General features: G+C 31.8%; 15 protein-coding genes, 2 non-coding genes and 2 pseudogenes across 30 annotated transcripts in view; 13 read left to right on the top strand and 6 right to left on the bottom strand.

Moving 5' to 3' along the window:
- LOC114174135 (extra-large guanine nucleotide-binding protein 1-like) overlaps window positions 1–4,871 on the bottom strand; it is a 5,654-nt gene extending 783 nt beyond the window's left edge. The window contains exons 1-8 of the mRNA XM_028058903.2: window positions 3,569–4,871; window positions 3,325–3,462; window positions 3,128–3,232; window positions 2,847–3,032; window positions 2,155–2,332; window positions 1,667–1,908; window positions 898–1,061; window positions 1–246 (exon numbers count right to left, since the gene is read on the bottom strand). The exon at window positions 1–246 is cut by the window's left edge and continues 783 nt beyond it. Of these exons, the coding sequence (XP_027914704.1) occupies window positions 1–246; window positions 898–1,061; window positions 1,667–1,908; window positions 2,155–2,332; window positions 2,847–3,032; window positions 3,128–3,232; window positions 3,325–3,462; window positions 3,569–4,714 (2,405 nt within the window). The 5' untranslated portion in view covers window positions 4,715–4,871. The remainder of the gene's footprint in view (window positions 247–897; window positions 1,062–1,666; window positions 1,909–2,154; window positions 2,333–2,846; window positions 3,033–3,127; window positions 3,233–3,324; window positions 3,463–3,568) is intronic.
- Window positions 4,872–5,069: 198 nt separating this feature from the next.
- LOC114173297 (protein JINGUBANG pseudogene) lies at window positions 5,070–7,498 on the bottom strand (annotated as a pseudogene).
- A 2,570-nt stretch (window positions 7,499–10,068) lies between these two features.
- On the bottom strand, window positions 10,069–13,039 carry LOC114169033 (UDP-N-acetylmuramoyl-L-alanyl-D-glutamate-2, 6-diaminopimelate ligase). Of its 3 annotated transcripts, XM_085669547.1 has the most exons (6): window positions 12,900–13,039; window positions 12,735–12,787; window positions 11,966–12,142; window positions 11,795–11,878; window positions 11,486–11,692; window positions 10,069–10,491 (listed from the first exon to the last, which is right to left on the bottom strand). In XM_085669547.1, exons 1-5 carry the CDS (start codon window positions 12,954–12,956, stop codon window positions 11,524–11,526), a joined length of 540 nt encoding a protein of 179 aa, XP_085525673.1. In that variant the 5' UTR covers window positions 12,957–13,039; the 3' UTR covers window positions 10,069–10,491; window positions 11,486–11,523. The 3 variants fall into 3 exon arrangements, with proteins under 3 accessions (XP_085525673.1, XP_027909851.1, XP_085525674.1); XM_028054050.2 differs by lacking the exon at window positions 10,069–10,491 and having other exon boundaries at window positions 11,344–11,692; XM_085669548.1 differs by lacking the exons at window positions 10,069–10,491; window positions 12,735–12,787; window positions 12,900–13,039 and adding an exon at window positions 12,301–12,586 and having other exon boundaries at window positions 11,344–11,692.
- On the top strand, window positions 10,190–10,785 carry LOC114169042 (uncharacterized). Its single transcript, XM_028054063.2, has one exon. The coding sequence runs from the start codon at window positions 10,190–10,192 to the stop codon at window positions 10,493–10,495; it is 306 nt and encodes a 101-aa protein (XP_027909864.1). The 3' UTR covers window positions 10,496–10,785.
- Window positions 13,040–23,102: 10,063 nt separating the features above from the next.
- On the top strand, window positions 23,103–27,479 carry LOC114172803 (wall-associated receptor kinase-like 14). Its single transcript, XM_028057059.2, has 4 exons — window positions 23,103–23,334; window positions 23,601–24,338; window positions 25,735–25,815; window positions 26,032–27,479. Exons 2-4 carry the CDS (start codon window positions 23,666–23,668, stop codon window positions 27,312–27,314), a joined length of 2,037 nt encoding a protein of 678 aa, XP_027912860.1. The 5' UTR covers window positions 23,103–23,334; window positions 23,601–23,665; the 3' UTR covers window positions 27,315–27,479.
- A 1,171-nt stretch (window positions 27,480–28,650) lies between these two features.
- HCF164 (Thioredoxin superfamily protein) lies at window positions 28,651–30,368 on the bottom strand. The gene is made up of 4 exons (XM_028057062.2): window positions 30,099–30,368; window positions 29,805–30,014; window positions 29,531–29,634; window positions 28,651–29,180 (listed from the first exon to the last, which is right to left on the bottom strand). Exons 1-4 carry the CDS (start codon window positions 30,267–30,269, stop codon window positions 28,898–28,900), a joined length of 768 nt encoding a protein of 255 aa, XP_027912863.1. The 5' UTR covers window positions 30,270–30,368; the 3' UTR covers window positions 28,651–28,897.
- Window positions 30,369–33,786: 3,418 nt separating this feature from the next.
- On the top strand, window positions 33,787–38,507 carry LOC114173873 (Tetratricopeptide repeat (TPR)-like superfamily protein). Its single transcript, XM_028058528.2, has 7 exons — window positions 33,787–34,262; window positions 34,431–34,678; window positions 35,421–35,621; window positions 35,738–35,828; window positions 35,991–36,252; window positions 36,334–38,098; window positions 38,249–38,507. Exons 1-6 carry the CDS (start codon window positions 33,817–33,819, stop codon window positions 36,655–36,657), a joined length of 1,572 nt encoding a protein of 523 aa, XP_027914329.1. The 5' UTR covers window positions 33,787–33,816; the 3' UTR covers window positions 36,658–38,098; window positions 38,249–38,507.
- Window positions 38,508–40,664: 2,157 nt separating this feature from the next.
- LOC114173921 (BTB/POZ domain-containing protein At5g66560-like) lies at window positions 40,665–43,471 on the top strand. 2 transcript variants are annotated; one of them, XM_028058598.2, is made up of 4 exons: window positions 40,665–41,186; window positions 41,281–41,350; window positions 41,468–42,619; window positions 42,707–43,471. In XM_028058598.2, exons 1-4 carry the CDS (start codon window positions 41,146–41,148, stop codon window positions 43,256–43,258), a joined length of 1,815 nt encoding a protein of 604 aa, XP_027914399.1. In that variant the 5' UTR covers window positions 40,665–41,145; the 3' UTR covers window positions 43,259–43,471. The 2 variants fall into 2 exon arrangements, with proteins under 2 accessions (XP_027914399.1, XP_027914398.1); XM_028058597.2 differs by having other exon boundaries at window positions 40,665–41,192.
- A 1,972-nt stretch (window positions 43,472–45,443) lies between these two features.
- LOC114174742 (small nucleolar RNA SNOR75) lies at window positions 45,444–45,527 on the top strand. The gene has a single exon (XR_003602705.1). It is a non-coding gene; the product is annotated as a small nucleolar RNA SNOR75 (small nucleolar RNA).
- A 102-nt stretch (window positions 45,528–45,629) lies between these two features.
- On the top strand, window positions 45,630–45,706 carry LOC114174772 (small nucleolar RNA Z105). The gene has a single exon (XR_003602734.1). It is a non-coding gene; the product is annotated as a small nucleolar RNA Z105 (small nucleolar RNA).
- Window positions 45,707–47,483: 1,777 nt separating this feature from the next.
- Window positions 47,484–48,876, top strand: LOC114173846 (oxygen-evolving enhancer protein 1, chloroplastic-like). The gene is made up of 2 exons (XM_028058494.2): window positions 47,484–47,811; window positions 47,995–48,876. The coding sequence occupies exons 1-2, from the start codon at window positions 47,581–47,583 to the stop codon at window positions 48,751–48,753; spliced, it is 990 nt and encodes a 329-aa protein (XP_027914295.1). The 5' UTR covers window positions 47,484–47,580; the 3' UTR covers window positions 48,754–48,876.
- A 1,037-nt stretch (window positions 48,877–49,913) lies between these two features.
- Window positions 49,914–52,307, top strand: LOC114173165 (pentatricopeptide repeat-containing protein At2g22410, mitochondrial pseudogene; annotated as a pseudogene).
- A 5,584-nt stretch (window positions 52,308–57,891) lies between these two features.
- Window positions 57,892–58,710, top strand: LOC114173133 (uncharacterized). The gene has a single exon (XM_028057370.2). The coding sequence runs from the start codon at window positions 57,979–57,981 to the stop codon at window positions 58,465–58,467; it is 489 nt and encodes a 162-aa protein (XP_027913171.1). The 5' UTR covers window positions 57,892–57,978; the 3' UTR covers window positions 58,468–58,710.
- Window positions 58,711–70,665: 11,955 nt separating this feature from the next.
- LOC114174660 (uncharacterized) lies at window positions 70,666–71,094 on the top strand. The gene has a single exon (XM_028059487.2). It carries the CDS (start codon window positions 70,666–70,668, stop codon window positions 71,092–71,094), a length of 429 nt encoding a protein of 142 aa, XP_027915288.1.
- Window positions 71,095–77,505: 6,411 nt separating this feature from the next.
- LOC114174659 (STS14 protein) lies at window positions 77,506–78,453 on the top strand. The gene has a single exon (XM_028059486.2). The coding sequence runs from the start codon at window positions 77,656–77,658 to the stop codon at window positions 78,187–78,189; it is 534 nt and encodes a 177-aa protein (XP_027915287.1). The 5' UTR covers window positions 77,506–77,655; the 3' UTR covers window positions 78,190–78,453.
- A 672-nt stretch (window positions 78,454–79,125) lies between these two features.
- On the bottom strand, window positions 79,126–84,095 carry LOC114168805 (uncharacterized). Of its 3 annotated transcripts, XM_028053765.2 has the most exons (12): window positions 83,581–84,093; window positions 83,382–83,457; window positions 83,123–83,195; window positions 82,646–82,729; window positions 82,289–82,405; window positions 81,659–82,126; window positions 81,074–81,477; window positions 80,884–80,983; window positions 80,738–80,797; window positions 80,571–80,657; window positions 80,304–80,432; window positions 79,126–79,672 (listed from the first exon to the last, which is right to left on the bottom strand). In XM_028053765.2, the coding sequence occupies exons 2-12, from the start codon at window positions 83,453–83,455 to the stop codon at window positions 79,370–79,372; spliced, it is 1,899 nt and encodes a 632-aa protein (XP_027909566.1). In that variant the 5' UTR covers window positions 83,456–83,457; window positions 83,581–84,093; the 3' UTR covers window positions 79,126–79,369. The 3 variants fall into 3 exon arrangements, with proteins under 3 accessions (XP_027909566.1, XP_085526319.1, XP_085526317.1); XM_085670193.1 differs by lacking the exon at window positions 80,738–80,797 and having other exon boundaries at window positions 80,571–80,696; window positions 80,836–80,983; window positions 83,570–84,095; XM_085670191.1 differs by lacking the exon at window positions 80,738–80,797 and having other exon boundaries at window positions 80,571–80,696; window positions 80,836–80,983; window positions 83,581–84,095.
- A 14,537-nt stretch (window positions 84,096–98,632) lies between these two features.
- Window positions 98,633–111,900, top strand: SUVR5 (histone-lysine N-methyltransferase SUVR5). Of its 8 annotated transcripts, none has more exons than XM_028057363.2 (13): window positions 98,638–98,925; window positions 101,895–101,991; window positions 102,224–102,750; window positions 103,014–103,316; window positions 103,463–103,573; window positions 104,210–104,320; window positions 105,976–108,771; window positions 108,977–109,138; window positions 109,559–109,675; window positions 109,754–109,857; window positions 109,942–110,079; window positions 110,682–110,769; window positions 111,118–111,900. In XM_028057363.2, the coding sequence occupies exons 3-13, from the start codon at window positions 102,304–102,306 to the stop codon at window positions 111,223–111,225; spliced, it is 4,485 nt and encodes a 1,494-aa protein (XP_027913164.1). In that variant the 5' UTR covers window positions 98,638–98,925; window positions 101,895–101,991; window positions 102,224–102,303; the 3' UTR covers window positions 111,226–111,900. The 8 variants fall into 8 exon arrangements, with proteins under 8 accessions (XP_027913170.1, XP_027913164.1, XP_027913168.1 ...); XM_028057367.2 differs by having other exon boundaries at window positions 101,895–101,996; XM_028057365.2 differs by lacking the exon at window positions 98,638–98,925 and adding an exon at window positions 99,003–99,223.
- A 4,774-nt stretch (window positions 111,901–116,674) lies between these two features.
- Window positions 116,675–120,987, top strand: LOC114173602 (BTB/POZ domain-containing protein At3g50780-like). 2 transcript variants are annotated; one of them, XM_085670189.1, is made up of 4 exons: window positions 116,675–116,860; window positions 116,982–117,114; window positions 117,414–118,237; window positions 119,780–120,987. In XM_085670189.1, exons 3-4 carry the CDS (start codon window positions 117,605–117,607, stop codon window positions 120,725–120,727), a joined length of 1,581 nt encoding a protein of 526 aa, XP_085526315.1. In that variant the 5' UTR covers window positions 116,675–116,860; window positions 116,982–117,114; window positions 117,414–117,604; the 3' UTR covers window positions 120,728–120,987. The 2 variants fall into 2 exon arrangements, with proteins under 2 accessions (XP_085526315.1, XP_027913891.1); XM_028058090.2 differs by having other exon boundaries at window positions 116,675–117,114.
- A 5,133-nt stretch (window positions 120,988–126,120) lies between these two features.
- On the bottom strand, window positions 126,121–133,303 carry BLH4 (BEL1-like homeodomain 4). The gene is made up of 5 exons (XM_028056326.2): window positions 132,938–133,303; window positions 131,425–132,753; window positions 129,877–130,262; window positions 129,032–129,092; window positions 126,121–127,192 (listed from the first exon to the last, which is right to left on the bottom strand). The coding sequence occupies exons 2-5, from the start codon at window positions 132,568–132,570 to the stop codon at window positions 126,566–126,568; spliced, it is 2,220 nt and encodes a 739-aa protein (XP_027912127.1). The 5' UTR covers window positions 132,571–132,753; window positions 132,938–133,303; the 3' UTR covers window positions 126,121–126,565.
- Window positions 133,304–142,450: the final 9,147 nt, after the last annotated feature.

Below are 142,450 nucleotides of genomic sequence, written 5' to 3'. Positions count from 1 at the left end.
AACAAATCAAATTTGTTTAATATCAACAAGAAGTCCATTTGCTCAAAGGTTGGATGAGTGACAATGGTTTCAAAAAACTTCCTGCTCAATATCATCTTGTTAGAGGGACAACCATTCCCATCGACAGAAAACTGATCGTAGTCACTCAAGGAAACACAGAAGATAACCATTTCAACATCCTCAAACATCTCTAGCCACTTGCAATTTTCTCCTAGGCCCCTTGCATGCACTCTAATTAGTTGATACCTGTTGACCAGAAAAAAAGTACAAATCAGAAACATCCGATAAAGACACATGGTAAGGAACACATAATAAATATCCTTATGATTCAAATTCACAAATACGAAAATCAGCAACATCATATGATATTTCTGGCATAAATAGATATGCATGACAGAAAAATCATATTCCGCCCATTTGAAACAAATATACAAAATGGCACCACATCTTCCTCATAAGAAACGGAGTTTGCTTTTAACGACTAAACCAGGCTATAAAATCTCTACAGTAGCCATTACAGTAGTATGGGCACTACTGTCCAACGATATACAGATTGATCTAAAATATAAAAAATAGAAACACTAAAATTAAAACGTGAGAGCACTTCATATTCATATCCAGAGATGGCAAAACCCTCTACCATGTTTCTTAAACATCAATACCAGTGAAAAAAATATTTCATCACAGCCATAGGCTCCTTACTACAATTCTACCACACTTATCCTGAATTTTGTTTATTTTGGTATTTTTCACTAATGCTATTATTTACCTGTTTATTTTGGTATTTTCACTGATGCCACTATTTTCCAAGAGAAAACAATTATAAGATCAATTGGATTTAATCAGAGCTAAAACACAATTTTGGTACATAACTGGCCCAGAAATATTTTCACCTACCTAACAAAACAATCATGGCGATCAGTAGTGTCAACGGTTTCCTCGGAATCCGATTGGGGAAATGAAAACTCCGCACAGGCCACCCCATTAGATGAAGTAACTCCCTCTGCATAAAGGATATCTAAATCTGAGGGTTCATAGTCCGTCCTTAAAATTTTAACAGCCTGAAACAGAACAACTTGTCATAGTCAGAGACAATATATAGTGTCCATGAACAGCACAACTAATCAAGATACTAACCCAACCATTTTTTCTAGGAGAGGAAATATAGAAATGGAAACCTATAAGGACACAAGATGGAGAAACAATAAAATAATATTGACCTAGCATTCTAATAAAGCTTAACAGGCGAGGAGCAGTTTTAACTTGTTCTCACAAACTGCTGACTTTGCTAGACCGAAATTTATTTGTTACTCTGCAAGTTTAAAGCTTCTGTCTGATATCCGTTGTACAATAGTCGCTACCTCTACCTGAGAAATTATCCTTCTTTACAACCACGCTTCACCCACCCGTCAAACACCTACTAATTCATTTAAACTTATCAAACCCCGTGTACAACAATTTTATTCACCCCTCCATTGTTTTCTCAGTATTTGCAGAAGAAATTGACTATAGATAAAATCCCTTATAAAAATGAAAAGTGGCCATTCCCTAAAGAACTCAACTACCTATTTTTAACAACAGTTAGTGGGTTACACATAAAAGGGTTTTACACAATTAATTTGATAACAGCACAAATGCTAAATAATAGATTAAAGAATTATCTTACCCGCTCTAAGAAATAACTTGCAACACTAGGCAGCATTTCCAATTCGCTTCTTCTTTCATATGTGGCCTTAATGGCAGCATCATTCCATAATTCCTCAATCAGTGGAGCATACTCACGAGTAGCAGCTGGAAAGATAGCATCAAGTTTGCCAGATACCATAGTTTTCAGTAACCAGTCAGAGAACGCTTTCAATCTTGGGCCAATGGAATATACAGTCTTGTCATCATGTTTTGGACTACTTCCTGAAGAAAACAATAATTGTAACTCGACCTTTAAGTATAAATAAGCAGAAGGACATATAAACATAATTATGAACTATAACTCCACTCAAACAAACACAAGTATGCTGCAAGCCATTTAGAACAAACTCATGGCAACTAAATGGGGCACAATAGGTGCTTTACAAGAAAGATAGCCAGGATAACAAGTCAAACCTCAATAAAAAGCACATATTTCTGAGGATAAGGGAGAGAGAAAATGCATCCTACCTGTGCTGTCAAGTACAGATGACTGTCTTTTTTTCGAATCACCCAAACTTTCATCTTCAAAACGCTCCCGTCCCTCCAGCAGTATACCAAGGTAGGCATAAACATTGCTCTGAATGGTCAACTTTATGTTTTCATGCTCATCTTCCGAGAATGGGACACTTTTGTATAAAATCTTTGCCTGCAACAGATATTTGCAATTCTGTGAATAAGTTGACTAGTTCCAGCATCTCTATTGGTGACTTTGTTTTTACATTGAGGAGGGGCTTGTCAAAATCCTATATAAACAATTCCTTAAGTTCCCATGAATAATCGCCTACCACATCCAACTATGAAGTCGGTTGTCAATTATTCCAAAAGGTAGGCCTTTCTGAACAAGGAAATGCTAGATGACATAAAGGAGAGTATCATAGTTGTGCATCCAATTAAAATATATAGCAACCTTTGCAGAATTGACAATATTACTGCGCACAATATATTGTGATTAACTAGGTCAATACTAATGGTTAGAGCTTAGGAAACACATAGAAGTTTCTTTTCTTCATTTTGCTAAGTGAATGAAGGTTATACTAATGTTTATTCCTGTAGCAGATGCCTACAGACCATATTTTATCCAATTTAATGTAACTATCAATTCAAAGCAAGTATTAAAACATGACTTAATTCACAGACTCAATTATCAAGTAAAATGTCACCTGCTTAAAAATAGTGCTCGTTCCAGATCCACTACAACCGACCAAGAGAAGCTTCTGAACCACCCCATGCTCCAGGTAGTCAGGAATTGTTCTGCTAGCTAGGCTGAAGGGTTGTTCTCCCAAAGAATTTGAAGATTTAGAAGGAACTGGCAAAGACAGGAAAGCACATACAAGCTTCGTTCCAGCCTAACAAGCAGAAATAAAGAAGTGCATAGTAAATAACGTTTGGCAAGAAGAACTATAGGTACTTTCTTTCCCACCTCAAAAAAGTAAGAGGTTACCTTGCCCCATATATAACCTCTAGTATTCCTCTGCCCCTCTTCTTGGTAGGAACCATCCTCATTGACCCAAAAATGTGGGTTGCCAGCACACTGAACTCCTGCCAACTGCACAACCAAAACAGACTCCTTTCAACGCTTTTGATTAACAATAAACAAGGTATGATTATTAAGAGAGCCTTTAGGTATAAATCTTCGACCTGCAACATTCGAAGCTCAACTTTTGTTATTTCCCGACCATTGATGAAAACCTGAGTGTTTCCATTACTAGCATCCGGTTGGATGGGGCCTCCAACATTAAGATGTGGACTTATAATTCTGGAAGGCTTCTGTCCCTCCTGTGAAATCATGAAGCAATCAGCATCCTAAATTACACTCAAAAACTATAACTCTGTATAAATCGCAAATGCACGAGAAAAATCAAATAGATAATAATAATAATACCTTCCCCCAAAGACCAGATACTTTATCATACCAATAATTTCCCGGCTTCAGCTTCTTCGGAGGGTTCGGGCAGTTCTGCAACGTAACCAGTTCCTCATAAGAAAGCGGCTGGCCATTGACGCAAACATACTCAGGTGGAAGTTGATTGGCTTCACAAAATCTCTCCGCTTTCATTATCTGCCGAACTTCCAATTCGTTAAGCAATCGCTTGAGCATCCGAGAGCACTTCCCCAGACTCCCTCGTTTGGTCTCATCAATCGGGAATCCAATGCAAGTCACACATTTCCTCCCCTCGGGCATAGACCCCATAGCTCTGAGCACGCAATTGCCACAATATTTGGCATCACAAACAAGACAAACTTCTTTCTCAGTAAACCTATTCCCCTTGAAGCACCTATAACAAGACCCTTTCTTCCCCTTCGTGAGAGGTGCCCTTTTAACAGGTTTACTCACAGTTTCCTCCACATCAAACTCCTCATCCAAGGCATCGTCATCAGAATCCACATCAAACTTAACAACCGGGGGGCGCTTGGAATCAATATCCTCAGCCTTCAGAGAAGAAACCCGAGTTGACGGATACTCCAAACTCAACACTGACTCGGTGGAGGCCCAATCTTGCTGATTCAACTCGTTGAAATCCAAACTCTCTTTTCCATCCAAAGCCCTCAGCACGCCAGAACTTCTCCCAGACTTGTCCCAAAACTCAGCGGTACTAGAGCTTCTAGTTTCTTCCAGCACTCTCGAACTTTCGCCCAAATCCGACAAGTCACCGGAGCCGTCATTCCCGGTGGAGAACTCAAACGCGCCGGAGCTGCTCAGCTCGCCGGAAAGCTCCCCGACGTTGCTCTGCGAAGCTCGATGCTCGAATGCGATCACGGAGGTGGGAGAGACCGTCGTTTCGGACGCTAACTTGGAACCCCTAGGTTCGGAGCCAAGGGTTCTGAGAGGGGGCTGCGTCGGCGGCAAAAGCGGCTGCACAACTGGCAATGAGAGAGCGTCGGAGAGAGGAACCTGGGAAACGACGGCAGCGACCGGAATGCTGTCGACACTGATCGGCACCGCCCGAGGAAGGTCGTAGGTTAGCGGCGGGCCGTCGTACTCAACGGCGAATGAGTAGTCGGCAGCTTCGGGCGCCGCCGGCGACATAACGGTGACGCGGAGAAACCCTAATCTAAACAGAATCGGAATATAAGAAAAGCATGAAAGCAAAGAGGAAGAATTGGTAAATGATGATTGAGAGAAGGGTTAAACGAACGGGAATAGTAAGAATAATGCAGTGTGCAGTGTTGGGTGATTAGATTAGAATGTGTGTGAGTGTGAAGAAAGCAAAAAAGGTTATTTTAGGTGAGGAAGGCAGAGAAAAAGAATAATAATGATATTATTATTAGAATATAATAATAGAATAGGGGAGAGTGGGTGGGTAAGTGTGATTGGAGAGCGAGAGAAGAAGGAAAAGGAAAGGAAAACAAAAACGGGACGTGAATTCGGGGAATCTTTCTTCTTTTTCGCGATTGGGAGGGGCACGTGGGGTCTCAGCTGGTGAACACTTTGTCCTTTTATGCTCCTACTCTATCCATTCCCTGCATTTTCTTTTCTTTTATCTCTAACTCGAATGATAGATAAATTTCCAAATTTCGGGTGCAATTATTGGTAACAGAAACGATATTATTCATTAACTCAACAGCACGTCAGTTTGTTTTAACAAAATCGCAAGCCAAGTGAAACTCCCGTATTTATTAATGTGTTAGAATTTTAAACAATGTAATTATTACTGTTAACAAAAAAACAAATATTTATATACGCATAAATTGTATTTTAATTTATATTTATTAATCTATGAAATGACTGGATATTACTTTTTTTGGTTCTTGTAATATCTGTGTTTGATTTTCCTCTTCAAAAATACGAAATCGTTGCCACAGTATAAACATAAATGTTGGAAGAGAACATATCAGAAAAACCAAAGCTGTTCGTTCATTACATGCTAACTAATTAACCAACCTATTATTACACACAGATGTTTATGTTGTTGGAACTAGAATTTGGACCCCACTTTCTTCAATGATGAAACAATGGGGAAGTGATCAACACTATGCCTCGGTGGTTGAGGGTTGTGTAGGGCAGTTGCATTCTCGGAGACCTTCCACATCTTAACGGACTTATCCAAACTACCACTGTACAAAATCCACCGTCGCTCGTTGCACATGCCTTCCAGATCCCTCTCCGCCGCCAGACACTTAACTGGGCCAGAGTGGCCCGATAGAACATTAAGGCACGTGTGCTCATTACTCAGTGACCTCTTCCACACGCATATGGACATGTCAGCAGACCCAGTGAAGACCAAACTCCCTGCAGCAGCCAAACACAAAATCGCCAACTCGTGTCCCCTTAATGTGCCCCTGTGCTCCAAATTTGTCTCTCTCACCCAAAAATTCACCAACCCATCGGAAGAACCAGCGTATAAAAGACTCCCCTCGCCGCTCATCGTTAACGCCGTCACCGCACACTCTTGCTTCAACAACGTGTGCGTGAAAAAATGTTTTGTCCCTTTCCCATGAACCTCCCGCCGCCAAATCTTAACCGAGCCGTCAGCTGAGCCCGTGAAAACCAAATCGTCGAACCCCACAACAAGCGCATTGAGAGCATCGTCATGGGCTATCACAGACTCCAGACACTTGAAATTCGACGTTCGCCACACTTTGAAAGTTCTATCCCACGACGCAGAGTATATATAACAATGATCCTCCGTCACGCCCAGGCATGAAATGGCGTCGTAGTGTTTGATCCACAACACGTTACGATGTCGTTTCACTTCCACGTAATTACTCGGTTTCACCGAACATTTTATGTAGTTTCTTAACGTCGGCAACGTTGCCACACGCTTGTGTTGGTGGTCGTTTTTCCCTGAAACTTTCCACACTCTTATCCTTCCATCTTGGTGTCCCGTGAGGATCTTTTCCCCCGCGATCACGATCGCTTTCACCAACCCGCTGTGGCACTTGAACCCCGTGAACTCCTTCTGGTTCTTCCACACGCGAATGTTTTTACTCTCCGAACCCGTGTATAACAAGTCCTTCGTTGCAGCGAGGGAGTAGATGTGGCCCTCTTCTCGGACCAGGGACCCTATCAGAGCCTCGTTGTTGTTGGAGGTCGACGGTCCTTCGTTCATGTGAGAGGACCATGGCGATTTCGATAAGGGAGAAAGGGAAGGGTCGTAAGCAGTGTGATCTGTTGCCATTTGAGGATCCAAAAGAGGTGCCTCCAACGTCACAGGGCTATTTTTTCTTGGATGGTTGTCAGAGTTATAACCATCGAATTCGTCTTTCTTCAACTTTCCATACTTTTTTCCATGGGAGCTTCCTTCCTCTGAGAATCCTGTCATTGTTGTTTATTCCTTCCTTGTTCCCATGCAACGGAATGTAGCAGAAGCAGAAAGGTTCAAAGCCAAGTTAAGCTTTTATTTGCTTTAGAGAGAAATTTTTGCAGTTAGTGTTTGTTATTGGTGTCATGTGAATTAATGAGTAAATGTTAATGTTAAGGATCACTTGAGGTACCAAACCGCCCAACGTCGTTGAATAAACGTTGGGAGGTTTGGTTTTGAGGTTGACAAAGGACTTTGTTTGGGACGGAGTGGTTGTTTGGTAACGTTGTGCATCTGATGTTGTTGTCTAATTATGTTCTGCCACGTTTTCTGCGTTTATGACTGTGACTACGTGGGATAACTTCCATGTCAAACTCATGTTAGGAAGAAGATTGTAAGATTAGGTAACCCGGAGAATCATGTTATGATTAACTTACATTGCTATAATATGAGGAATTGCACATTTTAGATATGTTGAACGAATGAACGATATGATTTTACCTGTTAAACAGAGTTTGATTTAGTCAATAAACTAAATTTGTAGTTTTCACCCACTTCCACGGAAAAATAATTGGTGGTTATTTTTTCCCACAAAAAAAATTACCCTGTGTATCCTCAAGTTTTGCCAAAACAAGAAATTGTGCAAACACTCAACACTTGTATACCAGATCAATTTTAGATAAGTCAGCACTTGATTAATAGAGGATGTACTGAAATGTTGGGAAGTATTTTTAATTTATTATCACTAATAATGATGCTCATGAAAGATAACAGGATACAACATTTTTAAAAACAAATACAAATATTTTTTTAAGCAACAAGAAGTAAATAAAATTTATTTCTTTTTGGCATGCGATGGGAAGAAAATGAAAGAAAGAGGTATTTTTTTAATCTTATTTTAGTTTAAAACTTTGGACAGTATAATTAATAAGAGAAATGAAAATATTAATGAGTCGTGTTTTTCTTCAAAATTTTATCTGGTTTTCATATTTTCTCCTAAAATAACCCAAATTACATAGAAGTTGATAGAGGTTGTTATTTCATGTGTTTTTCCAATCTACATTATAGTTTTAATTAAAAGTTTTAAAATGAAAACAATATATTTTGTTAAAACACATCCGAGGTAGTATTATGTTGTGAGGATGAATTTAAGAGAAAATAAATCGATGGATTTGAGGAGATTTGAATATAAAAGTTTTTTAATTTATTTTAAATTATTTGGATAAAAAAGTGAGTGAATTTCAAAGTGAAAATTGAAAAAGTTTATTAACAATTTAAGTGATAGAGATAAAATAATTTTTAATAGATTAAGATGGAAATTACTATTTTAAAATTAATATATTATTATTATTATTATCATTTAAAATTATTATATTATATATATATATATATATATATATATAATTAAATCTATGGGAATTGATTCCCCCATGTTCAAAATTAATTCTCCATCCTAAATCCATATATTTATATAGAGTTGAATATGATTTTATCTTTGAGTGAAAATTTAAATTAGTCTATCTTGAAAATTTTGAACTAATTTAGTCTTTGTAAATATATGGATTTAATCTTTTTAATTCAATTTTATTAAATTTATTTAATGTTTCAAATACATCTTATTATAGTATTTTAGTCTGTTTACATAGTTTAACTCATGTTCGCGTTCGTTTCAATATTACCTAAGAAATGCATTTAAAACGTTAAATAAATTAAAAAAAATGTTTAAAAGACTAAATTTACGTATTTCTAAATATAAAAGATTAAATTCATTCAAAATTCTCAAAAAGAATTAATTCTAATTTTTATTAAAAAATTTGAATGATCAAAAACATATTTAACTCATTTATATGTATACAAACCATGATCATGGAAATGGGTTCACCCATAACCATAACTGATTCATTCGATTACTCCGTCAACAACTCATAACATGGAATTGGTTTCACCCCCATTAAGAACGGATTCTCTTTCCCTTTGTTAAGTTAAGAAAACGGTTTCATTTTACTTATAATCTTCCCACCACTCCAAAGCTCAACCATGTACCTATAACTAACGTGATTTTAATGAGGGTAATATAGTAAAACCTCATATCTCACGCTCAACTCACTTTACCTCAAGCCAGACTCAAAAATATGTACATCTCGCAAATTCACTGAATCATCGACATCAAACACCAATAATAACCTCAGTCCTTGTTAATAGAAAATCTACTCAAAAAAACACAGCCTCAATAATCGAAACTAGTTGAAAATAACATTTCTTTCTTTCAATTATAAATAAATGTGAAAAAATTATTTATTTGTGATAGTCTACAGTCCAATATTTTATCCAATCATCGTGCCCCTGTTTCTTTTAATCTTTTTATCCAATGATATATCGATTTTGTTATGCAAAGATTAGCCTAATAGTTATCATTAAATCTTAAACTTTTTGTTTAAGTTGAGATGTGAGAAGTAATGATAGAGCCATTAGTTTACTTGAAAAAGGAAAACTACTAACACAGCCCACTGTTTTTCCACCAACTCGTTTCCATCGAAAGAGATTACTGTCTGTCAACCATATCTTCAATAATTATATCTACTTACTACACTCTACTTCCTAAATGTTGTCTCTGTTTTCTTAATTTTTTTAGAGGGGAGGTTCTGATTTCACTCATTTGAGTGCTAAAATTTGAATTATGAAGGAATATATAAGAAAAATTCCAAGTTTCCAACACACCATCTTAAAAATACAGACAATGAATTTACCTACAAATTGGTAATGCAATATATTCACAAGGGTGAAAACTATAATAAGATTTACTCCAGAACTTTTATCACATCATATAATAAACTGGGCATTTTAATTATATAATTAAATATATAAAGTTAAAATAGAAGTTATTTTTAAAGTAAAATAATCATAAAAAAAGTTGCATAACATGACAAACACTCTTAAAAGCTACGTGACGTGACTTTTGTATCTATTTTTTGACATGAGAGAATACAGGCAGCAGAATATCTTTGGTGGTTTGATGAAAATGCGGTGAATGTATGAAAAAGCTTTTATTAATCAACACGCAGTTTTTGTCTCTTGGACGATACTTACGTCTGCATCCCTTGTTTGAGAAAAACAACAGGCTTCGGTTTGAAGAGAAGACTGAAAGAGAAACCCTTCTTATCTGTGATTTGTCCTTATATATTTCAACTTCTTCCACCACTTCAACATTATTCAAGTCCTGGGTTTAGCAGCATTCTAATCAAACAAAAACCTAAACCAAAATGGATTTCGAGATTTCCAGAGCCGGAGCAGAGGCTGACAAGTGTAGCCACAGACACGAGCTAGAGAAGGACTCTGACCCAGTTCATAGTGTCTCAAGCCAGCTCCAGTTGAAGTCCTCCTTGTCTTCCAAAGCATCATCGCAGACCCTTAACAAACAAGAAGTTCTTCATCGCATTCGACACCGCAAGTCCCTAAACAGAATCAAAGGCGCTTTTGATGGTCTTTTCTGCAGCTCCAAAGGCAACACACCTTCAGCTCAAGAACAGATTTGGCTTCAACAATGTGATATATTCTCTGCTCCCTGAAATGTATCCAACCCATCACAACACAACTAAGATATTCCCATATATTGAAAGTGGAAGTCCTAAACTACGGTATATTATCATCATTAGTCAAATTACTAGATTTGAAATGATTGTGCCACTGTAAATTAACGAGAAGATTTAATTTGGAGGTCGAGCCACGATCGAGATCAAATGTTTTATGTGCCTTTTTTTATCCTTGTTGTCCTTGAGACAGAAACTTCAACCATCTTATGTTGTGTTTGAGTTCCATTTTCAATTACTTTATTTAACTTTTGAAATCTATAAACATATACTCTTGACTGCAATCTGATAGAATAAGGCAAAAAGTACGAATTGAAGAGGGTGAAAAGCATAAAAGGAACTGAAGACGAGAAAATGTAGTCTGTTTTTAGATTTTAGTTTTGAAACATCTATCACCAAAACAAATTTTTGATAAGAAATTAATTAAGAATACAATTGTGTAAGATAACAATTTTAAAACCAGAGGTCATAAGGAAATCAGACAGGCCTTCGGTGTTATTCCTGCATCTGAATTAAAAGAACATAGGACACATACTATTGGTTTTCAGCGCTATTTATGCCTATAAATAAGCAAATTATTTTTGTTTGATTCACGATTTAAAAATTATTCCCCATCTTTACAAAAATTAATTATTCATACCAATAAAAAAATTGTTAAGCAGCAAATTATAGATAAAAAAAAAGAGTTTCAATTCTTATTAAAAAAAATAATTAATATAAGAATACCTTCCTACCATACCCTTTTATTTTCATCAGCACAACCAGAAAGGACACACCCTCCATTTTCTTATTTTTGTACAATAAAATAATCTTTTACTCAACTTCGATTTCATTTTACCTTCCCTATTTTTCGTTTGTATTTCACTTCTAATCCAAACAAATTAGAATATCTATAGATTACAACACAGTAGAGTGGGCCAACAACAGCACTAATCATGATAACTTAAAAGTAAATATTGCAACAATAACCTCACTGGCCAAAAATGTAGACAAATCAATGAACATTGTCATTTCCTGCCAAGCACCCCTGAACGAGAAAGAAGACGGAGTGCTCGCTTGGGATTGTTCAAAACTGAAGACGATCTTGGAACTGACATTTTCCTTTCTTTCAAGAACTCCAAGGCACTGTTTGAGCATTGAGGAGGACCTATTTTGCTCAAAATAACAGGTTTCAAACTGCAAAACACGGTAGGAACACACAATAAATACAGGACAAAATGCGACATGAATGCATCGTCACAGAAATGAATGCAATAAAAATATAATGAAATCTCTAACCCTGACTTCCTTGATTTTCTCTTCTTTGAAGTGGTAGACTTTGTTTCATCTTTCTCCTCCTTAGTGTCAGAGAATGAAACATGACTGCAAGCGAATTATAGCATCTTAGATATTTGTTCCAATAAAAATGCACATTTTGCACAAGAGAAAAAGAAGGACAGATCTACATACTTCTCACGTGCTGCAAGCATTTGGACAATGTCCTCGGGGAGAAATCCATCGGCTGCTTTCGGTTTTTGCTGAGGTTCAGAGTCTATTACATTTTGAGATATTTTACCAGCTTTAGATGGTCGAGGAGTTATGTTTTGGGCCCATTTCCTCCTACGCTCTTTTGCTTCCCGTACAACCCTACCAATCAAAGACGTAGAGTCATTTAATCAATGGTTCTGCAGGAGACCAAAAATATATCCTACAAGTGACTAACATAGCTTAAGAGAGTATGCAAGTATATCTTAACCTATAAATGTTAAACATTACCAATACAATTGATAATATGATATCCTTACATGAATTTGCAGACTATCATTTCACTGATATAGAGCTAAATAGCCCTTTTATATATACCCTGAACAGGCCCAAGTTTGCTCAGCTCTCTTGAGTATTTTTTTCAAAACTATTAAGAACCTTAGTGTTAATCAATGAATAACACAGAACAGAAAAATGAGAAGCTCTCAAACTCGTGTCTTGCAATAAAAGAGAGCTAGTGAATATACTCCGCAACTTTCGTAGTCAAACACCCTCCTTCCGCAACCACCCCCTCAATGGTATTCAAACCAAGCTTGGAATCCATCCCAGAATCCATCTATATTGGACCATGTTTCAATAACAAATTAGGGAAGTTTACCGGTTTTTTATTAAAACAAAAAAACTTATTTTTTCAGTTTTACTCTAGACAACTTAGATTAATAAACAGAACCTCGTGACACAGTTAAAGCAATACCTGGATTTATTTTCTCTTTGAACCCTTTGAATCTCTTCGTCTTGTTGTAAACCCTGCGATGGTCATGCTTGTGTTAAGTATTGATCTTGTCACCAGTCAGGTCATAAAATTGATTCAATTAATTGACAAAAAAAAAAAGAAGAAGAAGAAAAAGAAATCGTATACCTGTTCGGTTGTGAATTCCTCAGGGGCGTCGGAATCGTTGTCTTCTCTGTCCGACATTGATGCTCTTCTTAGAATCTCTCTTTCTCCTTTGAAATCGAATCAGAAACTCTTTCTAGGGTTTAAGCAATGCATATTTTATGTTTTGTACCACACCCGGGACAGTGAGTGAAATATTTTATTGGGCTATTGGGCTAGTAGAAGTGAGAACAAAAGCCCATTGAAATTTTTTACGATGGCCCAATCAAGAACCTAACTACTACTAATGAATAATGATCACCAAAATAAAATTAATTATAATGTTTAATAAATTGATATTATAATTATACATGTTAACTCATAAATTATTCTAAGAATAATTTAAAAAAACATACTCTTCATTCCAAATATTTATTTTCTTCTATTATAATGATTGTAGAAGGTAAAAAAATAACTTACATTTTTCACACCCCAATTATAGTGCATATTCTAATAGCGTGTTTCTTAATATTTGTTAATTCTATTTTTCTTATTGTGAATTAATATCAAAGGACATTTTAAAATGATCAGAAATTTTTTTCATTTTTCACAAAGAAACATCACTATAAAAATAAAAACACCATTATAAGTTATAGATTCAAAATGTAGAGTTTTGTTTTAGTAGCTAACAATTCTACCAAAAAGGATCACCATCATTAAAAGATCCTGTCCTAATAAAATGTTGATAAGCTTGAACGAATTATAGAGTGGCTTCAAAGTCAATAGGCAAATAATGCTTCATAACATCAAAAATGACACAAACAAATGATAAAAGATTTTTCTTTTATCATTCAGAATTTATGGTATAAGAAAATTGGTTAGTCTCGACCAAAAAGTCATTGAAAAATGGAAATAAAGTAAATGTGAAAAGGAGTGTAATTAATTGTAATTGACCGGGAACATTTAATAATTATATACATAACAATCACCAGGACACGATAATAGAAGGGTAACATGCTGAATTGTTGATAATTTAAATGTTTTCTTTTTTATTAATCATCGTCTTACTATAATTATTCTTTTATCAGTTGTATACTCCGAAACCCTTCACATTCTTTCATCTCGTCAATATGTTATGATTGTTTTGCTGTATATAAATTCATCAATATCACAATGTAAATATTGATGAATAAAACTGAAAGTTTATCATCTGATTTTTAAAAGAATAAATTAAAATATTAAAATTTACCAAATTGTAAGTTCCACTTATCTGGATATATTTTGGCACTTATCTTTGTTTATTATCTAATTTTATTAAATTTAAAACCATTTAATTGGTTTTCCATGCTTCAGCCAAATCATAGTTTCTAACTTAATGGCATCTGAGAGTATATTTGACCAAATTATCTGCCCTTCTGCTGCGTACCCAATTGAATAAATGACTTTTTTGTGTCCACTTTAAAAATGAAAAAATAAATAAATAAAGTCTCTCTTCTAGAATTTTATTTTTTTTAAAAGCTTCTGTTTTTGACTTGGTGGCACCACCATTTGAATCTGGGTTAAAAATCAATAAATTTAACCTAACTCTTGAAAACACAAGTTTTACTTTGGTTGTTTATGAAGGATTACACTATTACACTGTTTTTTTTTCATTAAAAATATACTAGAATGTCATAGTTTTCTTTTATAATTCTAATTAATGCGTGTGAAAAAAAAAATGTGAAGAGTAAAACTAACTTTTTCTACTAATTTTAAGTAGTTGTATTTTTTTATGGTTATCCATGCTTAAGTGTACGACTTTTTCTACTAATGTGACAATGCATATCAAGAAAAGTTGTAATAAATGAAAGATTTGTTATTTAGGGGTCTCTCTTCCTAACTTATCTCTTATTCTTACGAATTATGTAGTGTACATCAGTTTATAATTTGTCATCATTGTAAGTGAAGGGTATCATTCTACGTGAATGTTATAAGTCTATTCAAAATTATGGTAGCAAAATGTTATTCAAAATTATGATAGCAAAATATAAGGTAAACAAGTTAAACGAGAACATTTTTTAGTTGTGAAGAAAAATGAAAATAATTTTGAGAAAAAAAATGTTTAAATGCAATTGAAAAAACACTCTAATATCATGAATTAAAAGCTTTGATAGTTGAGAAATGATAATCGTAAAATACAATATCAATGACACATAAGTTCAACATGTACATAAGATATTACCTTAAATATAAAATCTTAAGGCAATGGAATATGAACACATTTTAGTCAGTCATGAAAATGAACCTTCAATTCTGATATAATTGATGGATCTTGCGAGAAAAGATAAGGGAAATCCAACACACAACACCAATGACACATTTCTCGCCTATACATAAGAGATTGACATCACCTTCAATCAACATCTTAAGACAATAAATTTATAGGTCTTCATCCTCATATGACACTCAATTTAATATTTTTACAAAATGTTACACTTGGAATCACAATAAATTTAAAGAAATTAATAATAATGTTATTGCAAATTTGCATTCATATAATTTGGTCCAATCTTACGATATAGGAAATAGGAAATGCTACAGAGAATTTAAGATACTTTCTTACTAATAATCTTAGTAAGAAAACTCTACATTTTTTTAATGAGAAAATTCATATCAATGACCAACTATATTAACAATATGAACCTTTTTTTTTCATTTTTCCTTTGCAAATTTCAGCATATTTGAAAATGAATATGTTGATTTTTTACTTTAAACTTGACTCGTCCGATCAAATCTTTATCAAATAATTATACTAATGAACATACATATTTGAAGATATTGTGCGAGTTATTCTTGAATAAAAATTCAAGAAAAAGAGTGAGATAAAAATGGTAAAAAGTCTGAAGTCAACAAAAACTTTTATAATAATAGTTGGATTATGAGAATGCAACTTTGGTTGGAACCAACATCATGATATAGATCACCGTTTCTTAAAAGGATTTTTTTTTTCAAAATGTTACAATTATGACATCAAGAGAAAAAAAAATATTTGCATCGAAAGGATAAAAAAAATAACTCTCGGTATCAACCTTACAAGGTCATGTTGCAAGTATTTAGGAGAATGAAGATATTTTGCAAAAGAGCTCTCTTTAACAAGATAAGAGTATGTTGATAATTGGATATGACTTTAAGTCACTGGCGGATCTTGAGCTATATCTTTGGAGGAGTTAAAATAATACATTCAAAATTTATATTATTAATACAATAAAAACTTGAGTATAATTGTAACTATAAAAGAATTCACACACATGCATAAAATATATAAGTATATAAATGATTGTCCTTAGTTTCTTAAGATCCTTAATCAATAGTTAAGTTTCTTAAGATCTTTCATCAATAATTAAAACAAAACTAAAAGTAATTGAATCAGAGCTAAAATCGTCTACAATAAATTCATCTTTCATTTTATTTTACAATATATATATATATATATATATATATATATATATATATATATATATATATATATATATATATATATATATATATAAATAAGCTTAAGACTGAAAAATAATTTATCATAAACTAATAAAAATTAAAATACGTAATTCCTAAAAACAAAATATATGATAATCAAGTTACAATTAAAAATCGGCTATGAAAAAACATATAATACATTACTTTTTTCTTCTATATTATAAACAATGAATTAACCAAAGACCTATATTTCTTCAAGTGAGACAATACACTTACCTTTTTTTTCTTCGATAATGGAAGAGAATAAAGAAGAGAGATGAGAACAAAAATAATGAGTTTGTGTCTAATTGTTTGTTTGTTTTTTTCATAAACAAACGAAAGAAAGACAGGTAAAGAGAGAGATGAGAGCAAAAATAACAAGTTTGTGTCTAATTTTTTTTTTTTTCATAAACAAAAGAAAAACACACACAAATGAGTGTGAGAAATCACTACAATATATAAAAAGTTAAAAAATATTTGGAAAAAAAATAAAAAAATAATTTTTATTTTTTAATTCTTTATTATATTTAATTTATGTTTTATTATTTATTAATATCAAATATTATACTTTATAAAATAAATAAAAATATATTCAATTAAATTTTCATAAATTTTCAACATTTTCAATATATATAATACATAATTTAAAACATTTTAAAATAAAATATATAGTTTAAAATTTTTTAAATAAAATATATAACTAAAAAAATTTCAAAAAAAATAGGGGTTAGGATACCCGCCTGTCCCTCTTATAATCCGCCACTGCTTTAAGCGGTTAAAAATTGTTTCTAATATGAATCAATTATTATCAACAATGACTAATTTGAAAACGATCACAGAGATTTATGTATTGAAAAATCATATTATTATTGTAATTTAGAAAATGATATCGTGTTTTCTTTAAAGAGATAAATATAGTAAAATCTCATTTCCTTGAGTGAAATTATATGATTGTATATTTAGTTTTGTTACTTTATTTTATTTTTCTGTCATTTTAATTGTGAATCTTTATGTTTTTAGATTGGTACTCTTTAAAAAAAAATTGAATTAACATGTTTTCACAATACCACGATTTTAACTATCAAGGTCTCAATATACTCATTCATTAAATCATATCTCTAATTCAATAAATTTGATTTTGTTTAAACAAATCATATCTCTAATTCAATAACATCCTCCATTAGTAAAATAACACATTGGTAACAAAACTTGTGAAGTCTTAATATGTGTTAATATACACTTAAACCATTAATCAAACTATTAAACAATTAATCAAAGGTTAAAACTGATATGGATTTACCATTAAGGTTGTAAACATTCACCAATACCCACATAATTAACATTGTGGCTTTTAGTTAAAGTATTTCTTCAAGATATTTCACTACATGTTTTGATCATGATAATTTCTTGATGTCATTGCTCGATATATAGAATCATTTATTTTTTTGCCATATTCTGAAACTTGGATCTGAAAAGAGAAATATTATGCTCACTAAATTTTTTTTTTCTTGATGCATTATACGGATTTCTGAAACTAAACTAAAATACGATAATAGAATGAGTAACGAATCGAAACTTTACTTCTCTTGTGCAGTTATATGCATGATTGGATTTGCCTTCAAATGATTGGATTTTTCAAAACAAGTTAAAAGCATAATTACTTTAACTTAATCTTTTTATTCCATAAATCCATACTAAACGCTGTTATAAAAAATACAAGCTTCAAACATGAAGATGCATTTTGAATTTAATTTTTTTCTAAACTAAGATAGTTTGAAAAACTGAATTCACGAAACAAATATAAACACGTTATCCCTTTTTTCTTGGCAGTGTTTGTTTTGTTGACTCTTGATTGCTTTGTCTGTCGTTATGTTTAGATGAGAATAGATTGTTCTAAATTGATTTGACTTGGAAAAATGCAACCTTCATGGCTATGGCTATGGTCTTCAACTACCACTTGACGTAGTATTATAGTATAACACCAATGTTTTTTTTATAATTTTTCCCGGTTTATTACTTAAAAGATTTAAAAAAAAACGAAAGTAAAAGAGAGATAGAAAAATGTGAATGCATGGTTTTAGATTTGTGTGGCCGCAACTGGTACTGTTCTACAACTGGCACTTACAGACACTGAAACAATATGTTATTATCAACGTCCATTTATGTGCTTGCAAGTGGTAATGAAATGGCAATTCATTCAGTTAATTTGATAAGGACATTTCTATAAAATTAAAGATAAATAATTATACGAGATTGGATAATCTCATTCTTTGATCTTAACTGGCACAGTGACAACTGCGAAAATGTATGAACAAGTAAAACGAAGTGAATTCCTCAGAAAGTATAAATGGTATATAATTGTTTAAATGAATTATAATCTATCGTTTAATCATTTTTTTAATATCTAATTATTTGAATCGTTATTAATAAATATTCTATTTTAATTCTTATTGTTTAATTGCTTAAATTATACTTGAGTTTAGTTTAAAAATTTTATTTAGAAGTAATAATTAAAATAATAATTTAGTTCAATTTTTTATTCAAAAAATTTAGTTTAATTTCATTTAATTTTTTACACTCTATACACACGTTTAATAACATTAGTGAACTATTTTGGTCGTGGATAAATAAGTAAATAACAATATTGTTTAAATATATAACACGAACGCTTTGCTAAATTTGTTGTTCCTGTGAAACAAAATTCAACCAGGATTTTCAGACCTAAATATAAGAATAATAATTATGTCTCAATTTTATAGATTTTTTAATTATATTGTATTAAAATTATATATAATCAAACAGGGTTTTGACGAGAAGTATTATAAGGGAAAAAATTGTTATAGAATAACTTGTTTCTTAAAAAAGATTAAGAATCTTTATAGGTTGTTTGGGTCTAGGAAATCGGATGGGTGCTAGGTTATTTAACCGATAAGTATGAATCCAATTCTTTGGATAAATAATATGCTCTCAACATATTTGACTTATCTAAAGTTAATTTAAGCATCGAAGATTATAAATTGATAATGGATAAACAAATTTATAATATACACGCAAAAACAAGAATAGATCTTATTTTATAGTTATTACGATTGAGTTAAATTTAATTGTATTTTTTAATATGATATTGTTCTAGAAAAAATATTTGAGATTATTATACAGAATATTCAAAGTGTTTTGTTTTTTTTTTCTCTTCTTATGTGTCTCTATTTATTCTACCTTCTCTTGGTCTTCTCAGTTTATTTGTTCCTTTAACATTTTATTAATGTCTCTTTAACTCGCTTATTTAACGTTATATGACATTTTAAGTGGATATACTCTTTCTTATTATAAAGTATTTGTGTGTATGCATTTTTTATATATCAATGATAGTATGTTAGTAGATGATAATAGTGTAATGTTATTAAGTTAATATATAAAATAAATTTATATTTATTAAAAATAAAGTGAAATGAATAGAGAAATTAATTGTTGATGAATAAAAAAAAGATAAACAGTTTTATAGAAAATAGATAAAAATAATCGTTAATTTTAAAAAGTTTAATAAATAATTATATTGTAAATGGTAGAATTGACATTATGAGATGTGGACACAAAAAAAAGGGAATCTTCTTTATATATTGTTATAGATAATTATATTGTAAAGGGTATAATTGACATTATGAAATATGGACACAACAGAGGAAATCATTTTTATATATTGTTATAGATAAAGTATTTGATATGACATTTGACTGACTGATTGAGCTATCACCACAAATATCGTAATACCTTTTAACTTAAATTTGATATATTGTATCATTTATGATAAAGTCTTTTCTAATTTTTATACTATATATTATGATATAAGTGTAGTAAGGAAACATTAAATATCCCACCACAATGAAATATTATGAGTGTAGTAGGGACACATTAAATATCCCACCACAATGAAAAATAAAACTAATTTATCATTTATAATTATAGAAAAATATCTCACTCAACCGATTAATTTATTGAGATTGAATTGGATTTAAACTACTTAAATATAATATTCTATTTAACATATACTATGTGTGGTCAAGATTGGAAAATATGTTATTTTTATATTTAGATGAGTTATTATATGAAAGTGAAACCTTTAATAGATTCGCTTGCATAATAGCTATAAGTATTTTCGTTACTATTATTTATCAACGAACAAAATATAAAAATTTGTTGATATATTTTTTAAGAATTATATGAATCAAATAAGATAATTAGTTAGAGGAATGTTAAAATTAATTTTTTAATAATTTTATTATATAAACTTATGTTTCTATTTAGACTTATTGAATTAATTTTCTTTTCAAATTATTACTTTCATTTAAACTTTTATCTTTTGCTGTTTTTCTAAACAAATATTTTTATTTAATATTATTTTATTATACAAATTTATTTATATTATAATTTAAGATAAATATGAATGGGTATATGAGTATACATTTTAAAATATTTCATGAACACCTGTCGTATGATTATTTTGATGTATTCATTTTGTACATATTTTGTTTTGTTATATATGTTTTTAGTTTTTAAATTTGGATGTGAAATTGAAATTTGTTTATGTACTAAACATCAACACATTTTTGTCCATAAACTTAAAAAAATAATTAATATAGTTATTTTAAACCAACATTGTCTACTTTCCTACGTGGGTGACATTTGAATTGAAATATGTTAAATGATGTAAATAACTCATATTGTCAAATGTGATTTAAAATGTTTAACAAATCTCATGAAAAAAGAAAATTATATCTAATCATTTATTAAATTTAAGGATCAAAACATATTAAAATTTGAGACAGACAAATTTTAATCTTAATTTCAAAATTTGACGCTCAAAACATATTTAATTTTATTTCTTCTATAATATTAAACAAACTAATCGATCACCAAATAAGTGATCATTTTTACAATATGAGTGTGTTTTAATTTGTAGATTTACTCTTATATCAAAAGTAAAGACAAGTGAGACAAAAATATTTAGTTACACTTTTTTCTTTATGACGTGAAGATCTACGAATCATATTCAATTATTCATTACATATAATCAATTATATAAAGATAGATAATAATTAAATAATTACAAATATATTTTATTACATTATAATAAAGTAAATAATCAAAACAAAAATATTAAAATAACTACTAGAATAAAATAACATAGATATTTTCATTGTATGTATTTTATATTATAACAAATAAATAACTAAAACAATAAATAAAATAAATTAAAATGTTTTTATTTTGAAGTTATAATTAAAAGTAAAAAAATTTAAAGTTATATATATTTTTTTGTATGAAAATGAATAAATTTATTTATAATTCCTTAAGATTTGTTCGAGTCACCATTTAACTGGATTTATATTCATTTAAAATAAAAGATGACACTCGTCATCTTTTTCAAGTCTTACAAACATGTAATTTAATTACAAATAAACAAGTTATTATATATATATGTTGGAAACCTGGTAGCAGATTAGTGGTCATGAGAGGGTGATCATCAAAATGAAAAGGAGGGCACCATTGATTTCACACTAAACAATGTGATTAATTTATAGACAATGCATCAAGCACAAACATAATTTCCCTCATTTCAATATTTGTAATAGTATAAAAGCTTCTATTGTTTTGTTACAAGTGGACCTATTTCAATGTTCCCCCTAAACTGATATCAGAATGTAAATTATTTTTCTCCTACAAACAAAATTCTTCATGTTTATTTCCATTAATTCAGCTATACATTGCTTAAAAGTAGGGTTAATGATACTTTGAATATATTTTCAACTTTTAATATTTTAAACTGTCTTTTAAAAATAAAATTGTGATGAAGTTTAAATTTTTAAAATAATTTAATTCAACAAATTTTAAGTCAAAACATTTAAGTGTTATTTAAATAAATGTAAAAAAAATTCAGAAATGGATCCTTATTTTGTTAACTCTTAATTTACAAATCAATATTAAATACATTTTTTAAGAACAATCTGTAACAGAACTTCCAATTTAGAAAAAAAAAATGTCGGAACATATCAAATAGTTTTCTAAAAGTTTTACATAAACTAAAATAAAAAAAGTGTTATTATATTAATAACTAAAAGGGCCCTTTAAAGTACAATACTTAATATTGAGTTGATTAATATAATCTCGTGGAGTATAAATTCATTTTATAGTTAGCACTTAATAAATAATACAAATTTGAATAACTTTTGGGACTTTATAGAAATTTGTGTGATTTTTACGGTAGATATTGAATCTATCAATATGAATACATAAACTTCTAAAACTTAATCGATGCACAAATTAATTTATGATAATTTTTTCTGTTTTCTATATATATTTTTGAGTATTGTTAAATTATGTCTTGTACAATCAAATACGATATTTTTTTAAGTAATTTAAAAATATAGAGAAGTAAAAAAATAAAAACCATTTAAAAGAAGTTACGTCTAATTACAATATAAAATTGTCCAAATTTAATTATTAAAAAATAATATTTTATCGAAAAAACAATACTGTGTATAGTACTGGAATTAGATAACGTGTGTCGTATAAGTCAAACTTCATACCTTTTGTCTTGTTTTGACCAACTAAAACTTCACATGCAGTGAGCGTAATTTGGTGATGGAAGAGGGGTATTTTGTGCATAAGAAAATTCATTGAGGGGTATATTCGGCATTCCACGTCCAGAAAAAGATGTCGACTGTCACATGTATTTTATTTCCAAGACATTGATCCACAAACAAAGTGTGAATGTGGCTAACTTTATTATCATTAGAGTATTCTTCAATTCACAACCTACGCTCTCGCTGCAACTTCGTTTCATTGGTTTTCCGTTGGAGAAGAACGTTAAGCAGACAAAACACATATCTTGGAAGAGCGTTGTGCTGTGTTGTGTCGTGTGTGGTGTGTTGAATTACTTCTTCAACTGCCGCAGACATTAATTTCAACCTTTGCAGAACCTCTGAAGGTATTCATATTTTTTTATGTCTCAGGACAATTAATTCTTTTCTTTTTTCAGTTTTTATTTTAATATTTTTCCTCAAAGGTGATTGGTTCTCTTGTATGAGCACGCATTTATGGAGATAGATGGCTACCCAACGGCACCGATCACAACCTTTAATTTTCATTTAATCCATCATCTGGGAGATTATCCCGTTACCATGTTTCTTCTAATTTCTTAAAACACCAATTTCGGGAGAATTCAAGTTGAATTTTTGTTTTTATAATTTTCAGCCAGGGAAGGGTGATGATAGTGATTACCAATTTGAAGTTAGTTCAGTTTCAATGAGCATCTAAAAATGTTTCTTCACCACCATACGAATCTCGTTATAGTCCTCACGATCTTGATAGCGTGCACAACAAGAGCGCACAACCTCACCTGCAATAGGCAATGCGGGAAGCAGAGTGTTCAGTTCCCTTTCGGATTCTCCGAAGGTTGTATAATCAAACTTAACTGTTCCGACAACCAAGTCCAACTTCACGATTTTCTGGTCCAAAACATTACCAACAGCAACATATTCGTCAATCTCCCTGCAAAATGCAACCGCAGCATGGAATCCATTGAGCCACTTTTCGATAACAATTTTTCTCCCACGGTTAACAACAGCTTTCTGGTGCAACATTGCAGCGAGGCGTTAGGTGGGTGCGTTATTCCGGCTTCGAATTTTGTGGAAACCTGCGATAAGAACAGTGGTAATATCAGTTGTTTTTTGAAACAAGATGCGGCGGATGTTCTGACGTACAAAGATTTGAAAGAAACTAAGTGTGATTACTTGTTCTCTGCGATTTCTTTTGGGCAGAGCAAGGAGATTACGCTGCAGTTTCAGGTGGTCGAGTTGGCGTGGTGGCTTCAAGGACAGTGTGAATGTTCTGAAAACGCTACCTGCTCAAAGGTCCAAAGAGGGTTTCGGTGCCAGTGTTTCCATGGTTTCACCGGCGACGGCTTCAGAAACGGCACTGGTTGCCGGAAAAGTGAGTTCACATTATATATATAATCATATATTTATCTATGTACTGATTTTTATTATTTTATTATTATATAGTTTGGTTCATGCTTGTGGAAAAATTGTGGGGTTTGACTGAGAATTTAACACCTGGTTGCGGCTTTATGTGCTGGACAACCATGTGGCAAGACCCCAATTTTGACCCGTCTGAAACAAATACCCATCTTCTTTAACTTGTTAGGTGCCTAGTGTATATTTATCACACTACAGTTATTGAGAGACTGCACTTTTTTTTTTTTCACATGCTATTTGCAGAAAACGTGCACATTTTCTTCTTAATTTGCTGAGTTAATATCATACAAAAGCACTGTTTTCCTTTCTAGCTTGAGAATGACCCAAACATGAGGGATGGGATGGAAAAAACTTGGTTAACATGTTATAACAAGATAATCTCCCTCCCTCCCTCTGTCTCTCTCTTATATTTTATAATTAATTATTTTAGATTTTTTTCAATCTAATATTTTATCGTGTTCTATAAACTAATATACAAAAAAAAAAACTTATATCTTACTTAAATATAAACAATGTTGACAGATATACACGTTGACTTTTCCTTTCTGATAAACAACTCGCATTTTTTGTTACTGGTTTTGCATAGATATGGAAGTACAGATATTGATAGCTTTGTTTATAAACCTGTTTAATTTTTACCCATTCTAATTTTCGTGGTACTTCTCTAAGGAATCCGATCTCATGGAAGATAGGGAGTAAGGCAATTGCATAGGTTATTGGCGTTATATTCTGATATTTCTTTTACTTGAGTTGGGTTCGGAGGGAATAGCGAACGCGTAATTTGTTTTTGAATGGTAACTTAACCGAACAGAATCCTTAAGAAATCAAAAGTCAACATGTTTTGGCTGCACATGCGTGGTTGAATGGATTTGAATTTTCAATGCATTAGACGTGGTCAAACGGGAGATATTGCTCAACGTGAGCAATTAGTATTAGGAACTTGCCAAATTTAAGGTATTGATTACTACTTGTAACATTAGGCATATGGCATCACCGACAATTTATTTATCACCCATATGTTGACCACGCAAATTGAATGTGATACGAATTACCCTTTCCACTATATACCTTATAGACATTTTCTCAATATAGATATCTCATTGACATAAGAGAAGAGTTAAACAAATCTTCAATCATTAATCAAAGCTGAAGCAATTTCTGACCAATAATAATCATGTATTCGAAAGCTATGAAGAAATGAAGTTCTTATTCAATTCAATAAAACGAGGAAGATTTTAGTGGATACTAAACATCCAGAACATACCTTTTTACCATCTAATGGTGATATATTAGTTCTTTTAGCATATATTTTCATTGATTTTAATATGTTCCTGCGGTTGCCTTGTCATCAGCTTCGGCTTCAAGTTGCAGTGCTTCAACAGTAGCTTCCGGAGGGTGTGGAAAAGCAACCAAAATCGGTGTTGCTGTTGGAGGTATTATAGAATAGAACCTTGACATCTTACTGTCCTACTCGTTTCACTGTATATAGTCATATGTTGCAGATTTGTTTCACACGAGAATCTTTGTTAACCTGTCAACTATTATTGAATGCATATTTTTTCACGTTCTTGATATAATTATTGAATACAGAAGAGAAGTTCTGAAATTTCATATTTGGATTAATTCTCCATGATTGTCCAACTTGACAGCGAGCATAGCTGGAGCTTTGGTGGTGGCTGGTCTGTTTCTTCTATGCTACTGTGCTAGGCGCCGTTCTCTTTGGTTGGGAAAACATACCAGAGTAAAGCGGCAATTACGTGAAGCTGCAGGAAACTCAAGTATACCTTTCTATCCCTACAAAGAAGTAGAAAAAGCCACAAATTCTTTCTCTGAGAAACACAGGCTGGGAACTGGGGCATTTGGTACAGTTTACGCCGGAAAACTGCACAATGATGAATGGGTTGCTATCAAGAAGTTAAGGCAAAGAGACACCAACAGTGCTGACCAAGTCATGAATGAGATCAAGCTCCTTTCTTCAGTGAGTCACCCAAATTTAGTTCGCCTCTTAGGTTGCTGCATAGAGAAGGGAGAGCAGATCCTTGTTTATGAATATATGCAAAACGGAACACTTTCTCAGCACTTGCAAAGAGAGAGGAGTGAAGGATTGCCGTGGACTGTAAGACTTACCATAGCTACTGAAACTGCTAATGCTATAGCATATCTCCATTCCGCAATTCATCCCCCAATTTACCACAGAGACATAAAATCTAGTAATATACTCTTGGATTATCACTTCAAATCTAAGATAGCTGATTTTGGGCTTTCTAGGCTCGGCATGACAGAAACATCTCATATCTCCACCGCTCCACAGGGGACTCCGGGTTATGTGGATCCCCAATACCACCAGAACTTCCATCTTTCTGATAAAAGTGATGTGTACAGTTTCGGAGTGGTCTTGGTAGAGATAATAACCGCCATGAAAGCGGTTGATTTTTCTCGACCTCGGAGTGAGGTTAACTTAGCTGCACTTGCCGTAGATAAGATTAGGAGGGGTGCTGTAGATGAGATCATAGACCCCTTCCTTGAACCACACAGAGATGCTTGGACACTGTATTCTATTCATAAGGTAGCTGAGCTTGCATTTAGATGCCTTGCTTTTCACAGTGACATGAGACCTACTATGATGGAAGTGGCAGAGGAGCTAGAACACATTAAACGCAGTGGATGGGCAACTATGGAGGATACTGCCATGGCTTCATCGGATGGATCCACTTGTTCATCACCTCGCAATGGAAGTGAGAAGTCACTGAGTGTTATCAAAAAGGCTGGCCAAGGGAGTGCGAGATTGATAGTTCCCCACAAGATTGAGAGGTTTTTTCATTCTGTTGAGGTTAAGGACAGTTCTCCTGTATCAGTGCAGGATCCTATTCATTGGTCAAGTGGACACAGCTCACCTTCTTCAAACAGCTTGTTGGTAAATGTCATCCCTTGACATGTACTTACTTTGGGGTGGATACCCTCCATAAATGTGAATACGACAGCCATATAACACTTCCTTTTCTCTGTCGCAGTTGTTGCTATACCTATTTTTGTGTATGATTAACTTCAAAATATTATATTCATAAATCTATCAGTAATCGATATGCAGAATTCACTACTGAGGCAGGATCAACACTATGAATAGTTACTATATATAATTATCGTTGAAACAAACCACCTTTGGCTACAATTGTCACTCTGGGTGTGTCTGAGTAGTCCAAGTTATGCCAAGGTATAAGCAGCTAGAATCATGTATGGTTTCAATATATGAAAAAAATAATTATTTGAATTTAATTTGGAAATAAAATATAAACATCATTTCTTTTCAAAAAAGACAAAAGTTTTAAGTTATTCGGAACCAACTTTTGAACAAAAACCAGTTTTAAACTAAAAGTAGCTGGAATACGAGAACAAGGGGCCTCTTACTTTTAATATGAAGAAGCCACAAGGATCTTGGGGCAGCGTTTGCAGACATATAGGGGAATTTGGAGTTAACGAAGAGGCGAAGGGGTTAACTTTTAAAATATTAATTTCATTTCATGCTATCTGATCTTATATATAGTATGCAAGAAGGAGAGCAAGCATTGTACTAAAAGCTAGAAATCAACATAACAGAAGAAACTGAAAAATAACGGAGAAAAATAATTAGTTTCTCTACCCTCTGCCATGGATAAAAATCTTTTAAAATCAATTAAGTTGTTAACAAATAAACCACCTTAATTTAAAAATGTTTTCATTACCTGACATTTTAGACGTGATTTAGTTTGGATTAAGATTTGATTTGGGTTAATTAGATTTTTTGCACTGCTGTATAGGCAGCACTTGACGCCACAAGAACACATGATCGACGTCTATCTTAACCCTGCTTCAGTGAATTTGTTGTCAGAATTCTGGATCTTTTGTCTGTGACAGGCATGCTTTATAGTGCTGCTTGTTTTGTTGTTTTTCATTTTGAAAAAGAACAAAAAAAAAAAAAATTTCTATTAAGCCGGTGATGTTTTCAAACACCAAATACAAAAGTTTCAGTTATGTTCGAAAAGTTCATACTAAAACAGTTGAATCTTAAGGTATTGGCCACTGGAACTCGAAAGTGTCCAAGGAAGAGGCAGATACTGTAGAAAACAGCATTGTGTATCAGCAAACGTCATTTAAATCTTAGTCGTGGTTATTGAGTGTTAAACCGTGATCGAAGCAGAAAAGTCATTGTTTCCAATAACCATCACTTTCTGATAGACTGAGAATTCCATGCATTTAGAATTTGAAGGGGGGTGGGGGTGTACAGATATAAATTGTTACAAAACAGACAATGAATAGAGTAACAGGCTTGTAAGCATTCAAGTGCATTTTAATTATAACAAGACTAAGAATATAGACACATTTGAGCTAACATTTGTGTGAATGATACCTAGATTTTTAGATCCTATTCTATGACAGATTTGCACAATGTTCATAATAAGACTGTGATGTGGATAAGAAAAAAATAAAAGTAAACAAGAGTAACAAGTTGTTTGCTCACTGACAGATGAAACTGGTCATCTAACCATGACTTCTTGGATCAACAACTTGATGCACCTTCCTTGTTTCAGCACTTGAATATTGACCAACAACACGAGCGTGAGGAACGGAAGCTTGTCCACGAGCAAGGGCATCCACATTTTCAAGCAGGTACTGTCTTGGAAGCCTACCCACAACATTACCCTCCTCATTCCCTTGCTTATCAAGGAATGCAAAATGTGGAATACCCTCCACGCCAAACTCATCAAGCTCTTGCTCCCACTTTGTGTTATCAACATTCAACATTACAAAATTAACTTGATCCCTGTATTAAAAATTAAACTGTGTCAAGATTACGAATTAACACTACCAAAATTAAGGGTCTCTGTTTACTTTAGTTTTCAGTTCTTATCTTCACTTTTCAGTCTGGATGTTTATTTCTCAAAAATTATACAGTAAAGATAAAGAGAAAAAAAAACATATCTTTACCTAGTGCAAATATTTGGAAACAGAAATCAAAGTAAAGATAACATAGAGTTTTGTGATTCAAAGTAAACAAAAAAAAAAAAAAAAACTGAAAGCTCCAAGTTTCCTCATGTAAAATGGCCTTAATGTTCTGCTTAATACGAGTGATCATAAATAGGGAAGCATGTGTTTTACTTAAAAGGTGATTACTTGTATTGCTGCTCAACTTTGTATACGTCAGGAGCTAATTCCCGACATACCTCACACCAATCTGCATAAAACTCGACCACAGTGGGTTTCCCATTGGAGAGAGCCTGGACAATCAACATGACAGCACAAGTATTATAAAAAAAAATGGTGCCAGATACCATGTAACAACACGGCTCGAAACCTGAAAATCTTGGGAACACTAACAGATATATTGACATAATAAACACGAGCTAATTAATTAAAAGTAGAGAAGCAGTGAAGCGCATAACCAAACCTCTTCGTAAGGCACTGCAAAGGCAGATAGATCCTTGAGAGAAACACCGAAATCCAACCTGGCAAACAGGAAAAGTCCCAAAGCCGCTAAAGTAGAAACAAGTGCGATTTTGTTGTTGACATCTTTGTTTGGCAATTGAGGAAGTGAACTTGTTGTCGTTGTCGTCTGAGTATTGACCGTAGTAGGCTCAACCACCAGTTTTTCTTGTTCCTGAACAGAGGTTAGAGGAAGTTAAGGTACGAAATAAAGAACCTCGTCGGTTGTTCTGTTTTTTGCAGAGTCACGGAAACATACCGTTGGAGGGACATCCTTTTGATCGAGGTTAGGATTTGTTTGGCAAGCTAAAGTCTGAAATTTGCGGGTGTTGATGCGACGGTGTTGAGGATTTGCAGTGAAGCGGGTAATTGGAAAACATGGTCGGAATCTGTGCAGTGCGATGGGGTTTGGGGATATGAGACGCGCCATTCACTTAAGAAAAATCTCGTAGCTGCAAAATTTCAGATTGCAACCCCCACCGTTCACAATTAACAACGAAGATTTTTTTTCTCTCCCTGTCACGGAAAAAAAAACAGATAAATTCAACTTCTATTTCTAAAAAATAGAAGGTTATAAGAAATAAAAAAAATATTTTTTATTTAAAATGGGATATGATTTCTTAATTTTAATTTTTGAATACTAATTACTCTTGTATTCTGTTTAAAATCTATTCATTGTATTAAATTTTTTTAAGACAACGTAAAAGAATAAAAAATTGTAAATGACATTACAAAAAATATCAAACAAACTTAATATATTAATTCGTTCCATTTTTTTAATTGTTTTCAGTTTCGTTTTACTCTGTTTAAACATGTTGGTTGGGTTAGTTTACAGTTAAATGTGCGAATACAATATTTTTCTTCAGTTAAATTGATCCTAATATATTAGCTCTACAAGGAAAATGGATAACATGACATTGACATGATGTTCATTGATGAGATAAACGTCAATTAATACTATTAAAATCAAGTAATTTAGTATTTTATTTCGTAAATTTACTTTATAGGAAGAGAAATCATATGACAGAGATAAAAGTCTTGACCACAAACTCAAACAACTTCAGAAAAGACAGTTGTTCATGAGCAAAAAAATCACCGGAGTGTCTTTTAAAAAACAAATTTAGCTAGGTTGTGTCATAATAGAAACTTTATAGTTTTAGTGAAAAAATGGAACAAATTGTGAATCATACAAAATAAGAATTATATATTCGAAATAAGAAGCGTTATAACAACAGTAAAACATATTCGAAATCTAATGGTGAATCATTGAACGAATAAAAAATAAGAATCATATAAAAAATAATTTTTGTTATAACAAGAGTTTTAATGAAGGAAAAAAATGAAGGGTTAAAAGAATCCAAAAATCATATATCTATATTTATAACATATACAAAATAAACGTAATGTTGACATGTGTCATGTGAAAAGAAATTAAATAAAGATGAAAAACATATGAATTCTTCAAATGTGAAAAATGGACTTCTCACAGTTTTTTTTTCTTTTCACATGTAACTAAGAATCACACGGATTCAGATCTTTCTCTTCCAAATTATCACTACTTTCTCTTCTGTTATTTTGTTTTTTTCCTAGAGTTTAGTTCAATCTATAGGTGAAAAAACGGACTAGGCCAAACGGTCAATCCGTCAACCTGTATTAAAAAAGTGGATTGGGTTAAAGATTTTTATCTTTCAGTTCGTTTTGATCCGTCTTGTCTAATTTGATAGGCCAAATTACGAGTTAACTCGTCTTAACCCGTTAGCCCGTTTTAAGAAAATAAAAGTAATTAAAAAGATTAATTTTTTATATTTTTTAAATGTGTAAATATATAATATTATTGTAATTTAAATCATTAACACCTACAAATTAAGTTTCAATTATTAGTTATAATTGAATAATTTAATATGTAATTTTAATAATTATTTTAATTTATCTAATTAAAAACATTAACTAATCAATTAAAATTTTGAAAAATATTTTATTTGATTAAATATGCCTTTAATAAAAATTTATATGTATATATAAACAAATTTTAAAAATAAAACAAATTAAAAAAGTTTTTAAAAAATTTAAAAAAAAAAGAAAAAAAAATGGACGGACGAGCCCGACCCGACCCGTTAGCCCGTTCTATACGGAACAGGTTGTAATTTTTGGTCCATTTCTATTTGAAGGGCCAGTCCGTCTTAACCTATTTTTGACGGACCACAGACGGGTCAGGCCAAAATGGATCGGACTGACCCGTTTTGTCACCCGTAACTCATTCCTTTAATAATATATATTTTCTCTTAAAGTATTTAAAATATTCAAGAATGCTATATTGATTAATTATACCTTTTATTAAATTATAATTATATATTATTGTATTTGTTCGTATTAATTAAATCATTTATATTTAATATTTATGAAATCATAACTATATATTATTGTATTTATGAAAATATGAACTTATTGTATTTATATCTATATATTATAATTTATTACTTACATTGTTTTTTTTAACTAAATTTAAATTTTTAATTTTAGTTAACTTAATTATAATATATTATTTAAAATAATTATATATAATACATTTTATTAAATAAATAAATAAATAAATAATTAAATATATATATATATATATATATATATATATATAATTTAAATATATTTTTATTATAAAAACAATCAAAATATTATTAGTTTTATAAAATAAAATACCTATATTAAATTATAATTATATTTTTATAAACTCAAATTAATATAATAAATATATTATAATTTTAAAATCTTGTACATTATTGTATGAATACAAATACTAATTAAATAAAAATAAACATTATATAAAACAATTTATAAATTTATTATTTAAAAATAATTGGTCAAATGACCGATATGAGAGAAGGAAAAACTACCTGTTGTGAGTCTTCAAACCAGCAGTAATGGATTTAGACATACTGATACTGATACTGATATACTACAGAGCATGGAGGCCTGGGAAGTATTTGGATGACTTTTTTTTTTCAAGTGAGAATATGAAATAGAAATTATACTTTAATATGATTGTTTTGTATGGTTCCTAATAAAGGTATGTAATAAACTTATAATGCTGAATCCTTTTGGGATGTATTTGAGTTTTTCAAAAAAAATAGAAAAACTAATTTCGCAACTGCAATTTTTCTTTTTCAAACTACACACAAACTTAAATGCACATTCTTGTTTAAATAAAATCTACTACTAGTGATACAGGAGAGAGAGGTGCACAATGCAGCTTTATATTCACTTCCTTTTTTGTTAAAGATTAAATATGATTTAAATTTATTACAAACTTTATGAAAACTTACTACTAATCTTAGCGTGCATTCTCCATAAACTTATTCTCAACCCTTACAGCATAAGATTTATTTTTCTTCTTTGAGTATTCCAAGAATATATTCATTATTAAAAATCCAAGGCCACATGCCATTGTGACCTTACCTATCATGAGGAACTCCATAAGGCTAAATGGTGAAGAATAAAAGTATGTTATACAAAAAAATGGTCCATACAGAACAACTGAACCAGGCTACTGATGGCAGATGCACTTCTTCATTTTCTTCCAATTTTTTCGTATTCCGAACAAGGGAATGTCCTGCCCTATGGATTCTTTGGCCGTCAACGCCGGAAAAAAAAAAAAAAAAGCTTTTCAACAAAGATTTCGCAACACACGGCAGTCAAACTCCGTCAGAAAAAAAAAAAAACAGCATTCTGCACTACCGGACGGTGAAACCAGTGTTGAGGACGGTGACTACGACTACGACGAGATTGCACAAACCATAACCACTACCTCAGTGATCCCTTACCTGTGGCCAAAGTTCCCAAATTTAACTGATTTATTTAATTACCAAAGTACCCCTTCAGCCACAACACTCTCAATTCCACCACGTGTCAAGCTTGTCAAATCAGTCAAATTGGGTACTGAAACGTCAAGCGACCAAATTGGGTACTAACGGTGCGGTGCGGGTATGAGGCCCATTTTGTACTCGGGTCTGTTTTTCATTTTCACCATTTTTGCGCCAGAAAGGAAAACCTCAAATCAAAACCCAAACCCTTGCGAATTGAGGTCACTTCAGTTTCCATTTTCTGTTTCTTTCCTGTCTCTGAAGCGAAATTCGAGCATGGCGGAAGAAGCTCCTGCATCTGAAACCTCGGTTACAATGCCCCAGGTGGTGGAAGCTGTCGTAGGGGACCAAACCCTAAACTCTTCTGAGAATGACAAGAGCGGAATCTCTGTGGATGCTTCTACGGCCCATGGTGTTGAAGAGTCTGTGTCTAAGACTGATGCTTCCGTTAGCGATCCTCAGAAATCTCTGGAGTTGGCGAATGAGCTGATGGAAAAAGGGAACCAGGCAATAAAAGAGAACGATTTTGGAGAAGCAGCTGATAGCTTTAGCCGTGCCCTCGAAATCAGGTTTCGTTTACTTTACAGAGAACACATTATATGTGTGCGTTGAGTTTAGTCTTCCTGCTAAAATGTTTGAAGGAATGATCATTTTTGACTGTATAGTTAGTTTGATGTTTCATACCTTCAATTTTTTTATATATATAATGTTCTGAAAGAAGATTTGAAATGAAACAGAGTGTCTCATTATGGTGAACTTGCTCCTGAGTGTGTGCACACATACTACAAATATGGGTGTGCTCTTTTGTACAAGGCTCAGGAGGAAGCTGATCCTTTGGCTGATGTGCCCAAGAAGGAGGGTGGATCTCAACATGGCTCCACAAAAGAAGGACCTACGGTGAACGCCGAATCTTCCACTGCTTCTTTCTCGAGCAATGCTGTGCAGGATGTGACTTCAACTGACCAGGGTGAAGCAGTGGATGATGGTCAGTTCTAGGACTTCTGCTTAATTGTTTTGATTTTCAGACCATGGCTCTTCATGTAATGATTTGGGCATGCATGTAAAATGTGATGCAAATTTGAAATTGTTTCAAAAAAGTTTTTAGGTTTTGTTTTACCTAGTTTGCCTTAGAAAGCATGCCTTCCTTATAATGTTCTGTTGTGGATGACATTATCCCGTCCTTCTTAACAATCTTTGCATATCTTTATAGTTAATATATGCGATGTGCCGTGCCTCTTATTTAGAGTTGCTTGAACATTCTTTATATCAACACGTGTAATTAGTTTGATTTATGAGCTGTTTAATGACATTAAAAACATTGTTTAAACATGTTTATTTATACTAATCAGATGTTTATGCATGGCACTGATGTTGACATTATAAGTCAATTCTCTCCTGTCAGGAATTAAGCCGGTATTATAAGTCAATTCTCTCCTGCCAGGAATTAAGCCGGTGAGAAAAGAAAGAGCCCGTGGTTGATGAAGATTATATTAAGCAGAGGATATTTATGAAAAAAAAATATGTACTAAAATTGTTAGAAGTAGACATTGGGTGTCTGAAACCATAGTTGTCAAATTTGGAGAAGCTAGCATACAATCACTCTTGTACATGCAGTGCATTATGTTGTTCCTAATCAATATGAATTTTATAATTGTATAACCACAAAAATTGTAGTCTGCAGATAAATCAGTTTCTTAATGTTAGTTCTATTTTTCAACATGAAACAGGGTCCACCAAGAATGACGAGGAAGAAGGTGACGAGGGTAGTGATGCAGAAGACTTGGCAGAAGCTGATGAAGATGAGACTGACCTGGATCTGGCATGGAAAATGCTTGATATTGCTAGAGCGATTGTTGAAAAGCAATCTGTCAATACAATAGAGCAGGTGGACATATTGTCAACATTGGCAGATGTTGCATTGGAAAGAGGTATTTCCATATCCATATACTCATTTTAAATTTAACTAATTCTTCCCCATAAAAACAAAAAAGTGGAATATGATTGTATAGCTGGATGGTTTATTTCTTGGCTTTTTTATATGCAGAGGATTTTGAAACTTCCCTGTCGGATTACCAGAAGGCACTATCCATCTTAGAGCAACTGGTTGAACCAGATGATAGAAAAATTGCTGACTTGTATCCTTGGTTTAATTCTTATCTAAATGTGTGGTTTTTCTGGTGTCTGTAAACTTTTCTGGTTACAATAAATTACTGAATTGAATTATTAACAGTGTCTGCAATTTAAGCAAAGTAGATAGCCGAATATGTCCCCTGCTGCTACTTAACTCCTGAACATAGAAACTTTCGCATATGCTTGTGTTTGGAGGTTGGTTCTAAGGCTCAAGAAGCAATTGCCTACTGTCAGAAGGCTACATCTGTTTGTAAGGCACGATTGCATCGTCTTACAAATGAAGTAAAGAGTTGTTCAGATTTGACATCTGGTTCAGATTTAACCCGGGATGTACCGACAGGCCCTAATTCTGACTCTAATAACTCAATTATGGATAAGCAATCAGAGATTGAAACTCTGAAAGGTCTATCAACTGAGCTGGAAAGAAAGGTAGACTTGGTAAATTTTGTTAAGATAACTATCTACCCTATGCTTTTATTTTGATATAAATGGGAATTTATGGAATTGCAGCTTGAAGATTTGCAACAGTTAGTCTCAAATCCAAAGTCAATTTTAGCTGAGATCCTAGGAATAGCCGCAGCCAAGGCAGGCAATGGGAAGGAATCATCTCTGGGAACGGTGAGTTCCTCACAGTTGGCTACTGTAAAAACCAATGGTTTTGACTCTCCATCCATTTCAACTGCCCACACCAATGGATCGGGTGGAGTCACACACCTTGGTGTGGTAGGAAGAGGTGTTAAGCGAGCATCAAATGCCAGCTCGGCAGAAGGAAGCACACCAAAGAAACCAGCGTTAGAATCAACTGAAGACAAGGGTGATGGGAACGCTTGCTGATGTAATTCTTCGTGGTTTGTATGGTGTGTTTAATTTGAACTTTGAATGCAACCATACAGTTTGGTGACACTAGTGAATTATTGATTAGAGGACATTTTTGGGGGATTGAATGTTTTCTGAGAAAGTGTTCTGTTATATAATCTCCGTACTGGCTTTATGTGCACACAAATTTCTGAATACTTGAAATGACACTCGTACAAAAACCATGAACTTTTTTTCCAATTAAAACCACTCAAGGTATTTACCCTGGATTTGGTTGAATGAGTAATAGGTATGATTTTGGTGGCATGGTAATTACTGAAACATGCTACAATTTTTGTTTAATCAAGACAGAAGGTATAATGAAACATCCATATCATAATATCCCAGCAAAAAAACAGGATAAATAAACAACAATGCTTGCAAGGGTCTTTCCACCGTTGTGATATAATGAGTGTTTCTGTAGATCCAAGTTAATACTCTTTCTTGGATTCTTAGTTTGGCAAAATTCATTGATAAACTCTCATGCTTGTAAACTATAATTTAGGAGTTAAAATCTGCAAGCTTAAAAGGCTATGTGATTGATTTATATGTTCTCTGCCGAATTGTTTTGATTATATTTCTGATACCTTATTATTGACTTCGATTTTCTTTCCGTATAAAGTATTATCATTTTGATTTCTCTAAATAAGTTTGAAGTTTAATCGAGGTACCATCTCAGGCTTCTGTGCTATTTGTTTCACCTAGGGTAAAAAAAACATATTTAAAGGATGCGGCGACGTGAAAGGAGTATTTTAGCGTCGTAACCTAAAAAATAGCTCTATGCACCCTTACTCGAAGCTGTAAGATCAATTACTAGTTACTATGAACAAATGAAAGAGGCCTAGGAAAAGAAGTGAATGCGATGTATTTTGTCTAGCGGTTATTCCTAAGAACGTGGCATAATGGTAGTCGTTGAATGCAATATCTGGTCCATAGAGGTTTTGAAAAGCAAATTAGGAATAGGAAGAGTGGCTTCTAAACAGAATCTGTGAAATGGAATAATCGAATAACTATGCCAGGCGTTATCTTCAGTATCGAGGTGTGTGACACAAGAGAAACTAAACCAAGACAGCGTTGATGTTAACGAGATGATAGCATTAACAATGTGATCGGAATATATTCTTTATAAAATGGGTTTGTTGTGTCATAACACCATACTCTGAAGCAAGGCATCGTTGGAATTGCTCAAAGAGTAAAAGAGTTTCAACTTTGAAAGCCAAAACCATGTGCTATAGGGTGGAGTGTAGAAGCTGCGGGAGGTACACGTGGGGAGGGTGTGGCAACCACTTGGCCACCCTCTACGCCAGCATTGATGAGGGAATGCACTGCACCTGCCGCTCATGGCCCGGCGTTGCCATACCGCCGAGAACCACCGACACGGCTACTCAGCAACCAACTCAGCCCAATAACTCTTCCCAAGGTAAACCTTTTCCACTGTTACGTTACCTTAATCTTTAGAATTAAATATGTTTTTAAGTATCTGAACTTATATGCAAAATTGAAATTTATGTTTTAAATTTTGATACATTTTTGTTATGGAATTTATCTTTCTTCTAAATGTTGGTTTCAGCGGCAGGCAACGGAAATTCTCAAAGTTGATGGAGCTGCGTTGGATTCTGATCCGTACAAGATCATTTGGAGTTATATGACGACATGCAGAGGGATAGATAGAGGTCGGTATTGTTGGGGTAGTATGGTGTGTTAAAAGTGTTTAAGGAGGTTAATATTAATAATGTAATGTAGCGTTGGTCATGTGAAACTGACCAACATGAACCTGCATTCTTCTGTGTTAATGGATCCATTAATAAAGAATAAATTCCTCTGTTCTAGTGCCGTGTGTTCTAAACTGCAAATGCTTCAAAGTTTGTCAGTTTATGTTTTGGTTTTAGGTATATTGTTTTTTATTCTGTCATGGTTGTGTGTCCCTCTTTAACCCATACTCTGTAAACGTGGGTCTGAGAGGGAGGAATTTGGTAAAAGGAGGGAGGGGGAAACATTTAGAATATTTGGATATAATGATAATTGAAAGGTTTAATTGTAATTTTAGTTTCTATATTTTGGCTTTTGGGTATATTTTGCACCAATTTAAAAGAGGAAAATATTTGCTAGGAAAGGTAAAATCCTGGATGAAGTCTTTAAGAAGTTTTCTAGGTCAAGTTGGGTGTGACTATTTGTGAAGACTTTATGCTCGAGTCAGTGAATTGTAAAAGATGAATGGAAATGAACAGAAATTCGAATGTAATCAGATTCTGGACTTTCAATACATGTTCTTGAATTTGCTCCTCTTTTAAGACGCATTTAACCTGGGTTCTAACGACGTGGTTATGTTATCTTTATCTTCGAATGGATGGTATCACTCTGAGGTTTTTACGATTTTCTAATGCTCGAGAGATATACTTTTTAATTGCCATGTTTTATTATCCACTAATTTGACCTTGATAATTATAAATCTCTAAAATGTCGGTTAAGATCGCATGAAAATTTTCTATATATTGTCCTGCGTGCCACCAACAGTATATCGAGTGTAAATACAAAATCTTTATAATCTCTATACAAAGCAGAGATCAATCCATTGAATGATTAAAGCTTAGAGAATAAATAAACAAAAATAAAAATAATAATGAAGAACTGATTAAGATAACTAGCAGCAAGAGTTGCTGATATAAGACTGACGACTGTTGTAATGGTTAATTTGTATCCAAAAACATAGCAGTGCAAATAGGTTAGATTATTGACAATTTGACTTCATCTCTTGTGCAAATCATCTGATAGTAATTCACCAAACAGTAATTGATAAAGAAACTTCCATTGGATCAGTGGGGTTTATTGAAAGACTTCCTTCCCACCCTTTTTCTAAATTTGTCCACATTGTCATGTGCGTGTATCAATTTGAGCTCTTCGATCATGTACCTTACGGTGGTTGTTGGTGGCCGTAAATTATACGAAAGTATGGGATAAAAGATATGCCACCATAAATGAAGACATGGCTCTCAGCATTTGTCTTTCTTTTTACTCAATTTTGTTTAGTTTGGAAGCTATAAGCTTATCCTGTAAAATGTTCCTCAACTTTAGGAAAATAAATTTCATTAACAATAATAATTTATACCAACTTTCTGTTATATATATACCATCTGTTATAACTTACATATTCATCACCTTACACTTAATTAACCAGATACTTGTGCCACTCTTCACTACAGGCTTCCTTCCTCCTTTATCTGGTTTTTACTAAATTTACTGTGATTACTCTTAATCAAGGGCAGACAAGAGGAATGCTTACATCTTTTCTGGTAGAGTAAATATAGAAGACGGCTTCATGAATTTATTAACATCCTCCAAAGAAAGGGTTTTAATGGTAATTGCTTCTGTTTTTATAGTCTTTGTAGAAGTATTTATTAGTTTTGAATTTTGTCATGCTTTAACCGATATTTTTAGTTGATCATCAATTAAATTTAATTTAACATAAATACTAATTAATATAATCTAGTAATAAAGAGTATTTTACTTATCCTAATTTGAAATAGTTTTTATTGTTTTAAACATTAACTAATTATATGTAATAATAAAGACTAAAAAGGAACCATTAAAGAATGTTGAAGCCTAAACCAACTAAAGAAATTTGCAATTAACATTGCGTTCGTTAATAGCCCATGGCAGATGATAAAATATAAGGTTGGTAAGACGCGAGCAAAAAATTGGAGGTCCCTCTAGGCCTTTTAGAGAGTTATTTGACAGGTTCCGTGTAAAATAATGATAAGATGATCTATTAACTAAGCAAAGCAACTCTGTACTGTATGTGAGAAAACCAGAATTCTCATTCCTAAACTAAATTATTCCATCATTTGCGCAAAAAGTAATAACCTGGTTGGCAAGCAACGGTATATGAGTAATGAGTGAATGTTGGCTTTCCAAAAAGAAAACTAATCAATGGCACCTCCTTTTTGTGGAGTCTATTTGCCATCTTAATGCATGAGTGAGAGAAACAGTAGGTGATAGTGAAGTTCTGCTGAAAGTCAGAGAAGAAGAAAGAAAAGGAAGTTCTGATAAAGGAAGGAAAGGGATCCTATGGATCCCCTTTTTAGGAATTTGGTCTAGGTCTATTTGTCCGTTTTGAGTTTGTAGATTCCATACTGTTTCACCCAGTCCTTTCTTCTTCTTTTCTCTTCCTTATATTAAGCTTTTTTCATGTGTTATTTTCCACATAAAACCTCCAAAAGAAAGCACAAAAAGACAATCTTTTTCTTCCTTCTCATCTTCTATATTTCGCAATTGGCTGTGCCAGTCAAGTCTACTTACTTTCTACAATTCATCTATAATTCCGGGTGATAATAAAATCCCTGACCCACAACCCCTACTCACATTATTTATGTCCAATCTCTGATATATGCTTAGTTTTCAGCATCTTCAGAATTCAGCTTTACTGCAATCTGTTTCTATTATTTTGAATCCTAGTATTTTTGTGAGGAAATGGCAACAGGGGAGCAACTGAATTCTAGAGAGCAAGCATGGTTAGAGTAATAACTTCTCTCACTACTAGCTACCTTTGAACCACGCTTTTCTTGATCCAAAAGTGACCATATTTGCAACAATTCCTTATTGCAGGGTTTGCACAACGGAATTGCCAAGTGACCTTGTGGTTGAAGTAGAGAAGATGAACTTCCATCTTCAAAGGGTGAGCTTCCTATAGCACGCTAAAGCCAATATTCTTATCTTATGCATGCACACCCAACAATACTCTGTACTTGGTTTCTCTAAAATTTGTCCTGTGTCGTGACATGTTTCATTTTAGTCCCCTATGATGTCAAAAAGTCGAAAGCTTCACCAGCTAATAAGCGACGAAGAAGCAAATCATTCCTCTGCTACCACACCAGCAGCAGAAGAGGGGGAGAAACATTGTCATTTGGTGCTCGCAGATTTCCCCGGCGGCTCCGAGACCTTTGAATTAGCCGCCAAATTCTGTTTCGGCGCCAAAATTAACTTGTCTTCTTCCAATGTGGTTCCTCTCCGCTGTGCTGGGGAGTTTCTCGAGATGACGGAAGAACACTCCGAAGAAAACCTGATCGCCAAGACGGAGACCTTCCTCTCTCAGTCCGTGCTAAACAGCCTCAAGGACTCCATCATAGCTTTGAAATCCAGCCAGCGCTTAATGCCTCTAGCGGAGACTTTAGGAATCCCGCGGAGGTGCGTCGATTCCATCATCTCCGAAGCACGCTTTAGGTGGCCAGTGAGCGATTCCGCTTACACACTGCGGGGAAGAAGAAAAGCCGTGATCGATGGTGAAGATGACTCTTGGTTTGAGGAGCTCACGCTTCTAGGTTTACCTATGTTCAAGCAATTAATTATCGCCATGAAAGAATCTGAGCTGAAGCCGGAGATAATCGAAATCTGCCTAATGCATTACGCTAAGAAACACATTCCAGGTTTGTCGAGGTCCAATCGGAAGGCCTTGACATCATCTTCTTCAGAAGCAGAACAGAAAGAGTTACTTGAGATTGTGATCTCGAACCTCTCATCCAAGCACTCCACGCAGGTGAGGTTTCTCTTCGGACTGTTGCGAGCCGCTACCATGCTGAGCGCTTCCAAAGCATGCAGAGACGTGTTGGAGAAGAAGATAGGATCGCAGCTCGATGAAGTCACTCTCGATGACCTTCTCATACCTAGCTATTCATACCTAAACGAAACTTTGTACGATATCGATTGCGTAGCGAGGATTTTACGTTACTTTTTAGAAGAAGAACGAAACGTGGCTGCAATCGACGGCTGCGAACCGACGTCGCCGGCGCTGATGCTTGTTGGAAAACTCATTGACTGTTATCTTTCAGAGATCGCTTCCGATGCGAATCTCAAGCCTAAGAAATTCTACGATCTCGCTATCTCAGTTCCTGATCAAGCGAGACTGTTCCACGATGGTCTCTATCGTGCCGTAGATGTCTATCTCAAGGTACCTAAAAACTATTCCGATATTACGTGCTTCTATAAAAAGCATAATTGGTTAATGAAAATCCTAATTTCGGATCGCTAATTGCAGGCGCATCCATGGGTTTCGAAATCGGATAGGGAGAAGATTTGTGAAGTGTTGGACTGTCAGAAACTTACACTGGAGGCGTGCACGCACGCCGCGCAGAATGAAAGGCTCCCGCTGCGAGCGGTGGTTCGCGTGCTCTTCTTCGAGCAACTTCAACTGCGGCACACCATCGCCGGAACGCTGATGGCAGCGCAGGAGCCGGCAAGACCTTCGGTGGCGTCGGCGGATGCAGAGTGGGGTGGAGCAGGGGAAGGATGCACGCACGATCGCGGCGATATTAACACGTGGCAGGTAACGGTGAGGGAGAATCAGGTGCTTCGCTTGGACATGGATAGCATGAGGTCGCGGGTGCATCAGCTAGAACGAGAGTGTTCTTCGATGAAACGGGTGATTGAGAAGATGGACAGGAATGGCCCACAAGGTGGCGGGGTGTGGCTCGCTTTGGGGAAGAAGTTCGGTTGCAAGTTCAAAACGCAGGTTTGTGATTCGCATGAGCCAACAACGGTGGTTGACAAGCGCGACGGTAGGCCCCACCGGCGTCCTCATCGTGAATAATAAGTAGAGTAGCACCCTAGTATAATACCTTCCTGGATGACACGTGAGAATATGATTGGACTTTGGAATGCGTGATAATGGGAATGGTTCTATGCCGTTTGCACATTGTGTTCATATTGGTGATATGATATGATTGTTGACTCTCGATTATGAGTAAAATAAAATCTAGCAGAAAATATTATGAGTAATCACACTGCAAATAATTTTGATGACTGGGTAAATGCCTTTTTAGGTGATGGGAATGCATGCAGTGATATTTGATAAGGAATTAAGGAACCGTAATCTTTTACTGAAATATTTTCATGTCCAAAGAATGAAAGGCGAAGCAAATGTATTTGCTTTTAAAAAATCATTGTCTCAATCTCTGGAAAATCAGAGTATTGCAAAAGATATCTTTGCTCCCTTCACTACTGATATAAAAAGGAAACCTAAAGTTTTCAGTTTCACGTCCTGCACACATCACTGTCGCTGTTTTTTCTGTAGCATTTTGGTTTTTTTACGGTGCTTTTACCTGTTGAGCTTCAGCCGCGAAGTTGCAGATTTGATGACACCAGAAGTGGAGAACGTTGCTACAAAGGTTGTAACCGCAAGCCTCCAATCTTTTATAAGTAGAGTATTATATTCTTCCAAGAAAAACACACTTGAAGCTATCTTTCTTCTTATCGTTCTCTCATTTTCTTCTCTCTTTTGTCCTCTAATTTTTCCTTTACTAAAATCCTGGATTGGATTATTTAATTTTTAAAAAATTTGAGAAATTCATGTTATATTTTGGGAGACTTGTGCAACAACACAATCATAAATCTCGATAGATATTGAATCTACACCTCTCAACAACCCAAATCTGAAGAATCAAAACTTTATTTTCAGAATTTAGACGATATTTGTAAAATTGATATCGGATGTGTCAAAAATTAAAGTTTTATCTGACACTAGAAAGAATGTATGTTTAAGTTGTTACTATTCTTACATCTTCAAAACCCGACCCTAGTATTCTTGAAAACAAGTTGAAGATTGGATTCACACGAACAAGATATGCCGACACACTTTATTAAGTGTTTTGTCTAATATTTGGTTTGATTTTTACATTTACTATAAAGTAGCGAAAGATATTTGAGATCCATTGAATCTCAAATATATTGTCAAAGATGTCGTTAGACAAAAATTCGTAATAGAAAACTATTATCGTTGAAAGATGATTCAAGATAAGGATATTAAGATCAAAATCAATAAGCATCACAAGTTGTTGGAAGATATGAAAGCAAAGAACAGGATGTTGCTTAAAGAACTTACCAACAAGAAGAAATGTGTTATTGCAAGGGCTAAAGCTTTGTTTACAAAAGCAAATGTGGTAGAACATAATCCTACTCCGAAAAAGGTATGAGAACAAACCTGATCCAATAAAAAAAATTAAAATTTTCATCCCAAAAGATTTAACCCCACTTATAAAGAAAGGAAATTTATTCGTATGTGGGAAGTTAGACCATCATGATGCAGATGTAGAATAAGAAACGACAATCCTCCAAAAACAAATATAGCCGAGGACATCGAAGTTGTGGTTGTTTTACAAGTAAACTTGATGATCAGTATGAATAAATGAGTGATAGACTCTAATGCTACCATGCTACCAGACTTGTCTGTAAATAAAAATGTTTTTACTTCTTACACAAAATGTAGGGGATGGAGAGGAGATAAGAACACGTTTATCTTTTGATTTCGGAACAATTGTCTTAGGAAAAGGAAAAGTGGGAGTTTATCTTTTGTGCCCTTTACCAAAGTTAATTTAATCTCTAAAAGTAGGAGTTAAAAGTCAAAGGATTATTTTGGGAATTTTTGAAAAAATTGGGGTGCCGAAGAGATAATTGGGGGTGGAGGAAGAGGGCCAGGGTCCATTCTTACCGAAGGCCCAATAAACCCAGTTAAAGATCCATTAAACTCTAACGCAAACGCAAAACCCTAATACCTCAAAACGGAACCTGCTGGCCTATAAAGTCGAAGCATATTCTGCATCTTCAAGGAACCGTGACTACCGTTTCTTTCTACCAAGACCGGCCTCTGCATTTGTGCATCTATTCGTGAGATATATTTATGTTTGTGTTGCTTTTTGTGTTCTTTTAGTGTATTTGATTTTAAAATTCTCGTTTGGGGGTTAAATATGGGTTGAGGAACAGGATGCGATTTGTGGTTTTCTCTGTGATGATGAAAATGATGACGAGTCCGATATTCCATTCTTTAAAATTCTGATGACAATCGAGGCATTTGTCTGAGAGGTTTCCACTGTTCGTTCCATCCTTCATTTTGGGGGCATGGGGTTTTTAATTTTGTGCATGCTTTTGTTTTTTAACTTTTAAATTAAATTGGGGTTTTTTGTATAATGGCATGGTGATGATGTTTACGAATGTTTTCATATGATAATTCATATGATGAATACAATCCTCCTACTCATTCTGAATGCCTATAATGTTTTCGTTCATATTGTATTTTCTTTTAATTTTTTTCTCTTGAATTTTACACGGAGAAGATAGAGAAAGACCAACAAGTGGCTATGATGAGAACGAAATTTTGTTTCTGTTGAGTTTATCTATGATTGCATTTCAAGCACTTTTGAGCTACTGTCTTTCTCTGTTACATTTTTATCCCCTGAACATATGTTAAAACTACAATAAATTAGATTCCCTTTTTTGTTTAAATTCAAATTCTATGTATTTAGATTATAATCAAAACGTCAAATAAACGTTTTTATTTTTATGCGATTTGGAAGTTAGATAATATATTAATGATGATCAAAATATACACTTAAACTAACACATTGCCCGAGTTATAGTTAAATTAGCTGTAGGATGGCATTTTTGTATTTCATGGAATTTTGAAATTAGCACCACCTATCATAAGTTGAATTTTGATCTTTTATCTTTAGAAAATATTCGAATTAATGTTTGGAGTGTTCTTCGAATGTATAAAGGGTGCTAAGTAGAAATCAGAGTAATGAGGATCAATTAATCATTACTCCGACTAAGATACTAATTTAAGCAGGTGGTTTGCTTTTTGTATCCATTATTGTTGTAATCATATCTGTGATTACCATGGTGAAGGTACTGCCTCTATACTAATAAATTAAATCATAAGGCCAGAAGTTGAATCAAAGCGTAATTTGGAGGGTAAAGTTTTTCAGAAGAAAGAATGTTTTAGAAGATGGTGATGCATGTGTTATGGATATTGAAGATCAAAGCTTTCAAAACGAGACAAAGACTACGAACTATTTTCCGGGACGATGATATGGAGGCATGACTAGTTTTTGTGGTGGTGGGGATCCTTTAAACTTTATATGGAAGGATTTTTCTATTGAAGCACAATTTTGAGGAATGAATGGAAGAAATACACGTTGTATTATATTCTGATTTTTGTGATGTAAAAGTACTTTTAGTTAAATGGTGTTTCAAACTTGTTACTCCTTGCATGCTCTTTTGTATGTACCTAATTATTTTCCAATGTCTTTGAAGTAAATTCCAACACCCGAAAGATACTAAAATTGATCATGACGAAGATTTTTCTTTTTCTCTGTTTTTTTATATTAATGTAATAGTAGTTTATTTATTTCCTAAGTTTAATCGCTTTAAAAAGTACTTTATTTTATATTTTTTATCACTCCTGTTTGTCCTTCGTCTATATTTTGTAAGTTTTGCATTTTACAAATCATTCACGCACATAAATATAAGCCTAGTTTCTCCTGTGTCTGAGGGTGATTGAGTACACCCGTATGTATCACGTGGTTATCGGAAGTAGTTTATTGGATTGTACTTTGTTTCGCTCTACGACTTATCGACATGTCCTTAACATTATTTGTGGAACGGAACAAAATTAATGAAGAATAAAAAAATTGTAAAATAATAATGTCTTCTTCAAAATCGAGATATTTTTTTCAATCTTATTATCAGGTAAGTTATCAGTTAAGTAAAATAACCTACTTTTCTAAAAATTAATTAGCAAAGAAATTTTTTCTATTTAAATAATACAAATAAGTATTTCAATGAAGATATAAATTTGTAAAAAAAGAAGAAAGTGAAAATTGGAGATGTTGTTAATGAGTTGATCTTTGACAGAAACTATATTTGATCCTAATTGAGAAATTTCCAACGTGGCAACAAGAAAACATTGACATTAGCTTGAGTGATCCAATAAGAATTGGCCTTATCCTATCGGAAATCTTACTCGCACCACAGCCACCAAATACTCCATTTTCTGCCATTCATCACTCACAATAACCACTTGCAAATCTTTGAATCTCAACACAAACACTTTGGTGGCCACACCTTGCACCAGCATCAATGGCAGCCTCACTACAAGCTGCAGCAACCTTCATGCAACCCACCAAGGTGGGCTTAACCTCCCGCAACCTCAAATCTTCTCAATGCATCTCTAAGGCTTTCGGCTTGGAACCCGCTGGACCTAAATTCACCTGCTCTCTTCAATCCGATCTCAAAGACTTGGCTCAAAAATGCGCCGACGCCACCAAGCTTGCAGGATTCGCCCTTGCCACCTCAGCTCTCCTTGTTTCTGTATGTTTTACTTGCTTCCCCTTTATCATCTTCAATTTCTGTATGTTTTGCACTCATTCACACCATGGATACCAAGTTAGAATTTTATGAATTGTTTTGTATGAGAAATGGAGTTTGTAGGATTGATTGTTCAAGTAATAAAGTAGTTATGAATTAATAACAGAAGTGATTGTGAAATTTCAGGGAGCAAATGCAGAGGGTGTTCCGAAGAGGCTAACCTTCGACGAAATCCAGAGCAAGACATATCTGGAAGTGAAGGGGACTGGAACTGCTAACCAGTGCCCAACCATCGATGGTGGAGTGGACTCATTCGCCTTCAAGCCAGGCAAATACAACGCCAAGAAGCTGTGTCTGGAACCCACTTCCTTCACGGTGAAGGCAGAGGGTGTGGCCAAGAACGCCCCTCTCGAGTTCCAGAACACCAAGCTCATGACCCGTCTCACCTACACCCTCGACGAGATCGAGGGTCCCTTCGAGGTCTCACCCGACGGAACGGTGAAATTCGAGGAGAAAGACGGGATTGACTACGCTGCTGTGACTGTTCAGCTTCCCGGAGGAGAGCGTGTGCCGTTCCTCTTCACCATCAAACAGTTGGTGGCCACTGGGAAACCAGAAAGCTTCAGCGGGGACTTCCTTGTTCCCTCTTACCGTGGTTCCTCTTTTTTGGACCCCAAGGGAAGGGGTGCCTCAACCGGTTATGACAATGCTGTTGCTTTGCCTGCTGGTGGCAGAGGAGATGAGGAAGAGCTTGCAAAGGAGAACAACAAAAGTGCTTCATCTTCCAAAGGGAAAATCACCTTGAGTGTGACCAAGACCAAGCCTGAGACTGGAGAGGTTATTGGGGTGTTCGAGAGTGTTCAGCCTTCTGATACTGATTTGGGGGCTAAAGCTCCTAAGGATGTCAAGATCCAAGGTATCTGGTATGCTCAGCTTGAGTCATAGACATGTTTTTTTATGCTGTAATTCTATTTTCTTGTAACTTGTTGCGAAGCACTCAGAGCGTTACCATGTAAGTATATTATAACGACTTCGATTATAATAATGTCCAAAATTAAATTCTCTCTATTTGCCTTTTGGAGAATTCATACTCACTTGTCGCAATTAGATGTTGGAAATCCACTTTCTAAGTTTCATAGCAACCAACCAGTGTTTCTGATTGCCCATGAGTGCTTGTTGTTGGAACCTATCTTAGATTGTAGGAAACAATCGCGTATTCTACAAAGCTGTCGTAAAATAAGCGATTGTTTCTTAAACATAAACGGAATGGCATGTTGGAGAGTTTGTCATGAAAGCTGAGGTTGGATCAGTTTGTTGAACCTGGATATTTGAATATGGTGTTATTACTTTACTATTTGGGATGATTGGTGGATTCAACACGAGAAAACTAATATACTTTCATCCTCTGATCTGGTTACAAAAGAATGGAGAAAACAAAAGCTCAAACTTGATCTTAGTCTCAACCTTACGCACATTATATACAATATCCTGTGTTATTCAACTGTAATTATTACCTACGATTGAACTATTTAATCTTGTAAGTATTTTGGCGATAAAGGAATTGAAGTTGTTTTATAAACATGAATCAGTTCATGGGAGAGAGAGAGAGAGAGAGGAACAGAGCCAAGGATGTGATTTTATTGAGTTTTAACATTTTTTTTGGGTTCAAATTTAATCTATCTTTTTTACAGGATCAACATTATTAATTATACAAATTAAGACAGAATTTGGTTAAGATAATACTTGATGTGGAAATTAAAACAAATATAAACCTAAAATATTTAATGGATTAATCAATTAACATTACTTATTTAAAACCAAGTGTTTTATTCCCATATTAAATCTTTCCGTAGTTCTTACTTTAAAATTTGGTAAAATATAACTGTAAAATAAGTAGGATTCGGTTGATCCTCATGAGAATTATTCATGATGAGTAAGTTAATTACTCTCTTATAATGTACAAATACGAGTACAGTTAACAATCAATTTTTAAGTGAAGCGATGGCAAAACCTATCTTGTATATCATTAATAATCAATTTTAGGATTCACTTCGTCCACACATACTTATGTATTTGAAAAAAGTATAACAAATATTGCAATAATCAATTTATTCAAATATATGTGTTTGATTAATCATTAATTTTCATTTTATTATTTAGTTTTAAACGGTATTATGTTTCGAAAACAACAATACTTAAGCATGAAAGGAAACTGTGTGGTGTTAAACCCATATACGACTATGTAATACTTTTTTTAATTAACGACAGAAAAATGAATAGATAGGATATATACAAGATCCTTGGATACCGCAGTATTACTGGGTTTGGTACTTCTATTTGATGTTCTCCACTCTGAAACTGAAACACGCGACCGTTGGTTCCCGCCTTTTCTGCGTTGGCTCTCTACGAACACAAATCAGCACAACCATATGGCACAGGTTGAAGTCACCCACTCATCAAACCCTTCACCATCTCCTGGATCAGAGTTCCTCCTTGAGACAACTCAAGCCTGTACATGCCCAGATCATTCTCCATGGACTTGCGGACCAAGTTGTCACCCTAGGCAAGCTACTCTCTCTTTGTGTTCAAGAGGGAGATCTCCGTTATGCACACCTCCTGTTCGATCAAATTCCCCAACCCAACAAATTCATGTACAATCATTTAATAAGGGGCTATTCGAATATCGATGACCCAATAAATTCTTTGTTGCTCTACCGCCAAATGGTGAGGGCGGGCCTTATGCCAAACCAATTCACCTTCCCCTTTGTTTTCAAAGCTTGTGCTTCCAAACCCTTCTATTGGGAAGCTGTTATTGTTCATGCTCAGGCCATTAAACTCGGAATGAGATGTCATGCCTGTGTACAAAATTCAATTTTGACTGTCTATGTTGCTTGCCGTCTAATACGAAGTGCACGGCAAGTGTTTGATGATATTTCTGACAGGACTCTGGTATCCTGGAATTCTATGATTGCTGGGTATTCTAAAATTGGCCACTGTCGTGGTGCTGTTATGTTGTTAGAAGAAATGCAACATCAGGGGGTACAGCCTGACGTGTTCACCTTTGTTAGCTTGCTTTCTGTTTCCTCAAAGAATGGTAATTTGGACTTGGGAAGATTTGTGCATCTTTTTATCGTTACTGCTGAAGTTCAAATTGATTCGATTGTGACGAATGCCCTGATAGATATGTATGCCAAGTGCGGGCATTTGCAATGTGCTAAACGTGTTTTTGATCGAATGCTTGATAAAAACGTCGTTTCTTGGACATGTATGGTGAATGCTTATGCCAATCATGGTCTTATTGATAACGCTGTGCAAATTTTTAATCAGATGCCAGTGAAGAACGTGGTTTCTTGGAATTCAATAATCTGGTGCCATGTTCAAGAAGGGCTTTACACGGAAGCTATGGAACTTTTCTACAGGATGTGCATTTCAGGTGTGATTCCTGACGATGGTACTCTTGTTAACATTCTTTCATGCTGCAGTCACATGGGCGATCTGGCATTGGGAAAACAAGCCCACGATTACATTTGTGGTAATGATATCACAGTGAGTGTGACGCTCTGTAACTCCCTAATAGACATGTATGCAAAATGTGGCGCTCTTCACACTGCTATGGACATATTCTTTGGGATGCCTGAGAAGAATGTGGTGTCATGGAACGTCATTATTGGGGCACTTGCTTTGCATGGTTTTGGAGAAGAGGCAATTGAGATGTTCAGGAGGATGCAAGCCAGTGGGCTGTGTCCCGATGAGATTACCTTCACAGGGTTACTTTCTGCTTGTAGTCACAGTGGTTTTGTGGACATGGGACGATATTATTTTGACATGATGAGTTCTACGTTCGGGATTTCTCCAAATGTTGCACATTATGCATGCATGGTTGATCTTTTAGGGCGTGGGGGATTCATAGGAGAAGCAGTGACCCTGATACAAAACATGCCTGTTAAACCAGACGTCGTCGTTTGGGGTGCATTGCTTAGTGGTTGCAGGACCTATGGGAATCTGGAGATTGCAAAGCAAATCATGAAGCAGTTGCTAGAGTTGGGACGACATGACTCTGGCCTTTATGTGCTTCTCTCAAACATGTATTCGGAGTCTCAAAGATGGGATGACATGAGAAAAATCAGGAAAATAATGGATGACGCTGGGATACAAAAGTGTAAAGCGATTAGCTGCATTGAAATCGATGGCTGTTGCCATCAATTCATGGTGGATGACAAAAGACATGATAGTTCAACCAGTATATACTCCACGCTGGATCAATTAATGGATCATCTAAAGTCTGTACATCATTGTAAATCTTTTGATGTGGAGGATATATACTACTCTAGCAATCTTCAATAATTCAGCATCAAGTTTGATGGATGGAATGGTAACTTCTTAAAATGAAATCATCTTTCCCTCCCAACTCTAATGGCATCTTCTATTGAAAGAAACAATATATATATATATATATATATATATATATATATATATATATATATATATATATATATATATATATATAAACCATCATGGTTAATTTAGTATCTTTCGGTTTTAAAATTTGGTAAGATCAATTTTAAATTGTAAAATATAAATCTGTACTTAAATAACTTAAATTAAATATTTATATGGAATGCGTGTTTTCCATTGGAAAGTAGTGTGATGTTTGATTTTTCATCTTCAACATAAGCAGGAGCTTAGATTCTTTGTCCGACATTTTAGAAATGTTGATTCACATGGTAGCGAAAGCCTAAATGCATTGCCTATAGTAACTAGTGTTTTGCACAAAGTCTAATTCTTCGAATAATTGTCAATAGAGAAAATATATTGTGATTTTTTTTTACTCACCTGCGTATTTCCATTGGGATTTGCTATAGTCTGTTGAGAAATGAATCTGGATAAATTCATATACTGATAAAGTAAAAAGAACCCAACAAAAGATCCTCCAGTCCAATAATAAGTGCATATAATATTGCAGTATATTTATGCAGCATGACCAAATTAATTGGATTTGGAAGCAAACAAGTGTTGGCGAAGCTTATAATCAATTTGAAGTGTCGGCGGCGACAAATTAAGCATTATAATATATGGAGTGTTTTGTATTTAGACTCAAAAGCATAGCATAAACAACAATGCTAATCTTTGTTGTGTCAGTGTATTAGATTTTGAAGTCCCATGGCATTATGACAATTTTGATGTGCCTTTTTCGTATGTTTTGATCGAATCTGATATATGATTATAAAATTGAGCATCGTTGGCGTGCCCAAATTTTGACCTCTCAAAATATAGGAGACTTTTTAGAATGGTCAATTGGAGAGAGTACAAGATGAGTACAAACAACTGCCCAACACATTGATATGAAATCTGCATTATATTCCTGCATTCAATGCATCCTTCGCACATCACCAATCGCATACAAATAAGCATTTCTATTTATCCCCTTCTAAGAACACCGTCACATAATAAACCAAAGCAAAACACACAACCAAATTATTAAATGGTGAAATAAAAAATATTTCGTTATGTTACTAAACATTTTAAATGGAATTAAATATGTTTGATATTCCAAACTTTGATATATTTAATGTAATTGATTATAAAATTTATATCCGTTCATTTTTTAAAATTTATGACCAAACTACATCAAAATTTTATATATGGATAAATTTAAATTTTATGTCAAAATTTAGAGACTAAAAATATATTTAATAAGTTTAAAATGTGTTAAAATGTATTTTGTTGTTAGACAAAATAGATATCTTTCGAATAAATGCTTCTATATAAAGATTAAATTCAAGTCTACTTTATGTTTCTTAAAAAATACTCTTGTTTAATATTTTAATTCTTTAAACAAAATTCTATAAGCCACACATTTAAAATTTAAAATTTTACAAAATTGGGTCTCTTTTTTGTGAATTATAAGTAACTGGAAAATATATGAATTCCTTAGTTGCTGAATTTACATAAATATAAAAGTTATATATATATATATATATATATATATATATATATATATATATATATATATATATATATATTTAACCCGTTTCTTAAAGTATGGCAAACCACCAGTATTAATTAAATGAACGCCTTAAATAATTGAGTAAACACTTAATGGAAAATGTGTTAAATTAAGTATTAATTAAACTTAAAAAAAAAATATGATATAAGACTTTAGTTACTTGTAAATTCAATGAATGGAATCTTTTCTTAAAACTTTTTTCTTCTTTTACACTGGCAAGATTTAAGGATGTCTTTGAAATCAATAGTATGTAAAAAGCATATCATGTGCATATCTCCAACCTCGTTTTAAAATACTAAGTTACATTCAAAAGGAATTAATGAGGAGATATCAAAATGGACCAAAACATGTCAATTTTTAGAATGTATCCACTTGCACCAATTTAACTTGTTTTCTTTCAAAAATATTTATCCAATTTCAAAATCATCCACAAGTATCATAATATTGAAAAAAGAAAAAAAGATACAAGAATTTAATTAAATGCTAAATAATTAAGGTAGGTAGCATTTGTCCTTTATAAATTTTGTGTGGCTATTGATTCTTCCTCTCACTACCCCACCACTATTAATTCATGCCGGAAATGTACCACAATACTTCCAATTCAACCTTCAAACCATATGAATGGTGAAAGTAACGCTGGAAATTATTTATACCATACCTTAACGGTAAACTTTACATAAATAATTTAACTTTTAATACTTAGTCTTTAATTATAGTTAATTATGATAATAGTATGACTGGTTGTGTAAGGTTAGATAATTGGTTATTTATAAAAAAATGATATTGAAGATGACTTACTATATTTTGAACGAAAAAGGAGTGAATTATTACTGAACCAAGACATAAAAATAAACCCATGAAACTAAATTAATATTATTCTAGGTCTAAACATATGAAGAAAGTACAATTTTTTAATGTGCAACTATCAAAATTAACATGAAATCTAATATTTAGTACCATCTATTTCTACTTGTTAAATTAACTTTGAAATATTTCTGCTGTAAAGATAATGTCTAACTTATAAAACTTAAAATAAGTCATAAAAATAAAATAAAAAGTGTCTTGGAAGCAACTTTTCTTTCAGAGTTCAAAGAGTGTTATCTTATCAGAATCTTGTCAGAGATTCTTGTATGAGAGTAGAAGTTACAATGAACTCTTAAATAGTATGCGTTAGAATAAAACATAAAAAAAATATATTAGACCTTCATCATAACATAACCTTTATTATGAAGATGGTTTAATAAATTAAAAGTGACTATGAATTAAAACTTAAATACAAATATACTAATTCATATTATCATTTTATATAATGCCTTTAATATATATATATATATATATATATATATATATATATATTCTGAAAAATGTAATGTAAATTTAAAAAATCGCCCGCGTTAGATTTAACAGCTAGATTGTTTTCACAAAGTCAAATGATTAGTTATTCCAATACCTTCTCGTAAAAGAATGAATAATATATTTAAGGTATAATTTCTGATTTGGTTATCCAATTTTTTGATTTATTTTAATTTAGTTTTCATATTTTTGTTAATTCAATTTAGTATTCCAATTATTTAAAAGGGTTTAATTTTATCATTTTTGTTGAGTTGGAATTAATATTGTTTTCGTACAAAGGATACGTATTAAGCCGAAATTATTTTATTTTTCATAAGTGTTCTGTACGGATACAATATTAACTCCAACTTAACGGAAATGACCAAATTGAACATTTTTAAATAATTGGAATACTAAATTGAATCAACAAGAAATATGGAAACCAGATTGAACTAAACTTAGAGTACCAAATAAATAATTATACCTATATTTAAGGTTAAATATGTTTTTTGTCTCTTAAGTTTCAATGAAATTTGGAATTAGTTTTTCTTTGAAACTCTGGCTCAATTTAGTCCATCAACTTTATAAATTATAGATTTAGTCTTTTTAACTAAACTTTTATGAAGATTATTTGACATTTCAAATATGTTTAAATATAACATTTGAGTTGTTTACAACATTTAAAAAAAATATTTTCGCTTAAATGTTAGCTAAGATGTATTTGAAATGTCAAATAAAATTAGTAAAATATAGTTAAAAGAACTAAATTCACGTATTTTTAAAATTAAAAGACTAAATTGAGTTAAAGTTTCAAAGAAAGACTAATTCCAATTTGGAAAAAAGTTATTTAACCCATATTTTAATTTTTAATAATAACATTGAAATCACTTTTAAAAACCGATCTAATGATGTACATGCATCTTAAAATATTAAAAATAAATCGATAGAACTAATAGAGCAATGAATTTGTTATGGGGTCAGAGTTTTGAAAAAGGTGTAAAAGGAATATGATTTTGGAAAAGAAAATAGAAAGTATTGCGAAGTGGACCAGGTTTCACGATAGAGACCATGATTGAGTGGGGAAGGGAATGAGTGAAGAAGCTTCATGGTATGGTTTGAGGCTGGGTCACGTAATGACCATCATTATTAACATAACAACCAAATATTATAAAGGAAGAGAAAGACAAGTCCTTTTGAACAACATCATGGACCTCCAAAAAAAAAAAATCACTTCACTTCAGATCCCCACCCAGACCAACAACATAAGAGGAGGCACTATTGTACTTTCCCTTTACTTCCTTCACAAGAATTTCTTGATTAGATTAAGCATAACATTCAACAAATAGTGAAGTAAACGAATAAAGTTAGGTCTTATTCTTAACTCCTGTACCATGTTGCTATGTTGGTGTCACTGTTTCAAAATAAAGGATAATAATAATAACCCATTTTATTATTTCTACATATAAAAAATATTGGGTCCTCATAAAGGAGCAAAATTGTATCAGGAATGGGTTATGGTGCCTGGTGAGGCTGCAGGGGGTTCAACCCAGATCACCTTACGCCAGATTCTGTCGGAGTGTTTCTGCTTCTGCAATCTCACTTTATTATTTATCAATTCTATTTTTTTATGTTACACTTTATCAATTATTGTTATTATTGTTTTATTTGTCTGGTTTACGATTCCCTCTGTCTTTTTCTCCACGTGGCTTCCTAGCTGCCTTGCAGCGAGGCACCATACACTTCTCCACCTGCCACGTCTTCTTCTAACGCCAATCTCCACACACTTTGCCACTCCAATTATATTTCAACCTGCATAATGTTACACACGTAAACATTTCATACTCTGCAACATCTTCATCATCCACCATCAAATTATATAACCTTATTCGTCAAATCAACAACATTAACATCACAACAAGTATAGTGCTGTGCTACCTGGTAAACTGTTTCATATGGGAGCATTAATATTCACCAAACTGTTGTCTAATTTTTTCAGCGTGAAATCGCGAAAAGCGGGGATCTATTCCTTCCTTTTACCACCAACTGTTTGTTTTATGTTTTTTTTTTTTTATTTTTTAACAAGGAAGAAAAACAGAACACTAAAGTCGGTCTGCCGAATCTCTCAACATCGTCATTATGAAAAAAAGTGCTCATAATGCACATAGCGACTAGCGAGAGAGCCAGAGATTTATTTTCACGTGTTGGAACAATAGCAAACGACAAAAGAAAGAAAAGAAAGAAACACGAGGCATAGTTTATTTCGTGTTATGCTTCTGTGGAATGCAATGACGTGCTACGCATCATGCATATCCGAGTTGAGTTCCCTTCTATGAGGTTAAGATTAAGTAATGATGGGATTCTTTACTAAAGAAAAAGCACTAGATACTGTTTCTGTGTGGAGGAAGATTTATTGATTATTGAAGGTTTGGTGTGATTTTAAGTTAACAGGAGGTGAAAAAAAACACCGCCCCCACGAGATTTCACGTGATGTGCTTGGTCCTCACACTTGATTCAAACTGAGCCAAAACAAAGAAGGGAGTGGCATGAGTGGTAAATACGTAGAGGATCTGGAGAATAGGGTCAGTTTGGCACACTAATGCGAGCAAGTACTACAACCTGTCAACACCAACTTACAGCCTGGAAAGCCATTTGCACTGTTCCAAAATTGCATAATTAAATTAATTCTAAATCCCACGTGGCAAAGTACTCCATTTCACTCCCTATATATATTCTCCCTTCTTTTTCCCCTTTCTCCAAACAAACAATTACCACGATTCCTGATTCCTGATTCTCCGCCCTCACCGAGTCGCACCCACCGGGCTCACTCACTCATGGGAAACTGCAACTCCTCCGATTCAACCCAGGTTGCCACGGCCAAGCTTATTCTGCAAGACGGAAAGTTGCAGGAGTTCTCCTATCCGGTGAAGGTATCGTTCTTGTTGCAGAAGTACCCAGCCTGCTTCATATGTAACTCCGACGAAATGGACTTCGACGATGTCGTTTCGGCCATCGACGAGGACCAGGTCCTGCAACCCGGTCAGCTCTATTTCGCGCTTCCCCTCAGTCGCCTGAATCACCGCTTGCAGCCTCAAGAGATGGCCGCATTGGCCGTCAAGGCCAGCTCAGCGCTCATGAAAACCGCCGATAAATGCGGCTCTCGCCGCAAACAGATTTTGTTCTCTAACGAATATGACTCTAACCCTAAGCGCGTCTCTCCCGCACTCGCTGCCGGGGCCGGAACTGTACATAGAAGAGGAAGGGCCGCCGCACCCGCCGGGAAGGGGAGGTTTGCGGCGTTGTTGAGTTCCATTCCGGAGTAGGGGTAGTTTCGGAAGAGAATATATGCGCGGGTGATTTTGTTCTTTTGTACATAAAAAGCTTTATTAAAAGAAAAAAAAAATAATATAAAATTTTGGACATTGTAGGGTTGTTTTAGGAACAATGGAAAGGAATAGATTCTGGGAGAGTTGGACCAAGTCATGATGGATATTCATTGATATACCCTTCTATTCTGCCTCCTTATATTATTAACACGAGTTCCATTTTAGGTTTTGACCGCAAAATAGTATATTGCAGCATGAAAATACGTATTTATAGGCCTTTTCATTCATACGACATCAAATTATTTTGGTTACAGAAAATATTTATCTATTCACACGGTCAACGATTAAGCTCTACAGGAAAATTTGACTAATTAGTTTCAGTCATACTTTTTTTTCCAAGTCTTTTTTTTTTTTTTATTTCAGAAATTCGTATTTTTTACTTAAACCAATAAGTTGTTGGTTAAGAATGGAATTATTGTTAATTAATTTGTTTTGATTTAATGAAAGTAAGCCCTCTGGTTATACATTAAATAGAAGTTGAGAGGGGTAAGATTATGCAATTACGATAAAAATTGGATGTGTTGCGACAAAAGTAGAAGGTGGTATGGTAGTGGACAGCATAAGAAACAGAAAGAAAAGGAATGGGGTGAGATTGCGAGAAGGATGGTGAAATGTGAGAAACGACGGAATAAATAAGCGAAGGTGGTTATGATTGAATGGGTTGACGAACGTAACCTTATCCTTATCCAATCCTGGGGCATTTGTTAAAGGTTAAAATCCAAAGAGATGAGACAAAGAAATATAATTTTGCGTGTAATGTGGTGTTTCCTGGTTTTGGAGTTTTCGTATGGATCCAATTCGTATCTTTGATACTGCTATACACAATGAACAGAAACGAAATGGGTGAATTGAAGAAGAAAATGTGGTTGTAAAAGTGAATAGTGGTGGAGAAGCACGTAAGGAAATGCATGCTGGACCCAACAAAAGGAGTCAGAGTGAGCAGGTTGGGGGGCTTAGGTGAGTACTGTTTTTGTTTGTTGGGTTGTGGAATTGTTTACAGCTGTAACAAGCCTGGTCGTACGGTAACAATAACACCAAAAAATCGTATCGATTTGGCTTCGACTCATCATCATCATCACTCATGAGTGATGGCATATGAATGTGTGCAGTGTACGAATGGGTCCTGAAACCAGTCTAGCCTAAGGCAACGGTGACTCAATCGAAATCAATTTCAAGAATAGACGTTTCATAATGTTATGCGTAGATTGTTTTGTGCATGGGTTGTGTAGAAATGTGCAGTGTGTAGAAATGTGCAGTTCCGAAAGAAGGTGGAGGGATCGTGGGAATAAATGGTAGCATGGCGAGAATGGGAAATGTGACTCGTACTGCTGCTACTACTACACTCGCCCAACCTGAATATGGTTGGTTTGAACTTTGGACCATGCTATTTGGTTTTCGCCCATTCCATACTTGTTCTATTTTGGTTATCTCTGTGTGGACCTCGTTCCAAAGTTTGGCTCAAAAATTAATTACATATTAGGTTGTCTCTAATTAATTTCACAAGTTTAGGGCATGGACAATGCTCTCCCTTCTACAACTGTCATCTCATCACCCATGATTTATGACTCCCCTACCCTACCCAAACGCCAAATCAAATTTAATTTCCAACAATATATGTCCGCATACCATAAATATTTTCAACACCACAAAATAATATCATATTCTACTTTTATATTAAAGGCTTAATTAAATACTATTTTACTTCCTATTTTTTAGTTTATTCAATTTAATTTAATTTTTATTTTTTCGTTCAAATCTTAATTTTCGTTCATTTTTATCAATTTAATTTAATCTTTTTAGGTGAGACCGTTTAAATAACAACATAGTACACATAGTAACTCATTTCGTTTGAGGTGGCCTATTTTATCTTATGTGTCTTTGAAAAACAAAATTCATCATCATGGAAGAGGAAGAGCTTGGTGGGAGACGGTGGTGACATCAACAATATCATTAGACGACATTGTTAGCATCGACTCTGATAGGATTGGGAATGGACTATGTTATGGATGTTGAAGATGATGAAAGAAATTCTAGCATTTTAATTTTTTTAAGGAAGATGAATTTTGATTTCTTAAGACAGGTAAGATAAATCAAGCCACATCAGATGAATTGGTCATCTATTTACTATGTTGTTAACTATTTAAATGATTATATAAAAAAATAATTAAAAGTACAAAAGACTTGATTTAAAAAAATTAAGACTAAATTTAACAAACTCAATAAAAATATAAACTCAATTAGTATTTAAATTTAAATTAAATTAAGGATTCAAATTTTTAAATAACATACATCTCCTCTCTTTATGAAAAAATAATTAATCAGTTAAATCATTTTAAAAATTGTCCGGTAACACGATGCAGTCCTCTTTTATACCTGCAAAATAAAGCTTATACACTAATTCAAAGGATTTATAAATGTGATTACCTAATAAAGAAAAATAGATAAACGTCAATAGGGTGATAAATGTCTCACACGCCCAACGCGTGTGTCGGTGTGGTATATTTTTTAAAAATTGAGACAGCATTGAGCGAAAAGTGGAATGCGATCTACGTAACATAATAACAAGGTAAAATAGAACACACGTTTGATTTAAGGTTACGTCTTAGATGGTGGTGCACCACACACCATTGTTGTGGGTCTCTAGCTTTTATATTATTGCACAGATGATAACGACAACCAAATAGGAAACGGGACTCACATGCTCAGTGAAATCTAATTAAATTTCACCTAGTAGAGGAAAGTATACGAGAAAAGTGATATATAGAGTAAATGTTTGCTATTTCTGATTATTATTATATATTGGATGCATTGGCTGTAAAGTTCAGTAGAACAGGTAAGATGAAGTAATTATTTATATTAATTAATGTCCAAAATGTCTACCTGTTTATTGATTCAATTCTCGAGACAAGGTTAAAGAGAAGAAAGGAACTTTTATTCTCTCGTTATTATGAGATTTTCTAAAAGTGAATTTTTATCAAAGTTTCTTGTGGGAATTGTGGGTCAGCAAAGTTTTTAACTCTTTTGGATTAATCAAGTGTGGAGGCAGCTGCTATAATGACAAGACAACTGTGTTTGCAAAATCAATGACGGTGTGACCTTTTGCGAAGTTTAATTATATTTGGCAATGGATGTTATATGTAGGTAGAATGTTTGAATTTGTTCTCCTTCAAATTAATAAATTGTAGCTTCAATACTCTCTTTTTCTTTCAATAATGTGAATACTGACTCACATATGCTTGGGTGGGTTCCATCTTTATTTTAATTTGTACCGTAATCAACCTCAAATAATTGCAAGACTTTTTGTGTTTAAGTTAACTCTAAAGCATGACTGGACTTTAGTTCTCTAGTAATATCCGAATAATATGAAATTTGAAACATGTGTAATTTTCAGTAGAAAGATAACACTTTCTAGTAAAGATAGTGTGGTGTTGAGTCCAATTTTATCGAGGCTCAAATCAATAAAAGGCAGACTTGGTAGACATTTATGGAAGGTTATACAAGATATATAAGGGGTTGAATAGTAAATAGGACAATAATATTACTATTCTCATTTTTTGATCTCATTATTTATTTTCTGAAGTGACTTATTATGTATCATTTATTATTTTAAAGGAGAAGATAATAATACATTAATCAATAACTCACACTAAGTTACGTTAGAAAGTAAATGATGAAAGTCAAAAAATGGGAGTGATGACATCATTGTTGTAGCAAATAATAGATCTTTAAATAAGATGTTAAAAAAAAAATAAAGGAAAGAAGAGGAATTCAAAGAAAGTGAAGAAAAACAAAGATAAAGAGACGACTGATCTAAAAATCATCTTTCTGGAAACATTCGATATGCTAACAACCATTTTTGATGTTTAAACCTTTATTAGTTGTTTATTTAGGCTTTAGGTTTGAGTCAACGAGGGAAAGTTGAAGGCAACACCTATGGTTGGACTTTCACTATTCCAGCAAAGAAAGGTGGTGTGGGTTAAAGAAGTTTTCATTGCAAAGGAAAGCCAGATAAATCATTAAGCGAACATAGTTAAATTTGTAGGGTTGCAGTTGGAAACTTGATGAAGCAAGTAGCTGTTTTCTGTGTGCTCATATTCGCCCATAATAAACCACACACCACATATTGTCACCTACGAAACACTTTATAGTTATTTAAGGTGTGATATATATAGAAATCTAAAGTGCGACAAATTTACAACGGATTTCTGAAAAATAGAAATTATATTGGATTCTATTATTTTATCACCAAACCTGTGATTATTTGCATGCGATGGAGAAAGAGTGGAAGAAGAAAATAAATAAAAAAATCCATAAATATTTGGTGATCTTCCAAGTTGATTCCAGAAACTCGAAGTTTGAAATTAAGATGCAAGAAAAGATTGTCAAACTCCATTTTGATTCAATTGAGCTATCATAGGTTTCGCTTTATTCTAATGTTGCCACTTGCCAAACAAAAACATTAAAAGTGTAAGTTGAGAGAGTCAAACATGTCATTTCATCATGTTGGTCAATGGTACGATTGTCAATTAACTTTACGTGTATATTGATGCACAACAGAATAAATTTTAAAATTATTCATTTTTTTTACACTATCTACTGAATAATTAAAATGACGTGGAATTATTATAATATTTTTAATATTAATTATGATTATATTGGTGATAATCGAGAACATATGAATCATCAACATAACTTAAGTGTCATTTGAGTGGTCTTGTTTTATACAACTATTGAAGACTTCATCAATATAATGGTCTCAAACCGTTTAAGCAAGACAATTTCATATAACATGTTATGTCTTTCTCTTTGTCAAAATCTCCTTCCACATTCAACAAAAATTAAAAAAAAAAAAAAAAACCACTGTTTATACAGTGTATTTAATTCCATAAAGTGAACAGCTACTAAGTTTATGACACCAATACATTGCCCCTTTTAATATGTTCTCCATTCAAATTAGATATCAGCACGTATCCTCTAATCTCCACAAATCATGATTAAAGAAAGAGAGCGGAGACAACACCAAATACACAAAAACGTAAATGTTGACGCAAGCATAAATAAAATTAAAATGCCAAAATTCTACTAAGTCTGATGGTAGAATATAATGATCACACTATATTAAACCTAAAACTATTGTACCCTTCACCACATAATCCCTCCTTCAATTCACCGGTTATAATCGAGGAAGGTATTACATCTCAATTTTAATCTGATTTCTCATCAGGGGTCCTACTTTATCAATTTACCCAAATCATTTTTTCCCCACGCATATGCATATTTAATATTGCTCACGAGTATCTTTAAGCATTATTTAAGAAACAGAAATACATGTTATAAAGATATAAAAAAAATATTGAATAATAAGTTATTATAATGATTAATTTATAAATAAAAATTATTCGTAACTAAAAGAATTTTAGAAAATTATAATTAAATTATTAAAAATTTTGTTACCAAGAAAATTGATTTTTAAATTGATCTTTAAAATTATTTATTGTTTAAGAGTTTTTTTTTAAGTGTACTGATAAAAGAATATTTATGTAAAACTAAACTTTTCTGTTCTTTAGCAGGGAGAACCCTTTATAACATCTCAATTCTCTAGTTTTAATTCTATTAAAACACACAAAAATATATATATTTATGATATATAATCCAAAGTAAAAGAACATAAGAAAAAACAAGCGTTTACAACAATTAATAGACTTTTTTGGTTTTAAAACTCAAACAGTCATTCGTTGTCGTATTAAAACACATCCTAATAAATTATTTATTCCAAATAAAAACTAAAAGCTGAGTTAACTAGTTAATTCTAGAAATATCATTTTTACACTATGGTATAAATATCATTTTAGCGATATTGATTTCCCAACTTTTGTGGTTTTAAATCCTTGCCCCTTCTATATATATTAATTTCTTTTAAATTTATATCATGAATAAAATAATAATTATCTAATTTTATTTATTAAAATATTTTTTTAATATATCATATCTATCACATCATACACAATTTTTTATCTCAAATTTATTTAAGTCATACTATTTTTTTCCTTAATCCAAACAATACTATAATTCTTTCTCTACTATTTCTTCAAATGTCTCCTCAATTCAAACACACCTAATTGTTATGAACAAATAATACTCTTTATCATTAGAACTTAAAACTTTTCTAATTTAATATTTATATCACACAAAAATATTTCAATAATCTCATTTTAAAATTTGCATCATCAATTGTTTTGTGAGGTAGTTCTGATGCGCTGATTCTCAATAAAATCCATCTCCTAACTATAAAAAGCTTTTCCAAGAAACGAAAAGTCAAAATTAAAAACTGAAAAAAGACAAAGTCAATAATACGAGCAATAAGTTAGAGAGACAATAAGATTTGAAAATGAATAACCAGTAAAGTAAAATTTTGTTTTATATATTACAATTTGAATCTCTACATTTTTTTTCAAATAATCCTAATGAATTAGGAAAAAAAAATTAACCTTATTTTCATTTTAATAGTTTTTCAAAAAAAATTCCTGTTTATATAAATAAACATTTTTTTAGTTAATCCACAATTTTTTTCTTTTCCAGATAGACATCTTTTTTTATTTATAATATAATAAAAATTTAGAAGCAAAAGAATTACCAGCAGCTATTTGAAAACTACAATTGTTGTTAGTACCCTATAAAAACTATTGAAATCGACGCAAAAAGTTCACCAAAAACCTATTTATATTGCAATAAAGGAGTATAAATACAATATGTTTTTATTTTAATTTATATAACTATGATATAATTTAAATTAAATAAGCCGTTGCTACAATTTTGCTAATTTATTAGTAATTTTATTTGTAAGAATATGATAAAGATTTTAATTTTCAAATAGTAAACGTTCTTACATTGTTAACTAATTATAATATTTTAAATGAAATATTTAATTATTCTTTATACAAAGTCAATAAAATTTTTATATATTATGATCCTTATAATTTATCTTTCAAAAAAAAACTGTTTACAACTGAATCACGTTATAGAAATCTATTTTGTTAATAAATTAATTAATTTAAAAGAAATAAATTCAATATTTCTAAATAAAATTAAGGTTTAAATATTATTGATATTTCCACCTATTCAAGATGTACATGTTATAACCCTCACTCGTAGGGATGTACATGTTTTTCGGTGAGTAATTTTTGAATCTATTCCAATTTTAATGGAAATCTTTTCATTGATAAGATATGGGTAATATTGAATTTTTTGAATTGGATATCGAAATGTAAATGGTCATTTTTTTTTTCATCTATCGCCCTAGCATTCGTTTTAAGTTATTAAAAAAATTTAAAATTTTATATTAACTTTTTCTATTGTATTTTGTAACTTATTTTTAAGAAAAACATTTACTATTTTACTCTTTTTTATTATGATTTGAACTTTACTTAATTATGGCAATTTACTCAATATCAACCGATATAAAATAACACATTGAGGTAAGATACAACTTGAAATAAATTAATAAAATAATTGATAGTTTATAAGTTAAAAGTAAATCATAGAAATAAATTAAAAACTATTATATATATATATATATATATATATATATATATATATATATATATATATATATATATATATATATATATATATATATATATATATATAACCTTTATTGTGTATACCAAAAAGGATTGGTGATGGATATCTGTTCCTTCAAGCCCATAAATTAGGGAGGCTTGAGTGTTAAGAAATAATTTTCCAAGTTGGCCACTTGAGTGTTGATAGTAAAAGGGAATGAAAAGAAAGGTGTACACATTACTGTATGTAGATATAAGTGTTTGAATTTGCACATGACATGCATCATCAACACCATCACTTTTTCATTAGTGGAGTTGCCTAATGGCTATACCTATCACTCACTCACCACATCTTATGGATCACAAATTCTGGCTGCATTTCATCATTAGCTCCTTTATTTACAAAAATCTGCATTCTTATTTCCCACAAACAATGATTCTATGACACACAATTAAATAAAATAAAAAATACATGCATCTATTATTTGTGATAAAATATACACACAGAAAAATGAGTTAAAGTTTTGTTACTCTGATTTAAGAACATTCCTTACTGATTTTATTTTGGGTTAAATATATTTTTATTTCTGAAAATTAGAATTAGTCTCGCATCAAAATTTTGGTCAAATTTAGTGTCCTAACTTCAGAATTGTGTGAATTTAGTCGTTTCAAACAAAGTTTGTTAAATTTATTTAACATTTCAAACGCATTTCATGATAGCATTTGAGATGTTTAGACCATTCGATACAATTTTTGCTTCAATATTAACTAAGAAACGATCATGAAACGCATTTGAAACGTCAAATAAACTTAACAAAGTTGGGTTATAAGGACTAAATTCACGCAATTTTGAAGTTGAGGGACTAAATTGGGCCAAAGTTTTGAAGAGAAACTAATTCTATTTTTTATTGAAAGTTGAGGGACAAAAAACATATTTAACCCTTTTATTTTCTATAATTCAATCATCAAATCTTAAATTGTCTAACATATTATAATATTGGTGAAAGTATAAATTCTTTAAAGATATTGTTCAATGGATTAAACTTTGTTCAAATCAAGTAACTTTAAAGATAAATAAAATTCATTTCAAAAAAATCTTAGTAATATACATATGAAAAAAGTTGGTTCTTGTTTATCAAAATTCACTAAACAAATATCTTAATTTTTCTTGGCTGAATTGGTAAAATAAAGTGATATTTTATTAATCGTATATATTATTTAAATAATTTGTATATTTTTACTTTTAATTTGATCGAAGAGGTAGATGAATACTTTTGAATGTTTAAATTAATATTAAGAGAAAGTCGATGTTTTTAAAATGAATGCGTTGAATTAATGTGATTAGCGTAATTAGAGTAGAACTTGTATTGAATAATAAATTCATTAATAATTCAAGTTTTACTCACTTCTAGATATCACTTAAATGAAAATTTTAATTATGAGAAGTCAATAAAAATTCTTGAATGAATATTGGTCAGGTATATGAAAGCAATTATTGTGACTTCTTATATTGTATCAGTGAGACCAAATTTAAATATTGAGTTAAATATTAATATCAGATGAACTTGTTTAATATGTCTCTTTTTAAAGTCATTGAGTCATAAGTCAATTTGGAATTTCTTAATTGGAAACCTTGATTAAAGATAGAAATGTTATCTATAATTAATCTATGATTATAGACTTGATTGTATAATTATAGACGATGACAAAATTAATTTGATATTCAAATTTTATAATTAATTTTAAATACTCTAAGAATATATATATATATATATATATATATATATATATATATATATTTATTTATTTATTTATAAAAAATATTATTTCATACTTAAAGTTAATTAGGTGTTAGTAGTTATATATGTTTTATGAGTAGGCTACGTTTATTTTATTAAAGTTTTACCACCTTTAAAGGCTAGTTTGTTCTTTAAAATTGTGTATTTTAATTTGTAAATTTAAGTGAGAGAAAAATATTAAATATTTAAAAGTAAGAAGAGTGAATAGGGATGTCAAAAAAAAAATATGTATTCGCGGGTATTCACGGATAAAATCCGCAACAAATTGGAGATAAATATTATAATCAGATATATGTGGGTAAAGGGTTCACAATTTGTATTCATGGATGCTTATACCCGCTATACTCTAATAAATTAAAACATAATAAAAAAATAAACGTGATTAAAACATTAACACATTGATTTTAAATAAGTTATTTTTTATCAATTGGTTTTAAAAAATCTTAATTTTTTGTAAGTTGTCATTCAACATTATATAAATGGATCATTTGCTATTTGCAATTTGTATGAAATTTATGAATGTCATACATTGTATTTTTATTTGAATTTATGGTTAAATGTGTTGTTAAATGTTAAAATTTTCTTTTGTAAATATATGCGGTATCCGTGAATATCTATGGATATTTAAAAAATATGTGGATACCCGTGAATATCCATGAATATTTACAAAATATGTGATACCCGTATAATGGATACTCGCACACACACACACACATATATATATATATATATATAATATAAATGAGTACGAAGTAAATATTTATCCAACAGATAGGATATATGAGAACTATTACCCATACCGTTCTCTTAGACATCTAAGATTAAAGTTTGTTTTTCAAATTTTAATTTGTAATATGAAATATTTTGACAGCTAATAACAAATTAAAACACAAACGTTTTATATTTAAATTAAAAATAAAATATTTATTATAACTGGACATAAAATTATCAAAATTATTTTCTTATAATAACCAAAATTTGTGGTTAAAATGAAAAAAAGAAATAGGTTATATTTAGGTGGAATGATAAAGTAATTTAATAATAAGATGGAAGGAAAGAAAATAAAAAGTTGAGAATTCAATTTTTTCGTTAATAAAAAATAAAAAATTAATATTTGTCGATTTTTTTTTTTATACTTATATATGTTTTTTAAAGATATGTTTCATCTACCATAAGTTATCTGAATTAAAACTAAAAATAGAAAATGCGATCGTTTTGGCATCAACTCTGATCCATTTTAAAACAGCTAAATTTCTAGACTCAGTAATTCTTAAATCCTCAATGATTATAATTTCCTTGGTTGATCTAGACTCTATGAAAAAAGTTAGTTCATTAATTTAATTTAAAAAACCTTATAATTAATTAATTTGTTACATTTGTTATTATTTGATTTCAAGAAGAAGAAAAGAACTAACTTTTACGTTAATAAACAAATTTTATTAATATATTTTTTCTTCATTTTCATAGATTTTTCTTAGGTTAAAGACTAATTAAGAAAATAAACTATATTTTAAATAAAACAACAAATAATCATTAAAAATATCAATTATTTGAAAAATATTATTGATCCTCTATTATTAAAAATGAAAAAAGTATCTACAATTTTGTTTACATTGAAGTAGTTTAACGGTGCTATATTAAAAATGCACTGTAATATAGGTAAAAAGTAATTAAAATATGTTTATATTTAAATTCATAATTTTTTATTTATAATTATCATAAGTAAGACTATGAAAATGAGACAATTGATTTTATGGGATTGATTCACCACGATAGAGTAAAAAATAATCAATTCAATTTAATTTGTAGTGAGCTAAATATTTTATAACCTAACTCAACCTTAATCCCTTACAATTTAGATGATCAAGTGGAATATTTTATTGTCCTAGTACCACAAATTTATTTTATTAAACATTAATCATAATTAAAAAATAACATTAAAAACAAATAATTAAATTAATTAATTAATTAAACATTCAAATTATTTATTATAAAATAATATTACAATTATAAAATAATCATAATTATTCAACTAATAAATATTTATAATAAAAAATTATAAAAAGTTATACTATAAATCAACTTGAAAACAGATAATTAAATCATATAATTAAACAAATAAATTAATTAAATATTTAAATTATTTATTATAAAATAATATTAGAATTATCTTAAAATTGTGGAAATGTCAACTAATAAATATTTATAATAAAAAATATAAAAAATTATATTATAAATCAACTTGACCCTAATTTAATTTCAACCTATTTAACCTATATATTACATAAAATAAATTTGATTTAATCAATTTGAGAAAAAACTATACTCTCTTCGACTGGTACTCAGGGAAGTTAAGTCATAAATTTACGTTCAATTAAATGTCATATAAAAAATGAAGAAGAATATAAGATAAATATATATAAATAAATAAATAAATCATGTCATGTGAATCTTCACATTTATTAGTAATTGATACACTGTCTCAAATTTAAAAATGAAATCATTAAATGTAAACATTTAATATATTTTTGTCCCAATGGTTTTGGTTTTGGTTTTGAGTGGGGTGGTTTCAATTGTTATTTTCAGCGCACGCGCACACCTTGCGTCAAAGTCAAATGCTAAAGCTTATGTTAGTATTATGTGACAATTGTATCAACGTCACCCTAATCCTTCATAAGAAGAAATCAAGATCAAAATATACCAAAAGCAAGAAATAAAGAAAAACAGGATAAGAAAGGAAGGAACAAATCTCGAAACAGCAGCATCTACTCAGCGCAATGGGCGCGTGCACATCTTCTCCCTCCGCCAAAACGACAATCACAACCGCATGGATGAAGAATGGCGGTGACGGTGCACATGCGTCGGAATCATTCCGAAGACCTTCGTCGATCATGGTGATGGACCTATCGGGTCGAATAAAGGAGTTCAAGCAACCGGTCCCGGCGAAAACCGTGCTCAACGATAACCCTCATTGCTACCTCTGCAACTCCGAGTCGGTGCACATCGGCACATGCATGCCACGCGTCTCCGACGAGGAGGAGCTTCTTCCTGGCCGAATCTACTTCCTCGTCCCCCTCTCACATTCTGATTCCCCCTTGTCCCTCACTCTCCTCTGCGATCTTGCAGTTAAAGCCGGTTCCGCACTTTCAAACCCCAAAAATAACCACACTGGCACAAACAGAGCTTCCGTTACGCGGCGCCGTTAGACTCCGTGTAAGTTAAAAATTGTTTTGGTTTTTTAGGTTTGATTTGTGATTCAATCGATTTACTTGAGTGGGACCTTGTAAGAGAATAAGAATGCGTGATTGAATTTGTACGAGTAAGGGCCCAAATGAGAGTGATTGGTTGTGAAAGAAGAGATTGTGAATTGGTGTGGTTGCCCCCACAGGAATGATGAAATGCAGCATCTGCAAAATTCCCTTCCTTTCTTACAATTCTCCATTTATGTTTATTTGTAATTGCACCCATTCGGTTCAAAACATGTGCTGTCTAGTATTCTAACATGTTCTACCTGAATCAGGGTTCCTGGTTTTGGAATTGGGTGAATTTTTTGTTTCTTTCTTCCAAATCATTTGCGATTAGTTTCAGAAAATTGCTTTCTATATAATTGATTCACAGAGTTCATGATGCTTTCCCAATATTTACGGATGCAAAAACAGGGTAAAAATTGGAGACTGTTTTATTAGCCTTTACCTATTTTTGTTAGCTGAAGAAGCTTATTTAATCATATTAGTATTGTTGTTTAGTGAGGTTACTTTATCATAAGTACAGGGAAAGAAACGTATTTAAATTAAACGCTGTGATAAAAAAATCGTTTAAAATAGACTAATTCAAGTGACGAACTCAAACGACGTAGTGGGAAAATGGCATCAGGTTTTAATTTTAGTGGTTTAATTTCCTCTGATTTGTTTTAGTAATTGTATGACATATTTGACTTTTATTCAAATTTAAAGTTCTTTGTTAAAAAATATCGTAAATATCGTTGACTTTGATAATTCTTTTATAAATTTTTATTTTACTCTTCTATTTGAAGCTAATTAAAAATTATATGAAAGATAAAATTATAAATGAAAAATAATTAATATTATTTTATACTTTAAAAGTAATAATAATTAAATACAAACACAAATCTTTAAGAAATAATGTAATAAGTAAGTAGGTACCTAAATTTAAAGGAAGCGCCAAGTGAGCGTACGAATTAACATGTGATCGCTTGAATTTAAAAAGTAATACTAAATTCAGGGTAACATGTAGTTGCATTAAATATTTGGTACCTGAGTTTTATTATCTATACTAATATTGTATTCTTTTAAAATATTTATGGCCTTTAAAATAATTGATAATATTCACTTTAAAAAAATATTTAAATACAAAAATTTAGAAAAATAAATATTTGCTCTTTTATTTTTCTGGTATTTTGTTTCTAAAACTTAATTTAGGAATAATAATGAGTAATTACATTTGTTTTATGAGTAAGGTATATTTATTTTATCCTAGTGTTAATGGTTTGAAAGATTGTTTTCAAATTATGTATTTTTAATCTGAAAATTTAAGCGGGAGAAAAATGTGTATTTTAATTTGTAATATGAAATATTTTCACAGGTAATAAAAAACTAAAACACAAACAATACATTTGACACTAAAAAATAAAATATGATATAACAGGACATTAACGAATCAATTTTTTTTATGCATAACTAAACTTTATGTTTTAAAATGAAATGTATAATTTATACTAATGCATAATTTTTAAAAATATGTTTCATTTATCATAAAATAATTAAATTAAAAATTTTAAAAAGAAAATGCAATTGTTTTGGCATCAATTCTCACCCGTTTTAAATCAGCAAAATTTTAGACTCAGTAAATATAGAATCCTCAACCAATATAATTTGCTAGGTTGATCTAGACTATATGAAAAACTAAATTGATTAGTTTAATTTAAAAACTTTATAATTTACCAAGCAAATTGACTTTTTTTTTAGTTTAATCTGGATGATGATTATACACATTAATTAGCATTTTTGCCAACAATTTTTCCTTGACAATCCATCACATTTATCTGAATTATTGTCAATTAAGTAATGGATATATATGCTTGATGTTTGTTTAGTATATTTATTTTTAGAGTTTTATGGGAAAAGTAGTGAAGGTACATGTTTTCAGTGAATTGGAGAGAGCTTTAGTCAAACAAAGAAACCCTTTGTTGAGATAAATTCTTATATATTCATACATTCTTATTGTATATGAAACCAACCAGACACCCTAATTATATAAAGGCCTTACTAAATGTGACTTGATCTTAAGAACATAGCAGAAGAAGTGTAATAGCAGAAGCAGAAGTGAGGCATGGTTGCTCAATGAAGTCTGTGTCAAAACCAATTAGTGGTGGATTGCTCACAACCAACATCCAGAATCTAGTTCTGTTTGAGGAAACTTTTTCCAAAGCCTGCTTTTGCATTAGATTCATCCATTTCTCGTAACAAAACAAAATCTACCACTTCCATATGCTGCCCACCATGCCTCCACCACCTTCACTTAACAACTAAACCCTAAACTTTTTTAGTTTACCAACGTATCATATATTCTTCTCCCTCACCTTTACTCTATTTTTTAACTCTCTTCAAATATACCTTCACATAATTTACTATAAAAACAATAAATTAAAAATCACATTCATGCAAGCTAATCACAAAAAAATATATCATAAAGGGAAAATCGGTGATACTATTATTATCACACCGAAGAATGTCAAGATAAATTACAAGATTTTACCACATTTGTGACATGTTATATCGTAATCCAATATACTATTATTAGGATCATCAAATCATTCTGTTTATTTTTCTAACTAGTATTATGGACAAAACTGCAAACCCTTTAATGACACATAACTATCCAAGCCCCTTATACACCCAAGAAACTTATGAGTTGTAGTGTTAACTCTCAAATCAACTCATCACTTTTATAGTAGTTTCTTACTTTTTCTTTCTTCACTTTAGTAAATGTGGGACTTTGGTGAATATACCCACCTTAGAACAACATATTCCCCATTTCACCAGAAGTCTCACATATTAAAAGATCATCTTCATGATTTACTACATTTGCACTATCAGTACTCTTAGATTTCCCCATCATTTCCTTCATGTGCTGCAAGTCTTTGAATGCTCGACATTTAACTTGTATGTGACCAAACTCTCCATAATAATGACATTGAACATTAGTATTATCTTTCGATTGAGATTTACTCTGTTGGTAACCATATTTCTTTCTTGGTTCACCTCTAGTTACTAATATTTGAAACTTTTACCGACACCCATCATTTGTTGACTCTCCTTCAATTATCTCACCACATCATCTACTCCTAATGCACTCTTTCCAACTAAAATAGACTGCACTAGTGACTTATAAGACTTGGACAATAACACCAACAAAAGTAATGATGGCTCCTCATCTTTATTACTCTCATCATCTCCTGCATTCATAAGTTTAGATACTAATTCTTTGAACCTATTAATGATCAATAAAATTTGAGTTAAGATCAATTAAAAATAGGGTTAAATATGTTTTTGGTCCCTGAAGTTTCAGTAAATTTTGGAATTAGTCCCTCATCAAAACTTTATATCAATTTAGTCCTTCATCTTTCAAAATGCGTGAATTTAGTCCTTTTAACCAAATTTTGTTAAGTTTATCTAACGTTTCAAGCACATTTCATGATAGTATTTAAGTTAACATTGAAGCAAAAATGTGTCAAACAGTGTAAATAATTTAAATACTATCATGAAATGCGCTTGAAACGTCAAATAAACTTAACAAAATTTGGTTAAAAGGACTAAATCACGTATTTTAAAAGATGAAGTACTAAATTGGTCAAAAGTTTTGATGAGGGACTAATTCCAAATTTTGCTAAAACTTGAGGGACCAAAAACATATTTAACCCTTAAAAATATAAAATTAATTTTTAAAATAATTGTTAAATAAAATAAAAAAATAAAATATGTATACAAAAGAAGTTTTTAAAATAATTTTTAAAGACAAAAGAAGTTTTTAGAATAATGGTTAAAGGTAAACTATTTATAAAATAATTAATTTTTAAAATAATAATTAAGAGTAAAATTGGAATGACGATGGACACAAAAAAGATTATCTATTTATATATTGCTATAGATTATTATTATTATTATTACTATTATTATTATTATTGTTATAATAATAATAATAATTATTATTATTATTATTATTATAAAACACGTGTTTTAATTTTTTTAATTTTTATAAATTAAGATTAATAAAAAATATGTAATTAATTATTAAAATAATTGTTAAATGAAAAATTTAAAAATAAAATATGTATATATAAGAAAATTTTAAAATAACGATTAAAGACAAAAAATATTTTTAAAGTAACTATTAAAAATAATTTTTTTATAAAATAATTTTTTTAAAATAATAATTCTGAGTAAAATTAAAATAACGAAAGTGAATATCTTCTTTATATATCATTATATATAATAATAATAATAATAATTATTATTATTATTATTATTATTATTATTATTATTATTTTCTGAATTCGAGAAAAAAAAACTAACTTTTACATTAGTTAACAAAGTTTATTAATATCTTTTTTCTTTATTCCGCAGATTTCTCTCGGATTAGGGATTAATTAAACAAATAAACTATATTTTAAATTATTAATATCATTTAATTATATTTAAATAACGTTTTATAAAAAAAAATCATTAAATAGAACTTAATATAAAATAAATAATCATTAAAAACTCTCAGTTATTTGAAAATTATAGTTAAGAGTGTATTATTAAAAAAAAAAAAATAGTTATTTTGAGACTCACTTTTTTTTTTTTTCTGAAGTGAGTTTCTATTTTTTTTTAATTTAATATGTTGCTTACGTTAATGGCGTTCTCGACACAATAAATTTAATTAAGTTTATGATAAATCTTTCTAATGTAGTTTTTATTTATTTGTTTTTTCTAAAGTTCATGCTAGACATGTTAGAATAACCATACTATTTTGATACTATTTTTGTCTTTTTATTTTTATAAGCTAGTAAAAGGAATTGAAGAAGAATAAGAATGTAGCCAGTTAATAAATGTATTTAAAATATAAAAACTAGAATAATTAATTGATAGCAAAATCATATATTAAAATAAAAAAATTAAAAAAATAAATAAATATGGAAACATAATTAAAGTGGACAATAATTAATTAATTAATTACATTTTTTTTTTCGTTGCGTTCTTTTTCATCAATCAACACACTATATATACCATGCATTATTCTTATTACAGCTGATAAAAAAATAAAGTGAAGACATTTGAAAAGTTTAACTAACGTCTTTATAATTATAACTACTAAGCATAAAACTAACTTATAGCATAAATATGATATACATCACTAATATAATGAGTAAAACGTGTTTTAAATAGAAAAAAGAAAAGAAAAGGAAAACACAATTAAGGTACATTGTTTAGTTATTTACGTTGTTATTATTGTAATCATTTCCTTCTTCTCGTCAACACATAAAAGATACCGTTACTTTATGTTTGTTACAGTTAAGGAAAACTAATAGCGAATAAAAAAATAATGAAAAGAAAGAAAGTTTTGAATATTTTTAAAGTTAACCATTGTTTCCTTTTTCCTTCTTAATTAAAAAACATGTGGTTACATATATTTTCTTCTATCCTTGAGTTGAGACATCGCATTATTTTTCTTTTTTTTCAACAACCATTGTTCCTTTTTAAATATGGTTAAACACATGCAATATAAGTTTTATTTTATCATGAACGCATATATTAAAATTTAACTGAATAATCAATTATCATCATCGTGCCAATTTTATTATATAATTATAATTACATGAGTAAGTCATAATTAAATCATGAAATTACTGAGTTTTTTATTAGAGACAGTTGCATCTTAATTAGTAATTTTAATTTTTAGACAATTGAAAAACACGATTCATTAATAATTATTTTCAATTATTTATATAATTTTTTACAATTTATCAATATGTTAAATTGTAACTGAGCAAGAATATACCATACAAAAATTCAAACAATAAAATAATGTTTGGATGGTTTTATTTTTTATTTTTTATTTGCATCCTCTCGCAAGAATCCTGTTTAATAAATTTGGTGTGTGTGAGAACCAAATTAAAATAAAGATATAGATGAGTCTGTGAGTGACATGACCAGAATTTTGTTTTGTGAAATGTAACATTGTAAAATTCAGAAATGGGCTTTAACTTGACTTGAACGGGTTCATCCGGCCCAATTTCACTCATGTTACATTGAAGGGCTTTGCTATCGCCACACTTTTTTTCTAGTGACACTCCCTTGCTTTTGGTATTTTATTTTGACAAAAACAAAAATGAACTTTTTATAGAACTGCATTAATATTTGAGTATTATATAAATTAAGGTGTCCATTACTAACATAAAAGGGATGTTTTATACAAATGAGTTCTAAAACTAATCAAACCAATGGTAATATAAATGATTGCCTAATTAAAATAAAATTAATTGTGATGTAATTTATTTTTTACGTGCTAATATGATATTGCAATCTGCAATACACATGCAGTAGCAGTAACAGCAATGAACATGAAGATATAGAAAGGAGAAGATGGTAAATTCAAAGATTGGTCATCTTAGGTTGTAGTTGCTCATAAGGAATTTCTAAGTCCGTGACTCCAACTCTGTCATACATAGCATAATCCAACCATTGAAGTACAACACGTAAGCTCAAATGGATATCTTCCATCATCTTTCATTTTCCCTCGCTTCTCTACTCACCTTCGTTATCCTCGCCCACGCCGCCACCGCTCCGCCCAATCCACCGCCGCCGCCTCTCACAGCCGCGGCGAGTGGGTACTTGGAGGCGCACAACGAGGCTCGAGCCGCGGTGGGCGTGGAGCCTCTCAGGTGGAGCGAGAAGCTGGGGAACGCGTCCAGTCTGATGGTCCGGTACCAGCGGAACAAAATGGGGTGCGAATTCGCCAACCTGACCACCAGCAAGTACGGCGGAAACCAGCTGTGGGCGGGCGTGACGGCGGTGGCGCCACGCGTGGCGGTGGAGGAGTGGGTGAAGGAGAAAGAGTTCTACGTTCGCGCTAACAACTCGTGCGTGGGGAAGCACGAGTGCGGGGTTTACACGCAGGTGGTGTGGAGGAATTCGACGGAGGTGGGTTGCGCTGAAGCTGCGTGTGTGAAGGAGCAGTCAAGCTTGACCATTTGTTTCTATGACCCACCGGGTAACGTCATTGGAGAGAGCCCATACTGATTCATCCATCATCATCCATTTCCATTCCCATTCCCATGCATCAAATCAAATCAATTATGAAGTAAAGACATTTTCTGTTTATGACGTAGTTTTCCTAAGTTTTTCTCACTTTTTTTTCTTCTTCTTGTGCTGTAATGGTTTTCAAGTTTGTGTTTGTTATTTTTCTGCTACTGTTGATGATTTTAAGTAGAAACTATCAGATGATGTTGGACCACCGTTTATGTGATTTGCATCAATCTTTATGTGATCTACATGATACTCAAATCCCCATGCCACGTGACATCCTTCTTTTCAATGCAAATATGACTTTTGGCTAGCATTAATTGTTGGGTTGAAAAGTCAATAATAATATAAAAGGTCATTCGCCAACCACGAAAATATATAAAAGGGTATGAGTTAATTATAAAATGGAATTAAACAGTGGTGGTAATTGCCAAATAACTTTGTAAAGCTTTGATTATGAAGCAATAATATATGGACATTTTTATTTTTTATCTATTGTTTATATCATCTCACACAGACTCTGAAGAGAAAATTGAATACTTTCAAGATCATTCGGACATTACATTAATTACTCTCTGTTTCAGTTGGGTTTTTGATCAAAATTTGGGCATTGCTATTCAACCTTTATGGATGACTGAAATTTGGTTTTTGTATCTAAAATATACTTTTTCTGTTTTTGATGCTTCGTTGAGCATGTTAGTCATTTAGTTATTCTGTTCAGAGTTCGGATTTCCACGTTCAATTCCATTTGTTTTCCAAGCTGAGCTTAGACTTTTGTGATGAACACTAACCTCGTCGACAAAAGAAGCCACTCATCATTTAGATTTACGCCTGATACGTGATTTGATTAAATTTCTAATTGTGATGGGCTAAGAGCACCCACTTTCATTTTCATGCGTTCTACCATTTGTTTTGTCTTTAAGCTCAAATCAATTGTTTATAATAAGCAACATGTTAGACAATCACCAAACATATACATGTGCTGTGGGATTAGCGAGTGCATGCACAGTAGCAACACACATTATTTACACCGCCTCACTTGTAGTAGGTACTACTGTGCTTTCACATTGTAGTATTATATTTCGCTGTACCCTTTCTACTTTGTACAAAAGAATTACACAGATCAAACAAAGCACACCACTTGCCGCACTAAGAAGCAAAGCTGCCAAGTAATCATTCATTTTACCATATCCTTGGATATAAGGTATCGAAAAGTGAAGTTGTGTGGATTCCATTCTATGCACTTCCGAGATTTTGCAAGCTGACATTTCTTAACACTCTTTCTGAGGGATTCGGGTAGAGATTCTAGGACCATATCCATCACACCATTGGGGCACAAACCCGAGTCCTTGCTGAATGATTCAAGAAGCTTTGGTAACAGTATTTTTTGGTCCTTGCGTACTCCTAAGTTGGCTCGAATGTACTCGCTCTTTGCAACTTCTAGCTCTTGAAACACACTCTTTGGTGTGTATATACGTACCTGTCAAACATCATCAGAGTTAGGCCAATGGAAATTAAAAAATGTCTGCTCTACTCCTAATCTATTTGTCCATATATTTATTTCTTAATCCCCTGCCTCCAATTTGTTTGGTTAGCATAATAACTTGGTGTCGTAGTTTTACAGCTAACATGGAATGGTCCACTTTATCTTCTTATTGAGAGCAAAGCATGATTGAAATAGAATCTTCTGTCCTTTTTTCGTTCTTCGATTCAGACCCCTCAATGCAGAACAAAAAAAGTCAACTAAAGAGGGAAGTTGTTGCCAATTAAGAAAACGAGTTTGGTTGACAGATTTCAATGGGTGGATAGCAAGAGGTCGAATAAGGTGTGAATCCTCTGAGAATAGTCCACTTGTATCACCACATTCCATGTTAATTGTTAAACACAGTTAGAAGTAATTTTCTTCCTGACGTAGTAACACTTCCAAGTTCTAACCATTGCATATGGCATTGTTAAAGCATGTAAACAACTTTTACAACTGATTTAATTTCTATGTTATCCAGCTGATTTAGCTTGAATACTAGCTAATGTATAAGGAATTTCCCAAATAAATGTCAAGAAAGCAAAAAATGAGTAACGAAATTGCATAAAAATGAGAATTGAGGGAATACCGCAGGATCAGAATGGTTTCCTGAACAGAGTGCAAAGTGTGAAAGAGGATCAGGATGCTCCAATGCATATGCCTGTCGTCTATCTCCAATTTTGAATTTTGTCTTCGGAGAAAATAACAAGCGCAGCCACTACAAGAGGAATCAAGTTTGAAGAAGCAACCATGTAAATCACCAGTGTCTAGAATATCTGAGTTTCACTTCAGTTGTATTTTTCTCTCATTTGTTATTTGTTTTCTACATGGAAGTAACTGGGAACATAGGATTCACCTGGCCTGGACGAGACATCCGGCACTTAAGTATGGTACTCTGTATTGTGTCAGCACTAATCGTATGACCCCCAACATTATATGCAGCCTGCAAACCAAACAAGCATATAGCCTTAAGAGTTCCATCCTGTAATAAATAACTTTGAAGTTACTACTCTCAATGTTTACCTTCAAAAGAAGAAAGGCTCTTTTCACATTGTTTTGTGGAATCCCATAAGCCAAAAATGCCTATTAGAAACGAAATAACAAATTATAACACCACTAACCAAATGGGAAAACATCACGCAAAACCATATTGTTGACAGTATAATTACATGCATCACTAAAGCATTGTGTATGTTGATCCAAAAAGCTAGCTTCTCCTCGTGTTTCAGCCTACCAGCGTCTACTTGTTCTAGTCGAGAAATAAGTGATCTAAAACAACATAAAAAGGACAAGCTCATTAAAAACTTCTACTATATAACGTGAGATATTCATTATCTCAATGAAATATAACAGCCTCACCTGAAATTCTGAAGCAGTTTCTCAGTATCACCAGACTTCTGATTCTCTCTATAAAGCCATGACACTTCAACCATGGTGCTGTACGGACCGCTAAACTCCTTGAGTCCTTCTACGTGGAAAGGATTATCCAACCGTACATCAAAGGAAGAGTTATTCTTGAACCTTGGACTCCACATGTCATCTTGATCTCCAATGGAAAAGACACTTGTCGAGGACAAGGATGAACTTGGAGACGAGAGGCCTGGATGAGTCATAGGAGGGTCTGCAAGCTTGCAGTATATAGCGGATATACATTTTACCATATCCTCAGAAAGTTTATTAGGTGTCACTGTAACATGATCAGATATTCGGGTGCCAAGATGTTCTGCAAGACTTAATATGTTTGTTGAAGAGCTTTGAGCATACTGCATATAATCATGCACTCAAAGTTAAAATCCAATGACAGTCAGTGATTTCATGACTACAACTCAATACATAAACTAATTTTAACTTAACAGATGCGTTTATTTTATTTTATCTTCCTATGTTTTTCATCTTGTAAATGTTCATTGAGAACTTTATTCAAACAAGACTTATTAGACTTACCTCCAACATGGACAATGGCTGGGAATGACAGGCACGCAGAGATCTAGCTAAAGAATCTGCTGGAGGAGATTCTCTCGTAAACGCTGGACAATGGGATAACGAGGAATGGCAACGATAAACACCAGAATCTAAATGGTTTTCTTCTATCAGATTTTCATTGTATTCTTTCCCTAAAGTCTCAGGCTCTGGCTCATGTCTGTTTTGCTCTTTTCTCTGAGTCTCAGGCTCACGGTCTTTAGATGGTGTTGTAGAACATTCTCTATTGGCTAAGATCTCTGGCACAGAAACATTGATGAATCGTGCACTAAGTGTTGTCAGAGGGAATTTTACACTTTCATCTTTTGAAGTCGGAGATACCGAAGATAATTGTTGATCAAAAGCTTTACGGTACAAGGACAGAAGATGTTGCTCCAAATACACAACTTCCAACTCCAACACTGCAATTTCCCTAATTAATTCTGTGGCTGGCTGGAATACAAAGAAAAAAAAAATTAAGACTAGAGAAATGCATAACAATGTGTATAATCATGTATACGCTGCACTATAATCTCATGATACAGGACACACATACGATAATGTGTTTGTATATGCATAATTTATAGACCCGAATTTAATTGAACTTGGTGCTACCTTGGGTATCATCATCTCATTTGAATTAACCAGAGATGAAGATCTGTATCCAAGTGCCTTTTCTAACGTGCCTCTGACCTGAAATTGGTCTTGTAGTCTTCTCTCCAGTTGAAGAATCTGTCACAGGGTAATTTAACAATAAATAAATATGAACGAAATAGACATGATTAAAAGAATATGGTCCAAGTCCCTCACGCGGGATGCACAAACTCAATAATGGATGTAATGTACCAAAAAGGGAAGAAAAAAAAAACAAAACAAAAAAGAAATGGACAAAGGGGCCACGGTGCAATAAATATGATTGCATCAAAATCTGCATCAAAAGAATTATGAGGAGCAACATTTCTGATACTGTACCTCTTGCTTCAGAGTACCGTGAACTTCATTTGTAGGGGTTCGGTTTTTTCCAGCTTTATCACATTCCGTGAGATAATCCATGTCCTGGAATCAAATCAAACCCATACTTATGCTTGAAAGATTATAAATAATGTCGCCCATGGGGACTATAAAGAATGAAATCAGAATAGACCATCAATGTCGCAACAGTATGGATGTAATTAATGAGATTGAAATAAAAATGATAATGTTTGCCAAAACCAATCCTCTGTTCGCTCATCTTAGATTAGACTTTTGGAAAGACGGTTAGTTATTATTAAATTTTGGGCCACCATTGACATCATTCATGATTAAAGATTTGTCCTAAAAGTCAAAGGAAGAATGATGAAATTTCTTTTCAGCATCATACACGCCTGTTGTGAATGTATCTATCTACGTGTTGTGCCCTCAATTTCTGAGAGTATTGAAAGAAAATAGAAAGAAGAGATTTCAATATACCAGCTTCTTGCGATCTGAGACCTGAATGCGATTATCTGGATTATCCTCCTCCATTTTCTTCTTGTCAGGAAGACTGCCATGTAAAACACAGCAAATATTAGTGCTTGGTTCCATATCCAGGTTCATGTTTAAAGCAAAATCACGTTAAAGACAATGTAAAAGCAACTATAAGCCGTTCAACAGTACATAACGTGTTCTTAAGCACATTACAAAGGAACAAGAAAAGCTAAAGGCTAAAGCATAAGAAACAGATATGAACCTCTTTGAACGTTTGTGCCTTGGAGTAAATCTCAATCCCAGCATTTTATTTTCTCCACCCCCTTCGTGCCCCATACCTGAAAGCCACCGAAAACAGAGTTCTTCACACAGTAAAGCAGAAACAACTGACAATTGACACAAGCAACAACTTCAACTGTGTTAAAACAAAGCCACAAAGATGTCACAAACCATCCTACAACCTTGGAACTTCACAAGTCAGAACTCAGATGAAGCACACTTGAGAAATGAGCCAAAAGCACCAGTCAAAACTGAAGAGTCCAAATTCAGTTCCCAGAGAATACTAAATAGATTCCTATATTTCACATTTCCATTTGCATTTAAGCTCAGTGGAGCTTCCTTCATGAAAGTTCCCCCAGAGTGGTCACTGGCTGTTATAACCAAACACGTCTTTTCTATTAAGACTCTCCTGAGTTCTCAGTGCTAGTGCTAAGCCACTACTGGTCTTTGAAAAGGATGTCCTTTTTCATTTGCATGAAAAGGAGTTATTGGAGTAGGCTTTACCTCAAGAACAAAGTCTTTATGGAATAACTTTGAGGAATGGTGAACGAGGGGGAAATGTCAAAGCCTCAGAAAGTGAACAAATCTCACTCTAAAGTCTCACTAAAGATCCAAGGTGTGACCAACGAGGAGAAGAAAATAAGTAGTGGCTGCACTGACAACAAGCAAGGTCGTAAGTGGAAAGTATATGTATGAATGAATAACAGCGTATTTATTTTCAACATTCTCTTCTCTTGTTGGGAAAACAAGTGGGAGTTGGTGACCGTCCGTCCACCCTTTGTCTCATTTTGCACCTCTCAATTAATTATACCTTAGACATTAAGCCACTTGATTTGATAGAATACAATGAAGACAAAAAAAAATTGGGACTACTGTTAGATATTGGTATAATTTTGGTTGAAAACATAAATTGCGATCTAAGTAAATGGGTATTGTTTATTTATTAGGTGTATTGGAGCAATCTGTGTACAGTATTATAAACCCTTAGCTAAAGCTTTCATACTTAGAGTGGTATTATTATACTATAACATTTAAGTTCCATGTGTATCACGAATCAAACACTTTGTTTAGTAAGTGTTTCTCCTGCTTAAATGCTTAATCATTGTAATTTTATCAACGTACTTTTCTAGTTTAGACTACTCAAGTTTTACCAATTATAAACAATGATGAGAAAATAGGTGAGCGTAGCAAAATAGATACTGGATTTGCAAGAAAGAAAAAGCATGGATTTACCTCAAAAGGGATGAAAGGTAAGGGATAAAGAACATTGGATGCTTGAAAGGAATAGAGGGTGTGTTGTGGGGTTTCCCTTTGTCTTATGACTTTTTGAAGGGTAACCAGGGAGATACCCATATTGTCCTTCAGCATCAAAGAGACTAACGTTTGTCAAAGAATCTACAAATATAATATTATATGCACTAATATACTAATGGGGCTTGACCTTTTTGGTTCCAAAACCAATACAAAAAAGAAAAGGATTGGGGTGTGGTTCTTGCTTATTGTAATCATACACACCTATTGCCAGAAAAGTTTCTTTTTTTTTTGTTGCACACTTCTTTAGACATATGGAAGAAAGAAAAGAAAGGAAAAAAGGAGGTTAGGAGACTCAAAAGAAACTGAAAGCTGAGAAAAGATAGAAAAACAAAGGAACGTTGTTCACACGCTATTATATTATTTTCAAAATGAAAATATATTTTATAGGTTGAAAATTGCGCTATGCAGAGGGATTCACCGAGGGATATTCAGTGCACAGAATTATATCTTAACCCAACTGTGTGTAGGTGAAAAGCAGAGCCGAGAAAAGCTACAGAAAAAGACCAGTAAACTTCTTTGATAGGCAAGTGAACAAAAGTTTTGCTTAAACAAAGTTATATATTTTCCTGATAAAGGAGATTATGTATCAACATAAGCATTACTCATTGAGAAAATGAATATTATCATTTGAGCTTTAATCTAACATTTTATATAGAAAGAAAAAAGTGACAAATTTGACAAAAGTCTTGTGGAGTTATTCTCCTTATAGACCGATGAACAACACAAAGTGCGGGGGTTCTTCTTTGGACGCATCATATATTTTAAGTTTCACTGCAGAGTGGAAATTTCACTTCATATGTCCCAACAAATAAACAAATGAAACTTCTATTTTATCTTATTATCGATTTTGCTTATGTCAGAGGGACGATTTTCAATGGCAGGAAACACCGATATTACAAGAGAAATGTGCAGGGTAGTATATGGTTTTACATCAAATGATGATGGGTAAATTTTCAAATTAATCTGACAGACATGCTTCCTTGATCCATGTAATCATCGAAAACCATATACAACAGCCTCTTTAAATGAGGAATAGGATTACAAAAGTACAAACTACATGGCCTCCCTGTAGCATGGATATATATATATATATATATATATATATATATATATAAGTTCACGTAGTTCTATAGAACTGAGATTCTCCTTGCAAAACCATTTATAAACACAAGATAAGGTTAGGTGAACATGCTGAAATGGTAAAACTGTTGTTTTACGGAAACATTTTCTAATGATTTAGCTGTGTTTTATGTGTAGACAGTCAAATGGTTATTTTAACATTAGAAGAGCGGTTATTTTAGCTGAACTGATCAAACAAGACAACTTAGAAGTTTTTTATATGCGAGTAACTTCAAAAGTCGATGTAGTTTATGGTACTTGTTATTTGTGATCTTTTGTCTTTGTTGCCAGCTATATTATAATAGTTAGTGTTTGTTTGTTTTTATATGAGAACCAAAATAATTTTTGAACACAAATAATTCAAAACAAATTAGAGTTAGTTCATATGAACTTGTGACAGCAGAAACACCTATTGTACGTATCATGGCTGTGACACTGATAAGTGGAACCATCATTTTCATTACGTTGGTGATTATTTTGTATCAAGTCTTTAGTTTTTGGCAAGTGATAACACTCCATTGCTACGGGAGAAAGAAAATTGTGAGAGAAAAAGAAGAATGAAAGTGACTTCTCAAACAAAGTGTACATATGTTGCACAATTGAGACCACGAAGTGAGCAAAACAAAACACAGGTGTTGTTTCCAAAATGTGAATCATTTTTTGCTAATGCAGCATGTTGCCTCGATTGGGAAAACATAGCCTACATCCATTAGTTGTGTCCATTAGTTAAAACACGTGAGAAAGAAAAGGATGAAAGGGACAGTGAACTAGAACATGGTTTTGGGTATGGGGAGGTGTTGTAGAATCCCGTTTGTGGGACATAACAAGTGAACTTTCCAAATAGGTTTGGACAAACTAGAGAATGCCAATCATATATATGTATCCATCAAAGGCCATATTCTCCTTCCCTCCCTAACTTGCTAGAAAACAAAAATAACAATAAATGTTTTGTAATAATACTTTTTTTCCAGATAACACTTTCTTTTATAGGATCTGCATAAGACATCTAGTTCAAACATTCTAGCATTAATTGATCAACATCTTTAGTTCAATTGTAGTTTTTCCTGTCATATGTCAGCTCGTTTCTATAATCAACTTATAAAAAAACAATTAGATTAAGAAATAGACTTTAAGTCTAACTCGACTCAGCACAACTGATTTATAAAATAAGATTTACACTAATTTATATAATATAAACTCGTCTTATCTACAGTCACGTGTAATTATAATAGTGATCAAACCAATCTTTGACCAATTCTATGAGTAAAAATGACAATTAAAAATACACAATATTCGGTATCTGACTTCATGGGTGTGGATGAAGAAAGTGCTCAAAAACATGGAGTTGGTATGTGCAAATGAAATTTTGGGCATGAAATCACATGTGAAGGAAGAGCAATTTGGCAGAAAGGGATTTTTGCATATGGGGATTTTGACAAAAGGGACTGACATCATTGTGGTTCTACAGGCTTTATCTTTAGTCTAATCTTGGTGATGGAATAAGATAGCTTGTAACATGTATCATTCAGGAAGCGCCTCATTGTCTTCATGTTCTTTTTCCTTTTCCTCTTTACTTTTCTGAATTTCCATAACACTTCTCTCCAAAATTTCCGGCCATAACTGTTGTTCTTACATTGACACATGATGGTGAATTTATTAATCTGTGCACTCATCATTCTTCACATTAACATTATTAGGCTCGTGTAACACTAAAACATAGAGATACGACATGTTTCAGGTCTGTACCTCCAATCATATGCAAAAACAATTGCTTTTAAGTGATGAAAAAGGAGAAGCAAAAGTCATTCGATCATCTTCTCCAGTATTAATTTCAGTTACACCGGCTTCTATGTCAACGGATAGTATGCGTATAGTTCTTATTGGCTATCCGTTTGTCTACAAAAATTGTTTTATTATTCATTACTCTTAAAGAGAATATTTGTGAGTTTTTTATTTATGCGTCGGAAATATTTTTATATTTTATATTTTAAAATTTTAAAATGAAACTAGGAGACTGACCCGTGCGCACGGGTTGTATTTTTTTTATTTTGTATATTAAGTAGTAAAATATTATATAATAAAATATCATAAAAATTATGTTATATTGTTGTAAATGTTGTTATTAAAGTAATGAAGTAGTAAATAGTAAATCTAAATGATGTAATAATAATTTCAGTTTTAAGTATAATAAATAAAATTGATATTAAATATAGTGTAATTAATTAATTTTACGAAATAATTATAAAATTGATATTGTACATATTTGTCCCGTCCTCGTCTTCATACCCGTCAAAATACTACGTAATATAAAAAATTTATCTCTTTTACTCTATTATTATTATTATTATTATTATTATTATTATTTCATTTGAATAACTATTTTGTTTCGCTAAAATAATTTTCGTTATTTCCGAAGCATTGGTTATGTTCATATTTAAAAAGTTTTTTTAGATATCTAAAGTATTTTTCATTTTATCATATCCTTGATTATATAGTTGTTTTCCTTCGTGTGATTTCATTCAATGGTCTCTCAAAACACACATTTGATAATTTTTTAATATTTTTATTTTCATAATGTAAAATATTATTTTGATATATTTTATATAATTATCTTTTATATTTTAACTCATTATCATACTTTGATTTTGTCACTATAATTGTATAAATAAATTTTATTTACTATAATATAAAATTTTAATGTAATTGTCATGAATTTTCTTTTACCACCCCCAACATATATTCAAGTTCAAAAGATACAATATTTATCTTAAAAATTTATTATTATTAGTTTGATATTTATTCTTTACGTTATTCGGGTCAAGTGATTTATTATATCTTTTATTAGTATATAAAAAAGAGAATCATTAGAATTTTAAAAATAAAATTGAAGTAAAGATACATTTAACATATATTTTAATCTGAATATTTGTTTTCGTTTTATAGTTTTTTACAAATTAAATTTTATTAGCTACAATTCTCTAATGTTTGCAAATTTAACATAAGTTCTGGTTCTCGTGAAATTTTATTTTGTTTTCTAATTTAAAATATATACAATTATAACATAATTTCTTTATAAATATTTGATATTGGAGAAACAATCCTCCTCTTAGTATTGAATATTTGATAATATTATGTTTTCTTTGTCATAATTTTTTATTATTTTATAATAATTAATTAATATTAAAACAGTAAGAAAGTTGATATGGGGATGAGTACAAGTAAATACCCGTTATCGAGGATGGGGATGAGACAAAAGTTTGATACCCGTTGGGTTGGGTATGGGGATGATGATGAATTTGTTCCATGGGGATCAATATGGGATAGTGAAATTTGTCTCTCGCCTATGATCTGTGCGTATATATTTTTTATTGTAATTTTTTAAAAATAATAATATAATTGTTATTATATTTATTTAACCATTAGAAATACTAACAATAATATTATATAAATTATAAATTATAAAAATTTTAAAAGATTAAAATTCTATTTAACAAAAGTATTCAGTATAACAACGTTTTCTATAATTAAAAAAAAACACACTTATAATAATAACACAATAATGAATAGTAATAATAATAATAAAAATAATAATGATACTAATAATAATAATAATATTTATGCTATAAATGTTAATATTAATGCTAACACTAAGACTAATGTCAACTATAATAATCTACAATTATATATAAAGATATACATTAACAACAAAACAAATAAAAATGACAAGTAATTGAAATACGATCTCGTAGTAAATTAATTTAAAATGTGTGTGTAATTATAATAATAATAATAATAATAATAATAATAATAATATCATTATAATAATATATCGTAGTGATAAAATAATAATAATACAATAACTACATATGTAAAGAGATATACATTTGTTGTGTCATCTTTTGTTTATACAATTTTATCCTCTTAATTATTATTTGTAAAATTAAAATAATTATTCATAATAAAAATTATTTGTCCATTTTCTCATTTTAATAATTTTAGTAACTATATTTTTAATACAAATAATTACATAGATATAAAAATAAAATGAACAACAAAACAAAGAAAGAGTGCAAGCAATTGAGATATGATCCCGTAGTAAATAAATGTAAAATGTTTGTTTAACTATAATAATAAAAATAATAGTAATAATAATAATAACAATAATAATAATAATACTAAAATAATATCTTGTAGTGATAAAAATAATAATAATAATACTAATAATAATAATAATAATACAATTACATATATAAAGAGATAAACAACTTTGATCTCTTTTTTTGTTTTCTCAATTTTATCCTCTTAATTGTTATATTTTAAACTTAAATAATTATTTAAAATAAAAAAAATTATTTTTCAGTTTTATTATTTCACTAATTTTAGTAACTATTTTTTTGAATTGAAATAATTATTCAAATGTAAAGATGAATAAACAACAAAACAAATAAAAGGGTAAAGTAATTGAAACATGATTCATAGATAGTAAGTAAAAGTAAAATGTGTATGTAACCATAATAATAAAAACAATAATAATAATAATAACTATAACACCCCCGGATCCTTTTGGGCTTACTAGGCATCCCACCTACCACCCTCAAACAACCCATCACCTTTAGCACCAACTAGCAGGTGGGTTGTTCCTCCAATATCAATGAACCCTATTATTGAAATTGCTCAGGATACCCTTTTTTAGCTTCTAGAATCTATTTCCCTTTTTTAGCTTCTAGAATCTATTTCTTAGTTCAACTCTTACCTTACTAACTGAAATCAAAGAATTAGTAGATATGCTACGCCCAAAATGGGAATGGGCTAGGGTTATGAACTTAGAATCGAAAATCTGATGATCGAGTCGATTCCATGATTCTAAGTTCATTCTATACCGGACCCAACCGAAATGGGGTTATATACATTCTCATTATGAGAATGGTTCATTCGAGTGTATCTAAATAGATACTATGTTTACATATAGATCTCTGCGTCCATTCTATTTAGGATTAGGAATAGGCGTAATCGGACCTGTTTTTCACATATCCTCATTATTTAGGACCCTATTCAATTCATCTCTTTGACACCAGACCTGAACTTTAACACCTCTGGCTCACCAGCAGATGCTACCAGTTATTTTTGATGTCCTTTGATGTCCTTTGATGAGCTTTAACTCTTCAAACAATTACATATATAAGAGATAAACATCTTTGATGTCCTTTTTATTTTATTAATTTTATCCTCTTAAGTATTAAATTTTAAATTTAAATAATTATTTATAATAAAAAATTATTTTTTCAGTTTTATTATTTTACTAATTTTAGTATCTATTTTTTTTAATTGAAATAATTGTTCAAATGAAAAGATAAATGAACAACAAAACAAATAAAAATGACAAGTAAACGAAACATGATTCCTACATAGTAAGTAAAAGTAAGATGTGTATCTAACAATAATAATAATAATAATAACTATTATAATAATTTTAGTTTTTATTAATAATAATAATAATAGTAATATAATAATAGAAATAATTATAATTAATAATAATGATAATAATATTTATAGTTGATAGTAATAATGATTATCAATTATAGTTAATAATAATAACCCGTGACGGATCTTGACCAATAATTTTGGAGGAACCAAAATAATTTATAGTAAAAAATTTTGAACTCATCAATCATTTATTCGGAATAAAAATCTTCAGTTATTCCTTTTTGAATGTAAATAACCCTATTGTGTTCAAGAAATTCATCTTTCATCTCATTCCAAATTTTGTTTTGATAATCTTCGTTGTAGAAAATGAAACATTAAGAGTTAAATAAAATGAATTAGACAATCAATCAAGTAAAATATCTTTAATTTGTTTGTTTTTGTCAAAGATTGACATAATTCAATAATGGTGGATAAATCCTTCAAATTTGAATGGGTATGAACATCAACAATGACATGGAGTGAAATTTTAAACTAATCATATATTTATCAATATACCTAAGACAAAAAAATAATTTATCATAACCTAATAAAAATTGAGACGTAATTACTAACAAGAATATATAATAATAATAATAATATTATATATTACAAATAAGAGTAATAACTTTACCACTAATAATGTTAATAATACTAATAGTAATAATATATAATAGTAACATATAATAATAATAACAATTATTATTATTATAATAATATTAATATTTGTTATAATTTACTACTATCACTATAAATAATATTTATAATAATAATATTATTAATAATTAGAAATACTAATACTTATAAAAATATTATAAATAATAATATTATTTATAATTAATATTATAGCTGAAATCTTAAATAAATGAAAAAATAAAAACAAATTGACTTATGTAGGACTTGAACCCAGGTCCTTTTGTATCAGAGTTTTAAAATGACGAAAAAACTAAATTTTTTGACACTTGTCAATAAAAGAAAATGGGTAATGTAGTAATTTTGGTGGTATCTTATTTTCTTAATATATAATATAACTAAATTTTTTGACACTTGTCAATAAAAGAAAATGGGTAATGTAGTAATTTTGGTGGTATCTTCTTTTCTTAATATATAATATAATTAGAATAAATTATTTAAAATATAAACTTAGATAAAAAATTATTTTTTAAGTATAATTTAAATGAGACTATTCAATAAAATATTAATACAAATAAACATATTATTTAAAAAATAAATTCAAATAAATTGCTTCAAATATAAAATTTTAAAAATTAATATTTCATAAAATAACTTCAATTTTATATTTCTAAGTAAAAAATATATGAAATCAAATTTTAAGCTATTATATCATGATTAATATTTCTTTTATTAATAATTCTCTTTTGATGATTTAAAACTCAAATAAAATCAAGTAATAAATTTTAGCAGAGATAGAGAGAGTATCGAATCAGACACTTTGATGTCCATGCTCACTCCATTTGCAAGCAGGTAATTAAATATTGTATTCATTAACTATCCATGAATGATATTTGTTCACAAATTTTATCCCGAACAACCATTTTGGAATATATTTCTAGATTCATAATTATCTTCCAAATGACTATTCCAAAATACATTTTGAAATACTTTATGAAATGGTGATTCTAGAAGATATTTTTGTAATGATGACTTTGAAAAGTATTTTTGGATTGTTGGTTTTCTTTCGGATTCAGACTGTGTTTTTATGTGGACGATTACTGTGTAGAGGTGATAAGAAGCGATGAACCTGAAGAATATTTGTGTTCTTTTCATTAGATTTGAAAGCGAAACACAAGGATGATTTGAGGGATATGTGGTTTCATCCCATCCCTTTGACATACAGAGATTAGAGAGTGATTGAGCTGATTTTACAATATTGCCCTTGTTATTGATGATGTTGCGGAGTCGAGTCTTGCGTAGTGGATTCACATCTGTTTTTTTTTTGGAATCAAATCTATTTTTGTGGGTAACCAACCACATATGTTTCCGCATTGCTTCAATGGAACCTATTAACTTTTTGTTGGATCAGATTTCAACTCTTTCAAGCCTTCCTTTTAACCCGGTTGTATTTTTTATGGAATCTATTCCATTCCATTCACTTTTTTTAGTGCCATTCCAACTCTGTCAAGCCATGCATTCCAACTTTGTTTTCAATTAATAAATATTTATAATATTTTTGTTATGATAATAATATATGTAAAACTAATTTCAACTTATTTAAATATTATTTTATTATACTTTTTTAATAGCAAGGACAATTAGGTCATTCTACATTTTTATCTATTAAATTTATTTTTTTTAGCCATATCAATTAAATCTTTTACAAACTTTCACCAAAATTACTCTCAAATCCACTCCACTATCATCCCCAAATCCATAAAAAAGAACAACATAAATATCACCTTCTAATCAACTCAAATCAATCATCTCTCTCCCTCAAATCATCATCTATGTAAGAACACACCCTTAGTATCCACCCCCACATTCTCTTTTCTTCCCATGCTTCTTCTTCTCATCTTACCTCCCATATGCGATGGATTCTACCTCACGCTTATGGTGGATCGTGCCTTCGCTAGGGGACACAATGACAATGGATTGATAATGAAGTGTGCACCGTGGTTGGGGGGTTCTCCTTGCACCTCCAACCCCTTTTTTTGCACTCCCAAATATTTCTTAAAACACCATTTTACCCTTTGACTTTCGACGGTAACAAATTAATTAACCTTTTCTCTCATCTTCCCTATATTTAATATCTGATACCTACCACACCCCACACCTTCTATTTTTCATCTCGCTTACTTTCATGTTTCTATGTATTTTGAATGTCGATATCCGATATACTTGACCACTGCTTTCGAGATCCATGGTAAGAAATAAACTAATATAAAAAAAATCACTAAATGTAAACATCTGGTAGAAATGTTAACCAAATTAAGACTAGCAGCAATGACCAAATTGAATAACTTTTTAAAAAGTCATAACGAAATTGAATCAAATTAAAAGTCACAATCAAGTGGAGATAACAAAATTGGAAAACCAACTCGATACTTTTCAACCAAAATAAGAATCAAAAGAATAATTTAACTAAAAAAAATTTTGGTCAAAAGCTAACGTAATGAGACAAACTTATTATATAAAATGTTTGTTGTCAATTAACTACTAACTCATGGCTTCACTAAAAGAAATGGGAGATACTATCAGTCAAACAATTTTAAATGGAAGGATGAAATTTCACTTTAAAAAGAAATTGTGGTTTATAAAAATAAAAAGCGAAGATATTTTAGTTTTTATGTGCAACCTTTTAAACTTAAAATTCATGTTTCTTCCTTTTTTTTTTGTTTTTATCGGCGAATAAGAGAAAAACAAATAGAATTTATAAGGATATGAAGATAATATGAGAAAAAATAAAATAAATGTTCAAAAAATGAGAAAATAGTTTAATGAAGAAAAAATGTCAAGTATATTTTTAGTGTACGAATTTTGATGTAAGATTGAAATTTGTTTTTATATGAAACTTTGACAAATTTTTGTCCATAAACTTTAAAAAAGGAATAGATATAATTATTTTAGTCTAATTACATTATTTTATTTACGTGTCAAACATTTCACATATATTAAAGCGTGAATGTGTGAAATAATATAAATAATTCAAATATTAACCTCGTGATTGACACGTCACAAAATAGTAACGTAATAGGATTAAGATTACTATATCCATTATTTTTAAAATTTGAGGACCAAAATTTATCAAAGTTTCATATAGGAAAGTTGAAGAACTAAAACATACTTAACCAAAAAATAAACAATATAAAAATATAAGTTGTCTTATTTGCTAATTTTAGGATTTATATGATTTAGTTTGCAAGAAGATTTTAGTTCTAAAGAGTATTTATTTCTATGAACGATTTATTGTAATTGTCAACTTAATGGTTGATTATTTGATTAAAAGTTTAATTAAATCTTACGTCCTTTCTAAATTGTATTATAAAATTGTATTTTTTAATTAAATTTCTATTATCTTTTGTTAAAAAATTTATATTTTTTAATTGAGTTTCTGTTGTTTAATTTTTTTCATTAATTAAGTGATATAATTATTATTTCATTTTCTTATCATGATAAGGAGGTAAGGTTCTTGTGATTAATATAAAATTACACTAATAAAAGCCATTAATTGTTTTATAATAATTGCAATGTTATTTTATTAATTATAAGTCACACTTATTAACACTTGGAGGGATGAGAGTAAGATAAATAACGTATTACTCAATTAATAAAAAAAATTAAAAGATTAAAAATATAAAATTTTGAATATTAATATACATAAAAAATTTATTAAGAATTCAATTAAAAATATTTAAATTTGTAAAAAATTTAAAATTTAATTAATTAATTAATTAATATTAAGGAAACAACTAGATAATGTGGGAAGAGAATGAGTTAGAGAGGCAAGACATTAAATTAGGTTTTGGATTATTTATGACGGGCCTTTAACAATATCATTTATCCTGTGTAAAGCCGCAACATTTTTTTTTTCTCTCATTATTCAACTTTTTTTCTCACCTTTTTATTTATTTTTCTGTCTTGGCTTCTGCATTCTCTCCTTTATCCGTGTTTCTCTCAATTCCATTATTGACAACAGATCTTAAGCCTTCAGTTAGCACAGACAAAAACATTAAAACTGAAGAATTTGAGTTTCAGTGAGTTATTTTTATGACTTTCTGCTTATGATTGCATGCAATTTATATGCACGAGAAGAAAATTCAAATCAAAACCTAAGTTTGATCCTTTGAATTATATGATCAGGGTTTTGTTTAAGGACTTACTCATCTTGGTCAAGAGATATATTTCAGCAGACGGAACATTGAGGTAACAATCAATGAAATCTCTCCCTGTTTTTCATCTTCTGTTATTTATATAATAATGTTTTCTCATTCACTTAATAAATAAAATTTCATATAAATTGCATAACATATGTCCTTTTTATTTGCTGGTGTATAGAAAAAAAAGTCACTCACTGCATCGAAAAAAAAATACAAACATAGACGAACTTATTTATGAATATTTATCAAATTTAAATATTTACTAATATATTAACGTGCCTTTCAATCTAGTTTAGTTATTCGTTTTAGTTTCTTTAAAATGTGGATTTTATATTTATAAAAAGATTTGAAAATATAAATGATAACTTTTTAGATTAATAATTAATGTACACAATAAAAATAAAATAATGATATATATATATATATATATATATGTAATTTTTTAATTTTAAGAATATGTTTTCTAGTTTAATAGATATGCATCGCATGAATTTTGTACAGATAATTATTAATACCTCAGAACAACTGTATTATAAAAATTGTCAAATTGTGGAATGGTCATCGAATAATATTAAAGAACTTTTTTTTATAATAATGAAAATCATGAGCAGGGTTAAGACCACGACTCCTATACTTTTATATTATATATATATATATATATAATATAAATTAATATTATATGTATATTTATATATTACTTATAATTAATTTAAAATATTATTTTAATTTATTTTATATTAGATTATTTTATCATATGACAGTGAATAATATATATATATATATATATATATATATATATATATATATTTATTTATTTATTACCGTCATAGTCTGTTTTTTAGTAATGAAGTAAAAAAATTATTAATTAAGAAAGAACAATTTATGTATGAAACATCTAATTTGTCACTTTTAAATTTTTTTGTCAAAATTCTGTCACTGTATTTATCTTATATTATGACATTAAATTATTTTAATTACTAATTAATTATATATAAAGTTATAATTTTATTGTAAATAACTTTTATTTAATTTATAAGTAATTTTTTAATTAAAGAAATAGTCCATTTTAAAAGAATGATTAAATCGAAAAAAATTATTAAATTTAAATATAATTTAAAAAATAATATTGTTAATTATTTTAATTTAAAAATATTATTTAAAAAAAATTATAAACAAATGTGACACCAATAAAAGAATTTTTCTTTATATATATTATTTATTTTTGCGTTTAAAATCTTATTTGAACAAAAAATTATTTACCATTACTCTTTAGATTTATTTCAATATTTTATTTTCTCTCAAATAAAAATGAATTTTAATAATAATTTTTAAAAATAGTTATTACCCTTTACAATATATGCAAGATTTTTATACGCTTTTTTTAATTCATTATTTCAAGTGTTAAAAAGTTAATTTAATTCGTCTTGATTTATAAAATATGCAGTAAATTTCAAAACATTTAAATTTATTGTGTATAGTTAATAAATTTTAACTCACTATATTATAAGCAGAAATAAAAGTGAAATATGATCAGAACAAATTAGTTGTTAATATATATATATATATATATATATATATATATATATATATATATATATAAATTCAAACAATGTTAAAATCACATTTTAGTATGTATTTTAATCCGTTACTTTAAAATGATTATGAAAAACAATAACTTAAAATGAAGAATTAATTATCTATAATTTTCTAGTAATATTGTATTATCATTATTTACGTTAAGTGTATTTTACTTTTTATATATATATATATATATATATATATTTATATCATATTAATATATTAATTAATGTATACAAAATGATGTGGAAGTGGACCACTGATCCATCGTGAGTCGATGCCCTCAACTAATCAAAATAAATGTAACCGCAGACATACAATATACGACATCGTTTGGTTTGACATGGCCATAGTTATAGACAAAGTCAAAGTACATTCTATTTTTTATTTTTTATTTTTGCAAATTGCATTGTTTTGGCGTGACCTTTCTCTGTAACTGAAAACTCAGGCAATTACTATTCGCATCTCGATGCCCACCATGCTCAACCTTACCCTTCCGCATTCAAATCTTCTTTTTTATTTTTCAAATATTATTATTATTACTGTTATTATTTTTTAAACAGTTTTTAGGGTAAAGGATATATATGTAAATTAAAAAATACATTAATAAGTTGCTGAATCCGTACATAAATAAATGATAAAATCTAAAAACAGAAGTTTCTTTAGATCGTATACACACTCGCGTGAGCGTTGGATGCAGAAACATCGCTCGTAAAACCCAGCCCCTATTCCTATTCCAATTCCAATTCCCGTAGGACCCCATTTTTTGTAACCCCACTCGCAAATGTCTTTTTTCTCCAATTTTTGAATTTCTTCCCAATTGTGCCATTTGATTTGAACCCCAAAAGAAAAAAAAGAAATATTTTCCGTATTTAAAAAAAGAAAATAAAAAATGGTTTTGGTTGTGATTTAATTTGGGCACGGGAGCTGACCTGACCCTGACCCCATCTCTTCTCAAACCTAGAGCCGCACTTGGTATACAGAAATATATAATTATGAAATATGCATAGCAATAGCATCTATCTATCTATGAATCACTAAGCAGTAGCCCCAGTGAGTGTGGGAGACATCGATTAGGGAAAAAGAGGCACAACATTTTTCACATAAAAAAACGAAAGCCATTTTCACCCACCCATCCAACCACCATCACCTCTCTAATAGACCCAGCAAAATACTGACCCTGACCTTCGTGCGTAAACTTCCCCCACTCTTATTTTTAAGGTACATTACCACTACCCCTTTTCATACCTTCATTTTTATTTTCTCAATTTTGTCTTAGCCAATGTTATTTCTATTCTTTTTAATGTCACATATTTTGCAGTCAATTTGGTTATGGTGTCTGACCTAGCTCATCATCCCTTATATGCATATATTTTGTGTCTACCTTATATATTATATAGCAAAAAAAATTATAAAATTTCTCTATAGGTAACAGAAAAAGACGTACTAGTAATGGCAGGAGGCAAGATCTTACCCCTTTTCGTTCAACGTTTTAAGCAGCACCTCTAATTAGTCGAGGGTATAATTGATTGATGCCCGGTTTTTCTTTTACGATTCTGCACATCTTATTCGTTCTTCAGGCATGCAGTTACATTACATGCTCATCATCTTAATAGAGTATAGACTATGGATTTTTATTAGGGTTTATCATTATGTTACTAGCGTGCCCACAATAATAATGCGGGGATTTACGCCAATTTCACTATTGGGTCTTCGTCATTAAGGGTTTTGTGGGTGAATGTGATTTGATAGAGATCTTTACCTTAATCGGGTTTTGTGCCTGTTAAACCTGAGAAGTTTAAAAGCTTTGTTCGCACAATTTTTTTTTTGCTGGTGCGATTTACACCTTTGATCATTTCATTCCTACCCTAACCGGTGGAATAAAATTTTAAAAGTAAAATAAAATTTTGGGTGGGGGTTTAAGGGTTGATCTTGGAGAGATGAATTGACGTTGTCAGATATAAATGATGCTAGGCATAGCTCTCTGTTTTGATTATCGTAAATGGCATCACAAAATCCCTCTCTTTGCTTGGATTTGTTTTGGGAATCTTACTTTCCTCCAATTAATTTTGGGCTTGAAGATTAATTATTTCGTTCAGCCTGAAATTCCATTAAGGAAGAATTAATTTCTCTAATGCTAATAAAGTACGAATCTACCTGAATTCAACATATTAACTTGGAAACATGCAGTATTTTTGCAGTTCGAGTATTAATTCAAATTTCCTTAAGAAAAAAATTCGCTAAGGAGTTTGTTGTCTTTTCTAAATTCATTCATAAATAATACTAATTTTTAAATTATGCTCAACTTATTAAATCCTCTTATTTATTAGAGGAATTTTGTTATCGGGGGGCTTAATCAAGAAATTGTGGATTCTCTTCTGGTTTACATTGAACAGATTGAAGCAGGGGTTGGATATGCCGAATCAGAAAGTTGGGTTGCCAACCCCTACAACCCCGAGAGTCGGGGAGGATAGTGGACCATATTATGTTATTCACAGAGTTTATGCTGTTATTCTTATTATGATCCATTGCATTTAAGTTTTTTGGGTGATGATAAAACTTATTTTTGAATCATCCTGCATAAGGTTCTGTGTAACTGATTTGAACTTGTTCACCTTTTGTTTTATGAACTCCTTAATGCAATTACCCTATGCAGTCATAGAAAGAATCCATAATCTTCAATGTACGTACTAATTGATGAACTAATAAATTTTAAATGTACGTACTACTAGTTACATGAAACTCGGTCAAGAAATTTAAATAATCTTCAATGATATTTAATTGAATATTTGAATTAAGTGCTGACCAAATTGAGATGCATTTATTAAGCTCAATTTATAAGTTTTGAGCTTCATATTTTTAACATCAATGAAATTCTTAGAAAGTAATTATTAACAATTAAAAATGTTATGACTAGAGATGTTTTTCTTTTCTAGAGTTTAAGCATGTTTTAGTTAAAAATGTTATTTATGGTCGGGTATTTATTTAGTCATGGTTCACTATGCATGCTGTTGTCTCAGTCCTGTGTCTGAGAATAGTTGACAGTTATATTAGATGCACTATTTACTTTATCTATTGACTGATTTGTCTTGAGGTCATGCTCTGTTGTTACTGGTTATTCAGGAATACAATGAAGTGCCTTAATTTTCTTTGTAAGTTCAAATAATCATGATACTCTTCGCTAGAACATGAGCACTGGAGATTCAATTCCTTAATGCACTATTAGGACTACAAAAATTTGATTCTTCTTCAAACCTACGAATCATTTGAGATGGCCCCTGATTTTAGTACGAGGTAACAAGGTTGTCTGAACTCTGATAAAAAAACAAGGCTTATTTATTTATTTATTCCTGAATAGACATCAGCAACAGAAAGTAACATGTAGAAACATTCAGCAATGGGTTAAACTAATAATTGAAGATTAATATGGTTTTAAACTTGCATTATTGGCAAGGTCATTATGTCCCTGATTCTAGTATGGACTACAATGGAGTAGCAAGGCTATCATGGAGGTAAATGGCATTTTAATTAACCTCTAGAAATATGTCAACAGGTGAAACTAATAATTACGGATTTAATATAAATCTTGTTGAATTTAAAGGGAATGGGCGCTACTACCAAAATTCTAATTCCTAAGAAAACTAAATGCGTTCTTGCCAAGGTAATCATGGTTCTTGTCTCCCTGATTCTTCTGTGTTGTTGCAAGGTTATTTGAACTTCGATAGGAAATAAGGCATTTTGATTTATGCTCTCCTTAATAGACCTCAGAAACATATAGACCTCAGAAGCATATATTAACATCCAGATTCCAAACATATACCTGTCAATAGGTTAAATTAATAATTGAGTCTAAGAAATAAGCATTAACATTCTGGTCTGTAGTCAACATTTTCCTTGAAATGTTTATACTAACACGGATTCAATAATTTATTAATATAAAAATTTAAGAGGGAAACTTGATATGGTAATCATGTTTATATCTCATTATTTGTATTTAGAAATCATTGAAACTCGTAAAATGGATCTTCATAAACTCTTACTGTTTGTTAATTACTTTCTGTTTCTTGGAATTTTTGTCTAATCCATGAGTTTTAGTTTTGTTTCCATCTTGTCAAAGGACATATATGGTGTTTTTATAAATTCTACAACATATTGTCTGAACACATAAATTTTCTGTGATATCCTTCAAGGTGTGAGGGCGCTCCTTGGTGCAACTAGATTACTGTATTCTCAGAAGTAGAGTCTAGTTGTTGAAAGTAGTACCATTTTCTGTGCGTGCAGTGCTGGGTAAGGTTGTGTACTTCTATCAGTCTTAGATAACATAGTGGTGGGAGCTTTGTGAATTGAGCTACCATGTGCTTTTTTTTTTTTTCTTTTTTTTTTTTTTTAAATTTGGCCTGCTTCTGCCATGAAGTTTCTATATAATTTATTCCTCTTATTTTGAACTTTTTTTGTAAATTACCATATGGTTAAAACTTCATTGTCTGACTTTTTCACTGAATCTTCTTTGCTTTAACAGAGTGGTAAGATACAGATACAGAATCATCAGGCATAGCATGCGCAATATCTTATACAAAACTCTTCTCTAGAAATAGTCTCATGGAAGTGCTTTGTTCTGGTGTTCAATATGCTGGGGAATCTGATTGCACTCAGCAGAGTTCAGGAACTGCTTTTGTATATCAGGAAGAACCTAATTGTGCCGAAAATGGTGAACAAGACAAATTGGTAGCTGCTAGACTGAATGAATCATCACATAAAATGCAAGGGCCTCAAATAGAAAGGCAAGGTGGTTTGTCAACTAATTCAGATTGCCAATGCATTGGAGCTTCATGTTGTGACTGTCAAGTGGATGATCAAAATGAATACTGTGGTTTCCATGATTTTGAAGAAGACATTATAAATGAACCTTGTTTAACATCTGACAACTCTATCTCTGTTGTTGATACAATTGAAAGTGAATCACCAAATAACAGTCGGGAAGGAGACTTGTCATGTTCTGAACCCAAGTGGCTTGAGGGGGATGGATCAGTGGCATTGTGGGTCAAGGTAAGCTTAATTCTTTTTCTGATGAATGATACAATTATTTCTATGTTTAAGAAACTATTAATTCACTACTCTAACTGATCTTGAATGCTGGATCATGAGACATTATTCATGAATATCTTAGGTCACATTGTGTTTTTGTCTGAAACCTTCTCAGGCGTGTTTCATAATTCTTTTAGAAAATTGTAGGATTTACACTGTTAAAAGATGGAAAATGAGAAATGCAAGCATTGCTGATTACTTTGTGACTTCTCCATCTTTTTTAGTGGAGGGGGAAGTGGCAGGCTGGTATCCGGTGTGCAAGGGCTGACTGGCCGTTATCAACGTTGAAAGCAAAACCAACACATGAAAGAAAGAAATATTTTGTTATATTCTTTCCACACACAAGGATTTATTCTTGGGCAGACATGCTACTCGTTAGATCAATTAATGAGTTTCCCCATCCCATTGCATATAAGACTCATCAGGTGGGACTGAAAATGGTTAAAGACTTAACTGTTGCACGGCGGTTTATTATGCGAAAGCTAGTTGTTGGCATGCTGAACATGGTCGACCAGTTTCCTTTTAATGTATGTGATAATGGTGACACGGTTTCCTCTTTTCCGCTTCTTTTCTTGCACTCTGTTTCTCTCTCTCTCTCTCTCTCTCATATGTATATATATCTATATATTTGTATGTATATATTTTAACTGGAGGTTTGTTTCAATGCATACAGGCTTTGACAGAAACTGCTCGTGATATGAAGGTCTGGAAGGAGTTTGCCATGGAGGCTTCTCGTTGTAATGATTATTCTGATTTTGGAAGAATGCTTCTAAAGCTGCATAGTGTAAATTCCAATTCTTGATGATAGTTTTGGAGTAGGCTTGAACTTTGTGACTGCTCATTGTTTGTTTTATTAAATGTATTACAGTTGTTAAGAATAGTTGTCTGTGTAGATGTTAACTAGATTCGGCAATCAATACTGTTTTCTGACCCTAGGCATTGTTTTGCTAAAACTGTAAGGATTTGTATAATTACTAGGAAACTTAAATTTCTAAAATTTGTTTTGTCATAATGTTTGAACTCCCTCTAGCTATCTTTCTCTGCTGGGTTTATACACTGAGTGTCAGAATAAACAAAAAATTGAGTGTAAGATTTCAACTAGCATGATCAAGTGATGATATGATTTGAAATAAGTTTGCCCATTATTATATATTTCAAGTCTATTAAAAAGTGAAAATTGGTAATATTTTGATCTTGAAGTTTATACACAAAAAATTTAGTGTTGAACATTAATTAATAGGGTTGCAATGCATTGAAGGATGATTTAGTGGTTAAGATTTGGAGATATGTTGGACATTGAAAGAATGAGAACCAAGCATTAATCATTCTTATGCATGTGAAGTTTGGGCATTCATATCTGCTTTATTAATTCTGTATTCGTGTGACTGATGAAGTTCAATGCATTTTTTTTTTCTTACAGAGCATACTACAGCACCATATAAATGTTGACTGGTTACGGTATTCTTATCCCTCTTGGACTGAAAGATGTCAGAGTGCAAATAGTGCTGACTCAGTGGAGCTACTGAAGGAGGTATTTTGTGATTCTTTCTGACTACCAATTCATATATTAGAATCCATAAAAGATGGATTATGTTCTTACTTGCATGATCACTGTTGCAACTAGCATACTTTTGCTCATAAAAGATGACACAGTAAAAAAGAATGAAATACTGCAATGCATATAATTTCCGAGTAGCTATAGGATGTCTCGGGACTTTGCTCACATTTTATCTTACTTTTTTTCTTTCGTTAAGTGTATCTGATTAAATGGCATTCAAGCTCAGCTGCTTGATCAGTCTATAACCCATATAATCAATGGAATAAGCAGAAGTTGATCTAAAATGTTGTTGACATCTTGAATTTATTAATATTTTGACCTCCTCTTGCTGCTATCATAAATCAAAGTGAATTTAGTGGAATTTAGACCTCTTACTATCATTGAATAATAGGATATGGTCGTGTTTAAGAGAGAAACATTTTTTTTTTATCAAATAAGGACCCACCATGATTGGTTATAGCTTCTAACTCGTAACAAATAAAGAAAATAAATTAGTCTCTTCATCCCAACGAACCCAATAGACTATGCCCTATAAAAGAAGTGATTAGATCATGACAAATACAATTTTGATAATGTTCTGCTCTTTTGGTTTCAACAAAACTCCATAAATATTGTTTGATTTTATCTCTTTGAATAGAAGCTGAAAAAGAATAAATATTTTATTCCAATTTTATCCTACCCTCTTGTTATCTACTAGAAGGAATCAGAGTGAACATTAATGAAGTGATAATGTTATGTTGGGTATTTCGATAGAGGTTAATTTTGTTAGATACAAATATATTTTCCTCCAGTTAGGATTATTTAAGAATTTTCTCATTAAGTATAACCTTGAATGACAGATATCATGAAATAGAGGTAGTATCATGTTAGCAAAAATATGTAAATAAGGCATAGGATTTGAAGGGAGTGAAGTAGTAGTTTGTTTCATTTAGTAGTAGAAAACCAAAAATTGACTTGTAATTTAGTGATATCTAATATGTACTGACCAAGTGATTGCATATTGTCTATGTTCCTGTATGAATTCATTAGTACCGGTAACATATGTGTGCCTAGTACAGGTAAGAACCGCTTAGGATTACCTCTGCATCACAGCTACTAGTCAAGCTATTTTCAGCACTTATTGCAAAGGCTTGTTTCTTATAGTTTCACTTTCTATTCTAGTTTATTAATAAGATCATTGAAAGAATCATAAAATGCTTTGTCAGAACTTAGTAGAGACAAATGCAAACATGGCCAAAAAAACAGAGGTTCGTAACCGATAAAAGAGATTGTTGGTCATCACTCGCAATTTTAGAAAGAAATAGAACAATTAATTGATTCTGTTAGCATTTTTTTTAATGTCTTTAATTACATTTCCTCAGTTTTTAAAATACTTAATGCTTTTTCAGGTTCCTTATTTTTGGAATAATACTGTCTACATGTATACCTTGTCAGTAACCAAAATATATCTAGATATATAACTACAGTAAAAATAGATCCATGTAGTTTTGTTACTGTAAAAATATATACCTTGTCAGTAACCAAATTTCGATGACAAGCAACAATTAATGCTCTTGCCCTGTTTAAAGAGTTGCCAAATCTTTTTTTCACAATATGTTTGGTTGATTTTATTCCTTATTCTTTTTCAGGAATTGTTTGATTCTATTTTGTGGAATGGGATCAATACTCTCTCTGATACACCAGTGCAATCGACATTAAGTTCTGAATGGAAAACCTGGAAGCATGATGTAATGAAATGGTTTACGACGCCACCTTCCTTATCGATCAGCAAAGACACACAGCAACAGAGTTCTGATGATTTGTTTCGAGCAAACCTTCAGGTTTGTAGAAAAAGGGCCAAACTTGAAGTTCGTCGTGCAGATACACATGCTTCACAAGTGGAAATCAAGGCTCAAACTGTTGCTCTTCAGGCTGACCCTGGCTTTTTCACGAATCAGGGCATATTGAGCACATTAGCAGCCGAGTCTTGCAAACAGGTAGGTGTTAGGGAGGTGTCTATGGCAGTTGATTCACCTGGTCATTTGGTCGATAAATGGAATGAAATTGTAGTTGAGAATACTGATCCCCATTTTTTGCATACCAAACATATGGAATCAACACCTACGAAGGAAATGACTATTGCGAAATCTGTAGAATCTGGTAGTAAGAATCGACAATGTATAGCTTATATTGAAGCAAAGGGTAGACAGTGTGTGAGATGGGCAAATGATGGTGATGTGTACTGTTGTGTACATTTATCTTCCCGATTTTTGGGCAGCTCAACGAAATCTGAAAAGCCTGTTCCACTTGATACTCCTATGTGTGAAGGCACTACTGTTCTGGGTACTAGATGTAAGCATCGTGCCCTACCTGGCTCTTTATTCTGTAAGAAACACCGGCCACATGCTGAAACAGAGCAGATCTCAAATATACCGCAGAATACATTAAAGAGAAAACATGAAGAAAATTATACTGGTTCAGAGGGCATTCTCTCCAGAGACTTGGTATTAGTCAATGTTGAAAGTCCACTGCAAATGGATCCATTGTCATCCATTGGTGGTGATTCCAAACATGGAGAAAACAACTCTAATGAGAAGCCCATGCATTCTGAACATGAACATAATGCAATGGAGTCACTGCAGTGTATAGGTTCCCCTCCCTATGATAAGATGAATCCTTGTAAGGAAGGTACTAAACGGTATTGCTTGTACTGCGAAAGTCACCTTCCTAGTTGGCTTAAGCGTGCAAGAAATGGGAAGAGTAGAATAGTATCGAAAGAAGTGTTCACAGAACTTTTGAGGGACTGCAACTCATGGGAGCAAAAGGTACATCTGCATAAAGCATGTGAACTTTTTTACAGGCTTCTTAAAAGCATTTTATCATTAAGAAACCCTGTTCCTAAGGATGTCCAGTTTCAGTGGGCTCTGACTGAAGCCTCTAAAGATTCTAGTGTAGGAGAGTTTTTTAAAAAGTTAGTTCACAGTGAAAAGGCCAGAATCAAATCATTATGGGGATTCAATGATGACATGGATATATCTTCTGTCATGGAAGAACCACCTCTCTTGCCATCCCCACACAATGATCACTATGATAAGGAAAATGCCATTAAGTGTAAGCTATGCTCTGCAGAATTTCCTGATGACCAAGAGCTTGGTAACCATTGGATGGACAGTCATAAAAAGGAGGCACAGTGGCTGTTTAGAGGCTATGCATGTGCCATTTGTCTGGATTCATTTACTAACAAGAAACTGTTGGAAACGCATGTTCAGGAGAGACACCATGTGCAATTTGTTGAACAATGCATGCTTCTCCAATGCATCCCTTGTGGGAGTCATTTTGGAAATACCGAACAATTATGGCAGCATGTTTTATCAGTTCATCCTATTGATTTTAAACCATCAAAAGCTCTTGAGCAGCAAACTTTATCAACTGGTGAAGATTCTCCAGTAAAACGTGATCAGGGTAATTCAGCCCCTTTGGAAAATAATTCTGAGAATACAAGCGGTTTTCGGAAATTTGTTTGCAGGTTTTGTGGGTTGAAATTTGATTTACTACCTGACCTAGGTCGACATCACCAAGCTGCTCATATGGGGCCTAATCTGGCCAGTAGTCGCCCTGCAAAGAGGGGAGTTCGATATTATGCTTACAGATTAAAATCAGGCAGACTTAGCCGCCCCAGATTTAAAAAAAGTTTGGCAGCAGCATCATACAGGCTTAGAAATAAGGCTAATGCTAATTTAAAGCGAAGCATTCAGGAAACAAATTCACATGGCACAGGGGGAATAACCATACAACCTCATGTTACTGAATCAACAAACATTGGTAGATTGGCGGAACATCAATGCTCAGCTGTTTCAAAGATTTTGTTTTCAGAGATTCAAAAGACAAAACCCCGTCCAAACCATCTTGATATTTTATCAATTGCTCGCTCTGCTTGCTGCAAAGTTAGTCTTGTAGCATCATTGGAGGAGAAATATGGAATTCTTCCTGAAAAGCTCTATTTGAAGGCAGCAAAACTTTGCAGTGAGCATAATATTTTGGTAAGTTGGCATCAGGAGGGTTTTATTTGTCCTAGTGGGTGTAATGTATCAAAGGCTCAAGTTTTGCTCTCTCCTATAGAGTCTCTTCCTAATAGTTCTGTAATGCCCAAAGCGGGTAATTTATCTGATCCTACAAGTGATGAGTGGGATGTGGATGAATTTCACTGCATCATCAATTCACGAACTTTAAAGTTAGGTTCACTGCAAAAAGCTGTGGTCTTGTGTGATGACATTAGCTTTGGGAAGGAATCAATTCCAGTGATTTGTGTAGTAGATCAAGAACTTGTGCATTCACTTCATATCAATGGCTGCAATGGACAAAATATAAACCCTTCTAGACCTTGGGAGAGCTTTACCTATGTTACAAAGCCAATGCTCGATCAATCCCTCATTCTTGATTCAGAGGTATTCACTGAGATTTAATTTGTTCTTTGATCAAATCGTATGCTACTAAGTTTTTGTAAAATCCTTTTGTAAAAGCTATCTACAGTCTGGCCTGGCATACATAATGCCTTTTCTCTTTTTTAGAATTTAAGAAATAAATAGCGTACATTACCCCTTTTCTTTTAATTTATTTTTAATATTCTTTAGCTTATCTGTTTATTGGCAGAGTCTGCAACTGGGATGTGCCTGTTCATACACCACCTGCTGTCCTGAAACATGTGATCATGTATACCTTTTTGGCAATGACTATGATGATGCAAAAGACATATTTGGGAAACCAATGCGTGGCAGGTTCCCATATGATGAGAATGGTCGAATCATCCTGGAGGTAATTTATTTTCATTTATTAAACTGTTCTATATGAAATCTGAAAGGATTAATTTTGCATCTGTTATGCTTTACTTAGTGATGATATATCTAGTAATCGCTAAAATACTGAATAATTTTATCCCTTTAATTATTTCTTGAATGGTTATGTTTTCTAATAGTATTATGGCTGTTTTGACTGTGTTGACTTAGCTCTATTAGCAATACCATGATGTATGATCTTCCCATATTTTTGAGAGTTACGTACATGATATTTTTAAACATCGTTATTACAGTTATTACATGATTTTGCCTCAAGTTTCCTTCATAGATCAGTGGCATATACAGAAAATTTCTGCCTTTTATTTCTTTTCTATTTCTATTATTTATTAATAAATTTTCATTTCGTTCCACTATGGTGATTGTCCTAAAATAACTGCAGGAAGGTTATCTTGTCTATGAGTGTAATCACATGTGCAGATGCAATAAATCCTGTCCAAATAGAGTATTGCAGAATGGTGTACGAGTCAAATTGGAAGTCTTTAAAACAGAGAAAAAGGTTACTCTTTTTTTATTGACCCAAACACTTCTCAAATCACAAGGCTTGCTAAATTGACTTTTATGCTGTGATTTGTAGGGATGGGCAGTAAGGGCTGGTGAAGCTATTCTACGTGGCACATTTGTGTGTGAATACATTGGAGAAGTTTTAGATGTGAAAGAGGCACATGATAGGCGTAGAAGGTTTACGTTTTTTCAAGATATATTCTCTTTTAAATTAGTTGATGTTCCCAAACTTTATACTGACTCGGTCTATATCAACACCAGTTATGGCACAGAGCACTGCAGTTATTTCTATGACATCGATGCTCGTGTTAATGATATGAGCAGATTGATTGAAGGACAGGCTCAGTATGTAATTGATGCTACTAAATTTGGAAATGTTTCAAGATTCATCAATCATAGGTGAAACATTTTGCTTCTTAACATTCTGTTTGACGTGGTTTTGCTAGCAAAATGGTTCGTTAATGGATTTTTTTTTGCTATACTAGCTGATTTCAAATGGTAGCCAGTAAACTTTTATGATTTCCTTCCAGGGAATTTTCTTCAATCTAACTTGAATTACTTAACAGAAATTGATCTTGAATTAGTTTTCGGCGAGACATGTTGTTTATTTCTGTGCATGAACCCATGCTACCTTCTATTATTTATCATGCTCTTAATGAGCTGTTAAGAATGTCCTGGATAGTCACTTTGTCATCATTATCATCATAATATTATGATGACTGTATTTCTGCTCCTTACAAATAGATGCATTGTAGGGGGACTAGTGCTCTTTTTGGCTAGTTGATTTTAACATGGTGCTATTTGGACCCACGTTATTTCCTGGCAACAATTAACCACAGTAATGCGTTAAAAATTTAACTATTATATTTTTTTTATCAACAATGATTCTGTTTAATTCAACAAAAGCCTAAACTTTCTGTGATTAGCAACTATACTACATTCTGATCTTTATGTACATTATATTGGTTTTCTCTTACAATTTGTTGTTGTTGATGTTGTAGTTGCACCCCAAATTTGGTCAATCACCAAGTTCTTGTAGAGAGCATGGATTCTGAACGTGCACATATCGGTTTTTATGCTAATCGGGATGTAAGTACTCTCCTATGTAGGACTATTTCCTTTAAAAGAATCCAATGTATATGATGTTTTGACTATTTCTACTTGCAAACTCTTTTCTTGATTTGGTATGTTATAAGAAACATTATATGTGGACTGCATCACAGATATTGATGGTCGCATTTCTAATAAAACGTTACCCTACTCTGCTGATGAAAAGAAAAGAGCGGCTTATTGACAAATATGTTACAAGAAATTTGCTTTCTATATTTGTGAAGAACATTCGGTCCTGCATGTTTGTTATCTTGTTAACAGTGGACACACTTTTAGTAGCTTCTTTTGTATGCAATGGATTACATTTCGCTTTGTTCTTTTTGACAGATTGCTTTGGGTGAAGAGCTAACATATGACTATCAGTACGAGCATGTGCTTAGTGAAGGATCTCCCTGTCTTTGCGAATCCTTGAAGTGTAGGGGGCGCCTTTATTAGAGCCTGAATCTGTGTGTTATTGCAACAATATTTTTAGATTGTCAATTTGGCAGACAAATGATATGCTCAACATAAAAGATTCCATTTTGGAACGGCCCAACCCTGAAGTATTAGTTTTGATTTGATGTCTTCCAACAAATGAGGAAAAATCAATCACCTGGGGCAGCAACGTGTGAGGAATCATCTATATTTTACTTTGGCCGTTCTCTGGTAATTTTACAGGATTCAAGTGATTTGCATTGATTGTCATGTACAAATCGATCTGTATCCCCCTCTGAAAGAGTAGGCACGTTTTTGCAGCTTAGTGCACAATTGTTCCCTTTTCTCTTGCTTTATTTTCCGACATTTCACTCTAGTGCCTGATTTCATGAAATAATTTGGCAATTCCTCATATTCCTTTTCTCCCTTCGTCACCCTTCCACATCACCAAGAAAGAAAATCTCCAAAAGAAGTTCAGTGGAAAAAAAATGTCTGTGGTCAAAGCTGTCTGGATTGGCAATTGTATTTTCTCCATTTTTATGACATGGTTCTTAATTTCTTTAGCAGTTTCAGGATTGTAAATATTTTAGCGTTTAACTTATTCTCTTCTCCTTTTCATTGCTAAGTAACTTATTCATAGAAATAGATTCCTTGTAATTTGTGTCATTTAAATATAAATGTCTTATTTGATATGAATTTAATTATTGATGTAATTTGTTTGTCTACAAATTAAAAACAAAAAATATCAGTCAATTTCAAAAGTTCTTACAAAATTAAAACTATAATAATTTTACTTTATAATAGATGGAATACCTTTTATAGCCTGAACGCCTGAACAAACCAGCATGTGCTAAAATATAAGTCTATTGTAAACGTTCTAACTTAATTCATATTATTGATAAAAAATAAAGTGGACACTCTGGTAAATCAAATTTATTTATTTCCCTACTTACATGTTAGATAATTCAAAAAATTAATGTGTACTAAAATCTACGGGAGATTGACTTATGATTAACATACTAAAACCACTTTTTCCCAGCAACAGTTGCGGTGACAATATTTAAGGGAGAATGTGTTTTAACAAAAATGGTGCTTCTATAATGAATTTCTATGTAATTGCTTCTAGTTTTCTCCCTTCCAAGTTACCACTGTCTCTTGGATTCAGTATCCATTATTCTGCTACATCATGTGCCAAGTCTTCGATGACAACTTTGAAATACAAAAGTAACATATATCTCACCCACCCATACACCAATTATGCCAATCTTTCTGTTCTGTTTGGATGAGCTGATGCAGTTCGTGAGATTAATGATGAAAGGCACGTGAAGTTGTGAAGTTGTGAAAAGCAAAAACACCAATCCATGCAGCCTAGAAAAAAGTTACTAACACCAAGAAAGTTAGCTGGAAAAATTCTTAAGAGGGAGAAACCGATATATCTTATCAGTATAAGGGTCACTCCACTGAGCAGAGGCTTTGTGCGCGAAATGGGAAGGCCATTAATGGGGACAGAAACTGAATAACCATGTGGTTCATTCTGCCATTATCTATTCCTTGACAGTGAGAAACAACAGGACTGAAGCATAAACTATAATATTCAACTGCTACTCAAACAAAGTAATGATGATTGTATTCTCTCTACATAACTAAAATATAGTATTATACTTCAACTAGAGATGTATTTTACGTGAGTGTTTCATGACATGTCCATTAGGTTAAGTAGTAACTAGATTCTTCATGGATACCAAGGTTCCTTTACTGAATTTTCTTTTAAAATACACAAAGACAAATGTAACAAAAAATAAATATTGAATTTAGTTTTGATCAGAACGTTTTTCTGGTAGAAAGAGGGGGTCAACTTCATGTCATGGAGCTTCCTGAGGTGTTGCTTTCAAAGGTGCAGCATATGTAGGGGAAAGGAACCTGTCCCAAATGGATATGTATCGTTAGAATTAGAAATATTACATGAGTCTAAGTTTTATATTGGATAAAAATGATAAAATTAAACTTCGTATAAAGACTCATAAATTTGAGATCTTTGGTTAAAAGAAGTATCAATAGTTATGTCCGGAGATTTTTAGTTAAAAGTAATGTAATTTTTATGTAGGCTAAGATGTCACATATATAATCTTTCCATAACGAGTCCCTTCAGAGAAGAAAAAAACATCATGTTTGGATCCTCTGCAGTCAAAAAAATGAATTGCAACCTGCACACCTTGGATCTAGTGGCCTTCATCAACAGCACACAATTATTTATATTGTTTTTACAAAACAAAGTTACGGGTGAAGATCCAAAGAGTTTTAAAAGCAATTGTAGAGGATCAGAATCCTCCAAAATGGACACACAATAGGTCAGGGTTAGGGACCCCCATGGACCTCTTGTTCACAGACAAAACTGAGAGATTGCAGGCAACAGTGCATACCAATGCCAAACCAATATGTCGGTCACTCTTCTTTCATTCATTCATGTACTAAAACAAAAATGATAACCTTCAACCAATACCTTGTCTCCTTAGGCCTTAGCTCCATGTTTCCCCAGTTGTTTCTGTTGGTAGAGAGCTTACATAAATTATCATGGTTGATAAATGACCTAGATTCTCACCTATCTTTGTTGGACATAATTCACTGACATTTTTTAATCACAAAAACATGATTAATGGTATACCCTAATTAGCTACTGAGTTGTGCTTAACCTAACATAGTGTGTTATGGTTTGGTACTAATAATTGGTTAGGTGCATAGGACATAGTTAACTGTGATCTCTATAATAAAATAGGATGTTATTAAGCTAAAAAGTTTAGAGCACATGGAAGAAGGTTGATTAGTAACATCAAAATTTGGGAGCAGTGAATCTTTGTGGGCCAAAAAGGCAACAATTCCAGGGCAGCAGAGGGCAGTTATCATGTGATTGGAATTTGTGATTCCTGATGACTGATGACGAAAACACGTTTCTATCTTTCTATCTTTCTATCCTCTCTTTGTTTAGAAGTTGGATGGAATCGCTGCAAATCTCTATGATTGCACTGAAGTCACGGCACACACAGCTATGCCTAATTGCATAAAAGATGTCATCAAAAGAACCAAAAAATTGTTGAATATCTACTCTCTGTCCAGGCCTTTTCCTAATCAGAAATTGCTACAGCTGTGACTTTCTCACTTTTTCCCCAAAAGTAAACACCATCTTCAAAATGCAATGTTTCACCCTCCACCACCATGGCAAAATTTAAATAAACACTTTCTATCATACCTTCAATTATGTCATGTCAATAATGCTTTAGGATAATCTCTACAGGGAATAATTTAAGAGTGTCTAATAAAAATAACGAAATTAAACTTCACATAAAATCACTGAAAAAGCTGAACAAAAGAATTGTTAGAGGTAGGGAATCTAGCAAGGTTTACACAAAGAGACATTTTTCAAGCATCAACTTAGATAAGAAATGCCAAAATAATCAAATCAGGAAAACAAAAATGTAAATATCAAATGTACAATTTAGTAATTATTATAAATATCAGTAAATCTGTCATATGATAGAAAAATTGAATTTTGATGGATAGATTATATATTCATCTATAAAGACATGAATCAAATTATATTTTTATTAAATGGATTGTAATATACTAGTAAAAAAATATATTTCATCCATCATGATCCAAAATAAAATTTATTTAACACGTTCAATTTATAATTATTGTGAGAAAGTAACTATCATCTTGTTGAAATCGAAGTCAGCAATGAAGAACAAAAAATTACAAGAAATAACGAAGAAATAATCTTGTAAGGAACATAAGGAAACTCTACGTCCATTTCATGATCCGACCAAGAAAAGTAGTAATAGATGAAAGAAAAAGATAATCACAAATGAAAATAGCCAAGAGCAAAAGAAAGTAATAAAGACAAGTAGTCAATTAGAGAAGCATTGCATGTGATGATGTGATTATATGAATCACTTCTGTATTTGCATCTTAGCATTTGATTTTTATTCCAACTCTCTAACTTCCCACAAAATAAATTCTGTTTTAGAGTTTATAAAATAAGACCTATTTATTGTGGTTTATATAATTTTGTTTCATTTTTCCAATTTTTTTTTCTTTGTATAATCTTTTTACCAAATTACTCCATTAAAATCCATATCACTGTTTTTAGTTTATTTACAGAACTGAAATAACATTCATTTTTGGTTCTATAACTATTTCACAAGTGTTATACAAGAAAAATATTGTGGGCAACAAATGTTAAAATTTAAGGGACTTAAAAAATGATTTTTACACATACTAGTGTACTTTTTTTACTATATCAACTAATTAAAGATTCTCCTACATATAATTTTTGAAAGTAAAAGAAAAAATATTTTTTCTAATATATGCAAGTTTCTTGTGACCAGTCTTATGTTTTGTTTTCTATCCTCATTTGAGAAAAGTTTTGAAATTGAAATAGCTGAATGGTTATTTGAATTAGGGGATGTTGTATTATCATAGGTCTTATTTTATTAACTACAATATTTTCAGATAATGGTTAAAATACTAACTCATGGGTAAAGGTCTTAAAAAGTGTAAAAAAAAAAAACCACTCATCTAATGTTTAATCTCTTTAAAATTATAAATTCAAGACAAATACATGACTCAATCAAAAAGTGGAAGGATAACACAGTCTTTTCAGAAAGACAAATATGGTTAAAACACAGTATCAAAAGAATATGACTTAAAACCAAAATGGTACAAAGTTACATCGTAATATAATTACTTGATTACACCGTAAAAGGAAGTAGAAAATGCTATTTTGATTTAGGACTTGTCTTTTGGAAATTTATTTATTCTTTGTTGAGGAAACATGAAAGAGTGCATCACAGAAAACCAAACTCAACCTGTATTTGTTCTTGTTAGCTAGGTTAATTCACCTTTAAAGCGAGTTAATTTGTTGCAAAAAGATAAAGTGATGGTAAAATCCTTTAAACTTATCATCGGTTCATGTATTATTATTGAAACAATTGATGGATAGAATAGAAGTAACGTGATAGGTTGAATACATGGCATCAACGTTGTCTATTCTTAGAAGATTCATATTTTTGGGTTTGGATTTTAGGACAATCCATCGCTTTCATGTTTATTATATCCATCCTACTACAATTCCATAGCTAACTGCTTCTTTCAAAATAAAAACAACCAAAAGGGTGAGAAACTACTCTCATCAACACCTTTCTGACACAGATCTGCTTCGATATCAAGATTCTCCTCTTCTTTCTTTAATTTTCCATTAAACATTCCCAACATGCACTGTTACAACTCAGCTACACCTTCAGGGCATAACGGTAATTGCACTATCCAACAAGGAAGCAAGCTTACTTTAACTTTACTCTACTCCACATGAGAGTGCATCATGACAAAAGCAACAGTGTCATATATAAAGAATCCAGAATATGACACCAATAATAATAAATAAATATACCAAACCATAAAATGAGAGGCATGCTGAGTTGTGCATAGAGGGAACTCCAGCAAGGAAAAACCGGATTAGAGGAAAAGTTTTCATTTTTATTTATTTCATTTTAAAAGATTGTTTTTTTAATTAGAGAGAAGATGAATGGTCGAGTCTGAGGGGCCAAGTGATGCGAATTCTGAGACCCAAATCATGAAAAGCATGGAACTGGCAAAGTGGAAAGTAGAAAACATAGCCCATAAACCATCATCGTCCATTTCGCTTCGTTTCATTTGGGTGCCCTCTTTTTTCTTCTCTCCTTCACGAACTAGAGAGTGACCAAACTCGTTATTCCTCCTTGCAGCTCTTTGTTCTTCGGTTTCCTTCATGGTCAACACTGCAGCTCCTGTTCAATCATTTTTAAAGCTCTGAGCTTAAACGAAGTTGTGTTAGATATGACATGAGGTTTCCTAGGTTTCTTATATGACCAATGTTTGGTAAGTTTTCTGCTTCTGCCATTTACCTGTGACTAGTGTCCAGAGAGAGAAAAAGGGTCATTTTCTGTGTGCTGATCTGTAATTACCGGTTCACTTTGATGGGGTCAGATATAGAATTTCATGGTTATATTGTACTTTTGGAAACGCTCCAACCATTTTATTTGTTAAAATATAGAAAAGAAATTACATGCTTCTGCTTTGGTTTCAGTTCATATCCCTTTTCCCATTAGAGAAAAATATAAAATTTTTCAGTCCATTGAACATTCCTCATGTTTCATGTACTTTGTGTTAAAATGCAGTGGCGCCGGTTCTTTTAGGGGAAGTAGATCAGCTTCAAAGATTGCAGCTTTTCATTTTGCTTATTTTCCATATTTTATGAGGGGAAAGATATTAGTTGCTTAGTAGGGATACAAAGACTTGTCTCCACTGCATCATTTTCACTGTGATGCTATATCTTGTTTCATATAATTAGTGTGAATCCTTGTCACTTATGGGGGATATTAGGATTACCCGGGTAGAGCAAGGTCAAACAAAGATTAAAAATGTCCCAATTGCTGTCACCCCTGAAGGATTTTGGTGTTGCCCTACTCCTGTTGGGTTCCAGAAAAGCCTGAAGCCTCAAAACCCTTTGAATAAACTCAAACCCTCTCCACCACCTCCAAAGACCAGTTCCCAGAAGAAGGAAGTCTCGGTGAGTGAGAGAAAAGCAGGGCCTGCCCCATCAAGGTTGGTGGTTTCTGATGTTCAACAATGTAATGATGATCCAGAAAGACCTCCACCCAGCCCTTCTGTGCCTGCACAGAGAGCACCTAGACCCAAACTTGAATCTATGCCAAAAAAGGTGGCTATTGAGTTTGGTGAACCCGGAACTTGTGATATCAAGCTTCTTCTCCTTGGAAAGCAGGGATTTTGTGTGAAGTTAAGTGTTCACAGGGATGTTTTAAAGGAGAAGAGTAGTTTCTTTGCTGATAAACTTTCTGAACAATCTGGTTTGTCATGTCTCCAAGTTGATGATTGTGAGGATGTTGAAATATATGTTGAAACTGTTGGGCTTATGTACTGCAAAGAAATGAAGCAACGGCTAATGAAGCAAAGCGTTTCTCGCATTCTTAGAATTCTTAAGGTAATTTGCTAACTCTGTCATCACAGCCTGCTTTGCTGCTAATACTTTTGGGGGTGAAGAAGTATGTTCTATGCTATTAATCTTTTGGTAATATAATTTTCGGATTATTTTTTGGTCTTGTTTAGTAGTATTCCTCGTGAGTTAATTCACCCTCCTATATGATAAATATTTTCACTATGGTTTTTTCTTCCCCAGTACATACACACATGTGTGTGTAATATATATGATATAATATAACTTCAATTTACACAATGATATTTCATTCTTAATGCTACAACCAGCTGCATTTTCCTTGTTACATAATCAACCACTTTTTTTATCCTTGATGGAATAATATAAACTTAATAAAGGTAGAGTAATGCTATATTATTGTCTTAATACTTATGAATAAAATATTAAATAAAAAAGGAAATGCATTCAATATTTTGAAAACATAAAAGGCATTCAATACCTTTTTTCATTTAATAATTAGGAGGATGACGTGATAGTATTTAGAATTATGGGTTTTGTTAACTTATAGCCATCACCATTCAGTACACTCTGTTAGATGCTTTCAATTGCTTTAAAAAGCAAGTAGGAAATTAATTTTGTGTTTTCAATGTTTCCTTATTTGCTGCTTTAAACTTTTGGTTCCTTAACTAATACCTTAAGGTCATTCATTAACATTTTACTAGAATTATTCATGAGAAAAAAATGTATTTTAGGCTGCTTTATGATATTGTAAACTAGCATGCTAGCATCATCATTATCTTTTATTTTGGATTTGCTGTAGTGTAATGAAAACCGGTGCATAAGATTGTTATTTTTAAAATGTTATCAAGGTTATGTTAAAAAGACTGTTTTACAGATGATTTGTTCTTGAGAAGTCTTAATTCACTTGAAAGCATAATACTTTCTCTACCCTCATCTTAAAGGTATAAGCGAACTAGGAATTTCTTTTGTCGTGCCATTTTTTTATACATGCTCAATTACCTCTTTTGCTAACTACCGTTGATGCAAATCAGTAGTTAAAATGTGCTATATACGTGAACCATAACGATGATGATAAGTCATCAATGTGTTACATGTATTTATAAAATTATTGTTGTTAAATGTATAGATACATTGTAACTCTTCACAAGTACACAAATAGGTAGCTTGAAATGCTTATGTGTTTCTAATATACAATTCCCACGGCAAGATTAAAAGTTGAGTTGAATAGTGGAATGTGCTATTGCTGAGAATTGTGGTGATGGTCAAGATATAACCTTTGTGTCTCGGTTTTTTCATCTTTTAAAATTAGGAAGATCACCTATAGTATAAGGTAATCCTTATCCCCTGTTGATCATAGTGTTTTGTTAAAATATTTTTTATCTGTTCTCTACAAGGCTTCATGAAAAGGTAGAGCCTGAGACCTGAGTCATAAGTTCTTGCTAAACATTGTTTTCATGTTAAATCTTTCTCATCCTTGTTTCGCAATTTATCCTTTGCTAGAAAATGAGCCATTGGATAGTGCTTGACGAAACACCATTGCTAGGCTTGTAATAAGAAACTATGCTGCAGGTTGCAGAATTCCTTGGTTTCAGCTCGTGTATCCAATCATGTTTGGAGTACTTGGAAGCAGTCCCTTGGAATGGAGAGGAAGAAGAAGAAAAGGTGATTTCAACAGTTCTACGACTCCAAGGAGATGGAATCGGGGTCAATCCGGTGCTAAAACGAGTTTCTCCGGATACTTCCAATGTCCCAAAAGATACTCTCTCCCACATTGTTGAACTTGTTCTGAAAAGCAATGAGGAGAGAGGTCGCCGAGAGATGAAATCCATTGTTCTAAAGCTGCTTAGGGAGAACAATAGTCTTCCAAGTTCTGCAGGTTCAGTGGAGATCTGTAATGACATGATTTACAAGTCATGCAGAAGGTGTTTGGATTCATTATTGTGTGTGTTCAACCAAGCTGCAGAACCAGAGTTCAAAGACATGCCTAGCGATAACAAAGAACCTGTAATAAAACATATAGCTCTTGAAGCCGATAACTTGTCATGGTTGCTGGAGATTTTAATCGATAAACAAGCTGCTGAAGATTTTGCAGTGATGTGGGCAAATCATCAGGAATTGGCAGCACTACATGGAAAGCTTCCAATTGCGTTTCGCTATCATGTCAGCTGCATTTCTGGAAGATTATATGTGAGCATAGGAAGAGGGGAGGTTCTGCCATCGAAGAACACACGCCAATTGTTGTTGCAGACATGGCTGCAGCCTCTAATCAATGACTACAACTGGTTGCAGCACGGGTGCAGGACATTTGATAGGAAACTTGTGGAGGAAGGAATTGGAAGAACAATTCTGACCTTGCCTTTGGAGGATCAACAGAGTATTTTGCTTTCTTGGGTTGGAAGCTTCTTGAAAACTGGTGATGGTTGTCCCAATCTTCAGAGAGCTTTTGAGGTGTGGTGGCGAAGGACTTTCATAAGACCCTATGTGGAAGGCCAAGGTACTGCCATGCCAGATGGTTGAATGCTGCTGTCAAAGCACCATTTGATGTGTTCATGAATAGATCTTAAAATGGTTTTGGATTTTGAGTTTCTCTTTTAAGGTGACTATTCCAAGGAATTATAAATGATGTGTTGATTTGCCATTCTGGTTTACCTCCACCTGCTAACCTAACCAGTTTCATGTATACAATCACTCATGGAATTGTAACTTTTAGTAATTATACAAATACTAAAGATTTTTAGTTCTTTTTTCTAAAATGAAAGATTTAATTTATCATACAAGTACATACATTCAAATATAAATTTACTGGTTATTTTTTTAATTAATAGTTATGGTGGAAGTAAATCCCACTTTTCTGAACAAGGTATGGAGATACTTCAATCCTAAACTAGACAGTAAAATAAAGAAGTGAATATTTTTCAACCATCAAATAAATAATAAGGTTACTCTGCATAAATGGTGGTATATTCTAGCTATTTCTACTCATGAAATTTATATTTTCCCTATTAGATTGTTTTTCTAACATTATTAACTACGTGGTATGGTCATGCTCATTATATAGAATATAAATAGGCTAGTTTAATTTACACTCTGTTACATACCTAGCCAAGGGATATTTTCATTCATTCATTCTTTCTTAGAGTCCTTTTCTGTGTCTGCAGGGGTTGTGAATTTCAAGTTCAAAAGCCTGTCTTTCATTTCTTTGTATTTTAGATTTGAAGTCTCACATCAAATACAATTTAGCAAAACATATAAAAGGAAATAAAAATCTCCCAACAGAATGGCCCAACAATACACTAAGGAAAGAAAATCTTGGTCATTTCTCCTTGCATTCCGACAAATTTTTATATTCCGATGATATAATTTGAAATACAATTAATTATATTTTAAATATAATTTTATATATTACATTAAACATACATTTTTAATTATATATTTTTAAAAACAAAATTTACAAGAATTTATGAAGATACAAGTTGAAATGATAGAGATGCAAAAAGAAACTGCGAAAAATCTGTGTCCATCTCCTATGTCACCGGGCTGCAACCTTTTTACCCAAAATCATCAAAGGCGGAAAAGCAAAGGCCTAGACAGTAAATTAGAATTATGTAAAATAAGTATTATTTACATAATATTGTGGATAATATATTTAAAAAAATCAAGAATGTGTATTATTTAATCACACTTTCAATCTTCTATATGTCTTAGAAAAAGAGAAGGGCCGAATTGAAAACTTCGAAAATATGGGGGTGTAGGGAACAAATCATGGGGTGCAAAGAAGAAACAGCTAGCCCTGCAAATCTTTGCTTATATTCTTTCCCCAATGGGCTTTAGGCCTTTTTAACACATTCTTTCGCATATGAACAGCCGTAGTGCAAGCCTTCTGCACTAGTATCATAATAATTACTCTTTGTAGCACTTTCTTTTAGATAATAAAAGCGTTTCTAACTTGAATGATCATTTCAAAATTATTCTTATTTAAATAAGAATATTTCTTATGTTTCCAATCACGCCTACTTTCATAGGTTATACATGATTTATCCGTTTTTGAAAGTATGATGATAGTCCAACATGCCGATAAAAAAAAAGAGTTATTTTGTTGAGGGAAGTAGTTGAATGTCTCAGTGGTCTTCAACTGACTTTGAGAAGTGATGATTTCTATAAGCCTGGCCCAATACCGAATGAACCCAATAATCTCTCCATTTCCTGAATGAAACATTCAATCGATCAACTTACTAACTCAACATAAATATAATAATAACAACTCGTTTAATCATTATTACAAGAATTTGCCAAATTATCTTCCCGATTTTAGGAATTGAAAATATTAAAAATAAAATTAAAGCATCGATATTTTAGAAAATAATATTTGAGATGTGAAAATGAAAATATTGTTATCTCTTTGTTGAGACGAATCGATGGGGTTATAAGAAGGTTGACGGGTCACATTGCACAATGGTGGGCCAGCCCAATTTGTTGTGATGTGGCAAGAGTGGGCTCCTTCATTAAATGGAACAACCCAATTCAAAGCCCTGGTATCAAATTTTCGTCACCTTCTTTCCCTGTTCAATACTCAAGTTATGTTGCAGCAATACAAGACAAACAAACAATTCTAGGGTAGGGATTCCCTCCATAATCCACACTTCTTTTCTCTATCCTTTTCTTCAATCTTCATCATACGTCTCTTTACAGGACCCTCCTTAATGTTAATGTATCACCAAATTTATGTTCACACCACATAAATATACTTTCTACTCATATTAATTAACTTAACCACCTTAATGCTCAAAGACATTAATATTCCAGGGTGAAACAATTATAAATTTTACTTTATAAACCAATTTTATTATAAAGTTTACTTGTTAAAATTATATGAGATGAGATTTTTAGTGAAGCCAAATGTGTAACTATCTATCTAACCACTCCCACACATTTAACGTAAATCCCAAAACTTTAGTTATATCATATAAAGAAAAATTCATGTGAAATCACATATGGTTGAATACTGAAAAAGCTTAATTGATGGTTGCTGCAGAACAACCTTTGGTTAGTAATATGCGGTGTTTCTGAAAGAACAAGAAAGATATTAGGTAAGACGTGATTGTTGCTTTGCAAGTTCTTATTTTGATTTTTACGGAAGAAACGTGTGGCTTTTTGTTTTACATACCATACCATAACGAACTCCGGTTCATCTGTTCTATCCACACCAATTACATAACAGAAACGAAATTGAGGTGTGCACAAATATTATCCAAACACGTACAAATCTGGTTAGTAACCAATTGCCTTCCTTTTTATTTTCTACTATTCATTTTTAATAGTATCTTTAAAATACACTAATTTTAATATTTTAAGAAGTTTTTTTTAATCTATCATGAAATAAAATTAACTGAGAATCTTCACTTCATGCTTATGTTTTAGTCTGACGTAATTGGAAAATATATAATTCTAAATTTGATTGATCATATGTTCAGTGTTTCCTCGTAGACGCATTAAAAACTATTTTTACAAGACATAGTTGTGCATTGTTTGTGACTCACTCTTTTGCATGAATTTATGACTTTCTTTATAGCTAATGAAAATCAGCCATTATAGAGCACACTTTTTTGGTTATATATATACACATTTTTTGTGTAGCCAATAACTCTAATTATTAGAACACCTACCATTCGGATAAGCCGTCAATTTTCTCTTTCAATCCCCTCCCGTTACACGCAGTCATAAATTGAAATTATGCTCTTAATGAGATTTGAAGTACTTTAATTGGAAAATTAATTGATGACAATAAAATTTTAGAAAAGGTTATGGAGGTCTTTTTCTTCTATTCTATCTATCGCAATCGAAATTAAGTCCAATTCTACATTCATATACCTTTTACAAAGGACACATGGAGAATAGTTCTATTCAATATATGGTAGAACTCATTTTTATGACCACTTAAAGTTTCAAGAAGTTTACCAAAACTTTAGTTTTTCTATTATTTTAATCAACCTTATATTTCATATGGGTCGGTTTTTCTTGTGATGTTTGCAAGATCTTCTGTACACCCTAATATTGAACATCTGAACACCGATTTTTCTTAGCGGGAAGAGAAGAGTTTGGTCGCTATGAGTGAGAAATTTGATTTTGAAAGAGTGGATAAGTTGCGTTGGAGTTTAAATTCCCTTATTGGTAGATGAGGAGTGGTCCCGGTGTGAATTTAAGGGTGATACACAATATGTATGTTTTTCTGACTTGCATGATTGAGGTAACATGTCCTGCATTACATCAATAATGTAGTAAGATTCATTACAATAATTAGAGAGGTACATAAGTGGACAATGTGTAATTCATTCCACTCTATTATAAATATCATCACTCACGTTCCTCTCAATAGTCTACAAAGGTGTCTCTTGTGAGCACTCACAGAACTCGTATCCAGATACTTTTTATATATCTTCAACTGGAAATTTGCATTTTGGAAAGCCAAATATATACATTTCTTTTAGTAACGATCATATTAGGAATCTAAAAGGAACAAGTGAGTCTTTCAAGGCAATCTGACTAAGAACATAATTGGAAATTAATTTTATCAAATTAGTGTAAATTTTGTTGTAAATAAGTCACGTTTTACAAAGATCACTTCAAGGTCAACATTCAAATTGTACAAAAATCATGGTTTTCAATCATAAATTTGCTCTTGTTGCCAAAGTTGCATGGAACGAATATATCTTTAATTAGTTTAAGCAAATATTAAACTTATAGAAGTTATTGACACAGTTTTTGAATTTCTTTAAGTTAAGTCGTGTGTATGGTTTGTACGAGTTGGATGTAATTTTTTTAAAAGAGATGTGTTTCATATATATGTATGATTTTTCATTTTTTTTTGTTACAAATGAGTCACGCATGACTTCTACTTGATAACGAAAAACAAAGAAGTTGTGCAACATAAAGGCCGATTTCAGTTTACGAAAAGGATAATGATACAAAAGTGGATTAAAATAGATAATTTAAGAGTGATGAGAGTAGTAAATTAAAAATGGGTCAAAAGATGTGAATTAAAATATTATTTTTCTTATAAAAAAAAGAAACCGAAACTCATACTTCATATATACAACTATCACAGGATTAACTCATGATTAAAGTTGTGTTTAGAAACAACGACTTTTTTTTTGTCTAAATTGAACTCTAGTTTTGAAATTATTTTTGTGAAATATAACTTGTTTAGAAGAAGGTTGTGCTCTGCATGATTTAGTAGGAATAACAAAGGTTATTATCAAAGTAAAACTTAATCCTTATATCTATCTTTTAAGTAAAAATTGATGTAAGAACTTTTGCTTCATATATTTATGTCCATCGGAAAGTAGGTATATTCGTATTTATATTTATCCATACTGATACAATATTACTTAAATATTTTTATACAAAATTTAAAAATTATAGTAAAAAAAACATGATATTAACAAATATTTAACGTGTGAAGAGTATACATTTTATATCAAATATCAAGAAACGAATTATAATTCTATAAATATCAAATAATACAATTAAATAAATGTTAAATAATTATAAAAAAATAGTAAGAATGATTGCCTTGTATAACTATAAGGACCAAAGTAAAAGAAAATTAACATAAATTTATTAGATTACACAATCAAGACAAAACCACTTTTGAAAAGATATATACTTCTTTCCATCTTCACATGCAAAATAAAAAAATCAAATATTGGTCATTGTTATACTAAATGAATTTAATTTTTTTTTTTTTGAAAATCTAAACTGTGGCAATATCCACTATGACTTCTCCACTAACATAACTTTTTTTAAAAACATTCATCAAACAGTTATCAGTGATTTGGTCATTCGACTTTTACCTTTTTCATGTATGAAAGACAGCCAAGTTTTAGTCCAAGGAATAAAACTAAAATGAACAATTGTAGAAGGACAACGGGTAGGTTTGACATTTCATGATCTTAAAGTGAAAAACAAAAAGAAAAAGGAACTAGATCAAGTCTTGTCAAACTAAGCTAGAAACCTTAAATAATTTAGTACATACACGGGGAAAAAATCATGCAAAACAATATGCTGTACAGTTATACAATAGATACCATATTAAGATTACACCTAATTAATTGCTAACTTCAGTTGAGACTACCTTTCTCATATCGTATTATCTTTTTCTTTTCTGTCCTTCTCCCACAATGCAAATAAGACCGATGGAGGAATAACTGAAAATTTAAAAGTGGAAAAATGTTTTCTTTTGATGATATATATATAATATAATGTGATAAAGCATCTTCCTATATATTATTTTTATTATTATTATAATGTTATTATTATTATTATTATGTGATGAAGTAGTACTATATGGATGGAAGTTTAAATTGCTCCAAAGTCTCTAACAGAGAAAGGAGTTTTCTCCGGCATGTTCCCGGCGTGGCGAAGCCCTAGGGTGAGTGACACGTCACCAACTGTGGTCCCAAATCTAATGAGAGTAGATCCAATGTCAGCAGCTGCAGACGTGGTCCCAAAATCTGGTGTGACCAAGCGACACGTGTCATCAGTAGGCATTAATCTCTGTGGGGGCAGATCTGAGTCGAAGCACTGCGAGGCGGGTGGTGCAATCTCAGAGGTGGTGGCGCTGACGGAGGCCATGAGAGTGGTGGAGGTGGTGGTGGTGGTGGAGTGCTTTCCTTGGTTTTCCGAGAAGCCTTGTCTATTGATTGCAACAAGTGACGAGTCGCTTTCGGTGGCATTGATATCGGATTTTTTCCCTGTTGGTTTTGTTGTTGTGATTGTTGGTGGTGCAGCTGTTGTTGCTGTTGACGTCGTAGCTGCTCCTGGTGTGCTTGGAGTTTGTGCTTGGTTCCCACTCATATTGCTGTTGTTGCTTTGGTTATTTTCTCTCTCTTCTGTACTCTCTGTTTCTTTAAGTTCTTGTTGGTACATCTCTTCCACCATGGGTTTCCACAACCGAACCCTGGCATTAATGAACCAGTTTGATACCTGAAACAATCACCTTCCACCCATCAATCTACGTATATATATAAACACATCAACCTCTCCTCCAAGAACAAGAACTACTTCAAGAATGCATGAATGCCTTCAGATTTTTATTGTTGACCTTCACTGTGTGTTTGACCCTACGAGTATATAATTTCAGTTCTATTATTTTAATTGATAATACTATGAGTACAAAAAGAAAAAAGGACACACAAGACCTTCCTTTCTGCTGGCTCATTGTGGTTTGTCTTTTTGTGCTAAAGTGTGATTAGACTTCGAGGTATCTTCTCTGTGGTGTAACACAAAGGACATCAAAGATGACAGATTTAAAATGATTATATGTGATTAGTTACACAACAGATGAAACTATTCATCACCAGTTTCATATAAGAAGGGACAGTGTTTTTAGTTGAATGAGTCTAACTCTCCCCATTTTCACTGACCACTATGGGTATAGGTGCATATAGGGTGTAGTTGGATGGAAGATAGGCACAGCAAATTAACAGTTTTCTTCTTCTTTTTTTTCTCTCCAGCCCCTCACCTCTTCGGAAGATGAAATAAAAACAAAATAGAAGAAAAATAATGGGATATTCTTGCTTTACTGATAAAAAAGTTGAAGCTAAAAGTAGAAGTAAATGTGTTAAAAACTCCTGATATCCTTGTAATAAAATGATGATTAAATAAATGAATAAATTTGTTCTTTCAATAAAAAAAAAATCATTTCCTATGTCAAGTTTCTCTCGACCGCTCACTTTTCATAAACCGAACAAGGTTAATTACAAGTTCTCATACTATGTTTTGTATATGACATAAACAACACTATTGGATTATGGATTATCATGAAAAACAATAATGTTGATAAAAAAAATCGTGAAAAACAATAATATTCAATGACAAAACATAGATCCTTAAGTGTTTTGATATCATCATCGCATCAAAATTTATAGTTCACATACTATAGATAAAACAAGTTTTCATTATAGATCAATATAGATTATTGAGACTAAACTTCAAAGTTAGGATAAAGTAGGAATAGAAAAAAACCAAATATTGCAAATAATTCATTTTTTTTATTTGCTGTTCTATGTGGTTGAGAATGCAAAACTTATGTGCTAATAAAAAAAAAGACATAAATGATAATGCTGAACACACAAAATTTAGAAAAGATTTATATATAACAGTGAAAATAAATGTGTTAACGTAAAATAATGTCTGTACTTTTATATATCAAAAATATAATTTTGAAAACATAAAATATAAATAATATATATAGAAATAGAGGTATTAGGGGACGAAGCTGCATGGACTGGAAACATTAGCAGAGACATTAACATCTGGAAAATACACATTTATTCCCTCATATTTATGGTTCCTACAACGTGTAGTTGGGAGGAGGAGCAGTTTCACATGAGAGAGAAAGGAGTAATTGGAAGAGAGTGAGATGAATTGAAGACAACAAATTTATTTATAACTCTCATTGCTTCTGTACTTACTTCTGTTCATTTCATTTCAGAATTAATTGTGTCTAGTGAGTAAAAGATTCCAATACTAAATTAAAACTAGACAAAAAGATAAGCATGTCTTCAGAGAAGAAAACGAAGTTTTGGACATGAGAACAAAAAGAGAAAAGGTGACATTAAACAAAATAAAACCAGCATTGCCTAGAGAGAGACAGAAAAAAAAAACCAGAGAAACAAAACTCAAAAACATGTAAGTTGCATCTGAACTCAGTGCTGGTCCCTCTTTCTTTTTTTCTTTTTTACTTAGTGTTGTTAATGAGGCCACTTTAACAGTGTTTTTAATGTAGTGTAGAGATTAAAGTTAAGAAAGAAATGAAGGAACCTGATTTCGCGATAGTCCAGTCTGTCGTGCCAACAGATGCTTATCTGCATCGCTTGGATACCTGAGAAAGAGACCAGAAAATGACATCAGAGTCCCTGCCTTAACTGTGTAAAAGGACACGGAGCTTTCTGTACACCTAGCTCAGTTTCAAACCTTTCTTTCTTTCCCTTCGTGGGCGTGAGAATCTAAGAGAAAGAAAGAAAGAAAGATCTATGTCCTAGCTGCCATGCCAGAAGTAAAGCAGATTACTGGACACACTGATCACTGTCTCTACTTTATCCCTTCCCCCACCACCCTTCCGCTTAATCTCTAATCTAATTATCTATTCAACAATTTCAGAAAAAAAAAGATACCCAGAAGAAATTCATCGTAGTTAAAGCAGCGACGTGCTGTATGCATCTTTCCACCTTTTTGCTGCCAAGACAACATCCAAGGACGCTGCAATATTACTGCATTACTGTTCATCTAAACGATCGTTGGGCACATAAATAATGCCTTTTAGATTCTCTCTTTCCTTCTGCCACATCTCCTCCCTTTCTTTGTCTCTTTATTATCTTTTCAAATAAACACAAACCTGCTGCGTTTTCTTCTTCTTAACAATCACACCATTTTCTGTATACCCTCTCTTACCTTTAACTCTCAAGTCAAGAACCGTTATTTACACATTACTTCTACTGGAAAATAGTACTATTCTATATTCAACAAAGTGCTGGAACAAATGTTACTTTCATTTTATAAATTGCTAAAAATATATTTTACCCGTTCGTTTGCTAAATATGATCCTCGTGTGATAACAAGTAACGAGAAGGGAGAGAGAAAAGAGAGGAAAAGGAAGGAAAACTCACGGATGGAGAAAATGTTCGAAAAGCCAGGCTCTCAAAATGTTGACAGAACGTTCAGGCAAGCCTCTCTGGGGTCTCCAAGCTTCTTGTTCCATCATCCCCATCTGGTGAAAGGCTCTCTGCTGTCTTAGGCTTTGTTCTAGAACCTTAAGCCTTGGGGTCTCACCCTTGGTCAAACCTGAGGTCCCCGCCCCCTCTTTCTCTCCTAGTAGCTCGCAACTTTGCTTCAGCTGTGCTGTTATTGCGTCCTTCAGACACCGGAAATGCCGAGACATTGCTTTCTGCGCCAGTGCTGTGTATGGAACCGCCGCACCAAAACCCATCATCAGGTCGAATGAGTTCACCACCATTTGCATCTGCTCGCAGTAATGGTTGTATCTCCTGTCCACCTGAAAAAACAAAAAAATTACCACGTCAAAATACTCACAACGTTGCATTTTAAAGAATGAGAGAACAGATCAAATGTTGAAGATAAAAATGAGAAAGTAAAGGCTACAAGATGTGTTCTTGCATGCTCTCGTTTACTCATTAATTGTGCGGTTTGTGAAAAGCTAGATGAACCGACTTTAGCATTAATAAGGGAAAGCAACTCATGTGAAATAAATGTGGATAGTTATTAGTTTAGAAAAAAAGAGCACCAACCCATGCAAATAGTGAAAGACCACCGGGCAAATTAAATATATATTGATAAGTTTATGATTGTTAAATGAATGGATTAGACAGGAGAAAGAAATTTTGCAACTAAGTATTTAATTTGGTTGATTGTGTGGGAGAAAGAGGAAAATAAAAAAACAAAATCCAAGCCAAGGAAAAATAGGGATGCAGTGAAGTATTCATTGATTGTTAAGGAGCAGGAATAATAATATCTCTTTGGTTTTGGTTTCTTTTAGGAAGCAACCTTCTCCAACTGATAGTCTTGTGCACACAGATAAATAAAATTAGAAATAGTAAAGGATGAATTTGATTTATAAGAAAAACCCCTGTGAATATGAATGTGTTCCGATGAACTTAGATATGATAAAAATGGGTTTGAATTCAATATTTCCATGATAGGTGAGTGAGTGCTTTCTTCCTTGTGTTGGGGTCTATCTTACTGATGAGAAGGGACGTCGCTTCTTGATGGACGTATTCTCCTAATAGTTAGTCTCATGGTTTGCACCAAACCAAGAAACCCAAATAAAATAACATAAAGTCATCCCACCAATCAAATCCAAGGATTAAAAAAAAAACAATTTTGTATTAATTAAAATAAGGAACACTTACCTACCAACTGATCCTATGAAATGGAACCCTATTATACCAGCCGGCCTTTTCCCTTTTTCCTACTTTCTTTTTTAAAAAGGTGGAAATTAATTAAAGATACCGGCCGGAGAGGAGAAGCGTGTCCTTTATAATCCTCTTGTTAATTTGGAAGACAAATAATGCAGTATTAATTAATGGATTAAATTAAGGAAATAATTTAGAAGGAAAAGATATTGGGGGACCTTGACTCTTGATGGGGAGAGAAGGCGAGAGGAGAACAGAAAGAAAGAGAGAGATTACAATACATGCCTCGTCCAGCATTGATAGAAGTTTGACCTTCCTTCTCTGATGCTCAATCCTATCACCGGCTGACAAAGGAGGAGGCGGAGGAGGAGGAATACCAGCATCTTTTGACGAAGGCGAAGAACCACCGCCACCACCACCACCGTCGGGATTTGAATTAGGGTTTGAATTCTGCCTATTCAACTTGCTCTTCTTAAACTGACCCCTTCCAACACTGCAAAACTCTTCAAGCAACTCCTGTGCAGCCTTCACATACTTTGTGTTTCTCAGAACATTAACTACACCTAACGAGGATGACCCGAACCCAACATGTCCCTGCTGGTTGTTGTCGTGTCCTATCACCCCTTGCAAATGCAATGCTTGGTGATGACTGTTGTTCTTGTACGGAAATTGAACTGTGGAAGAAGAAGAAGAACCGGCAGCTCCCACACCACCCCCTTGTTGATGATTGTAATATAGAAAACCAGTGTCCCCCATCCTCAATTCCTCAGCTTTCGCTGCTTCCAGCGAAGAAGACAACGATAGCGAAAGACCTTGCCCTTCCATCACGCCTCCTTGCTGATGATGAGCACTCTCGGGAACCCATGTGAATTGCCCAAAAGACCCTCCCACGCCCGAACCGGTGAAACCTTGGAGGGAATTGGAAGAAGGATTGGGAAGCAACATGTGGAGTGTTGAAGAAGGAGTGGCGTGGCTTTGAGGAGGGGAAGGCGACCTCGTTTGAGGGTTCATCAGAAAAAGCTGCATGGCAGCTGCTGAGTCAGCATTAATGCTTGAAATCTGGTGGTGATGTGGTTGATGCTGGTTGTTATTCACACCGTTTTGGTTCTTCGAATCCCCCAATCCACCCATCATCATATTCACCCCTTGTTGTTGTCTGTTTCCGTACCACTCTCCACCCTGCCTCGCCGCCCTAAACGTTGCCGTCACCGGCTGCTGCTCCATCAATTCCGCCGCAGCCGCAGGCGGAAAATTGAACATCTCCGACAACATCCCGGCACTCTCGTACACCGGTTCCTCTTCCTCTATCCCTACCAATGGCGCTGCCTCGAACCTTACTTTCTCCCTCCGGATCTGCTGCTGCGGACTCGCCCTTCCTCTCTCCAACCCATTCGGGAAGCTGAAGATTCCTGGTTGAAAATCTTGGGACATAGAATTGCAACAATTAATCCAAGATCGAAAAGAAAAGCAATGGTGTGCAGTACTAGTCTTCTGGATGAATGTAACGGTGTTCTTATTCCCATGCTAAAACCATCATCTTTATCTCTTTTCTCTGCCCACCAAGTCCCAACAAAAACAACTAAACCCTCCTCAGTAGCTTTATCCTGGTTACTTCTGTCCAATGGTTGAATTATTGATCAGTAATAAGAAGAATAATTAAAGAAATCCAGCACATCAAGAAATACTATTCACACAGACAAATGAAAAAGAGAAAGAGAGAGCTAAATTCTCCTCTCTATCATTTTCAGCTTTGCTGGTATATATCTCACGGCGTGTGTGTATGCAGACATATGTGTACCTCTTAGAGTTGCAGGGTATGAAAAGATGGAAAGCACTCAGACATCCTCTCCTCGGTGGTTTCGATAGCTTCTACAGTTCCTTCTTTCTCTCTCAGATACAAACACAGTCACTCAATTTTCTCTCTCTCTATGTTGTGGTCTCTGGGTAGTAAGATGTTTCTGCAATCACTTCTCTAAAAAGAAAGTGCGGGCTTCACAACGATATAAAATTAAAGATGGAGGGTTTGGGGGACTGATATCATACTTGTCTCAGATAAACAGAGAGAGAGAAAGAAAGAGAGAGTGAAGAAGAGAGAGGAAAGGGAAGCTGTCGCTCTCACCCTTCTTTGGTCTTCACCTCTTCCTTTAGTTTTTTTTCCCCACCAATAATGTCCTTTTATATATACTTTTTTTTAATCTTCTTATTCTTCTATTTAACACCATTTTTCATATTTATATAAATCGGTAACCAATTGCACACACAACAAATATTCATCCACTCCAATGACCATAATAACCCTATCTTGTATATATACTCAACAACAAAAAAATAGGAACAATAAGCCTTGGATTTAAGGATTGTGATTTAAGAGACTAACGATTTATATTTATCACTTTTTTCTCTTTCAAAATATGAATGGATGCTTGTGAAAAACTAACTATTTGATTTGTACAATGTTATATAGAAAAAAAAATTGTGGTATTTTTAACGAGGATGATGATTAATTTTTTAATTATTTGTTGTGATGGTAGCTTAGTTTTATATAGGGAGTTAATTTCATTAACGCAATGTCATCAGAAGTATTGGCTTTTATTGTCATCTGAATACGTCCTTTGGAAACAAACGCAAACTACGGAATAAAATAAAGATAAGGTGAGTAGAAAGTCATCTCAATGATCCAAACTACCACCATCTTTTTTTTTTATGTTGGAATGACGGTTGTGCCCTACATAATCATTGCCGATTGAGATGAGCCCCCTTAGTTGGTAAGGTCATGTTGGTCATATTAAGCGCTGCAAATTCATAAATAGCCCTAGCGAAGTAAGACAGGAAAAATAGAAGAGATTTTAGAAAGAAGGAGTGCTAGACGAAGTGGATGGATGGCACGTGCGAGTGGATGGGCAAAACAGACAAGTTAGGTTTGTGTGGGATAAATAGGGTCTGAAAAGTACTCATAACCGCTTTAAGGTTTGCCACTGTCACAGTGACCATGTTCATTTGCCCTTTTCGTGTATCCTTATTTTTTTACAGGTGTTTTTCATGTTTCACCTTCTTTTACTTATGATTAAGGTTTAAATATATTTGTATATTATAGTTAGTTTAAATGCTATTTTTCTTTTTTAAGTCTAATCATTTTTATCACATCTTTATTATTGTGTCCTACAAGTCCTGTAGAGTTATTATCACATACACTAACTTCATTGAAACACATACGTCTAAAATTAAAAACTTTTTATATACAAACAGAACATTGTTGATTTACTATCCAAATTTTTATTAGGTTATGTCGTTTTTATAGAAAGTATCATAATAAAAATTAATTAAAAAATATTTGTATAAAATCTTTTATATATATATATATATATATATATATATATATATATATATATGTATAATAGTTGAAACTAATGTTCGTCTTATAATTACACAATATTTAAGTTCCATTTTTCTTGAAGGATTTAATAGACTTTTAGTCATCATTCGTCATATATAATATTGATTTAATTTAACTTGTAATTTAACATGATGTAACCACAGCATAATTGGATTTTAGTTCCAAAATTTTACAATCTAAAGCTTTGTTTGCTTTTTGTATTTTATTTATTTTTTAATTCGACAACTAAACTCCTTCTAACATTTTATAACAATATATATTTGAGTTTTTAAATTTTCGAAATAAAGGAAGCAGAGTCTAATTTTGCATTTTGTTATGAGATTAACAGAAGGAAGTAGAAGGAGAAAAGGTGAGAAAATACGACAAAAAGCAAATATCTATTTTAAAATTATTGTCACCTTTTCCAAGATCTTGATTCATATAAAACTGTTGGACATCCAAGATTTTCTTTCTCTTTTTTATATTTCTTGATTGTGTTTTGTGTCGGATTTTATCAACACGTGAGACTCAACCTTAATTAGTATCAATGTCAAGGTAACTCTTTGAGAAAAAAAATCATTTTCTTTGAGTTCAAATGTAGTAAAGCAAACAACATGACAAAAATCTTGTTTCTCAAATTTCATGTCCCTGTGTGTTTCTTCTGAGCATTCTCACAGTAAATATTCATGGCAGGACGTCAACCACACAAACTTGACTGAGTATTGACAAATTTTAACCATTGGAGTTAAAAACAAATTGGACAATATTGTATCCACATGAATATGAGTTCAAAAGTTAGCATTTTTTAAAAGACAGATATTGATCGACTCCTTATTGAAACTACTCAAGGCATAAACAACAGGAAAATCCTTAATGAATAATAATGTTATTTGCATGTGCATATCATAATTTTCAAATGCATTTTAAATATCATTTAAATTTTTTATGGCTATAAATTCTCTAACCAATGTCCTAAAATATTAAATTATAGCATATTTTGGATGACTCCTTTAAACAGCACATGTATAAAAATGATAATTGAAGATATCTTCGATTTGTCATCCCAAATATAAGAATTAAAACTATATATCAAAACCAAGTTTGCTACCTGAAGAAATCTTATGATGCTTGATAAAAGAAATGTAAAATGTCTAGTATGATATCTTATGTTATAATAATATTAGTTTTTTATAACGACAGACAGGAGAGAGAGAATGAATTAACTAGTTTAGCATACAGTGTATTAAATTATAAAAACATAATTTCTATCTAAAAATAAGTGAACCACATAAAATTGATAAACAAAACTAGCTTAAAAGAGTTGGTAGTTTTAGTTTTGAATATTATTTAAATTTTTCCCTTAAAAGAAAGAAAAATAATTATCACTTTTTTCTAGAAATTTATTTATTTTATAAAAATTATTAGGTATATTAAAATTAAATATTATTATATGTTTTGATTTTTTATTTTATATTCTGAATGTTAAAACTTATTAAAATAGATTATTTTTATGTTTTTAATCATATTAAAGTTATGATATTACTTTTTAAATGGTTATATTTATTAATCAACTATTATGTTATTAATACCAGTGAATCATGATTATTATCTGCTTGATTAACAAATTTTGTAAAAACACAATATGTTATGATGTATAAAGTAGTATTATTTTAACACTGAAAGCATTAGTGACGGTTTGATTTCCTGTTAAACAACTAATTGTAATGATGTGTGTAAATTGTACATACCTAAGCATGTACACGTTTTAATTATTTGTGAAAAGATAACCATAAATATATCATTTAGGGTTCAGAAGTGAACATGTCACTTTAATTTTATATGTCTAATTTAGAGTAACATAGCATATGGCCCCCTCGTATATCATTTTTGGCAAGCATGCATCAGAGTCTCTACAATCACAAGTTTGACTTTTGCAATCGTTATTCGATATATTACACACGTCTTTTGATGTTCATAAAAGCCCCACCTATGAAACAAAGGAAAAAAAAAAAACCACTCTCGTCATTTATTTTATCAAAGAAACGTCCACTTGAAACTATTTTAATTTAAAAAATATATAAATTATTCAGGTTAATTTGGTTGAAAGTGCGAAGAGATAAAGATTGTGTAATGGTTTGATTAAGTAAGTCTTTAAATATAAAAAAAAAAAAATAGAGAAACTTTCCCCACTAGAATACGTTAAAAAAACAATAATAACCAATCATCTATATTATATTATCGGATATGCTACCTAATTTTTTTTCAATTACATGTTTTGGATATATATACAATTATGTTTTTTTTTTACTTTTGTTATAATAATGGTAATTTTTTTTTAAAGTTAGATATTAATAAATAGAAATAAAGAAAGTATTTCTTCTTCTTTTTTTACTTTAATGAAATAGCACCTTTTTCTACTCGTTTCTTATTTGTTGTATTTATTTTGTGTGTTGTAGATATTATGAGAGAATAATCGTGCATTAAATTGGTGGGTAGCTAAAAAGGAACACACTTGGGGTGAGTTCAAGAAATAAACTAAAACATAGTTTTGTTGTGGTTGCAGATCCGAGGAGGAGGCTATGGATGGTCCCGTAAAGTCACCATCTACACTTGCAAGTTGCCAGCTATACACAACATTTTTCTTTCCAACAAATAATGACACATCTTTGTGACGAGCATGCACACAGAGATAGTACAATCGGTTTAAATTAAACTGCACAGTAACATCATGTAAAGGTGAAAAAGCATGTTACTAAAATAAAACATGTTAATACATTGTTTAATTTAATCTCGTACGTGTTGTTGCTCTTGTTATACATTGCATTGAATAGTACATGTATATACTGATAAGTGATTAAGTATGTATAACTAAACTTGCACTCTTAAATATAATAAATATGAAGAAGATGTAGGATCTAGAAAGAAGAAGAAGAAAAAGGCGATGAGAAACACAGTATCCGATTGCAATAAAGGAGTAGTGGCCCGACAGGTACCACACTAAGTATAGGTAGCTAGTTAAGTCTTAAACTTGACACAACTTCATCACTGTCATTTTTGGTTAAATGCATGCACTTCAATGTTTTTCTTGTTTCTCGAAATTCGAGATTCAGTTTGCCATCACATTTTGCTGCAACCCTAACCACGAGACTTGTTATCTCGGTGATGTTGACTAGTATTGTAGCAAAACATGCATGGAGATGAGGTGCAGCTAAACTGTAAATTTATGTGAAGACAGAAATTGAAGGAAAACTGTGTCGCATCTTTTGTTTAACTACAAGAAAGGTGGAACATGTATGTGTAGGTAGTAGTGATATGTGAAACACCCCCAACTACTTTATGCTTTCCTTTTACAAACATAATTTCACTTATATTTATTATTCCCTTTTCATTTCGTTCTTTTTAAAAGGAATTTTTTGTTTCTGTTTAATTATTTGTCAGCTTAAATTTTTTTTTTTAAAAATTATTGTAAAATTTTTAATTATTTTCGTAGAAAAATTTAAGATTAAACCACATAGATTAAGAACAATATATATACTGATCTTGTCATTTGTATTTGTAGTTTTTTTTTCACCATTTGTATACAATTGTTTAACCTCGTTTTTATAAAGATATTATTGAGAAATAGTAATTAGTTATTTTGAAATTGAACAATAAAAAAAAGTATTATAAACCATATGGAACAAAAATAATATGTTCTTATCTACACTCACTTCTAAAATACTTTATACACATCAAAGATGAAAGGCAAATAACTATAAACGTCAAATTATAAGATTAAAATAAGCAAAGATACTTTTTTTTTTTAATTTGTTCTTTGTTTCAAACTAAAATATATAAAATATATATATCAATTAAGCATGGCTACAAATAATAGTTGAGTGATTTTCTTTGAAGCTTATAATTTTGGGATGGAAATTTATATTTAGGGTTGTCCAACAATAAAATGCCCTTGTTAATAATAAATTCATCAGGAATTAAATTTATTTTAATTACTATTATAGTTAGAATTACTATTTAAAAAATAATTTTTAGCTTAAAAAATATATTAGTAGTATTAAATTTTCTGATTTAGAAATTTCATTAATGTGAAAATTACATTTGAAATATATTTAGATAAATAATCATATTATCTATAATAGACTACTCAATTGAAGTTGATTTATCTTTCGTGAAAGACATGTGGCAACTAGTATAGAAACGCAAAATTGTTTTAAATTAATCAAAGTGATAGATAAATTAATTAAAATATCATTATCAGGTAAGTTGGATGTAAAAATATAATACGGGTAACGGGTATGATAAATGTTGCCAAGCAAATTAGCGACATGATCTTAACGTACTACGGCGCTACAACTGCACACGTAAGCATGGGATTATGACCATTACCTTATATATATATATATTAATCAATAATCCTACATCATACTTTCATGTAAAATCAAGTCTGCAAATTCTGACAGTTAACCTTTTGCGGCATTTCCTATTAATAAAACAACAAACTAGCTTTTGGAAATAATTATCTGATTTAGTACTATTCCTCAACAAATGTTAATGATCTTATGAAACATGTTTTTCTTAGTTTTTTTCCCAAAAAGAAGCTCGAAAGAAAACCCCACCTACATATCGTAACCTGGATATGTTTCGATGACACTTTTCATAAATTCCATTTAAAATAAATCAAAATCAGTATTTTTATCGACTAAAATTAAGTTATGCTAATTTATAAAAAATATTTTAGTTTTTCGATTTTTAATTTTAAATGACACAGAAATTAGTTTTGCAATTTTTTTAAAGAATTTAGTGGAAAAAAATCGTCTAAACATATTCTGATTAATACAGCTAACTTTTACATTACAAACATAAATATCAAGAATAATGCACCACGTGTTGATGCTTTAAATTAAACGAATTTTCCTCTTTTGCGTGTGTAACTTGTCTACTTTTGAATGCCTTAGTTTGTGTTTGAGTTGAATGATTGAAAAGTAGAGAAGGAAAAGAAAAGGGGAAAAAATATAACGGCTTATATCAAAGAAAAAATAATAAAATTTAAATAAAAGTTCGTGAATGATTTATTAATATGATAAATTAAAAAAAATATATGAAATAATGAAATTGTCTTTATAACTTTTAATTAACTATTAAATTTTGCTTATTTAAGTAGAGATGGCAAATAAACCCGTCCCCGTGGGTATTGCCCGAACCCGTCCCCGTTTTGACGGGGAATCCCCGCATTGATTGGGTATGGGTATGGGTATGGGGAATCCCCGACTTTTTCAGTTGGGTATGGGGATGGGTATGGGGATGTACATATACCCGCCATAATACCCGTCCCCGCCATATCTCCATTCTCGTTTAAATTATTAAAATATTCACAATTAATCAAGTAACCCCTATATATATATTTTTTTTTTCTATTTTTTATTTCTTTTAATTATTTCATTTGTCATGAAACTCATTCTCATCTCCAATATATTTTTTATCTTATCATAACCTTTATGTAATTATGTTAAAATGATGTATGTTAATTAAAAAAAAATTATGCCTCACATTTGAATATTTATATTATTTTTTAATATTTTTATTTATTATAAATTTTTCTTTCACATGAGAATGTTTATACTCTCAATTTAAGATAATATAAAAAAAATTCTTTACTTATTATTATTATTAATTTTTGTTTAATTTGAAGAACTCTTTTGTTTTATTAAAATAATTTTCGTTATTTTTCAACCATTAATTATATGTTAATATTTGAAAAGTTTTCTTAATTCTCTAAGATATTTTTCGTCTTATCATACCTTAGTTATACATTTGATTTCCTTTGTGTGATTTTTTTCGATAGTCTCTCAAATTATTTCTAAAACACACATTTGTTAGTTTTTTAATATTTTTATTTATTTTTTTTATTTTCATCATGTAGAATAATATTTCGATATATTCTATCTATTTATTTTTTATTTTATAACTCATTATTAATCATAATGTAATTTTTTCACTTTAAATTCTGTTTGAAGTGGTTAAAATTATATATATATATATATATATATATATATATATATATATATATATATATATAATGATATTTAGGAATAGTATATGATAATTCACTACAAGAAAAACATGAAATGGTGACTGATTTAGTCAGTAACCCATATCAGTCACTATTTTTCGTCATTGGTGGTAGTAGTTGATTTATTGTCTGAATCAATGACTAAATTAGTGACCGATTCAATGATCGAATCTGTACTTGATTTAGTGACCAATTTAATTACTAATTTATATGTAATTTAATGACAAATTTTTTGGTCACTAATGATATTTCTATTTAATTTTAACCACTTCAAACATAATTTAATAATTAGTTCTGTAAGGTATTTTTCATTTTATCATACCTTAATTATACATTTGATTTCCTTTGTGCGATTTCTTTCGATAGTCTCTCAAATTATTTCTAAAACACACATTTGTTAGTCTTTTAATATTTTTATTTATTATTTATTTTCATCATGTAAAATAATATTTCGATATATTCTATCTAATTATTTGTTATTTTATAACTCACTATTAATCATACTGTAATTTTTTCCACTTTAATTGTATAAATAACTTTTATTTACTACAATATAAAAATTTAATGTAATTGCTATGAATATTTTTTTGTCACTATCCAACATATATTGAAGTTCAAAAGATACAAAATCTATGTCAAAATTTTATTATTATGTTTATTATTTGTTCTTTGTGTCATTTTGATCAAGTGATGTATTATAACTTTTATTAGTGTATAAAAAAGAGATTCATTATAATTTAAAAAATTGAAGTAAACAAACATTTAAAATATATTTTAATTTGAATATTTGTTTTCCTTTTATTATTATGTTTATTATTTATTCTTTGTGTCATTTTGATCAAGTGATATATTATAACTTTTATTAGTGTATAAAAAAGATATTCATTAGAATTTAAAAAATTGAAGTAAACAAACATTTAAAATATATTTTAATTTAAATATTTGTTTTCCTTTTATATTTTTTTGAAATATTTTTTAATTTTATCAACTAAGTTCATCAATGTTGTAGTTTGCAAATTTAACAAATGTTTTGGTTCACATGAAATTTTATTTGGTATTCTAATATAAAATGTAAATAATTATAATTTATTTTAAGGTATTTGGCATCGAAGAAAATCCTCCTAATATTGAATATTTCATAATATTATGTTTTCTTTACCGTAATTTTTTTTCTTTTATAAAAATTAATATTGAAGTAGTTAGAACACGGGTACGGGTATGGGTACGAGATTATACCCGTTACCCGGTGGGGATGGGGATGAGAAAAAAGTTTGATACCCGTTGGGTTTGTGTATGGGGATGGGGATGAATTTTTTATGCGGGGATGGGTATGGGATAGCGAAACCCGTCCCCGCCCCGCCCCGTTGCCATCCCTATATTTAAGTAAATAATATTGTTATTATTTTTCTTTAATTCGTTTTTAATTAATATAAATTCATCCTTAAATTTTTAACAATATTTTTTTATGTATTTTTATCAAATTGTTAATACAAAAATTCACAAAAGTTAAGATTTTTCATTTGGATACTCGTCCAAATTGATCAGCAAGACAAATTATTAACAAACTGTAATACTATAATTATTATTTTTTTTCGAAAAGACACATACAAAAATTGGATACTAATAAACCATGGGATAAGTTATAAATATATCATGATATCTCATCTTAAGATAATATAAATTTATATGTTAACATTTTTATTTTTATGTAATGAAATACAAACTGACAGTTAAAAAGAATTCTTTAATATATCATTTATAGTTATGTTTCAAAAGCAAACAAATACATAAAAAAAAAAATAATTGTCGGTCATATTTTTTCTTCTTTCATCTTATTTACTCATGATAGTACATTTCACGTCTTTCTT

This window comes from Vigna unguiculata, chromosome 2 (genome assembly GCF_037176805.1).
Source record: "Vigna unguiculata cultivar grain cowpea cultivar isolate G323 ecotype 2 chromosome 2, ASM3717680v1, whole genome shotgun sequence".
Lineage (NCBI taxonomy): Eukaryota > Viridiplantae > Streptophyta > Magnoliopsida > Fabales > Fabaceae > Vigna > Vigna unguiculata.
This window is presented reverse-complemented; position numbering and strand designations above follow the sequence as displayed.

Excerpts from the sequence above, each read along its gene's own strand:
- LOC114173873 (XM_028058528.2), top strand. The coding sequence starts at position 33,817 with ATGAGGCCCATTTTGTACTCGGGTCTGTTTTTCATTTTCACCATTTTT. Across the intron at positions 34,263-34,430 it reads AGCCGTGCCCTCGAAATCAG|AGTGTCTCATTATGGTGAAC; the intron begins GTTTCGTTTACT and ends GAAATGAAACAG. Across the intron at positions 35,829-35,990 it reads GATAGAAAAATTGCTGACTT|AAACTTTCGCATATGCTTGT; the intron begins GTATCCTTGGTT and ends TCCTGAACATAG.
- HCF164 (XM_028057062.2), bottom strand. The coding sequence starts at position 30,269 with ATGGCGCGTCTCATATCCCCAAACCCCATCGCACTGCACAGATTCCGA. Across the intron at positions 30,015-30,098 it reads AAAAGGATGTCCCTCCAACG|GAACAAGAAAAACTGGTGGT; the intron begins GTATGTTTCCGT and ends ACCTCTGTTCAG. Across the intron at positions 29,181-29,530 it reads AAAGTTGAGCAGCAATACAA|GGATCAAGTTAATTTTGTAA; the intron begins GTAATCACCTTT and ends TTTTTAATACAG.
- SUVR5 (XM_028057363.2), top strand. The coding sequence starts at position 102,304 with ATGGAAGTGCTTTGTTCTGGTGTTCAATATGCTGGGGAATCTGATTGC. Across the intron at positions 104,321-105,975 it reads CAGTGGAGCTACTGAAGGAG|GAATTGTTTGATTCTATTTT; the intron begins GTATTTTGTGAT and ends ATTCTTTTTCAG. Across the intron at positions 109,676-109,753 it reads TCTTTAAAACAGAGAAAAAG|GGATGGGCAGTAAGGGCTGG; the intron begins GTTACTCTTTTT and ends TGTGATTTGTAG.
- LOC114168805 (XM_085670193.1), bottom strand. The coding sequence starts at position 83,455 with ATGGGGCACGAAGGGGGTGGAGAAAATAAAATGCTGGGATTGAGATTT. Across the intron at positions 83,196-83,381 it reads AGGCACAAACGTTCAAAGAG|TCTTCCTGACAAGAAGAAAA; the intron begins GTTCATATCTGT and ends TTTACATGGCAG. Across the intron at positions 82,730-83,122 it reads TCTCAGATCGCAAGAAGCTG|GACATGGATTATCTCACGGA; the intron begins GTATATTGAAAT and ends ATTTGATTCCAG.
- LOC114173846 (XM_028058494.2), top strand. The coding sequence starts at position 47,581 with ATGGCAGCCTCACTACAAGCTGCAGCAACCTTCATGCAACCCACCAAG. Across the intron at positions 47,812-47,994 it reads CCTCAGCTCTCCTTGTTTCT|GGAGCAAATGCAGAGGGTGT; the intron begins GTATGTTTTACT and ends GTGAAATTTCAG.
- LOC114174660 (XM_028059487.2), top strand. The coding sequence starts at position 70,666 with ATGGGCGCGTGCACATCTTCTCCCTCCGCCAAAACGACAATCACAACC.
- LOC114169042 (XM_028054063.2), top strand. The coding sequence starts at position 10,190 with ATGGATTTCGAGATTTCCAGAGCCGGAGCAGAGGCTGACAAGTGTAGC.
- LOC114173921 (XM_028058597.2), top strand. The coding sequence starts at position 41,146 with ATGGCAACAGGGGAGCAACTGAATTCTAGAGAGCAAGCATGGTTAGA. Across the intron at positions 41,351-41,467 it reads TGAACTTCCATCTTCAAAGG|TCCCCTATGATGTCAAAAAG; the intron begins GTGAGCTTCCTA and ends GTTTCATTTTAG. Across the intron at positions 42,620-42,706 it reads CCGTAGATGTCTATCTCAAG|GCGCATCCATGGGTTTCGAA; the intron begins GTACCTAAAAAC and ends CGCTAATTGCAG.
- LOC114174659 (XM_028059486.2), top strand. The coding sequence starts at position 77,656 with ATGGATATCTTCCATCATCTTTCATTTTCCCTCGCTTCTCTACTCACC.
- BLH4 (XM_028056326.2), bottom strand. The coding sequence starts at position 132,570 with ATGTCCCAAGATTTTCAACCAGGAATCTTCAGCTTCCCGAATGGGTTG. Across the intron at positions 130,263-131,424 it reads TTCTATCAATGCTGGACGAG|GTGGACAGGAGATACAACCA; the intron begins GCATGTATTGTA and ends TTGTTTTTTCAG. Across the intron at positions 129,093-129,876 it reads TTCGAACATTTTCTCCATCC|GTATCCAAGCGATGCAGATA; the intron begins GTGAGTTTTCCT and ends TCTCTTTCTCAG.
- LOC114173602 (XM_085670189.1), top strand. The coding sequence starts at position 117,605 with ATGGGGGATATTAGGATTACCCGGGTAGAGCAAGGTCAAACAAAGATT. Across the intron at positions 118,238-119,779 it reads GCATTCTTAGAATTCTTAAG|GTTGCAGAATTCCTTGGTTT; the intron begins GTAATTTGCTAA and ends ACTATGCTGCAG.
- LOC114173133 (XM_028057370.2), top strand. The coding sequence starts at position 57,979 with ATGGGAAACTGCAACTCCTCCGATTCAACCCAGGTTGCCACGGCCAAG.
- LOC114169033 (XM_085669547.1), bottom strand. The coding sequence starts at position 12,956 with ATGTCGGACAGAGAAGACAACGATTCCGACGCCCCTGAGGAATTCACA. Across the intron at positions 12,788-12,899 it reads AGGAATTCACAACCGAACAG|GGTTTACAACAAGACGAAGA; the intron begins GTATACGATTTC and ends TGACCATCGCAG. Across the intron at positions 11,693-11,794 it reads AGAAAATCAAGGAAGTCAGG|TTTGAAACCTGTTATTTTGA; the intron begins GTTAGAGATTTC and ends CGTGTTTTGCAG.
- LOC114172803 (XM_028057059.2), top strand. The coding sequence starts at position 23,666 with ATGTTTCTTCACCACCATACGAATCTCGTTATAGTCCTCACGATCTTG. Across the intron at positions 24,339-25,734 it reads CGGCACTGGTTGCCGGAAAA|CTTCGGCTTCAAGTTGCAGT; the intron begins GTGAGTTCACAT and ends CCTTGTCATCAG. Across the intron at positions 25,816-26,031 it reads AATCGGTGTTGCTGTTGGAG|CGAGCATAGCTGGAGCTTTG; the intron begins GTATTATAGAAT and ends CCAACTTGACAG.